Raw genomic sequence first — 129,394 nt, 5'->3', positions numbered from 1 at the left:
CAACATTTGGAGAGAAAAATCCAGTTGAAAACCAAGCATATACATGGATCATTGTCAATCAACCTGTCATTAGTGGTTTCGTACAGGCAGCCATGTACCTTTTTGTGATTTCGTATTCTATGTCTTGAGGTCCAGTCTCATGGATATATCCTCCAGAGATCATGCCGCAGGGTTTAGGGTTCAGGGCCGCAATGAGCTGACCATTTCTCCGTCCAACTCAGTGCCAGTAATTGTAATCAATTTTTCGAACCGTATATATAAGCTTGATATGGCATCAGTTCGAAATGCTCACGGTACGGATTCACGAAGACAGAGGAAATTTTATCAGGCTAGAGCGCGCCTTTGCGGCAAAAAATAACTGGCAGACATTATATCCTGCAGTAGCAGAGACCGCTTAATGTGTTTGTTGTCAAGCCAGTGGTAGGATTAACAACTTGTATGTAAGTAAGTTCCACCGTGCTTATCGGATTGGTGTCTTATTGACGCGTGTTGCCAGTCTCGCACACGACTAATGGCGTTGTACACCGTTCTTTATTTGCCGCAGTTCTCATGACATGTTTCTCGGACTTGCTCTCACTTTTGGCAAGCTTCCAGCGCAAAACCATATCAACAGCTCAATCTTGCACAGATAACAAATCTTAATTACGTGGAGACTCAATCTATGCGATTCAGCAATACAGCAGACGTTTTCAGCGAATAAATAAGCGAACATATTTCAGTATAATTAGCTAGCTGCAAGGAATATGGCCCTCCATTGACCAATATAACTCGACCTACACAAATAACTGGCCAGACGGAACCCGCCATTGTCGTTATTCGTGCTCACCCAATGAATTTATTAAACCTGAGTTTTTCAGTTCTAGCCATCGCATTCATTAGTTTGTACACAAAGCGTGCACCATCAAAGGGAATCTCACTGTCCGGGATGTTGACAATTTCGAATTCGTGGTCTGGAAAAAAATCCTTTATCCGAAGTCCAAGAGTTGTAGCGAGATCTTCATAGGCGACCCCTTTTTTAATCAGGTTCTACCAAAGACCATGCATGTAAGGTGACTGACTTCCAAGAACCAATTCTTTAACAATACTCACGCATCTGACACAGTCGGTGGTGTCCGGTCGCCAGATTTCAATAAAAGCTTCATCCAGCTCCCCAATCCAATTATGACCACGGTACGAAATTGGACCGTAGTGGCCCTGAATACCGTTGCGTTCCACGACCTCAGCAGTACGCTGCGCCATCATTGCCCTCTCTTTTCCGACATCGATATTCTCATACCGGGTTTCAGGATTTCTAAACCGTGGCGATTCGATAAGGCATACCAATATACAGACTTTAACGCCGTGACCATCGATCCATATGTCTTTGTCCTTAAGGAGTTTCTGATATGTCTCGCTGGCGCCAACCTCAATTGCGATCGTCAGCTGAGCCTCGCCACCACGGGGTTCATAACAAAATCCTCCATCTGGCTGTTTCGTGGTGTTTGCATAGGCACCATTGAAATCGTACGTGGTAGTTGATCCAACAGGCAAGATAGAATCTCGAGCTTGCGGGTGACTAGAAAGATAGGCATCGACGCTGGCACTGATAAAATGGTTAATATCATACACAGCATACTCGTGTAGACTGCTGGGGACGGTCACAACGCTGGCAGTGTTGGTGAAACTATTATAGGATAAGTATGGGTATCTATCAAATCGTCAGTTATTTTCGGGAAAGCAACCTACAGCATCTCAAATGTTAATACCTCTGATCGTCTGAAATATCTGCCTCTTTTTTTATTTTTGAATACGCTTTCTCGAGCAGCAAATACTTTGAATATGGGAGCGTAATATCTAATACCTGTTCTGGAGGATTATTCTTTAGAAGACCAAGCGCTTCATCATAGCCGGAGAGCTTCTTCTTCTGGTAGAGAAGACATCGCGAATGATGTCTCTGTTGTCAAGCTAGTCGAGTCGGCTGAACTGTCCAGTTTAAGTAGCTTTCCGCAGTGCACATCGGACTGGTGATTGTCGTAGGATTTGCCGCACGAATTGTCGATCTTGCTCACGATCGATTCGCTGCACATCGTTCTTTTCTTGGCCGCAGCTCTCATGGACCGTTCCTTGGGCTTGATAGCACTTCGCTGGCTGGTTGTCACCGATTCCGTAACCGCGCTTGTCGCGATCGGCGCCACGTGGGGTGAGGCTCCACGGACGCTTGTTGCATGTGGATCGGGTTCTCCGTAAACGCGGCTCATGACGTGAAGTAAATAAATTACGACAGCAAAGATTTTTAAAGATCCGTTCGGGAGTGTAGAAGTGTCAAGAGAATGATTCTTAACAAGAGGGATGCTTCTTAAGTATTCAAAAGGATGTTCGGATTCCGACCAGCAACACGGTCACATGAAAATGTCAAAACGCAAAGTCATGCTTGCGAGTCCAAAGTGGTAGTGAGTCTGGATGCAATGTTTCTATACTACAAAATAAACAATGGACAACCACTGTAGCAACCGCACAGCTCGACACTCTGTAGCTGCCTGATGTGGATGTACTGCAGAGCTAATACGTTGTGTTGATCTCGTGAGCATGAGAGCGACAGTAGTAGATATTGAAAGATGGATCGGAACGCCGACATAGAAATCGGAATGCGGCAAACCTCCGCCTAGTCGTCCATTTATATTACTTGTTATAAACACCAGAGTAATTCGTGCTTCTTAGTGGTAGAGCTGATACCGCAGCTTGGGTCACTGTCAATTTCTAATATATCTCAAAGGTCGTCATTATCGTATGAGGTTATTTAGCGTAGGTAGTGTCAATATTAATCTAAATGTCAGATAAGCATCGGGAGTGTCGATGGCCCAGCTATAGTCGAGTCACACGTCAGGAGCATCACCGAAGCTGACAAATCCTCAAATCAAGACACCTAAACGAACAAACCTCAAAGAACAAGCGACGCACAAAACCTCGATCCTGAGGCCCAGAGGGTTGTAGAGGACAGCGGCTAACTAAAGAAGCAGCAAATTACTATGGAAATCAGTGTGTGGTGAATCGGCGCCTTTTTCAGGCGCTGACACTATGAGACAAACGAAAATCCTGCACTAGCGTCGCATACCATGTTAATTATTCCATGAAGCTGCACAGGTGCCACATATATGCTTGAACTTCCTCAAAGAGCCAAAGTAACCATGTCCAAACCAAAATATTCAATAATTGGGCTCGCCGCCACGCGTTTACAGAAGTGCGAGGAAGCGCGCAGTCCCACTACTTTTAACCCTGTGGCATTGCAACACGAATTTAGATCTACAACCGCTTTCGATATTCAATGACTCTATATCTAAACGATATTGGGCTCGTGTCCAAAGTAATAACAACAACTCCGACAACTTTCGCATGGATACTAGTGAAGTTGGCACGATTCTCGCCGTCTCCCTCAGTGATTACTCCCGACTTCTCAACTGACGTTTGGCGCACGTCAACGAGAGGGCAACACTTATCTAAGGATCGCCAACCACTGTTTTTTCTAATTGTCTGCCTTGCCCCACTCATATATGTCATTCGTCATAGCGAGGGTTTCATTTCTCTCCTCCTTTACGCCGCTCATTGATAAAATTAACTCCTTTTAACCCTGAGTGCTGCCTGATGGGTTCAAACTAAATATAGATTATCAGCTGTTCTGTCTTGTATCAAACTGTGATTAAGAAATCTGTGATATCAACGATAAGTTACGCTAACAGTGTTATTATTGGTATCCCTGCAGCATTCACCAATTAATGCCGGAATGCGGATGCGCATACGGGTTGCACACAGCGAACGTACGTCGTGTTCAGGGTTTGGTGTGTACTGCTGTTGCGGTAGCGAGCATCTATGGTGGGCAATTTTATTTCGACGTAATTTCACTGATCTAATTTCTGTCCTCGCCACAGCCTCACGGTGCTAATATCGTCGTTTCGCTCGATTCCTGTCCTGCCTCCTCTGTTCGCATCTCAGAGTCACCAGCCAATTGTGCATATTTACTGTAGCCGGACGGCTGATAATTGACAGTCTCGTTGAGCTGTACCTGACTCCTATTTACAGTTTAGATAATACAAATGACTCCAATATGACACCATGGAATTGGATGCCCGTGTAAGCTTTTAGTCTAACCGAGCCGTGGCGATTGTAAGACTGTAACAGGTGGCGGCAATAGTGGAAACGCAGACCCACAAAGTAAAGCCTGCCTTCGCGACCTGCAGCTGAGGAATGCAGAGAGTAGTAGAAGCAAGAATTGGGTAATTCGCTCAAACCTACTACTGGAACTCGGTAAAGATAGCAAGCAACTTACTAAACAGACACTTAATTAACTCGTTGCCTGTGGCCGGCTAGTGCGTTTTATAATCGCCACTCCCAAACATATGCAATCTCCTCGCGTACCCCTTCCGCTTTCACATTCGACATTCCAGCTTAACGCAGTCACGGGTATTTCCAAAAATAATGGAAATAAATATTTAGTTGCGTAGCGTGAATCATATTGAAATAATTGCCAAGAATCCCTGAGACCTTATGGCGCGGGCCAAGAAGAGGCGTCTGAATATAAATGGTGCTGGCTGACGCGGAAGCTATGGCCGACCGGCTATCGCGCACAGACCACTGCTAGCTCAGACCCGTCCGTCTTTCGTGGAAGCGCCGTGCAACTTCCGAAGTAGACGACGGACTTACCGCTCTTTTGATAGTGGATAGCCATTAATCCGCTCGCATTTGCTGCCTGTCGTATGTTAGATCCGTGCTTATTCGTAGAAATACTGACCGTATACGTAGGATATCACATATTGCTCGAGCTCTGAGATTATCACTGTGAGTTCTAATCGTTGACATTCACGAACTTTAATTCGAGACTTGAGATCTTGTTCAAAGCACACAAAACTACCAACTACTCACGTTTGTGCGTCGATATTCTGGCACTCCTACGTTCTCCTTGTACTCGTGATATAGTTCGCGTGACGGTGTCAGTTACGGCTCATCATGCAAGTAAACACATGATCACACGCATGGTAGCTTATCTGGTCATTAAGTGGACTGAAACTTGACGGGTCTGTCGAACATTCGATCTTACAAGTAAGTATACTATGGCGTGTGCATTTCCAGAATCCTTATCGCTGCCCACTAGAGGCAAATGCATAAATGCCTCAGGCAAATGCACGGACTAGAGAGTGTTAACGTTATCGCACATGATCCCGTCACGTATGGTTCCGATAGCGGACACTACTCATGTGTTTAATATCGCCTCCACATATCCCGAACCTTCCACTTAACCCGTCCTATGCGAGATTCAGCAGTACACCTCTTGGACTGACCATGTATGTTACTTTACCATTTCTAGTCGTATAGACGTTGCCAACGTAATTTATAGTAAACATTTGCTTGGACAGATAACAACCCCAAAATGGACTTTGAATCTTCGGACGAAAACGAAAAGTCAATATCAGTGACTGACATTACGAAAGAGCCTACAATTGGAGTGAGCGAGAAGATCTCGATAGAAGAGAGAGCTAGGATATCCGAACAGATACGCGAGAGACTTGGCGCTTTTGCTGTGGGTGCAACTCAGAATGATGCTAAGACAGAATATATTCTGGCGAAGGCAACTGAGATGTCCCAGGAGAAGGGGCTTCAGATTCTTATCGATGCAGCCGAATATCATGCGGATGACTTAAATTTCCCGGAAGACGCAATGATGCACATACAGAATCTGATTGGGAATTCTACGTCTGAGGCAGATTCGGAATCATACGACATTGCAGTTAGAGTTGAGGCAGTTTTGATCGATAGTTTTTCTCCCTATCCCGAAGTTCGTGCTGTTTGCGATCCGTACGATGACGATTCCATTCCTGTTGAAACCATCCGCGCATATTTCTTGGGACTTGTATGGGTTGTTATTGGTTGCTTTGTCAATTCATTTTTCAGTTGGCGTCAGCCTAGCTTGTCGCTTAAGTCGACTGCCATTCAGCTTCTTCTATATCCTTGCGGTAAAGCCATGCAACTGCTCCCAGACTGGGGATTCACCATTCGCGGCAAAAGGGTCAGTCTCAATCCGGGACCATGGACTCATAAAGAGCAAATGTTTTGTGCCCTAATGGTCAATGTCGCAGCAGGGTCTTCCAACTTCATGAACTATGTCGTGAGTCAAAAGCTTCCGGTGTATTACGACGAGCCATGGGTCAGCGTGGGATACATTATAATTGTCAATCTATCCTCTACAATCATCGGATTCGGTTGGGCTGGCATCTTGCGTCGCTGGGTGATATATCCAACAAAATCGATGTGGCCTACCATTCTGCCAACTTTGGCTTTGAATCGAGCACTCCTTGTTCCAGAGATGCAGACCCGAGCTAATGGGTGGTCCATGTCCAGATACAAATTTTTCTTTGTTTGTTTCGGAGGAATGTTCCTTTATTTCTTCCTCCCTGACTTTTTGTTCACGGCTTTGAGTGATTTCAACTGGATAACATGGATTGCGCCAAAGAATCTTGTACTGGCCATTATAACCGGTAGCTTTTTGGGTCTCGGTATAAACCCTGTCACGACTTTCGACTGGGCGGTCATTAACTACTTTAATCCATTGGTTATCCCCGTATTCTCGACTCTAAACAACTACATGGGAATGCTCTGCGGTGGAGTAGTCGTGATTGCGCTGTACTGGACTAATTACAGATGGGGCTCCTACTTACCTATTAACTCGAATCAACTTTGGACCAACCATGGTGTTCAATTTAATGTCAGCAAAGTGTTGACAAATGCTCTTCTCGACGAAAAGAAGTATCAGAGCTACTCGCCGCCTTACATGTCATCAGGAAATCTTGTATATCTTGGAGGTTTTTTCATGATGTACACCATGACTCTTTCCTATATCCTGTTGACAGAATGGAAAGTTTTGAAAGAAGCGTTTGTAGGCTTCTACTATAGCATCAAGAACAGAAAGGCATCGACATATGCGAGGTACAACGACCCAATGTCTAGAATGATGATGAAGTACAAGGAGGTACCGGACTGGTGGTTTCTTGCTGTTTTCGTCGTCGCATTCGTTCTCTTCGTCGTCGGAATTACACATTATCCTACGCAAACACCTGTATGGTCTATCATTATAACCATGTTGATTTCCTTTTCTATGTTGATTCCAGTGGCGATCATTTATTCTATTACAGGATTCAACCTGAGGATGAACAATTTGAGCAGTGTTATTGCTGGCTATATGCTCCCTGGAAACGGTAACGCAAATCTTCTTTGCCGACTGATCGGCATCAACACGGATGATCAGGCCGACAGTTTTGTGAGCGACCTTAAGCTAGCTCATTATGCTAAGATCCCACCCAGAGCGGCATTTAGAGGACAGCTGTTGGCAACGATCGTTCAGTGTTTCCTGACTGTGGGAGTTATTACGTTCCAGATGAATACTATTCCAGGTTTCTGTACCGCGACTCAGATAGATAAGTTCACATGCGCCGGTACGACAACTATTTATGCGGACAGCGTGCTCTTCGGTGTCATCGGACCTCAGCGGATGTTCAGCAAGCTATATCCTCCCCTAAAATACAGTTTCTTGATCGGTGTTTTGATTGTTCCGCCTTTTGTATACCTACGCAGGAGGTTCCCCAAGCAGCTCAAATATGTTCATCCGGTTCTTCTCTGCAATGGCGCGGCCAGTTGGGGTAGCAGTTACAACTTGGCATATTTTACTCCCGGCGTGTATGCTTCGCTGGCATTCATGTGGTATATTAGACGGAGATATTTTGCTTGGTGGTCAAAATACAATTACATTTTGACTTCAGCATTTTCTACTGGCGTCGCATTGAGTGGTGTCGTTATATACTTTGCTTTTGATTATAAGGCCGTGAATCTATCGTGGTGGGGCAACACTGTCAGTCGTGCTGGTATAGACGGAGCCAAAAAAGGAGCAATTCTCGCTATTCCTCCTAATGGATTTGGCCTTGCGCCTGGAACTTATTAGACTGGTGATGTTGAGCTTGCAATTGGAACCCATTTGTGAGCGTTTGTTATGAAATGCTTTAAATTTATTGTAAAAGTTCAGTTGTACACTTAAAAATGAAATTTTTCCTAACTGCATTTTGATTTACAATCGTCAGAATATGAGTTTTCTGTAAGTAAATAGGGCTTTACTAAGTCTGCGCCACATCTGGTTAGGGCTGTGCTGAGACCAGAACCTTGTGGTCTAGTCGAAGCGCATCCCTTACTCCTCCACAATTCCTTTCGTTTCCCGATGGCTTCCTTTTGCTTCCCGGTGTTCCTTCCAGCTGTTTCGTTCGTTGTTTTTGATGTTGCATTATGGGTTCAGGGTAATCAATCCGGTAGTATTTAAGGGCCACCCAGTATTGTAGCGGGCATCAATATCCAGAGTATATCCACCAACCTTCAGCACCAAGCATCCCACAGGCGATATGGACTCCGACAAAATCTTCAGCGAAAACCGTCGCACCTTCGCGTCGGCCATATCCGTGCACATCTTCCATCATTTTCAGAATTATCAATAGTTTTCCAGGCAAAGTACTGCAGTAAGTTTCTCGAGTGTCAGAATGACGTACACGGTATAGAAACGTGACTCAGTACGTCAGTCTCTGTCTGTAACGAGGAACGACTGGACTGGACTTGATGGACAGGATTGGGGAACTAGACGTGATGTACAAGTAATCTCCATTCACGAACACAAAGGAGCTCGTATCTAGGGAAGCTGACGGCCCTATACAGGCCTTAGATGTTACAGGACAGGTCCAAACATAGAAAGTTATAGAACAAACGGGGACACAGCGTAAGCACCATGACAGACAACGAAGGTAGATGACGCAACATGATCCATAGCTCGATCATCCCAGAAACTTTCTCGATCGTTGACTGCGAGGTTTAATTCCGCTAACCCACTCAAATGTCAATGGTGTCCATTTCCTCGCATGGCCAACCCTCCAAGGTTGGCTCCAACCACGGCGTGGACGATCCGGTCTCGTAGAATGACATTCTCTCAGCTCAGGAAACCCTGCACAACGTTATCTACTAGTTCCCATATTGGCTCGTCCCGCTCTACCCCATGCCCCCAATCATTGCCCACGATAACTGGTGGTGGCGGATCCAATATCTGGGTTGGGGTTCAGGGTTAGATCTACACTAGGATCATTATGGTGCGCAGGGACATTGATAGCAGGGATTGTGGCCCGTCTCCAGCGAAGATAGATGCAGGTGATATCAATAGGTAAGCCAAGCTGTATCTGATGTGAGCATGGCAAGAAACCGTGAACGGCTCCTGATGTTACAACTGCATTTCTCTTTGGTGCCCTCTTCTTCTTTCTGATGCACCTTCTTCACCACTTCTGCATACACCATCTCTTGCGCAGGATTGGGATATTGCTGTGCAGAACGATGCGGTCTCAATCTGATCTCTAATCTCCACGCGTACAGCAGGTTCACGGTTTCTAGCCGATGACTCTAACCTTGAGAGTGTTCAGTACCCCTCCATTTTATGGTCTTGATAGCTATGTGGAGTGTTCCTGAAGATGATGTCAATGCAAATTTATTGCTTCGTGACTATCGTCAACGCGGGAGGTGGTGCTAATCCTAAAGTTCGAATACTTTCGTATATGGATTTCTGCACAGCCCACCGCTGGTCAAAAATATAGTCAGCAACCTGTCTTGGTAACTTGTCCTTCAGCTACTGTAATCTTCCTCCTGAGAGACACCATCTGTTGAGATTGCTTCATGAAGCTGTCAAACTCGGCAACATTGCTGAAATGTTTCGTTAGTTCTTCATGATATTTTTCTCCTGTCATCTGCAGAGCTGATTAATGGCCGTCGGAAAAGACTGAGACCTTATCTGCAGCTGTGATGATCACCAATAAGATATCCTCTGATATAGATTTTGGACACGAAACCAGGAGTTGACGAGTGGCAGTTTTATCTCATATCTGTAAGACCCAAGTGTATGCACTTGTCTGCTCACTGCTGATGAAGCATAACGCTATCCTCACTGTTCGCAATTTGTGGCTTACTGTAACAATGTTTACCAGGGATCCTGGCCTGCCAAGGTTCTAGACACATCCACGTGTGTGGGAGTCAATCCGATTCTGATCAAATAAAACCATCTACCCCGCTAAAAGTGGACGGCCAAGTGCCTGCAGGGAGCCGACCACAGTTCGTCCATTCGCCAATGACTCTGGCATCGTTTGGCAAGGGGCCGTGAGCACGTGTGCAGGTCAGGAAAACCTGTTCGAGTATCGCGGTGATTGATGTTCAACGACGAACATGCGGTCTGCTCGTCCCCGAGGTAAATGTCAGCGCATTCACTCTTCCACTGCTAAAGATCCGAGACGAGCTCGAGCACATGAAAGCCGGACATGCTCTCTTGATCGAATGGAAGTCTATCTGTTTAGACTTAGCCTGTATGCAGATTTGCTTCTAAAACACGGTTGGTTGCTCTACAGAATTTACGTCAGTTAAGAGAGCATTATTTATAATTCATCCTCTTAATCTAAAGGTCGCTTGTTCGATTCAGGCAAGCTGCATTATTCTTGTTCGCTCTTCTTTGGTCATTTTGCAAAGGCCTTGGGTGCGTGCATATGTGCCAGCATACAAATAATTTCAGGAACAATTCTCGATGTTTACTATTGTTCAGTTCAAATTTGTGAATAATGTGCTGTGGCCGGGAGCCAGAAGCGAAAACCCAGAGCAAACCTCGTGTATTTGTATGCCTTATACCTCAAGACCTCAAGATCGTTATGTGGCCCGACATTATTAAAACACACTTAATCATGATTTCCAATCACTCTCCCAGTGTAAAAGACCAGGATCTTCACCCGTAAGCTGAGTTTCATTTATACTCTCTTATCTACCACGGTAATTCGAGAGGGGTTGGCAGATCTTTCCCCAGCACAACCTCTGCTGTGCCAATGTCCCTATAGTACAAACCGTTAGAGATTATTTTGTTATGCCTTTGTCAGTTCTCTTGGAAAAGAACCCTCTGGGTCCGCTTCACAGGAACTTTTTCGCATGCGACATACCTCGGACCTCTCGGAGCCCAGTATTGACCCGTCTTGCTTAGATCAAAGTATTCGATGAAAGAAGCGAGTGACTCCGCCGCTTCATCGGGTGTCACAGCTGCGCAAAATCAAGGCATTAGCTCCCAAGTATCAAAAATGAGAACAAAACAACGCATCCCAATTCCTGACCGCTATATGCCCCCAAATCATCCAGGTCCGAATATCATATATACATGACTTACCTCCGCCATCATCCCAATACTTGTCAAACCCCACACTCCGCGTCATTTCCGTCCGCATAAATCCAGGATGAACCAATCCCACAGCAACACCTTTCCCCCTCAGATCCAAACTGAGCAGTTTACCAACCATATTCAGCGCCGCCTTGCTGGCATGATGGCCATAGTTGCCTCCTCCCTCCTTCTCGTGGCGTAGCGTGATGCTTCCGCTCTCGCTGCTGACGAGGATCACTTTACTCCCATGGCCCAGGAGAGCCCCCTTCACGAGATGATGGACTATGAAGACAGGCCCGATGGCGGAAGTGGTGTACATTTGGAGTTCTTTTTCCCAGTCTGGGTCGTCGAACGTCTCAAAGCCGAAATATCCGGCTGAGATGATGGCCGTTGATAGTTTCGTCGACGACGGGAGTTGCGAGATGAGTTTCTGACCCACGTCAGGAGACGCGAGATCGATGCCGACGAGCCAGTGTACGTTCTTGCTGCTGGAACTGGGGCTGCTGGGAGGAGTGCCGGACCGTGTCGTTGCGAAGACGGTGGTAGATGGTTTGGATGCATACAGTTTCGTGAGAGAGGCTCCTAGGCCTCTGGTTGCGCCAAGTATCAGGACGCTAGCCGTCATCTTCGCTTGAGCGTAGCTAGATATGAATGTGGAAGTGTTAATTTTAATCACCTATAGATTTATATCGTGTCGGTTCGCTGTTAAACGAGATGAATGAATTTGTGATGAGTACAAGGAATTCTGGGTCTCTCGATAAGTGCGTGCACGTGCCAGCTTCTACGTCACACACAAAGTCATGAGAATTTACCCGGCATAAACACCTATCATTCTCCTTTGGTACTAAATTCATCTCGACATCCATGCGTCTTCGATTAATTTTCACAAAACATGGTTAGCAATATTCTCAAAAAATATCAAATTCCGCGCCGATACTAAACCCATCCATATTTATAGGTAGAAACGCGCGCTGGCTCTAAACGCAAATGCTCATCTACAGGCGACTATGCGACAAACCTCGGGGGAATTCAGGGTCGCAGGTCGACTGTTCCCGGCCGTCTTAATACTATTCAGGCAAAGAGCTATAATAAACCAGTTCCTGCGACGCAAACCTCCCCTCGACCACTATCTTTGACGTCTTCTCATGATCCGATCTTCACAATTGGCCACGGTACACGCACGCTCTCCAGTCTTATTGATCTCCTCCAATCCGCGTGTATCACCAAACTCGTGGACGTCCGCTCAATCCCGCGCTCCCGTACAAACCCTCAATTCAATCACGATGCTCTATTGTCATCTAAGGAATTACGGGAAGTCCACATCGACTATATCTGGCTTGGTTTAGAACTCGGTGGCCGCCGTAGCGCCCGGCAACCAAATGTCGAGCGACACACCGCCATCCGCGTCTCAGCGTTCAGGAATTACGCAGGTTACATGAGCACTCTGACCTTCCGTGAGGGTTTGGAAAAGCTGATGGCCTTGGCAGATAAAATGCAGAGTGACGGAAGCGGGCGGGTGGCGATTATGTGCAGTGAGACGCTGTGGTGGCGCTGCCATCGGCGGATGATCGCGGATGCGCTGGTAGTGGCAGGGCGGGATGCGCAGCATTTGGGGATCAGTAAAGGAGCGCCGACAAAGCATGTGTTATGGAACATTGCAAGAATTGATGATGATGGAGGGTTGATCTATGATGTCAAGTGTGACACTGGTTAAGCCTACAGCTTGTCTTTATCCATGGCGACCGCAATCGACATATATGGTAGCTATTTCCTACTCGCAAAACCATTTCACCTGTTTGGTTTCAGACAGTCAAAGCAGGGCTGGAACACCCCAGGACGAGCAGAAGAACACTCGACAGGTTCTGGAAAGGCTATTTCATAAGGCTACGCGGCATAACTCGTAACACTCACCGTCAGCTTCTGACGTATTGTCACTGCAAGAGCAGCATTTCTCCGGACTCGGTGTTCACGGGGACTGCAGTTAAAATGGACCGAGCCAGTGTCGCTGTTGGCTCAATAATGCCCTAGCCCTCTAGGACGAATCTTACCCTTGTCAAGTCGTGCGCACAGCAAGATCGGAAATGAGCAAAGGCAGTCGCAAATTGCGCGCATGAGTACTTTCTACTCGGCCGAGCAGGGACAGCGAATACAATGAGAGATTGTGGAAGTTGCATCTTAATCGATATGCCGACTTAAATAGATCATTCGTGTGGATGACCCCATAACAGCAACCGGGGAGTCACGTGCGGCGCATCCGTTCGGTCCCGTCGCTGACGATTTACGGGTTAACACAAACAGCAACCAGGGCGCACCTATTGCCATCGGTCCACAGCTCGCTCGCACTTCCTTCCTCACCACCTCCTCTCCACACTCTCCATTTATTGTCGCCGGTCCTGGTATCATTCTAAAGCGCAGTCGTCTCCCTCTCGTCTCCTCTCATCAATCTCGCGCCCACATTGTCTGCCATCCTCAAGTCGCGTATCCGCAACCCAAAGTTCCTCGAGAGGGGCTTGTCAAAGCTGAAGACCTGATCACGCTCTTCAAGTCCGGTGACCACATTGGCATGAGTGGCGTCACTTGTGTCGGTGCTCCCAAGACTGTCCCAGTCGTATGTATCGACGTAAGACTGATGGAGGGCCATCGCGGTTTTATCTCCTCTGCGTCCAACATTCATTGAACTGATTGAGACACTCAAGCAATGATGTGAGGAAGCAGAGCTGCGACTTTTGGCTTTTCGGCGATTCTTCCTATCATGGATCATTCCATCATCGTCTGTCGAAATCCAATCCCAACATCACAGTGGAGATTTGAAGGACACTGAGAAACACGATCATTGGTTTTTGGACGGAGTTCCGCATCTACCAGGGTTCGGAGAGCCTGCCCTATTGGAAGTATGACGCGATATATAGCTACGGTCACAAAGAATAAATACTTGTAACCTCATCTATCATAGTACGCTGCAGGCATCATGTACACGACGGTCACAGGATTGGTCTAGCAAGTGTAAAAGTCTAGAGCCTGGTCACCAACAATGTCAAGCTACCAGCTCGCCTTCGAATTTATTGAATCTTTTTGTCGATGAAAGGTCTCGTAACTAGACATGTCCATTGACAACTTCTTTCCCATATAGTTACTTACATGTGCTTCAGTTTCTATCATTTTGGCTGGCCCGAGATCTCATATAGTTTAATATGTTGCTCCTGGCGAACCATTTCAGTTCTATTTCTCTTTCGCTCTTGCCTGCTCAGATTTTGATGACGCTGCCATCGACAATGAGACTAGAACGAGAGTCATGTTGTAAACCCTCACATCCAGTGATTATGAAATAGGCTGATAACTCCCGACGGAGAAGCGGCATTTTATTAACTATATTCATCACTGTCGTCGCTATATTCATCATTGTCACCGGTTGGAGGTGGAGGTAGCGGTCTAGTGACCAGGAAGGAAGCCATATCTTTATCATAAACCAATTGAGGAGGAATCTATCGTTCCATAGTTATGTTGGAGCCAAGATTGCCAATCCCAGTCAACCCACTCACGGAAACGAGTTTGACGATGAGGCCACCAAGCCACGTTCCAGCGCAGTAAAGGACTGATCGGAACGCCTGGGAAATATCTCGCCTCGCTTTCCGGATCTTCTGGATGAGGAGACCGCCCAATCTCAGCTTTTTCCGAAGTCGACAACAACGACTCGCCTATCATACGTTGCCGTGGCAGTGTTTAGGACAAGTATATTCCTCCGGTGAATGTCCCATGCTTCACATTAGGATATACACTAATGACTCCGCATTGACTACTGCTTTCATGATGACCTGGCGGTCTAACTGCGAGAAGTCAGATGGCTTGAGTTATTGGATAGAGATCCCAGGAACTAACTCCATGAGGATCAAGCGACCAGAACGAACGGTCGCATCTGCAGGCAGTTCCATTGAATATGAGCCGTAGTATATTGGTATAGTCGATGCTTGCAAGACTGACAGTGCCTTGTAAGCTGCGGCCTCATGTGAGTGGTCCCTATCTACGCAGAGAAATGGGTTTGCATCATCTTGTTCATGATCGAAATAAAGAGAGTCGTAGAACTTGGCGATCAAGGGAGTATCGACCGGTGGGGAATTGGACTCACGTGGGATAAAGTGATCACTTGAACCTTTGCGATTTGAGCACTTTGGTTATCACCGAGTCTGACTGTTTCAAGAATTTTAAGATAGACCGTTGTGGGTCCAACTGAACCAGGTAAAGGGGGATGGAGGATACAACGTTCAAGAGGACGCTTCGACTCCCTTTCCTGAGCTGCGTGGATATTAAGAGCACAACTACCTTTCGCGGGCTCTGGAGGATCGTGAGATACAACTGTAAACTGCTGCCCAGGATAGTAAGGCAAAATTGGTTTGGAGATGTTGAATTTCGTGCAGAAACTGTCACTCAAAGAATAAGCCATGCCGAGAGCTCAAAAATTTCTGTCCGGTTCATTGCTGGAGGAGGTAGGCCATCCGCCTTGACTAGTGGTCAACGGCTCATTGAATTTCATGCAAACCCGCGACCGTCTCGTCGGGGATAGGGTATTTTAGTGAGGGTTCGGGCTGTAGTTCTCTTGGCTTAAATGTTGGCACCATCATTAATTGCATCTTGACCGCATTAAGAGTAGATGCCTTTTCCACATCAAATTTCTATCCACACTATCACATCGTCATTTATCAATTCAAAATAGATATTAAAATTTTAATAGGGGTATCGTCTTGAAGTTCTTGTTTATTTATTATTTCCTGTCCGACAATCAAGCTTTTGGGCTTAATCGATTTCAGTGGCGGTAGCTGTACTTCCCAAGTCAAAGATCAAGAATGCCTGATAGAGAGTTGGATCTGGGAACCAAGTCTCTGCAAGATGAGGGAATTGAGGAGCTGATAAGACCAATCTCTTTCAACGGCAAGTTAGAGCAATACTTTCATTCACCACAGTCTGAGAAGAACGGCCATACTTCATTTTCGCAAAATCTAACGCGAACCGTGCGCTCGGCAACAAGACGTACGTTTGAAGAAGTTCATACCCGTCGCGTGACGCGCTCCTCGAAGAGCCGGTATTTCTCAACCGCAAGCTCAGTTGTATCGTCACCACGAAAAGGAAGATATACGGCATCATCGCCTGCGCGGCGGAACAATGGGAGTGACTCCATCAGGGCCTCCAGCCTAACCAACAATCTCCGCGACTCCATTCCTCACAATCTCATCCTTCTTCTCGTTGGTCTGAACCCGGGGATCATGACAGGTGTCACAGGATGGGCCTATGCCCATCCCTCAAACCTTTACTGGAAATTGCTTCATTCTTCTGCTATCACGTCGATCCGTCATCCGCCGAGTGACACCTATCGCCTCCCAGAACTTTATTCAGTTGGAAACACGAACATCGTTTCCCGCCCCACCAAGAACGGTAGCCAGCTTTCCCGTCGGGAAATGGATGATGGTGTCCCGATACTCGAGCAGAAGGTTCGGGAGAAGAAGCCGGAGGTCGTGGCCATTGTTGGTAAGAGTATTTGGGAGAGCATATGGAGAGTGAGGAAAGGGAGAGCAATCCGGAAGGAAGAGTTTCACTATGGCTGGCAAGGCGAGGGTGAGAATATGGGGAGGACAAATCGAGTGGGAAATGAAACGGAATGGAAAGGCGCCAGGGTGTTTGTGACTACGACTACAAGCGGGTTGGCGGCTGGGATGAGGCCTGAGGAGAAGGAAGCGATTTGGAAGGTTCTTGGTAGTTGGGTTAAAGAGAGGCGGGAGCAGAGGAAGAGGGTTGAAGAAGATCGAGGACTAAATAGTGATGAAATCGGGTGAACTGAATGAACGAATCTCTGACTGGCATAATGCAAATCTCTCTTATGATTTTACCGGCCCTCGTCAGAGAAGGATCGTTTTCGTCTATGAAATTTGCATTCTCACTTCTTGCATGAAAGCCTGCGTCCTCAGGCATACCGACAGGAAATTTATTTGGCCTTCGATCCGTGTAGCACTCTGTTTCATTACCAATGAGCACCCCATATAGATGAGCAATTAACTAAGCTCAACGAATCTAGAATGCTTTGCGGAAACTAATAACATATTAAAAAGAGGAATAGCGGGTACGGTTCCAACGTTTCTCCTTAAAATTTTCCTTCCGTATTCCACAAGGTGGTTATAACCGCTCTGGTGACAATAACGCCTGTCCATCGAGTCGTAATGCATTACATGAGGATCGCGCGCTTAAGTGAAGCCTCTGATTTGAAGAAAAGGTTTTGGCCGGCACTCTGCAATGGCCCTTAGCGAGGTGAGGTACCAACACCAGAATGGCTTGACCGAATCGGCCACGTACGTAACCACAACGCATTAGCGAATGAAACTTGCGAACCTACCCTGTAACCACAACGCCGCCTCTGAAATATCCAAGCTCCGGATTTCACAAGTTCTTGTCGAATGTGGAATTTACAGCAGATAAGATCAAAAGGAGATGGATAGCTATATGGAGTGAGGTTAAGCAGCTAAAGTAAGTAAGAAAGATTAAGCTGGATCCCCAAGTTATGTATTATACGGTCTATGCCAGCGAAGCGACAGCGATGGACGACCTCGAAATCGTATTTTCTACGGGCCAACTGGTCTTCACAAACTCGGAGATATTAGCGTACCTGAGAGAGCCTGTGTCAGGGATGGGTGACCCTCGCAGTTGCTGGGATTACAATTGAGAAGCCTCTGGCTCGTCTGTTGTCGGTTTTAACGTTGATTAAAGACCAAGGAGAAGGACTGTGGAATAAAGGTAATCTGAGGACGAACCTGAGTATCACGTCCTGAGTGTCTCGTACCCTTTGGCTAGCCCCGAATCGTCGGTGTTCAGGGGTTCAGGGTTTCAGGGTCGAAGCGTGAATATGGCTGAATTATGTTGATCACGATAGTATCTGGAGGCGAGAAAACAGCCTGCAAAGGGGTTAAAAGCGTAGAACGCCATTCCATAGTGCCGAGACAGGGGAAAAGTTCGGTTTCCACGGTTCTGTGCATGGCATTGTATACACCTTGCTACACTAGGACGGATCCAGCCATTCTGAATGCACATGTCGTTGATGTATGCAACTTCCCAAGCCATATGGTTGCTAATACCGAAACGATTGAAGTAACCTTCTTTATTTAGCTCCCTGACGGTACGGACTCTTGGATCTTGGAGGTATCACATATCTATTTTGTCGGTTTTTAAGGGCTTTCAGAGATTCGAGTAGATATTTGAGAAGATCGGCTGGCGAGTGCATAGTCTGTGGTCCGGGATAGCCACGATCTGCATACTGGTAGTACTTAGTTTCCATGACAAGCTTCCGGTCCTGCCACTTAAGATCACCCAAGGTTCTTCGGAGGATATTAGGCCGTATACCCGAGCTGTGTCAACTTCGCTGTGGCCTTGGCCGTATTTTTAGAACGTGTCGAGTAGAACGGCAGCATCTCTGAGATCGTGCACACGTGTTTGTTCAACACCTTTATGCAATGAGCAATGCTACTATTGAAAGCGCGAGGAAATAGCAACAAACCTGGTTTGTCATGGCTCCAAACACGATTTGCAATTTTGTCTTTGCTGATGAAGACATATGAGCTGATAATAAAATATATAGATTGCGTTTCGTGATAACGCTACTGGTCTTCAGGTGGCAAGTTACTCGGTCAGTGAGGATATTTAGATGCACCTAAGTATTTATATGTTCCCTCAGACAGATAAATCACGGAATTAACCAATGATAAAACCGAGGACTGACAGAGTTTTGCCTTGCTATAAGCCGCAGCAGTCAGCCACCCAAGCGGTGCTGTTTTGGTACGTTATGCCCTAGAAACAAGTGTATCTAACTACTAAACTAACACCGCCGGCGTTCGAACTCATTCGTCCTGTCGTAATTTCTCGGACGGATGCAGAGAGCTAAGCAGCGTTTGCCAAGAGCTTACTGTAGCGTCTGGCGACGAGTCGTGATTCACTGTGGTAGGTCTGTTATTGAAGCGCGATTAGTTAAGGTTTTGGAGGGCATATCCGTGGATCCGCTAGATTTAGCGTGTCAGCAGGCTGCATTAGTATAGGAAACTATCGAACGGAAATACTCTAATATTTAGTTTCGGGATGCCCAAGGTCAAGATCGCATGTGGAACATACAGTAAAACGCTCTGACAAATCCACTGCTGGTAAAACTGATATAGATATCTGAGTCAAGTTAAGGAGGTACTCTCACCGAGAAAAATTAGGATGGATTCGCTAGTTAAGTAAAATTTTGGAATATGAGTTCTGTAAGAAATTCGCATCCTGAACAGCAACGTAATGCACCAGCCAAGAAAGGTCATAGACAAGCAACGACCCTTGGCTATTCGAGATTACTTTCGCTTACCTCAGAGACTCTTATCAGTAAGATACTTTGTAAGACCACAACAATCCTTAGCCGACACTCGCTTAACAAAACTAGTCAAGATCGTGTCCTGTGATGTAGGTAGATATATCCTATCAACTACAGGGCGTTGGTGATAACTTAGAACAATATTACTATCTAAATAAAGAGGATATAGTTTCATCAATGTTCCAGCGCATGAGATGGAGCTGCACGATTTTTGTGTTGTACTCTGACTGCTTGTTGTAAACTTCAATCCACTTTATTCCCAGAACCACAGATTGTATCTCAAGTCGCGTCAAAGACATCGGTCTCGTACCGGGCGTGTTATCTTGTTCGGAATGGTGAGTGTCGTGCTCGACACCCAATCTAGGTTAATGGAAGTATCTCGGTACCACACCTCGCACATGCTGCCACGCTGCATCCAGTGCCTGGACGACTTCTTCAGGAAGCTCGGCTTTCTCCATATCCACCAAATTCTGTTCGAGCTGCGTCGCACTACTCGCGCCTACAATAATGGCATCACCCAGGTCATTCTTTAGTTGTGAATGATGCGTTAGCCACCTTAGCGCACACTCCGCCTCTGTAAGACCGTATTTCTTTGCAACAGGACGAATGATATCCAATCCATCGAAATAAAAGTCGTTCCAGTAGCGCTGTTGATGCAAGCTCCCTTGCCAACGCTTCGGATCGAAGCGTGAACCCTCCTCAAACTCCTTCGTGTCGCGGTGATAACGGTCCGTCAAGAAACCACCCGCAAGTGGTTGAAAGACATATAAAGACATGCCGTAGTGGCGTAGGCAGGGAAATAACTCGAGCTCGATGGATCGCTGCAGTGCATGATATATTCCCTGGTATACACTCGGCTTAATCCAACCCTGCTTGTCGCAGATTTCACATATTTGCGCAACTTCCCAGGACATGTAGTTACTGATACCGAAGCGCTCGAAGAAACCCTCCTTATGGAGCTTATCAACCTCACGTAGTGTCACTTCAAAAGGTGTAGTTCGGTCGGGCCCATGTAGGTACCAAATATCCAACTTATTTGCTTTCAGCGCTTCGAGACTGCGCTTAAGACCCTCCCGTAAGTCCTCTGGCCGATGTGAGTAGACTTCGGGGGTAATTTTACTCATATTCCTGCTCGCGGTGGGGTAGAGCTTTGTATCCATTCTGAGGCCCCGTTTCTGCCATTCGATATTTCCAAGATACTCTTCCGATGAGCCCTGACCATAAGCACGAGCAGTATCAACTTCAGTATGGCCATGCTGAACAAAAACATCCAGGATAGCTGCAGTATCCTCAAGTGTATTCACGCGAATTCCCTCTAAGCCTATGAATCATTTAGCTTACGAAAGTTCTTCCCAATTGAGACCAACCTGGCTTGCCAATCGTCATTGCGCCAAAGACAACATTGACAGCACTTTTATGTATTCCGACCATGTTGTAATTGAGGGTTGTCGAGATTAAAATGAGATGGATCGTAAGCTTTTATGCTTTGCTACGGGGATCAGGTTCTGAAGACCTCAACGCTTAGGGTTCCATTAAGTCCGAAACCGACGTAGGGAGCATCTGCGAAGGGTAAACTGAAGCTGAATACTTTCACTGCCATTCGCAAATTCCACCGGCCACCATTCGTCACCGTACCGCACTTACTGAAAGTCATCCTCGAATTTTTCTGACAGCAACGCTATCGTATGTTACGTTTTCCAGGCGTTTGACGATGCAGTCGGGGCAACTATACTATATATAGCCCACATCAAGAAGATGATTTGCAATGCTTGCAGTTGACGGTTCAGGGTATCAGTCGCCGAATTTCTTCGGAGTTCAGGGTATCATACGCCGAATATTATATGAGTTGAAGGTATCCTTCGCCGATTTTTTCGGCGTTTAAGTCTGCGTCGGCTCAGAGCATCGGTCAACTGAAACGCTCGTACCAGAACTCTTGTAAAGTTTAGACGGTACCCCGTTAACCGTTTACACCTGCAAGTCGAAAGTTAGCCAGAAGTATATATCCGAATATTTAACAATACGAAACAAGTGTAGTTCATAATTACTGCCGATCCAAATTTCGAGTAGCTAACATGCAAGGTAGATGGAACGCTCTCTCACGGACGGAGAGATGGACTGCTCGGAGTTTAAGAATCACCGCGACCTGTTACAGGAGTCGCTCACTCACGTAGAGGGTGTAAAAATACAGCCTGAGTTGGTCGGTTTGGAATCCACCCTGAACCCTAATACTTGAGAAGTGGCAGACCGCGTCTTCAAAAGCCGCCACTGCCATCGCGGTCGCGGATTTTCATGGCTCTTATTGCGGGGAAAGCCTGCCAGCTTCGGGGGTCTCCGGACGTCGGGCGGGGGATAATACGAAACTGCGGCTTGGTGGCGTGCGTTGGTCGGTGTAACCCTGACTTGTTTTCCGTCTATTCTTCGTCTTCAAGTGACGGTTGTCAAATACTTTTTGTTAGCTTGTATCGCCCACACGCAGATCAAGTTAGTTCCCTCCGATCTGCAACAACCTAACCAAACTTCAAGATTACAAAGCTCATATCACTTCACGTGCTCGTACTTATATCTCCATATGCCTGAACCATGTTTAGTCTTAGGAATTTTGTGTTGCTGGTAATTTTGGTTCTTATAGAGGATCAGAGTGGGGCATTGGGGAAATGCAGATGTCACTTTCTGATGTCCCATATATTGCCTGTTGCTTTCCAGCAAGTGTTAACGACAGTAAAGCTGAGAAATCTCATTCCTTATAGCAATATTGTTACGTACACGTGGATATTATGTAGACGTTTAGTGGTTATTTTAGTAGAAGTTTATTTTGGTTCTTTTGATGCGTTGTTGCGTTCAGGAGCAGACCCCCATTTATATAAATGGTTCTTCTCTCCTCTCTGTTTTAGGGGAGATATAGACAATAATATATATGTCCGTTGTTGATAAATATACATATATCAAACTGTGAAGGATTCAATGTCCGATCCCCCGGGCTCTTTAGACTTTGGCTGGGTGACCTAGATTGTGCCACTTATTAAACACATCGTTCGGGTCATATTTCTCCTTGAGCATTTGAAGTTTTTTAGTGTTCTCTCCAAACAGTGCATCTAGAGGAACGTGCAAATCTTCATCTAGGTTAGTCGCGTACGTCGAGGATCATGTAAATACACTTACTAGCGAAGTCCGCATAATTAGCATATTTGCCGACGTCCGTTGAATTATGCCTGCCGGATTCATTCTGAATGCGGTTCGCCACCTTCTTTGCCCATGCTCGCATCTCACTGTCGAAGGTCGAGTCGTGCCATTTCGGTACTAATACTGCATTGTAATATCTTCCTCTGTTTGCATAGGCCATTGCTGAAGAGCTAACCTGGCAAACCTTGTCGCGGCCGATAATCTCAAAGAATATTAATGATTGCGCACTTGCGGGTACCGTGTGGCACATATCTACAAAGTCATCATATATGCTTTGTACAAAGTTTGCATCTAATGGCGCAAAAAAGGTTGCGGCACTTAATGCTTTACGGTCACCAGGTGCTGCCATAGGATTCAGTATGCTATTCACCTGTGAGTAAGGCATTTCGGTCGCTGTGTTAACGATTGGTTCAAGCGACAAAAGCGGCTCAAATATCTTCATGCCATCCTTGGCTATACCATCGTAGAACACTACTGCCACAACAACAGGCTCTGTTAGAGGTGGTGGTGTCGAGAATCCAAATTCAATAGCAGTGTCTCCTCTCGTAGTCGCGGCAACATGGTTTGCAAACTGAACAACGGCCGGCAGCTTATCTGGTGGAAATGCAAGCACCCCGGCCCAGACAGGGTTCGGCTGAGAGTAAAGCCTGTAAGTAAACTCGATGGCAACACCAAAGTTCTGACCAGCCCCTCTCACCGCCCAGAATAATTCCGAGTTCTCTGTCTCAGAAGCCGTGACAATGCTCCCATCAGCAAGTATAAGCTCAGCACTTAGTAGATTATCGACCACTTGCCCGTATTTCCCGGTAAGCCATCCATGTCCACCACCAAGTGTCAGGCCGCCAATGCCAGTGTGGTTCACAGTCCCCCCCACAGTAGCAAGATCGTAATCGGCTGCAGCCACGTCGACATCCTCCCAAGTTGCTCCTCCTTGAGCAGTGAGCGTCTTACTGTTTGCATCGACTACCACACGTCGCATCTTAGAGAGATCGATAACAATTCCACCATCGATGGATGAAGATCCTGCGGATGAGTGACCCCCGCCGCATACTGCGATGTTAATTGAGTTTGCCTGAGCAAAACGAACAGTTTTCGAGATATCCTCTGCTGACTCAGCGAGGAGTATCGCACCCTGTAAAGCCTTGTCAATGAATTTGTCAACAGCTAATAAGCTCAAGAAGCGTACCGCTTTCTTTTCGGCACAATCACTCCAGCGCTTGAGACGTTCCGCATATCCGCCTGAGCTAGGTGACAGAACTTTTGAGATTGTCAATTGATTGCTCAGATCGTTGATTAAAGTTTGCTTGATTGTCATTCCGATATGCAGCTATCTGTTTTCTCGAAATGTAGGAGATCCTTGATACGGTAGTGCTTGCGAGTGGATGGCGGCGCGCATTTATATGTTTGATTTCTCTTGCTCTTGGCCCACCACAGCACATGAAAACGTACAACTTACCGTCGTAAGTATTATTAGCAGTCCGCCGTTGATTTCCTAGTAAATGAGCCAGAATATGCGGCCCCATAAACGAGACTCCAGACCCCAGCTCGCTTGCGGAGCGATTCTCGCCGAAGATAGATAATCCCACGCGTCAGTTGGCCCGTCACATCGCGTGTTTGCGTCAAAAGTCACATGACCGGACTGCAGTTGCAGTCTAAGTTTAAGTAGTTTCCATTATATCGAAAACCTTAAACTTTGAATTTGGGGCATCTGAGGAATTTTGTGGCCCAGAAATACGCACTCAGTGTCATAATTACACTAATCTGGATTTAGGGTAGCCGTGTCGTGTATTTTGCCCTATCCTGACATGGCCGATCACTTGTATGGAGGTCGTGTAAAACAAGCGAGAACCCAGATCGCCAGAAATGTGATATATCATGACGATATTACTTGTAGCGGAAGTTCTTGACTACACCTTTCCGCCACTGAAGCAGCTGGCTAGCATCAATCCTAACGAGCCATCGATTAATTGCTTTAGTTTTCTCACATGTCGATCGTGGGCTAGTTAATTTTGAGCAAATAAATTTAGAGTTTTTTTATGCGGATTACAGGGCCAAGAGTGGAAACAATGCTCATGCCTACATCAGCGCGGTGATCTAGCTACCGATCAACTTCTTGGCAACAATCAGCTAAGATCACGTCCAAAGAGTTATTGAGTAATTCAATAATCTATAAAATTATAATTTAGTAGTATTTAGATCGTAAAATTGCCATGTGAGGCATCGTCGATTCTCGATAAAATAATTAAAGACTCGCATGTGATTAGCACCTAGGCCGGGCAATAACCATCAGTCGACTAATCCTCTTGTAGCAGTGATCATCAAGGTTGACAAATGTCAATATTCGGCAACGTTCCTTTCAGTTTCATGTTAATTTGTTCATGTGTTCCATTATGGGCGCCTCACGGCATTGAATTCAAATATCTGCCAGTCATGTCAAGCTTGGGGTCGCATGAGGGTAATGATGCCTCAAGTCAGGGGCCCGTCAGATTATAAAGGAAATCGGCGTCGAGTTCTAAGATAGTTCATTTACAATCGCTGGAGTTGTTTTGATGCAAATTATAGAGAGTAGGCCATGCAGAACATACTTACTATTTGCTATCTAAATGTCGAGGATAGTGCAGTTATTTAGCATGATGTTTCGAGATTTTTAATATATGGTTGTCAAGTTCCCCTGACAACCACAGTGAAGGCGGAGTCGCAGTGAAACATTTGACAGGGAACTGAGCTGCCTTTCTGATCTGATACGATCCATTCGTTCCATCCTTCCGTGTCTGAGTGTTGTCGCTCTATGTTGCGGTTTCCATTTGACAGGATTTGATCTGTTGTTCTCTTGATTTCGGATAGCTGAACCCTGAGTGACAGATTTACATACAATGACTTGTTGTGCTAATCTCGAGATGGCAAGAGATAGAGTATTTTTGTAGTAGTCTATGAGTAGTGGAACTGAATTGGTCTGTATTTATTAAAAGAAGACGATCAGGAAAACATAACCAAATTTTGGTAGTAGCGAACTGGTACTCGTGCCTAGCGAATGCCCCGATCGCAAAAGGAATGATGCGGCGGAGATTGAAAATGGACGGAGAATGGAAAGAATGTGACGAAGAGGAGGCAACTGAGAAACCGTAGCCTGGATCAGGTGCTCAGATCCTACGGACAGTGCGTGTTGAGATCAGTGATACTTGAGCTCGTTAAGCCGCCCGGCCAAAACCCTCGTCAGGTGCCTCAGGATTCGATCCTGACACTTCAATATTGCTGCTTACTGAGAAAGCTTTCTCTGGAATCTCTGGGGACTCAGCATACAGTCATAGTCGCGCTCTAGCCCGCGGAGCTCCAATAAACAGAAAACCTGTTAACTAAAATATAAAATCGAAACAATAGGGACAAACAACCGGTAGGAAATGACATAACTTCTTCGATTTGGTAGTGATCGCGAACTACCGGGCAGCCATCCGGCAGGCCGTCGACGACGGCACCAAATCCTACGAGCATTTCTCTGACAAGATAAAGAGTCGGCGACTTCAATTGCTGCAAATGACAAAGAGAGACGAGGAATTGGACAAGGCGAACCCTCCTACACTAAAAAGCTGCTCAGTTGACAATTAATCAGTCTTGTTTCAACTTGGGGTAGTAATACTAAACAGATTGATATCTGAGATGATTTTTAATCTGAGTTCACCAAGGAAGGTTCTAACATAGGAATAAGGAAGAAAACCCCTTTTCTGCGATATCCCTACTCCTCAGCCTTTGCAGCAACCTGAGAGACTCAGATAGGCTTGTCGGGACTCGTTGTAATTGTCGTCAACGAAGAATAATAGAAAGACAGTAAGTGGTTGACATTAATGGACAACCCTCAAAAGACGAAGATGACAATGTGGGATTCGAACGTAGAACGCCATCCCCTGAATATGCCAAAAGTCCGACATGGTGGAAGAGATAGGACCGTGGTGATCTGTTGCAACCCTTCATCTTCTTAACAACAATCGTACGTCAAGGAATTATGGATATAGGAGTCAGTTGGCCAGCGTGTACTCTGGCTATAAGCAGTTTGACCCTGCGTATTGTCCCTCCTTTTTTGTGCGATGGGTGAGTTGCCCATGCGTGGCCACATTCTACCGTTTTTGTGCAGGACGAAACTTATAATCCTTGCAGCTCCTCCTTGGTCCACGCTTCACCCCTCTTCTACACCAGCTCTGTCATCTACTTTACGACGTTTGCGTATGAGTTATGGCAGCACCAGCAAAAGTATAAAACGCCGATCACTCTTGGGAATCATTTTGTTCGGCTTGTTTGATCCGCGGCATGTTCTAGCGACAGCGCTCAGTTTCATTGTGAACCTTCTATGCCTTTTGGTTTCGATTGACTTCGTGTACAGAAGTCATATCTTCTATGAAAGCAAGGAACTCTCATTTTCACGTGTAGGATATGTGGACAGCAGCAGTGTACGTATTGTTGTTCGTGTACCGTCAACCTCAACGGTTCAGATTGAATACCGAGAGGATAACCTTGCCCAATGGATTCCAGGTCAGGTTCTGTCTCCTCTACCCGGAGGGCTTGATAACGTCTTAACTTCATACGTGACAACGCTTCTTATGTGTACCGGACCAACGCTAGCCACTCGGGCTCCTTCCACACACCTATACGGAATCCAAATCTTGGACAATGGTCACAACCAGCTGCATAAAGCCTTTCTACCCCTACAACCCTTTCGACCACTCCCTGCGAATCCGAGGTCTATAGTATTTGTCTCGGTTTGTCACTTCCCATAATGTCGACTTTGTCCTCTTCTTGGGAGATTTCATCTACATTGATCTCCCACATAGGTTCGGTTGGAAAACAGAGGACTACTACACAGCCTACCGTCAGGTGTATAGCTCGCCTAGTTGGTCGTCCGAGCTCTTCGCACTGCCATGGCTCCACATCTATGACGACCACGAGATCATAAATGACTGGTCGGGAAATGAGACTGGTTTGTACCAAGACGCTATCCAACCGTACTTATACTACCACCATGCTGCTAATCCACCGCCTCTCTGGAAAGGTGCAACTTACTACACGTTCAGGCGAGGAGATGTGTCATTCTTTGTCACAGATACGCGGAGGTATAGATCTTCGTCTGCTATGGATGATGGGCCGCGGAAGACTATGCTGGGCGAAATGCAAAGACGGGACCTCGAGAAGTGGCTCGAGACAGACAACGGCTGGAAGGTTCTTGTCAGCGGTGTTCCTTTCACGCGGAATTGGAGAGGACCGGAGGCGAAGGACAGTTAGGCAGGGTATTTGTGGGAGAGGCAGCTCCTGCTCGAGAAATGTGGGCAACCGAAGGAGTGGTGATTCTTAGCGGTGTGCGCACCCTCTTTAACGCTCATATGATGGCCTGGGGAGCTAACGTTACTCATTTAGGATCGACACGATCATGCCACAACTATGTTCCCGTCTCCTGAGACTTCCAAAGTTATTGAGTTCTCGACGTCGCCGCTGAGTCAGTTTTATCAGCAGTATCGCCAGGTTGAAAATGCTGATGTAGTGATCCATTCGCATCGGTATGGCATATCCAAGTCCGGATCCTTGACATTTGACACATCATCACCAGGTATCTGGAACCTGGGCTTCGAGTTAGTAGCGAACAGTAAGCATGCATGGAGTTACAACTGGACGCTCTCGAGGACTAAACAGTAATGGCTGGCAATTCTCTATGTGAATGAACATATGTCATTCATCGGCTCCTTGATGTTGGAATCAACAGGATCTAAGCCTATTGGTCAAAGACTTGCACATTAGACATCATATGACGATTTGATATTGAAGTGACTGACTAAGGTTTGTTGAGAGTAAAATCCGCTTAAACCTGTTTGATGTCCATATGGCTCTCCGAATGTACTAATTCGAGATGTCAACATAGGATACCTTACACAATGTGAAACTACGAGGCGTTTTTACAAGAAAAGGTTCGTTGCGTCGGCGAGTGCTCTCCGCTTCTTTTTGAAGGAGGAACCCAGACCTAAAGGAAATTCATTTCAGGAGTCATTTCGTATCGCCCATACTAACCATTCGAAGACTGATACGAACTACAATTCCTTTCTAGTCATATAAACTAGTGTCTTATCGTTCAGAAAGGAATTACTTACATCGCATGTAATGTTCAATTGGCTCGCCCTGACCGCGTCACTATGCGTGAAGAGAAGAGAAGAAAGGGCCGGATAGCCGATTAAGGTTTCACCACTCACGTGAATGTGAGTTGAAGTAAATTCTAGTTAAACCAGAGGAGAGGGCAAGGGGCCCCTCTATTGTTCTGCTTGTCATATGAAACTGTAATGCAGATTAAAGCAGTTCGTCTAGCCTCAAGGTTATGACGGCTGGACGGACTAAATTGCACTAGTTATGGTTCTCCTCAATGGGAGACTCGATATGCATGCTGGAACACCTCAGACAACACTCGCAATCGGCGCCACAGCCGGCTGTATGGCCATTCGTGTCATCGGTGTCTATGTACGGGTTATCGTGTCTTGCGAGCAGTTCAGTGGCGGCGAGAATGCCAAGAAAGGGCCCCATTCCCTTCGCAGCAGAGCCAATGCACAATGGAACGTTGAAGGAGGGATGATCAGAAGCGTTCTGCCACTAGATCCTGGCAACGGTTGCACGGTCAAGTTGCCGTGTACGGATAATCAAGGCCGGATTTTCAACGGGCCGTCGTGGGACTTCCGCTTCCGAGCCACGTGAGGAACTTCGACCTATGCTTGGCTCAATGTTCGAACAACGTGGGCCGTGCGGCGCACGCCACGCCACACAGTAATGACTTCCCAAAATACCAATATGTATTCTATTCGCACAGCCTCGTTCATTGAGTACATGGCCTGAATTTGCTTCTTCAGTGGTTCTGTATACTGGATTGTAGATTATTTAAGTATGCTGATAGCAACCATCAAGCGGGGCAGCCCTGTTGGACAAACTTGAGGCGTCCTAACTGGATTTCACGGAAATGTCAGAACTCAAGGACAATCTTGTCGCAGAGGCGGCACTGGTCTCTAGCTCTTCCCAGCCTCCTCAGAAAGCCAAGCCTACCGCTCCGGTATCGGCTTGGAATGTCCTGGTTCAGGGTATAGCTCTGTTCTCGGATGGATACAATGTGCAGATTATGGGATACATGGAAACAGTCATGGCAAAACTGTGAGGCGTTCTACAAAATCTGTTACTTTGAATCCTACTATCAAGTACTCACGCCAAGCTGGCAGATATCCTAAGCAACTGACCTCGAGCATCAAAACCCGTCGATCAAATTCGATCTCTTAGTGGGTGAGGCGATAGGAATGCTTCTGTTCGGGTTGTGCATCGATCGCTTCGGTCGAAGGGTCGGCATCATTGCTACGACGGCCTTTTTGGTACTGGTAAGGGTACGTGGGCTATTTTCTGACCATGAACCCGAGCTAGTAATTGACAAGGAATCATACTTTCAACTGCCGCACATGGTAATACCGTAACGGGCATGTTTTGGATGATGATTGTGCCCCCCCCGGAGTCAGGGGTCGGGGCCGGTCGGTTCAATTTTTTATCTAGATATACATCACTTTACTGATGCGATCATAGGTGATGAATATGCCGTCTGGACAGCTCAAGCCCTTGAATGTGCCGATAGTAGGGCCTCCTTGCAAAAGCGACGTGGGTCTCTAGTGAGCATCTCCGCCAATCTTGCCACCGTCAGCGGATTTGTTGGCTAGAGTATTGTATCCCTGATTTTTATAGCTGCGTACGGCAACAAAGCCAGTGAAGGAATTTTGAGGGCGTGCTTCGGGATTGGAATCTTCGTGAGTGAAATTCTGAAATAACTGTGATACTGCGCTGGCATGCGGGATAGCTTCCCTTGACCATATTCTTCGTTCGCATGAGCCTGCTTGACTCAAGCCTATATCAAAAGCATGCCATTCAACACAGGGTCCCCTATATGTTGGCAATCCGTCGGTACTGGCGACCGCTGCTTGGTTGTTCTCTGGCTTGGTTTCTCTATGATTTTGTCGCGTACCCTTTCAACCTGCTTGCACCTACTCTGGTGAGCGGCTTCACCAAAACTCCGACGCTTCTGCAGAGTGTCGGCTGGAGTGCACTCATTAACTCGTTTGCTATACCTGGAGCTATCTTTGGTGGGTGGCTGACAGACCGCATGGGCCGTCGACAAACTTACGCTGTTGGTTGGGCCATAGTTTGCGTTCCCTGAACCCCGGATTTCTGCTAGGTGGATTGAGATTCCCGCTCAGCCATGTCTTCCCGCTATTCGTCGTACTCTACGGGTTCTTCCAGAGTTTTCTCTCTGTTGGTCCGGCCGATTGCAACTTTTTGGTTTCCTCGGAGTCCTTTCCAACGCCACTGCGTGGTCACTTCCTCGGGTTCGCCGCAGCGGTTGGCAAGGCCAGCAGTGCAATTGGTACCACCGTCCTTATTATTGCTCTCAACTCACTCCAGAACCAGACGAAAGGCCACCAGGTCCTCTTTTTCATTGGCAGTTCAATATCTGTCCTTGGAACAATGGTTGTTATTTTCTTGATTCCTAATGTAAGTCTATCTACTTGTCGTCCCACGAAACTTTCGTCTGCTGACGCTTCCACATAGCACCCAGCGACGCTCGAAGAGGAGGATTCGAAGTTTAGAGCATACCTGGAAGAGAATGGGTACGACGCCAGTGAAATGGGCTTGGTGGAAAAACATTAAAGGGATATGTTGAACATTTCTAGCGGAAGGTTAATAACGGTCACTTGACCAGCGTACATCTAATAGCGGAATTAGTCTCAAACTATTGATAAATTTGATATACTTCTGGATAAATGCACTGAATTGATAAAATCGTCAAAGACGAGAAATTGTCTTCCAATTGCGTTTTACTAGTACATCCCAAGTTCCTGCTCTTCACGTTATCCAAGATGCGTCTCTTTCCAGTTCGACTCACCCAGTCCTGGCGAGATGACACCGTTTGCCTTGTAATCCACTATCGAAGTTAAGTGTTAGCAGAATAATGTCTTTCAAGAGTCGGCAGTACACATATATATTGATAGAAGATCGTTACAGAAACTATTTCTAGACCTTGTTCTCGACTTTCTTCACAGATTGCAGATTTACCATCTCTTGCAATTCCAATTGATCCTCATGCTCAAATGCTCTGTCTCCAAACTGAATAGCAATCTCCTCCAAAGTAACCTTGGCGGTCTCGATATACAGAAATTTAACCATCGCTAAACTAATTAAGCAAAATCCAACAATGATCAGATAGTAATATCCTTTGATTTTCGCAAACGCGGCCGGAGACGACATGCCAATTGCAAAATTGAAGCACCAGTTGGAAACCGTCGCTAGGGCCATTCCTTTGGCTCTGGCCCTCAGCGGGAAGACTTCGGCTGGCAACAACCAGGGAATTGGACCCCAGGTGGCGCCGAATATCGCATTGTAGATGACAACGAAACCGAACATTCCGTTCGCTCTTTGGAGTGCCGAAAGTGAAGACAACTCTGTGAACATACAAACCATTGACAAAGAGATCGCCATTGTAATTGAACCAAACATAAGTAATGGCCGTCGTCCCCACTTGTCTGCCAGATACCATGTAGGAAATGTGGCGAATATATAGACGATTGAATTGTATCCGGCATAAAGAAGCGACTTTTCTGTATCGAAGCCAGCGTTTGACAGAGAGCTCGCTAGATAGAACGAGATTACATTTATCCCGTTAAGCTGAGCAAACATTTGACCAGTCATGGCCATGAATGTGCGTCGGCGATAGATAGTAAACATTTCCTTCCAGCTTGCGGTACCAAGATGGCGCTCATATAAGACAGCTTCTTGTATCTCAACGTTCATTTTCACTACTTCGTCATGCTCAACGCTGCCATTACCGTGAAGGTTCGCAAGAGTTTGCAGAGCCTCAGTATCAAAGCCATTGGCGGCCAACCATCTAGGTGTCTCGGGGACAATATAAGAGAGACACAATAGGAGAAATGCGATAGCGCACTGAACAAAGTACGGACCCTGCCAACTCATATTTGAAGGAAGATGGAAAAAGAAACCATAGTCGACCCAACAAGAGGTCGCGTAACCCAGAATATTGAACGTGAACTCGACGCCAACCATCAAACCTCTCTTGTGACCGGCGGCAATTTCGCTTTGGATCACAGGAACTGTCATTGACAAAAAGCCAACGCCAAAGCCCTGTATAGTTCTTCCGACAATGAAGCATGGTAGACTTGGAGCAAACGCTTGGATAAATGCTGCAGCAAAGTAGACCGCACCGCCAATTCGCATGCAATATCGGCGACCGAGAATATCGCAAAGACGGGAGCAAGAAAGCGCGGAGGCTGCAGCGGAAACTTGCAAACAGGCGACGGTGATGCCTGTAATGTTTGGACTAATTGAACCGTGAGGATCCATATAGGTACTGAAGAAGCGATGCTTGAAAACATCATTTACCAATAGACCCGACATGATCCCCTGATCAAATCCAAAAAGATAGTCGCCTAGCGAGGCGTAGAAAGACGTAACAGCCATCAGGTACCTTGAGGACACCCATGCAGGGTATTGGGTTGAGAAAGACTTCGGCTTAATCGCCTTCTCCAACTTCGAGAGCTCTGGGGGAGGAAGAGAATCTTCCACAGTGATTACGGCGGGATATTGATCACCCTTTCCGGGTGTCGTCAATTTCGTAGTTGCCAATCCGTGCATTTCGCTTTATTGAAAGGTCGTAGGTCTTAGGGCATGCTTCAGGAACGAACCATTGCGGATGCGGTCGCATTAAATAACTCAACACATCTCGGGATCAGCTTATAAGTGAGATTAAACGAAGAAGAGCAGAAAGCGCAGAAAGCGGGGTCTTTCGCAGTATAGTCTCCGCCATTGGAACTGTGCCTCTATGTAATATGAGCGGGGAAATAACCCCAGACACTGAAGCCTAAATTAAGACTGTGTGCTGCCGCGAGAGGGCAATGCAAACGCAAGTCGACCACATCCATCTTAGTGCGGCTCCGTCAACTGTCAACCCTGACCGCGCTATGACTACTGGAAGAGGCAGCCATCCCTCGTTCAGTGCGGGGTTAGCGTTCGAGAATTAATCCAATTTTCCAATTCATCGAATTTAGTGCGGTCAGCTCATATCGCACTGCACTCCAAGCGTTATTCGTGCCTTCGTTCAGCGCTAAGTCCTTTGATGCAGAACGACCATCTACGTTGCCGTTGGCTTGCGTCAAACTTTGGAGCATGTGTTTCCATTACTGGAACTGTGCCGTCCAATAATTTGAGCGGGGAACAGACCCAGGTCCTTAATGTAGATCTACAGACACACAGTTAGAAGTTCAAGGACTACTGCCGCAGTGGTGATGCAAACCCAGTGTTCAGAGTGCGGCTTCAATTGTAACCGCTAAACTCAATTGTGTCAGACTTCGCTGCGCTAGGACTACTGGAAGCGGTAGCCATCCCTTATTTTCTTAGAGAAATAAATTGCCAAAATACAAACCCATATCATATCGTATGATAATACATATTACCATATCGCTCAAGTGATGCAGTGCCAAATCACTATAATATCACAGTGCGGTTGCGAAGCCATCGAAGAGCCTTAAATTAATCGTTACGGTGTATGCTGGGACCCTTCTCTCACCAAATTTTGCAAGACTGAGTTAGTGACAGTATAGGATATCAAGTGGAGATCGTTATCGACTGAAATGCAATTATGAATTATTGACTGAAATTTCTACACTCATTCATTCTCTGGTGACTAAGCGATCTGTTTTTATCAGTATTCAGATTAACTAAGCAGGCATGCTATAATGAGCCTGAACAAGTACGGCCTACGGCCAAGGCAGGGTGTAAGGTATCAAGTCATGCTGACGCGAAAGGTTAGCACAAGTACGACTCTCGACATCAACTTCAGGCTAGGGGCTTGACAGTGCGGCCCCTTTTAGGAGTCCTGTATTAATGTTTGACGATTGCCGTTTATGATATTAACCGTCGGGGCGCTGGTTCGCCTACACTATATCGCCGGTAGGGATCGGCACAGATAGACGGATAAGGCAATATTGTTAGCTATATCCAGGATATATCCACGGACAGGACTAACAGATACGTACGTAAACTTAATGAGATATTTTACATGATTTGTGACATATTTAGTTATTGGAAATGGATGCTACCATGATCCCGAGCCTTGTTCAGTGGTTGGTTGTCAAGGGAGGGAAGAACTCATTAATATGAATCTGATAAGTAGTGTGTCACTGTATGAACTTGGTTGGATTTGGCACGTATACATGAAATAAGTCTTCGAGCGTTCGACAAATGAGATTTAAAATTACTTAATTATCGTATCCAATTAACAACCTTGGGTAATGCGGATACGGATACGAATACGGATAAAGCCAATTTGTAGGTAGTGGCTGGATTAAGCAATATGAGTGAGTCCAGATTTACAAAAGAGGACGGGGTAAGGCAATTACAGAGTGTAATATCCAGAGTGCTTGGAGAGATCCTTGGTCTGTTTCCATATAACCCTCAAATGATCCGCGACATCCATTGAGCCCCTCCAGCCATACCCCAGATGGCACTGAGCTCCTCGAATTAATTATAGTCTTTGCGATCGGTCTTGAACAATCAGTGTAGATATACATCACCAGCCACGCGATATATCAATCGCCTGACCCACGTGGTCTCAGTGCAGAATACGGAAATATCGATTCCGCGTAAGCAAATGGAAGATGCCGCAGAAATTCATCAGGCTCGGAAGGCTCGCAAGAGGCGTGAAAGAGTGAAATTAGAACGAAGTTTTTGTGTAGCACTGAGGAAGTGGTAAATTCATTGGAACCTGTGAAGAAGCAGGTCAAAAAACGGCTCGTGGACACCCACGCAAGCGCAAACTTGAGGACTGAGGAAGCACTTGTAAGGGAAGGTACTGAGGAATTATCCGTATCTTGTAATTCTTCTCTAAAGGATTAGAAATCCTGTATCGGAAGAAGGTCAGGGACCCAAGCAACCACACGCCTTACAGGAGTTGATACACTTAGTGTAGTACACTAAACTAAGTAATATACAGCAGAGCGTTTCTGACTAATCCACTACATACATTTGAAAGTCTAGTGTACATAGATTTAGTGTATTCGGTGTATTTGTTCGTGGAAGTTTGTTCGTGATCCAATAGCTTATTGGCATGAGAAGCGCTTTCAATACCCTTGGCTCTCTCGAATAGCCAGACTTTCTCACGATACAATCCATATCTGCCGAGTGTGAAAGACTGTTCTCAGCCTCAGGGCGGATGGTTGTCCCTCAACGGAGTAATCTTCAGGCCCGAACAATAGGGATGTGTCAAGAGTTGAGGTCATTGTTTCGTGCTGGTATTACCAATGACGTAACTCATATGTTCCTTTCAATCATGGAGGAGAAAAAAAAGCTTGAGAGCATGCACCTCAATAATGACGAGTTCAGAAGTCAGGAACTATCATGCCTTATTAGTAAGGCGCGCAGCAACTGGCAGTTGAAGAGATAATATAAATAGTCAGGGAAACACAGCAGAGAGGCTGCTTACATGGTAGCACGGCAAAACGACTTCAAAATTGGCGGAGCATCTTAGGTGGGCTTCTTGTGGGAAGTCGGAGACAGTCATAGTGGGCCACCCCTTAGACTGAAGTCAACTACAATTACACCATCTACATTTGAGACATCCGTGCCCGTCTCCTTATTAATATACACTTACTCTACACAGACAAAAATATATAATTAATGTAGTTGATTGGATCTCTTCAAGAGGTATGTTTCATATCAAATATCTTCCAAATTGTTTTCGGGTATGACAAACTGACTTGCGGCGATAGTTGGAAAAGTGTTTCAAAACTTTACTGGGTCAGCTTCGGTTATTTTAACTTGAGCAATCTTATTCCGAAACTACAGCTTGAATCTATCACCAACTAACTTTATTTGTAAATTTCTCTTCAAAGCTTGGTATTTTATCTCGTAAAATGAAAGACTGACTATTCTTCTCCCATTCACAATACTCGCCCATTAATTGCATGCAGCACCTAAGGGAAAGTTCTGGGCCGTTTGATGGACCCTGCGGCTGCAACAGATGTACTAGCAACATTCCACTCCCAATTATACTCAGGAGTAACACATGATCCAAACTCAACAACCACTTTTCCTCCACCTACTAACTTAAACTTTTCCCTGTCTAGTATCTCACTTCCTGAGAAATGATAAGCGGTGTTGTCGTAGTTCACGAATGCCACATTCTCGGTCGCGGCCTCCCTGTTATGATACAGGTATATCAATGCGGAGTCCTTTGTTCCGTCGTTTAGAGCCACCTCAATTGACTTGAATTCACTAAACCCTAGCTCGCTCATTCTGTAAAACGGCATATTATATTGGTTGTATTCCTGCTCCAACCAGAACACGGTTTCACCCGGAGACTTTTTGGGATGGCCCTTAAATAGGCACAGTGTGGTGCTACTGACGTATCCATCAGCTGACGCCAGATAGGCGAGCGCCAATACAGCGAAAATGGCTCGAAACATGGAAGGCATTTCTAAATTTGCGTTATTAGTTGATGACCAATTATATATATGGATAACTCACGTCAGAGTTAGGCAATACCAACCTTATCGCAAGAGACTGAGTAACTGCGGGGCGAGTGTTGCTCTTCACTGGGCGAATTTTTCATCATTTTATAGTTGGGAACGCCTGGTATATATATATATTCGAGCGAAGGTCGCATATATGCGGGGACTAACTCCGTACTAGCTTGATCAGCGGCTGGGTATGGAATCTTTGTTGGCATACCAGCTCTCAACAGACACGAAGATCCGTAACAATGGATCGTTCACGCATCCAAAGCATGCCATAGCCAAAAACTTGGCACGTCGGAACTGACAGGAACCACTTACATAGCTTGCCTCAGTCACCTGTAGTGGACAACATCAGACGGACCGGATACTCGGAACTCAATGGAGCGGCATGGTGCAGCAATATGCTGTGATGTATCACTCAGTACGTTTCTTCCTGCGATGCCGATGTCGCTCAAGTACTCTTTTCTGAATTGACAGCAAACAGCGCCGATTTCGGAAAGGCTACTTACTTGACATTTTCTGACATTATAACATTAAACTCAATGTGTCGCCGCAGCTTGCCGCGCTCGTGTAGCATCACCCACAATGGCAGATTTGCTCTTAGATTTACAAAATAAGTTAGAGCATTCTAGAATAATTAATCCAGAATTTTCGTCAAAATGAATAACCATTGCCAATTTGTATTCAGAGTAGAATCGATAGAGTATTATCGACGGTGGCCGTCGAATATGATAACTGGAGACCAGAGAAATGGCGGTTTATATGATTGGTTCCAGGAGGTTGGAAAACTGCTGATTTTGATGCCTCTGATTATAATAGCGCAAGTAGTCCTTTCGGGACATCTAATCCAGGCGGACGGCGTAAAGGTGGGAACCATGGCGCAATTTTTTCGGGAGATCTAACCCAGGCGAACGGCGTCGTAAATATGGGAACCAAAAGCTGACTCCAAAATGTACCGGAACTTCTCCGCCTCTCAAAATTAGACAGTCTCATATCCACTATGTCAAGACTAGAAGCTTGATCTTTACAGAGATTTCTAAAGTTGGACGCCAAAATGCGTCAGCTGGTTCCATTGAACTGAATCTGGAGCCGTGTAAGATGGCCATACTTTTGGGACACAAACATCGTTCCATAAGTCTTACGTTCCGGAGGATATCTTGCAACACCAGTTTTAACTCTGGTTCGGGTGCATTGCTAACTGTGCCATTGCCAGGGATTGAGGGATTTTATACAGTCTATTTGACCGTACTCCAGTAATATAGTACTCTACATCTGTCTGCGTGAAAAGCTGCATCAGCGCTATTCGTGACTATTTTATTCATCGACGACTTGTGACCGCGTGAGCAGACTGCATCGGATAATAAGGTTTTTCTCGCCTTTCATCCGAACTCACCCGAACTCATTTAGGTTCCATAATGAGACATGCTTAGACACCAAGATCTGAACGTTGGTACCTTGCTGTTCGTATTCTCGGCAGGCTGCATCAAGCCGGATGGACCCAAATTGGCATACAAGTAGGACACAGTGTAACAATTGTCCAGTTGCAATGAATGAAACTAATCATGTATTATTGAAGCGGCGACTGTCATAATAACTCCGTCTCTTGAAGTAATTAAGCTTGAAGAACCACATGATCACCAATCTCACATCAAGAATATTATTGTGTATTAGTGAAGTCTCAACAGTAGGGTGTCAAACAAGAGCTAATTATAACCGGGCTTGGTGTAAGCTACTGTCGTGCCGATTCGGCCTCTAAGAGCTGGTATGTGAGGGTGTCTCGTCTAGCTATGGCGGTGTCTGGGACAAGCTGTTGGGGAAATTATCATGTAGCCATGAGGCCACCAAGCAGTTCTCAGAGGCACAATGCGAAGCAACTGTGAGTCACAATTCCACCGGTCACAAATGTTTTTGGTTGCACAGTGATGCTAAAGCTATTCAAATGTATGTACAGAATAAAATATTTAACCGAGGGGTTGCCGTAGTGGTACAGCTGGGAATTAAGTTTGGCGGCAGCGTTGGCTGCTCGTAGTTACAGCCGCATGGCGCAACCCTTAGGCTTGTTGGGTTCCTGACGATCAATCAAGTTCCCTAGCAATTAAGGTTGTCGACAACTACGACACTCGATATCAGTGGCACTATGGACTTGGATAACAAACCGGGGCGATTAGAACGGTGTGAGGCGACCGACACTGCTCCTATCATGCTCGGTAATTTGGAAGCGGTGAAGGTTTGATTGCCGTCAAGTACTTTAGGGTAGTTGGTGACATGGAAAAAGCCTTTCTTGCCCGAGAGGATCCTTTTTCAGGAGTCCAAGTGGTAAGCGTTTCTTTACGGCTTGCATCACGCACACTGTCACCGTTGAGATGGATGCAACATCATATTTAGACGCATACACCTTTGTGCCAGGGTGATGGCGAAGTAAAAATATTCTCGACAACCGAACCGCCCTCTGTGGAGCCACAAGGCTCCTACATTTTTCGATACCTTCCTGGTCTTAGCTCGCATCACTTTCTAAAATTCCGTGTCCATTTGCTTGGAACCTGGACGACGTGGCGACCGATCTTAAAAAATATTTTCCATTTATGGCGTCTTCTGCGCATGTGAAACAAAGTCCGAGGCGAGATCAAATCTATCGAGCTGTTCACCGCTTTGCATGGTGGCCGCACCCAAGCTGCATTGGTTCAGGGGTTGCTAGCTCGGTTTGTATGCCGCTGGGGTGTTCAATGAACATTCCTTCTCCATTAATTGTTCCATGGGATTCCGACCATCGATCCTGATTTCCGGTTTGCCGATCCCGGACGATTCATCCTTAACCTGATCCTTCAGTCTCTCTTAGACCTGTCTATCTATGAGTCTGCATTTGCAGGATACCGCAAAAAGTGCGCCACAACAAGCTAAACCGTTTTAGGCTGTTCTTCGACATCATCGTGCTCATCCTTCGCGATCGCCCAAGATAAGCCTTGCAGTCTTTGTCTCAGTTTAACTCCATACGGCGCTTCTTGAGTTCATTCAACTCCTTGCGATTGTGAGCAACGCCGACGCGAGTCCTGAGTGGTAGCTGATAACTTAGGCCCGGAATCTCATTTAAATGTTCTGGTCGAATGGCTATCGAAGAGCCTGTGTGTGCAAAAACGCTTGCGCCAGCTAGAGAGTATTTTCTTGACGTGGAACACTGGAAAGCGTTTGGAGTTCCTCTACCTAAGGCACTTGACGGAGCACTATTACACTGTTCAGGTTATTACGCTGACATTCATCAAGGTGTCCAATTATCACTGGTATGAGCGACGAGGATACAAGGATCAAGTTTAGAAAACACGCGCAAGCGATTCCAAAGCCACGGCTTCCACAGAGTGCACGAGGAATGACATACTTTGCAGTGTATACTGTGTTTGTCACATTCGCATTCCTTGTAACAGCATCACCTCCATACTGTTAAATTGGTATCGCTGCACCCGCGGTCAACTTTTCGCAGATAATGTTAGTTGAAAACGTGTGAAGTCCTCAGCTTCGATCAAGAAAGCCATACATGGCAATGAATGCGATACGGTTAATACTGCTGGGCTGCCGTGAGGGCAGTGAACTTGGTCTATTAAGAATTACCGGTCTCGAGAATATTGCAGCTCTGTATATACATAAAAATCACCTCAAATGAGGCGGGAAAACATGACGCTGATGACAAAACAATGTGCTAAACCACAACCTAACAACCGATATTGGAAACATGCCTTGACTCCTCCCTGGAGCTTTGCAATATCTGTTGAGGAACTGGTTTCGTGAGACGGCGGGAAACGTAAAGGTGACTGCGGCTCCTCCTCAGGGGGATAATGACGATGCAGAAAATTTCTCAATTGGGCAATGCAAAAAGACGCTGCCTCTTGATCCAGAATTATTACAATGTAAGAAGTATTGACCTCGTCGACGAAAGCTAGGGGTGAATACGATTACGGTGTAAAGTTAATCGCAAAAATGAAGCTCTAATCGTAAAGTAACGTATAATGAAGTATAAAATCGTAAAGTAATCGTACAGGTAATCGTATTCCTTATTACGAATTACTCTTCGTACAGGAAACCTCTGTCCTCTGAAATATCATCAAGATTGGGTGTATCAATGGTTAGGGTTTAGAGACCAAAATGTCCATGTAACGATACGATTTTTTTGCGACTGGTATAGTTAATCGTAAACTTTTGCAACCAATCGTAAGTAATCGTATTAGACCATACGATTACTATTTACGATTAATCGCAAATTTATAAGACTTAATCTCCGCAGGGGCGCATTTGGCCGCGGAGAAATTGATCCTCGAGACATAAACGATCTGGAGGATGTCTCCAGCGGCGAGAAGAATTGGGCCGATTGTGCTGGTCACGACCGGTAGATTCTCTGATGTTAGCTAAGCAGAAAGTTAGAATGTCAGATCTAGATCCATACATACAGTAGACTATTATAAAACATACAACTCAGTTCGGAATGGAATCTCGATAGTCGGCACTATGGCTTATTGGTTATGCAATGCTACGGTAGCATAATCTGTGCGTCAGACGAGATAAGGGACCATGTCGGAAATAACATTTTCTAATATTAGTAATCAGAATGTTTTCGAGAGTAGTCAGATGTTCATCGCAGATGAACTACACGCAATCCTGGAAGAAGAGGTCGCCGGAGTCTTGCAGTGCACCGGTATGGATTGGCTTGCTCTAGGAGATTGGGTCGTTGGCCACACATACATATCATTCCCGAGTCAAGATCAAGGCCGCCTGCAACATATTGCATTCTCGAAGCAGATTTTGCATAAATTTTCTTTAATGCAGTGACTACGAGGATTGTGAGGGTTACGGGGGCATCAATGTCAGAGAAGAAGGTTTGCACTATATGTTAACTACTGTTGTAATATTGACTATATTGAAGCACACAATAGCAAACAAACATTTAAATGACTGAAGGTTCCTATGACCTCTATACATAATTGAGTCATTTCCTTCTGGAACCTTCTAGGCATTCCACCCAATACCCAATTGCGTCATGCTTACATAGTGCTAGAATATTCTACAATCTACGATCGTAGGCTAGAGTGTTCTACATATTTCCACAACTACGCTAGCTGGAAAGCATGTAACTGTATATTTTAGAACATTAACTATGAGGACTCGGCGGGGACCACCGTATTCTTATCTGCATTCCTGTGCCCCTGTCCGAGCCTCTACAACTAATGAAAACTTTCTAATCAAAATGAACGCATTACAAAAATCAACGTAATGACACCCGGGCATCCGAGCGGAAGGAACGAGATCTCCGGCGGGGGACACCGACGGTTCGGCAGAGGAAACCAGAAAGCCCATTATAGGCCTCTCTGTCAATCCATTTGATGGGACCTAACGCATAAATCATGCTTCAAGCTGCTATTGATGGAAATATCGCAGTGACAGAAAGTAGGATTTTCTGACACCAAAATTTTCGAATTCCTAGTATTTGATCTATCGTAAGGTCTTCTACGCCTTTATCAGCTTAACAAAATTCAAAATCTCTTGTCAATGTGATCCGACAAGTTCGAGCTTGGAATTCCGTCATATATACGGCACTCAATAACTAGCCATATAGCTCCCAAAGTGAGTCCAAATTAGCTACACTCTTTACCCCAGATCCGCGGGCCGGGTAGATCCATGATGCGCGAGTCCCCCAATTTCATAGCCAACCTACACGAGACAGACTCAAGGATAATATAGATATAGATAATATCATAAAAAATTCGTCTAATTCCAAGACTTTCAGAGGTTGCGCTAAAATTGAAGCTTTTTCGAACAATAAGACTTCCCTTGTACAGGACGTCAAATTACGGTTAGTGTCTGCGATGAAATGCAATGCAACTCGGTGCTATAATCTAATGCAAAAGTCTGTTGCAACTTCGAACTGTCTTAGAATCGTTATATGTGTCATCTGAGCATGTGCTTTACAACCAGAACATTCCTCTTATATTCTGCTAATACGACTGTTGTCACGCAAGGATCATTGAGCATTTCAAATTTCGCTCTCCAAGTATGTTTCTCATCCACATTCCAAGATGCAGATGGATATGAGTACGGATAAGGTTAATTTATCTGGACATAGATACTGGATACTGGATACTGGACACTGAATACAGATATTTTGTCTGGTTACAGATACGAATATGAACAACGAAAAAATAGCCTGGACGATCCCTATCGTTCATACATCGTTCTCGTCCAAGTCTACGTTCAATCCAGTCTCGCTACACTATCGACTACAAATGTTAACAGCTAATATTTCGCCAATGCCTCCCGATATCTTGCGAGTGCTCTCTTTCGAGCCTCTTGGTGATCAACAATAGGTCTAGGATAGCCAGCCCTTCTGGCTATCTCCCCGCCGCCTCTTTCATAGGGGAAGTGAATTGCCGGCGCGTACAAATTCTGTAATTCTGGAACCCATTTCTTGATATATACTCCATCAGGATCAAATTTCTCACTCTGCAGCACCGGATTGAAAACGCGGAAATATGGCTGAGGATCGACCCCCGTAGACGAAGCAAACCCCCATCCACCATTGTTGCTGGCAAAATCACCGTCAACGAGCTGCGACATAAAATAACGCTCACCCATACGCCAATCGAGGAGGAGATCCTTGGAGAGGAATGACGCGACGACCATGCGACACCGATTGTGCATATACCCCGTGCGTCGGAGCTGGCGCATTGCAGCGTCGACCAATGGGTATCCTGTCTTCCCAGTGCACCAGGCAGAAAATTTTGAGGAATTATACTCCCACCGTAGGTCGGAGTAGTCAAGCTTGAACGGCTTATCCATGCTACAACTAATGTCAGCAGAATGATCAAATTTCCTGTCATCACCTACCAGATATAAGGCCAATGCACCAGAACATGCTTATAAAACTCCCGCCACGCAATCTCGCTAGTCCAAGTTGCAATTCCACTACAGCGACCATCTATACTTCCATCATTTCTCTCCATCGCGCTCTTGACAATGGTCCTCGCACTCAATGCTCCACACGCAATATAAGGACTCAATAACGACGTACAATCCGCAGCAGGAAAATCTCGCTCGACTTTGTATCGACCCGACTTTTCGTCGAGGAACCTTTGCAAACGAGAAAGCGCCTCATGCTCACCAGCCGGCCATAATTCCTGCAGTCGATTTTTCTCCTCGTTAGTGAGCGCTTTCCTGGCTGGAGCATCGGGCACTGACGACACGTAAATGTCCTTGAATTTTGCTCTCGCTGAATGTGGATTCCTCGACGGATATTCGTAGATGTGCAAATATTCACCTTCGTTATTTCGAATATGTGCAAGCCATGATTTATACCACGGCGTAAAAACCGCATATTGTTTTCCTTGCTTCGTTGCCAATTCTCCAGGTTGCACAACACATGCGTCATGTACGACAGTAAAATCGATGCCCGCGTCGTCAGCACAACGCCGAATCAAGAGCGCTTCCCGTCGCAATTCATCCACTTCATATTCAATGTTACAAAATAAGTGTCTCGCACCAAATTTCTCACATAACTGAATAATTCGAGTCGGCAAATCTTTCCGCTGTCCAACCAATTCGACGTAGAGCGGAACATCCAGTTTTTCTTCCAAGTCGGCCTTCAATATCTTAACAGTCTCGATCTCGAGATTAACGCGCGCCGGGCTGGTGAGATGGGCTTCATAATCCTGTTCGCTGATAAGAAAAACACAAATTAAGGAGACGCCTTCTCTTTCCGCTCGTTGGCTCGCAAGTGAAAGAGATTTGTTGTCGTGCGTCCGAAGGTCACGCTTGAACCAGTGGATCACTGAGTGCTTAGCGGAGATTTCATTGCGAGCGGCTGCGGTGTCAGAGACAGCTGCTTCAAGGATGCTCAACGGGCGCGGGATGATTCCGTGGATATACTTCTCGCATTCGGCATTTGATATTTCATGTCGTGGATAGAAGTGCGAGAGGATAGCACTGAATTCGTCTGAGGCTGGGCAGGTGACTCGCGATGAGGACGGGGATCGGGAGGTTGACAATTTACGCTTCGTGCCCACAGTGAGTCTTGATTGCATTGTAACGATGAAGGGCGTGTATAGATTCACATAAATAGAATTGGTAGGCGCTCGTAGGTGAACAAACCTTAGCCGTGATGTTTGCGTGCACTTCGTTATAAGCGTAATTGCAGGTCGTAATTAGAGGAATAAAATATTTGCAAGGGAGAGGAAACGTATGAAGATCTGACGACGAAAAGTCGGCAGAGTCGGCAACTGTCTCCCCACGATCCGAAGTTGCTCGCTGGATCACCGCGATCGGACAAGATTAGGTCTTCTTGGCGCTCTCGCGTACTTTGCGAATTTGGTGACAGCATCTCATGTCCTCGAGATAGAATCGTTTGCGACCTTACATGTGTTTGGTTATCTATGATTCTACATGATGTACACGATCAATTGATCCTGATTAGTCTTATTTGTCGTTGATCACAATGAGTCCGCGCTCGTCGGCTATATAGGGTAGGGGTTATAGAATATGTGCAATTTTCTCTCACGGAGATTCATGGAGAGTAAACCAACCATTCCTTTTGGGACTAGCGTAAATTGACTGCGGTACTCTTCCGTCCATCGACTGTACCTGTGCTACACCGCCACATGTATTGCCACAGCCACAAGCCAAGTTTCCGGCAGTGTATAGAGAGCCAGAAGACGAAGTCAGACCTCTCTTGCTCGCTCCATGACTCCCTTCAACTCGGGATGTGGTGCTTATTCCGAAGTTCGGGCAGTTTCGAATATGCATTTCTGCCCAGCGTTCGCACTGGCCATTTTCCCACCACTGACTCACAAAGTAGTGCACTGGCTCTGCCGCAAAGTCGCGCTCTTCCAAAAGAATTCGTCTGGCTCTCGCTACCCTCTGTCCCGCCGATGGCCTGAATCACTTTCATAAACTTGTCGAAGTCCGCAACATTGTTGAAGTACTTGCGGCAGTTCTTGAGTATATTCTGCTCGATATGCCATCGGCAGAGCTGGTTCAGGGCTGTTGGAAACACTACAGACAAGGCATTCATGAGGGCCCTATCGGAATCGGTAATGATCACCCTTGGGAGCTTCATCCGGAAACACAATGGTCTCTGTTACAGTAGTTAGGTTCAATCAATACCGCGCGAATTGGTACCGTTCTACTCACTCAGTTGCTCTAGGACCCAGGTTTACGCACTTGTCTGTTCGTAGGTGACAAAGCACAAGGCAACTCTCACGGTCCGCAAGTTATTGTTGACCGCGACGAAGTTCACCAGGGGCCAGCGGAATATTTTGGTCTTGTAGAAAAAAAATTGAATCTATTATGACCGTCTGCCCATAAAGACGCGCCCTCTGCACATCATCAGGCTTGGAAAAAAACAAAGCTTCGAAAGTGTTGTCCGCAGTCACTTTCACACGGGAGATGTAACCTTCATCCCGTAGTGTCTCTATGAATCTGGCAGATAAGGATTTTTTTTCGCGAAAGTAGTCGTATGGTCGATTATAAACATCCCTGCCCAACAGCGATCGAATTTAGCACCGATGCAATGGTACTAAACGACGCTGAAGAGTGCTGTGCTGGACAAGGTCGAGCATAGTTGCTCGAGCCCCTGCAGTCATGGGTTGGTTTTCAGGATAAGCATATGGATCGATACCTTCAATCTGATGTCCGTCGTGTTGGTCGACCAGCTCTGTCAGGATCCACGAATCGTTGAGTTGTCTTTTGAAGCGAACTCTCCAAGGGCAGTCGCAGAGCATGCTTCGGGCAATTTTCTGACGTGTGATGCCATTGTCTCCTTTAGTCCCGACTTCCATTGGGAGCTTACCGGTGTTGAGAGGCTTTCTGGTGCACTTGCATACAATTGTTTTTCACTACGCCATTCTTTACGGCGATATTGTTGTTGATCGCATGCGCGTTCACAAAAGCTCTGGCTCTGGCACTTGACTCAAAGACTATGTCAATGGATAAGTCGTAGGGATTGTTTATCGCGGGAAAGTCAATTGCAACCGGATCCATGATAATAGTAACACGCGTGGGGGGTCGCGCACGTCGTTGGAGAAATGCCCATACAACGACGCGTTCAGCTTTGTGTACGCGTTATTGTTGGACTAATACGTGTTCGGTTACCTTCGGGTAATGGGAGATACCAACGGTCAGAGAGAGAGTACCGCAGTCAATTTACGCTAGTCCCAAAAAGGGTGGTTGGTTTACTCTCCATGAATCTCCTTTTCTCACATAATTTGAGTCAACATGGGGTATGGGCTTCTCCGAGGTGGCCAAGCTGACCGTGACAATTACGTCGTCAAACCATCGTGAATGTAGCCACCAGCATGAAAGCACGACTATAGTGTTTGAACTCACATAGCCACCCATGCAATTTAATTGGTTTAGGTTACTAGCTGTTCCTAATCCGAACTCACAGGTTCCCACTTTCATATTCGTCTGAACACGTACAGCCCGACACATCTAATAATGCTGATCTGCCGTTCAGTCGATAAGGTTCAAGCGAAGCGGATCAGCAATTATGCCAAGACGCTTCATGAGATAGTAAATAAAATTGTAGCTAAATTCGTCGATTTGACTCGAACTTCCCTAATCGGACTGGAATTGTTTATGTCTTCCAACAATAATTCTACAAAGGCATATCCCTTGCTTTGTTGATATCTTTTAGGGCAAAACCAACAGGAAAACTCGGGCATGGTCACTACATCACCTAATATAACTGTTGGCTACTGCAAATCTTACCACAGTGCTTATCGAATTGCTCTATTGGTTATAGCGATAATGTTGTATGGCAATTAGTAAATACACACACAAAACTGCTGCTCCTCAGATATACGCTTAGGATCAACAGGTGGTTGTAAACTTAATTGTGATCGTATTGAACCGAATCTCAGCCCTGCCCGAGCACCCAGAAGAGTGGAGGGTTCCAAACCCTGGATCCGCAAGATGAAGAATTAGAACCTAACCTGGTTCCTAAGCTTCTCCCGCATTGACAGGGTATTTGATGCAAACTATATGCTAGTCAAAGACTTTGAGCTAGAGCAGAGTGGTATCATAGTACGGGTCGCAAAAATAGTCAGTGACCACCAGATACATGGTAATGTATTGAACAAATCGCCATAACTGGACGACAAGAGGGTAGACATGTCGAATGCGGGGTGACAAATCCAAGGGCCGGTTATCTATTAAGATGCAATGAGGTTGGTTGTTGCCAAAACAGATCCAAACAATCGTGACAACATTAGGAACTTCATGAAACAGAGTCCTCGAATTCGATTTACAAAGCTTATAGTTATTCGATGGCTCTTTTTAGAAGAAACTCTACTTAAGGTATTTCTTAAAAAACTGCGCGAACTGAGCATACCTAGAATTTAAACGTCAACAAACGAAGCTGAAACAAAAAGATGAATCGCAAGCGAAACTCACCCTCGTATATATTCCTTCAAGTTCGCCTCATCCTCTAAGTCTGCTCTTGCACCCATCCAGCCATGGTGCATGGTGCTGTATGTCTCCACAAATCCGCCTTTTCCGTTCGATTCGATGACTTCTTTGTAGTCGGCAACAGCGTCTGCGGGCTCGTCTTTAGAGGCAAGCACGACGTGTGGGACGGAGATATTTACGGCATCTTCTTTGGTCAGACGCCTGAGAATATTGTTAAAATTATCGTACGAAATAGAACATTGATCATTGTGAAGTTCAACTTACCCGGGGTGTGTTTGGCCTGTAGCAGCAAATGGGGTGCCAGGTCCAGAAGCGAGAGCTACAATCTGCACAATAGAGACACGGGTTAGCAAGGGCGAGCATTTTTCTTAAACAACTTCAATGCCGCAGGATACTGCAGGCATACTTACCTTGCCACCCCAGCAGAGACCAAACGTTCCCCAAGCCGTGATTGATGGATATTTCTCCGTAGCCTCCTTCACTGTCTGCAGCAGTGCATCCACATTGCCAGGAAAAGCGGCACGCTCGGTCATGAACTTGGTGAACAGCTGTCGCTTCTCGTCTGTATCCGGAGGAACCCATTCGTGCTTTGCGGGTTCGCCTTTGAAGAAATCCGGGACAAGGACAAGGGCATTGAGAGCGGTGGCGAGTATGTCGGCGCCTTGGAGGGTCTGGGTGGCCATGCCAAACGCATCGTACACGTCGATGATACCTATGGTCGAGGTGGCCGAGCCCGTGATATCTGTGGAACAATTCTGTCAGTATGGAGCGAATAGGTGATTAGGAAAGCAAATGGATTCATACAGACGTCCAGGCCGGCCATCTTCTCATAGCTGCCCTTGGTGGTGTACTCTGTCGGTACAACAGTTGGCAGGGTAAGACATGCTTCGCAAGACATAGTTGCACGAATTGCTGTCGTCGGCGTATTATGTATGAAGATTAAGTAAATCCAGGTGCAGAGGCACAAAACGAGTAATAACTATCTGCAACAGCCGTCGCAGGTTGATGGATGTGTCTGGATCCCGACATGGATTGTTGCACGGATACTGGATTTAAGCATTTCCTTGGTGCGGCGTTGGATTACCCTAACATATGCAGGGTAGAACTTGCACCCATTCCATTGGATGACATGGTAAAAATGCTTATTGAATAGAGATTCGTATACGACCGGGTCTTTGTCCAGTTCCCACGACATTAAATGCGATGGACCCTAAGTGGTTTCAAGCCGCCGCGCGGGCAGGTTTGCCGCGCGCAATCTCATTCGCTGTCTCGCATAACATAGCCAGCTGGAATAAGTCCGCAATTTTGAAACTCGCGAACTTGCCTCCCTGTAGAAAACTACAGGTCGCTTTTCAGTAGTGAGTTTTTGGTGGAATAATGGGCACAAACAAAGAAAAACGATCTTGTCAACATTTTTCAATTTACGATGATTACGACCAGCTCCTGCCGGGAACGTACTACCTAATACGAGCTGTACGATGCATACGAGCGAGTTACCCTAAACCCATAGGAGACTGCCGTCTCGGCCATACCTACAATAGAGCATGTCAGTTTGTTCGCTGTAACTGCAGAAAACTGTCAAACATTGTGCAGGGTAGACATCGCGCTATACTCGACTCGCTTCAGAAACTTTGTGAGAGAGCTATATGCAAAGTGCTGAAGAGTCACTCCGCGTATATTCCTCGATTTAGCGTACCAACGTATTACTCCCGGAAGCTATATGACAACTACAGTAATTACAAATCTTGGATATAAAGTTTCTTCCGAAGGCATCAATCAGCTGCCGTCCAGGGTTTAAGTGGGCAAGTTTGTATTTGGTCCGCCTGTGACTAAGGTCATCGGCTAGCGATCATGAAGTACATGCCAACTGTTATATGTTGATGCGAAGCACCTAGAATAGCTTATTTAAATTCCGTTTGGCACTGATGTATTTTATTGACTATAAGCTTTCCCAAACCTTTGGTATAATGCAACACTTACCTTGCAACAAACTGTAATTACGACCTCTACTGATATGGTTGAGTTTCTTGAATCCTAATTCTCTAGTCTGTTCAGACGTAGGATCAGTTTGAGTCATAAAGGCCTCATGGTGACATCACAACTTTTTGCGAGGCTGTTCCAAGGAGTAGAAGCATCAGACGTAGGTTATCATTCACTGCTTTGATGACGGTGTCGACATGATGACGATGTCGTCTTCTGTTCGTCATTTCTTGTCATCATATCTTACGATGTCTACCTCAGTTTTGGCTACAATTTGCAGTTCCCTATCGCGAACTTGGAGATACGCATGTTACTATCCACTTCTAGTGATATAGTTGTTGTTTCAACACGCCCGTCCCCTGTCACTTTGAGGCTGTCTTTGTCTTAGCGATCGGATACTATAGCAAGGCTGTGATTCAATAGAGGACCATCTGTCCTGGGAGGCAGTCGATGATGCATATTGCGGAAGGGTGATCCCATTGCAGTCTAAATCAGTGGCAAGTCTCACATGCATTCATGTTGCGGCTATTCATTGCGTAGTAGGCATCATCCAGAACAGTCTCGCGGACAGAGACTACATTGTGGACCGCAGCCAGTTGCGATCGCTGCCAGGAGGATGTTCGATCCAACTGGAGAATGGTTAGACGGCACATTTAAATTGCCAATTCCTTCTTTGTGCTAAATTTAGTTATGAAATGTAAAATATCGTTCGGATTTGTTAATGCATCTAAAAAAATGAGGCACTCAATTTTGAATGATAGACCGCGAGCATCAGAATGACAGACCCTGGTCTTGCTGCGTCCCGATATTTTCAGTCTCATGCAATGAGTACCACAGGAGGATCTTGAGTACGTCAGACTGACACACCAGGTACAAAAAAGTGACTCAGTACATTATATTATGCAACTTGATACCTGATTTCCCCTAAATTGTTCTGCCGATATAGTATCGGCGAATCAAGGGCTCGGAATGCCGACATGGTATCGTCACGATATCGTATCGGCAATTCGGCAAAATGAGAACAGCCCTAGCCCAATGAGGTTTTCCAGGATTCTCTAAATATTGACTTATGTCACCGACCGCAGTAGCAATATCGGGTCGTGTGTAGACAGTCAAATACGTTCAGATGACTTAGGGTAGGTTGGTAGCGATGGCAAAGTTGGTGTGGTGCCCTATGCCCTACCTGAGTCTTAAACGTCTAGGAACAGGACCAGTTTAATCCCGAGCCCTAAGTACAGATAGCATTGTAGTGTCGAAGTTAGTGGATAGGGTTTCAGCATGTTGAGGTAAGAAGACGCTTTCACTGTGGGTATCTCGGCCGATCAAACTCGGTGACTGCCGACAAGTTGTCGACTGGCAAATTTCAGTGAAATGTCACGCGAGGCCAGTAGCCGCGTATGAAGCTTAATGATATTGATGTGCGACTGCCAGGGGTGCATCAGCATCTTGTCTGAGCAGCGCTAACGTCATCAGCTCGGTCAAGGTTCGGGTTCCTAGTTTGTTAGCACGTGCAGTAATAAAGTTTGTCTAGTACGGATGTTAGGGCTCCAATGAGAGTGAGGGTACCGTACCTTGCTTAAAAGGTCTTTGTCACTCCACTGCGTGCGTGCTTGCTTACATTGAGCGCAACGCTTCAACACTGAACGCAAAGTTCAGGATGTAAAGTTATCTTAACACAGCCTTTTATAGGCGGCCGTGACAGCGGCCATCACAATAAGCAGGCAGCTGACAGCCCGATGTCAGCTTTTGTCAGCTGCCAAATACCCGTGCCTTCTATAAAACAGGGGTGACGCCCTGAGTCCAACGTGTTCGATAGCACAGCAGGCCTCATTAAAGGAACCTGTTTTAGTGCCGCGTCCGACTTTGCTGTTACTCTATCTTAATTCTGTCGAGGCTTTTGTTGTTCTGCCGATTTGTCACTAAGATCCTTTCGTCCCCGAAATCAATTTAGAGTATGATTTCGGACGCAATGGTTGGTAGCATTAGCTGCAAGCCGAGAAGATGGATAACTTCATTGGCTATATTCTCCCTTATCTTGAAGTGTTCAGCTTACCGCAGATTATGCAACTAGTTTATCCATGTTGGTTAATGGAGTCCTAGACCTGACGACGAATGACACTGGAATAGTTTACATCAATTCAACAGACACGGGAAGCCTTACGGCCTTCAACTATGACAATCTGGAACTTTATACGGGCGACAACTTTTCAAAGTTGTCCAATGTCGTTGATATGTTCGCAATCGCATCATAATAGGTGATATGATATTCCTCTACAACTACGTCGCGTATAACGGGTATCACGAGCCTATGTCCATGGCTATGGATTCTGATTTCGCAGGCGATGTATTGGACTAGCTGCAGACCGGGGTAATCAATGTGGATTACACATATATAGTCGGCACGACAACAGAGGCGACCTTGGCGAGTTTCTACACCAATTTGTCAAGTCAGAGTAACTCAAGTATGCACGGAAACGTGGCGCTATCGGCGCAAATCGGCAGAATTAACTTTTGTAAGATTTTGAATACACTCTAGCCTACAATGGTCGATTGGGGAATATTCGGGCAATGTGTAACGATCACCTGTAGTTTGTATGCGTTGTGTTTGCTTTCGTGCGCTTCAGTATAGTCATATTCAGGGTCGATCGTTAACCTGGATATCTACGTAATCAACAATAACTCATTTATCGTACATCTCGTATCAGCATCAACATTCTCACCGAGCAAGTATCTCCCTGCCCTAAAACAACCTTTCCACTGCAACCTCGGAAGCTGGGATTGCCAAGTAATCCATAGCTGCAGCGGCCATCTATCAGTAGTCATCTTGATGACTACACCACCAATTACATAGCCAGTTTGGATCTTTTGTGTCATTAACACTGACTACCGGACTGTCAAAGTACATTTAAGTATCTAGAGGTACGGTAACTTGTCTGTTCTCGTTGGTTGCAGCCTTCACAGCATTCTGCCTGCGGCAGAAGGTTGTCCAGCAGCAATTGGCAACCCGGCCCTGCAACAGTCAGTGGGCACTGTTGATGCAGATTTTGCTGAAGGCTTGTATAATCAGTCTACCAGAATTATTATCTTCATTAACTACTCGAAGGTCAAAATGCCTTCTACTCGAGAATCCTGTACAATAGCAGTATACTATATGGCACGGTCGACTCGGTCTCCGATTGCTGCTTCGTCATCACTGTCATCGTTGAGGGCGGCTCTGTTGTCGAGGCGCTTACAGTGAGTTCTGATCCTCTCCAAGGGAGACTTTATGGCAAGATGAAATGACTGTTAATTGTTAAGTTAGACTTTGGGATAGTAGCATTACAGATGCCGTGGTCAAAAAAAAATGTTCAAGGTATCAACATCGGCGCGATATCGTCATTCTGCCAATACCATAGATGATAATTATCGGCAAACCTATTGGTCTCAAGGGGACATATTATCTTGATCTGTTATACAAGCGCAACCCCACATTATGGGAACAAATCAGGCATCAAGCTGTAAATACTTATTATTCTAACGTAACGCCATCCCTACCCCAGCGTTCTGCAGCATTGTTACGGCTTCTTCAGTAGCATATCCCAAGAACGCGCCTTCTTCAAATACTGTGCGATTTCAAGATTCTCTTTTGCTAGCCAGAGCTCCTCCATGAGGAGTAACAGAAAAATGCCACCTACAACAGTCGCTCCAATTACATAAAACTTCACAATCGACTTGAAATATCTCTTTTTGTCGGAAGAGTCGAACGTCTTCCAGGTGCTCACCAATCCATACATTGCATCACGCAAGGAGGATATTGTTCCAAACCTCTTGCGGTCAAAAGGAATAATCGGCTCTTCTCCATCAGGAAGTAAGGACGCTTGTATGCGAATACGAACAATTGTAGCTGGAACACTTAGAGAGACAAAAAGTGCGAGATAGAGAGCAATGCCTAACAAACGCATAAGGACACCAAAGAATCTCGGCAAGCCATCCCGTGCCATAGAAGGCATGGCGACCTTGGATATGAGTGTGTTAGGAAGTAGATACACGAATTTGTGTACAATAAATTCAGCAGCCAGAACAGGTAGAGTGAGCAAGCTCAGATGAAGAGCAATCTGCAATATACGATTTTGTATACAATATCATCGCAATATGAAAATTGAATGCAATACTGCATATTACATATTGGAAACCATGCCTGATAGGAAGTCACGGAATAATTGTCCAGTTGACAAAAAGTTTCTCTGAAGAGTGTCAGATCTAGGTAAATAGCAGCGCCGATCTGCTATATCAAAAGATATTAGACGCCCAGGCTCAGGTACTGTCGGTGACGAACGCGCGCAATTGCTTGCCTCTTAGTGTTTATGCGTGTTTTCTATTGTCTCTGTAACCGGATATGATAGATAAATTATCTCTGGCACGAGATGAAAATCTGTCAAAACTTCCTCTGAAGATGCGTCTTAGAGTATCCCAAGTAATTTATTATTCTGCTTCCATTTCATCGTAAAAAGTGACCAATAGTCTCAACCTAATGCTTGGACCGCAGACGGAATTAACAACCAATACCAATAAATCAGTATGAGAATTTCTGCCCAATCAGTTCTTCGCTTAGTAGCCATAACTTTTCCGCGTAATCAGAGTCGCGTGCATATTCCCTAGGATTCTCGATCACACAGTCGCTGAGATATGCGCCTGACTTACCTGCTTCAACTGTCAGCATGGGAAGAGTCCATATACATTATGACCAAAACACATCGAACGTACCTTCAAGTAAGTCATCTAAAGCTGCAACGAGAGCCGTTGCGCATCCCTGAGATGATGACTTATGTCGTTGGTCTTCCAGGGTAGGAAGTTCTATGGGTTGGTTAGAAAAATGCCTATGTCAACGAATCTACTACTGTCACTGCTTACCTCTCTCCAGAGCAATCTCCGTGAAAACCTTAAAGCTTTCTTCATCAAGGTGCACTCCCAAATTCGTTTCATAGATTAAGCCCGGATGAAGCGAAAACGAATAGATGCCTCTTTTTTTGAGCCTAGCTGCAAGACCCACAGTAAAAAGCATATTCGCTGTCTTGGACTGGGCATAGCCGAGCCACGGTATATAAGACTTGCCATCGTGAAAGTTCCAGTCATCAAATCGGAACTCGGAGAGCATGTAACCAATGCTGGACACATTTATGATCCGCGCGCCGGGAGTTGCCGCTTCAAGCTTCGGCATCAGTAAATTCGTCAACAGAAAATGCCCGATATGGTTGGTAGCGAAGTGGATCTCGATACCTTCCTTGCTTGTCTCGAAATCCTTGACGGCCATGATCCCTGCATAGTTGATCAAGACATCGATTTTATCGATGCTCGCGTTAATTTTCTCTGCAGCACTCCTAACCGAATCCAGGTCAGCTAGATCTAACTGATAGAAGCGCACATCGACGGTAGGATTGACGCCATTGATCTGCTCGATAACCAGTTTGATCTTAGATTCGGAACGACCCAGGAGTAGGATCTGCTTGGGGTTTGCAGCAGCAAGCGCGATTGCCGTTTCGGCTCCTAAAGACTTGGCACTGGGCCCGGTGATGGCAACTACATTAGGTTATTACTCAGTCGATTAAAAGCGACATAGCTAATAGAAAAGGTATCCTTACATGTTTTTCCATTTACTTGCTCGCGAAATGCGTTGACAACTTCAGGTCCCGTGGTTGTAGCTGAGAAGCGCGACATGGCGTACGGACGTAAACTATGAGTCGAATTTCAACCTTGGAAAAGATTCCACGTTACTCATCGTGGGCAATCGATCCCTTTTATAAAGCTTCATCACTTTAATCAAAATTGCGCCGATTGCCGGACATTGACTGACTATCTTATTAAAGCGACAACTGGGAGAAGCCTGGCTCACGTCAGCCAGGCGCCATCGGCTCCGCCTGGCTCGAGCTTTGAGCATCGCGCCGCATCGAGTTTGCTGCTACAGCATGTTGCTGACCTCAATCGCAAGGACAAACCCTCTAGCTGACGGCAGCCATCATGCCGGACGAAGAAGATACGCCCATAATCAACTCAGACCACCACTCTTCGGACAAGCCATCGACGTCGGGTAACAGTCATCGGAGACCCGCCACAGAAAAAAGGAAGCAACAGAATAGAATTGCTCAGCAGAAGTACCGTAAGTCATACGTTAGGTACACTACAATTTTGGCTATTGCTGAGGCGAGCACCTTCAGGCGAGAAGCAGAAACGTCTTCTTGCGCAGCTAAAGCTCAGAACGGCTTGGGATGATGACGCGAGGTTTCGTCCTCGTAATCTGCTGCCCGAAAACGAGACTCCGACAAGTGATTTATCTCCGAATGTTGAGTACTTTTCCAACCAGAATGACACTACAGTTGATTGCCACGGTGTTGGGCCGCGCAGATTGATTGAGCCTTCAGAGGACCTAGCACAGCTCAACACGGCCATCGGGGCTGAACAGATTGCCTTCTTTGAACGAGATGCTTCGTCCCTAACGGATTTGGAAAATATCACCGCAAGTCCTATCCATACCCTTGATGACAACCCTGGGGTACTACCGAGTGACACAAGTCAAATTCTAGGATTGCCGCCTTCGGATCCTCTAAATTTTCGTGACAAACTACAACGCCGTCCCGATGTCTTTGATTCGGAATGCGGACAAGACTTCAGTGATTTATCCCAAGTGTCATCCTCAACTTTGCATGTGGACGACGAATCAACGCTTTCCTCGCCGCGAAGGATTTTGTTAAACACTCAGTTTTTAGAGTCTAACAACGTTCTTACGCGGTTGGCCGCGGAGTTACCCTCGATCGAATCGAGTAGGTCACAGAAAAGTAGTTCTCCTATACCTGACGGTGGACCTCATAAGTTCAGTGGTTCATTTTATTCTCGGCTGCCTGACCCTCATGTAAATTCGTTCACTCTCACCATTGAGACCACATTAAGTGCAATTCTCCACAACGCTCACAGTCTCGGACTCACACTCGATGAAATGTACGATGACGACTCTATGTCATGTTTCTATCGACAGAATCTTACATTAGCGGATGATATCAATTTAATCCAGGAATCGCTTGCCAAGAACGTGATGCCGGACTTGCGACCAACATTGACGCAAATCCTCTGTCCGCACCATAGTTGCTATGACTTGATACCGTTTCCAACTTTGCGGACGCGAACTATTGAATTACTGGCATGCACGCCACCAGTAATTGATGAGTCAGAGCTTGAAGATGACATCTTCAACGGGTTGATATGCTGGCGCACGGCCAGTAGAGGTAGTGGACAGCCATGGGATATGAGAAGCTGGGAAGTTCAACCGTGGTTTTTTAAGAAGTGGGGTATCTTACTCGGTGGAGAGGAAGGAGAGGCGTGGCGACAGACAATGTGGTGGAGGGCGATGAGGGGAGAGACGGACAGTATATAGAGTGACATCAAATGCACAAGTTTAGCAGAAAATAAGGCGAAAACCGTACGTTGATCACAATCAGTAGTTGTAATCTTGTATGTCTGAAACCGAAGCAGGTCGCGATCTGCGGTGGATATCATGAGAGCCGCCAAGTGGTTAACTTCTTTCAGCAACTGAAACTGTTGGCACACATCGGCCGGTGTCCTCGACAGAAATGTTCAGTGTTATCGGCAACACTCTGGTGTAGCTTTATTTACTGATAGATTGGTACACTGTTGGTTTGCGATAGAAGACAACAGAGGGATTACAAGCCCGTTGTACGCATCCCTGTAGAAGAAAATACCAAATCCTACAAAACAAAAAAGTGATCACGTCAAAGCAAGAAGGCCAACAAAGCACAAAGGAAAGGAGCGGCAAAAGGCAATAAGACGGAGCAAACATGACAATATGCAGCGCCGGTCAACTTGGGAGACGGTCCTTAAGACCTTAGTTGGTCAGAGTCGTAGAAACCCTAACCATATCCAACACTAATGACCCAACGTTATAACGATGCTTTTTCTCTGATGTATCTCGCGCCCTCGGCACGCAGAAATTTTATGAATTAGCCGGCCCAGGTTGCCTGGAGGTTTTTGATTGAATAGTGTCTAAGGAACCAAAGTGGCTAGCCTTGCGGGGAGAGTGGCAGTCGTTCCCAACTGGGGTCACGCTGGCGCTCCATTCAACCAAGCATCCTGACGCAATTTGATGATTCACCGTGCTCATTATCGGACTAAAGAGAATAAAAGATAGCAATAATCTCGTCTCTTAAGTGGTCCCAAATGTAACCCGCCCGTCCCTGAACGTCCCAAGGAAACTGACATCGTCCGCTCGCGCAATGGATGCAAAAGCTGTCGCCAATGGCGTACCAAGGTTTGTCGCAACTACGTAGCATCGTCCATTGACCTTCTCATGAATTGTCCGATTAACATTACCTAGTGTGATGAGCAGAAGCCGATATGTACGATATTCGCTAGACTCGGAAGAGTCTGTGAGAGTTTCAAACCAGAGTTCAAATTTCGCTGGTAACTGGGTGCCGCGGCCGTCGAGTGGAAAATGATCTGGGGGATACTGATCGAAAACTGCCTATTGATGCGGTGGGCTTAAATGCATCCCAAATCCATGTTGGGGACGATATAGAACCTATCTGCCAATCTCATTCAGTCAGCGGGGGCAATTGGTTGTGCCGAATGCCTTCCTTGTGGGCCCTGATTCGGAAACACGCGATTTTCTAGCTTCCAGGGCTAACCTAACGACGTCGTACGGTAATGATAGCCGACGATTACGGCTTCAAAGAAGGTACGGGAAGCACTGTCTAATTGCAACGTTGAGGTTCGATGTGCATCCCAGCCCTAACTAGTCTTGTGCAGAATGGTACCTGCCCAATGCACTTTACATATGCGCTTCCAGAACGGGCTGTATTTGAGGTGGCTCATGATCGAAGCTGTTCCATATGACGGGCTGTAAGAACCAAACAATATATATATGTGGGTCTGTACCTTAACGCATCCCTCAATCACACTATCATCTGCCTTCCATATCAAACTTTTCATTCATCTCCCCACTCATTGACCATATATCTTTCTTCCCGCTGTTCACGCAGAGACAGACACCGCAGTGTTGCTCCAATTCATCCGCGAAAATCCATTGGGAATCCTGATTACGGGATTCTCGTCGTCCCAACAGGATTTCCTGCAATGCAGCCATGTCCCATTTGTGCTCGATCTTCCAGATGAGTCCGGTGATGCCGGACCCCAAGGTCGACTCCGCGCCACATTTCCAAGCAGAACCCGCAGGTAAAGGCGATGATAGAGGCCGTGGACAACAAGCCAGCCAAATTTTTGGAGATCGACGACGAAGTCCTAGTGCTCTTCAATGGCAAGCATGACCACTACCTGAGCCCGAAATTTTATGTCTTAACCAAACCAGACACAGGCAAGTTGTGCCTACTTGGAACTATTCTGCAGTCCAGATTTACGGAAAGCTGTCTCTCCTTTACGATTCCAAAACCCCCGAGGCAGACGCGTTCCTAACGAAGCAGCTTCATGATCTTTCCTAGCATACGGAGAGGTCGACCATGGGTTATATCGGTGGTGACAAACCGCAGCCATGGAAGGTCGACGACGCCCCGGAGCGTTATATTGAAACCATGAAGAGGAATGCTGTGGGCATCGAAATTCGGATTAATAAGATCGAAGGTAAATTCAAGATGAGCCAGGAGAAGCCGCCTGGCGATCGGGATATTGTTGTCAAGGGATTTGAGACTGAGGCTGGTGAGGATATCTCGGCCTTGGTCAAAGCGCGTGGAGAGCTGTATGATTCCAAAAGCAGGAAGTGAAGAACGAATGAGTATAGGTGTGAATTGGAACTTATGTTGAAGGAAAGGACACATGCTTCGACTTGAACGGCGCCATTTTGAATGGTATGGACGAAATCAACGGCAAGATCTCGAGATCGTATTGCAAATATGGGTGTTAGACTTCTGTGTAAGTAATAGGGCGATAGTAACTACGAACGTTCCATTAATTTACGTGAGTTTGTTATCGAGGATCTGGGCAGATTGTTGAGCGCATAGTTTTTTTCTGTATACGGTGGATTTCGTCTTAAAGTACAAAAAAGTGCAATTATAGTGAAATATAATTAATTGTACGCATTTCGCTTCGTCCTACGCAATCATTTGAAAGCTCTCGTTATGCTGACATTGCCGATATTGACGATGCGACATCGACATGACATTCCCATGTCCGAAGATTGCGTTTGACGATATTTATCGTCGAGCCCTTGACCATTAGAACAAAATTTAGTACATTGGACAGTGACAGACCATATGGCGTTTATGTCAATCCAGTCACAGGCATTCCAACAGATATTCAGAGATTTGCCAGGTGGCACATCCCGTATGTCTGCAGTTTAACCTGCGTCGAGCTCAGGTGATTGTCACTCTGGAACACACGTGCGAGACAACACGGGAGTTGCAGTACGGCGAGCAAGTTCTGGATTTCACAGAAATATATGGGCCACATCCTGGAGAGAAGGCGGAAGTGTTCGTTGACCTAGCTTCATATCGAAGCAAAGGTTCAACAGTGACGGCAGATAAGGCTGCCAATAACTAATCCCTATTTCTGAGCTATACTTGAGAGTAGTAGATCAGTTGCATCTGAATCCGAGGATCCTAACGGTTCGAGTGCAAAGCGACTGCGCTTTCTGGGCATCGATAGCTACGTTAGGTGTCTCGCGCATGTGCTCAATCTCACCGACATTCTTGCCAGTTTAAAGCCGGCCTTCGTTCCACGGCAGAGCACGCTTGCGATCTCATGAATGAAAAGATCCTAGACATTGAATCACATTCTGCACACTCTCGGCTTCGAATTATGGCTTTGTAGATATCGAGAACGCCCAAATGAAGACAACAGGCCAATAATTTGAAAGCAAAAATGATTGAGTATGACGTGGTTGCCCGTCGGAACTCTACATATCGGATGAAACGTGACACGCTCGAAGCTAAGCAGCACTGGGCCTACGCCGACACTCCCTAAGTGCGGACACCATGAGGACGCTTGTTTTGCTAAGAGAAATGTACGGCAACGAGGAAGGTGTTTAATGTATTTTATATGTGCGAATTTTGCGAATAATTACCAATGAATTTTTTTATTCGCATTCGCATTCGTAAGCATGAAACAGCCAAATATTCGCATTCGTACGAAATATTCGTCATTCGTGTCCACCCCTAACAAGAACGACTTCCGCTACAATAATTCCTCAAGCTCAAACGTATTCTTGACTCTGTTGAGCGCAGTCATGAATATGGCGTAGACACCTTTTGCATGAAGGTTTGCGGCAAAGTTGACCGCAGAACGTCTCAGGATATCGTCCCTCAGCCAATTGTATGGGAAAAAGTCACAAACTTTGATGGCACTCAAATCGCGCCGAATCGCATCACTGATATCCACTCCATCCTTAACCAAGGTACTGCTTTAATATGTTAGATAGGTCGATGTGATAAGTTTCCTTATGAACGTACCACTGGCCCGTCATTCATTACAGTCGGTCTCGCGATAAGTCTCCAGGCACCCCCGCTTGAGACTAATTCTATGGACATTATCGCCTTCGCCGTCGTCAAATATGACCAGTCCATCAGTCTCCGTACAAGATCTTTTGCGAGAGGAATTTGCGATAGTTACGCGTCCAACACTTATTATTCTCGAGGTAACGTCATCGCCTACCCCAGCGTTCTGCAGCATTGTTACAGCTTCTTCAGTAGTATTTCCCAAGAACGCCCCTTCTTGAAATACTCTGCGATTTCAGGATCCTCTCTTTCTATCCAGAGTCTCTCCATGATCAACGACAGTATCATGCCACCTACAACAGCCGCTCCAATTACATAAAACTTCACAATCGACTTGAAATATCTCTTTTTGTCAGCAGAGTCGAACGTCTTCCAGGCGCTCACCAATCCATACATTGAATCACGCAAGGAGGATATTGTTCGAAACCTCTTGCGGTCAAAAGGAATAATCGGCTCTTCTCCATCAGGAAGTAAGGACGCTTGTACGCGAATGCGAACAATCGTGGCTGGAACACTTAGAGAGACAAAAAGTGCGAGATAGACGGCAATGCCTAACAAAAGCATAAGGACACCAAAAAATCTCGGCAAGCCATCCCGTGCCATAGAAGGCATGGCGACCTTGGATATGAGTGTGCTAGGAAGTAGATACACGAATTTATTCACAATAAACTCAGTAGCCAGACCAGGTAGGGTGAGCAAGCTCAGACGAAGAGGAGTATGCCTAAGGCGGAAAAACCAGGTTCTCTTGGTCGGGACCGTGACAATAATGCTTCAAAATGTCAACAAAATTCACTTCATAATTCAAAGCAGAGCGACTCACTGGGTCAAAACTAGGGAAAATGGAGCGAGACAGAGGTCAACGATGAAAGAAACCAACGGCTGCAAGATATTAGGCAATATGAGGGAGACTAAATCCTTATAGAACAATCTCAGGACTTCCTTTGCAATGCACGCAGATATTCCACGGAAAAGACTCCAAGGGCCAGCCTCATACCGCAAGTAAGCCGCTGTTCGTCTCAGGCTGTACGTGACGGGATGCTTGCCAGCATATGCCAGATTCCTTTTCAACAGTCTGGCCTCGAGTTGTGCGCTATCCACTCTGTCTCGCTCCTCCGGAACAGCCTCATGCCGCACGTGTGTCGCTGTTCGTACAATGCTGGATGTGGCTATAGTGCTCTGGGAACCATACGTCAGATTTCTTTCCAACACAGGTTGAGTGCCATCCACACTGTCGCCACCCTCAGATACAAAACATTCGCTGGACTCGGAACTGAAGCGACTGTAACCATTATGAGGTTCTTCGACGGCTGTAAGTGCGAGAATGACAATCGCAACGTACCGAAGAAGAGATAATACTACTACACCCACAACGCTTGCAATAAAAAGTCTATTTGCCGGCCCTTTCGGAATTTCAATTTTTTGAACATCCATTGCTTGATGTTGGAGTGTCACCGATTCGACCATTGCTAAAATTGAAACTGAATGGACCTAGTGGTTGTGGATCTGACTATTCGTAAGACGGTCGATTAAAGAGGACTCAGAAATACAGCGCTGGTTACTTCCTCTGCCATAAATTTATACAGTTTTCAGGACTGACGGAAGCTGGATGGCCGAAATGCCGAAGTACAACTAAGCCGGAACGTAAACGAGCGGCGCATCCAAACGAGCGGCGCATTTTCCACGCGACCGCCCCCCTTCCATACTTAGACACTTTTTCCCTCCACATCAAAATATGGAATCTTCTTCTTATGAAAGCAAGGCCATCCTTGCCATAGAAGCATACCAAAAATCCAAAAAATAAGCGTTAGGGCTGCAGCAAAGATATATGGCATTAGTGAAACGACCCTACGTCACCGACGTGCCGGCCGACAACCACGACGCGATGTTTTCGGAAATTGACCGACCTAGAAGAATCAGTCCTTGTTCAATATACTCGACTTCGCTGTCAAAGGATTTCCTTCTCGGCTGTCTATTGTGGGAGATATGGCAAATCGACTTCTCGCGACACGCGTGTTCAGCTGTTACTGTGAACTGTTGGACAACGAATGAGAAAGGCATGGATTGGATTCAGCATTTTGAGAAGCATACCAAGCCCCGAACTGTGGGTGGTCATCGTCTGTTAGTCCTCGACGGCCACGAGAGCCATCACTCGGATAGGTTCGAGGAATACTGCAAGGAAAACAACATCATCACCCTGTTATACCACCCATCCGTTCCACAATTGTCCTCCATTTGATGCACATCGGACGACACTCTTACATTACTTTCTGTCTTTTTCCGCGAGCAGTATCACCCGATAATAAATTCTCAAGCTAATTAGCACAGTGAGTGCGCCGGACACGAACGATTCGCCTTGCTCACTTTTCTACGAAAGCTGGACGACCATCTGCTGAAGCGGACCGTTTATGACCAGGCATGTAATAATACATTTAAATTGGATCCTTCACACAGAAGTATTGGCTAAATATAGGCAGCACTTTCTGTCGTTGACGTGCCGTCCTTCAAAACTTTTATTAAGGGGATCAACCCCGAGTAGGTTCTTCCTTGTCGCAAGACTGTTAGTCGTAGAATAATTTCTGCCTATTCTTCGAAGTTGAATGACATGAATGGTCGCGCGGAATGCTCCAAGCAACTGACATTGGCTCGAGAATTAGTCGTCCTTGCGACAAAGATTCATCGAAATTTGTTCAGCGTGTTTCTGAAGAATCATTGTTGATAGCTAACGGCGAGGAGGATAACGGTGTGGATTTTTTTTATTGGGTACGTTACTTCGAAGCTCGACACGGTGACCCGATGGAGTTCAGGCTACATCGAACGCGAAGTAAACGGCACACTGAACCCGCATTTCCAATGATCATAGAAAACAAACTTCCAGATACACGTAATCCAATTTGCATTGCCCCTTAACATGCATTCCAACATCCGTCGGTTGCACAACCCTGATAACACAAGCAAAAGGGCGGTATGCCGCCAACCCCAAATATTCATAGAGATGTCCTGCTCTCCGTAGATTATCCTCAGTCTTCCAATTTCGATCAACAATGCACAATTTTGCTCTAGAATTGTCACGCCAACATCCACAAGCTCCTCAAAAATGGTACAGTGGTATTTGCTAATCTTGCCTCTCGGTGAATCGCCGTTCAACAAGATCCATTGCGCTATCAAACCGTCCAACCTCAAGCTGAGAGAACGGCAGTTGAAGTGTACGAACCAGTTCATTGTAGGCAATGAGTCTAAAGAGTAGAGCTCGCACAAGAAGTTGAAGAAATACTTCTCCAGAACTACCCAGATCTATCAACGACTCTTGTCCGCCGTACCAGAGTAAGCCGTCGGCTACCACGATAGCATCGGCATAGGCAGCAGGACGCCAACTAGGTGAAAAGTCAATAACTGCGGGATCCAAGCCGTCTGAAAAAAGGACGTTGCCGGCTAAATCCGCATGGATTATCTGAGAAGGCTGGTCGTCGATACACCGCTTAAAAGAATTTAATCTTTCGAAAGGTTGCCGAAGCTCCTCTAGTGGTTCAATTGTTGCTTCGTCCCAGGCGACACGATCACCTGTGGCCCAGGGAGAGATTCGTTGCCTGATGAACTCGGGACACGAGATTTCCGAAAGTACTTTATGGAGAGCACGAGCAGTAGCTAATATTTGTTTCCAACGATCATGGGGACCAGTTTCTCCTGATACAAATTCTGATGCACTCCATCCGTTAACTACATAAGAGCCTTGAGATGATAACAATGGCCGCGGTATTCGAACCCCATCGACCTTCAATCCATCAAACACACTAGCACACCATACCGCCTGGGCCTCGTCTTGCGGAGCCACGTGCTTGAACACCGCGTTCCCGACATAGTAACTGGTTCCCATTCCGCCAGCAGCAGCGACGACTTCCCCCTCTGCCTCGAAAGCTTCGATGACAAACGATGGAAGCGATGGACGTCCAACCGACGCCATCCAGATATAAATATTTCGATGAGTGAAAGGAGTTTGTCTATAAAGTAAGTACCGGAGGGAAGATAATTCATTATCTTCAAGGACGACCACACATAAGTTTGTGCAGTTGCACCGTAACCACTCAACGCTAAGCCCATCGCCCGGCAGATATAGTCGGAATATCTGTTCACTTTGTTGAACTAGAAACGCAATATTAGATTAAACAACTGTATTGAAATTGTATTGAGATGATTGCGGTAACGATATGAATCGTACTAAACCCTGAACGCTGACTAGTTTGGGATGACACCCAATATTCAGATGCCTTGCGCATTATTCTTGCGGTTCGAATCCTGGCATCTAGCGTTTCCGAGACTTGATCACTAATGAACCTGTTCGCATGGGGCACTTCATGACTTCAGACAGAATACGCGCTGGTGTTCAGTGTCCCAGTTCGATGCCGGCCGAATCTAAACATGAATACGCTCGCTGACTCTAGTTGAGACGTTCGCCAACATTATTCGAACTGTCGATGACTCTGGACCTGTGTCCACTGTAAGTCATTCTGTCGTTCTGGTTCGTTTTCTTTGTTCCTTCACCATTCGAAACAAGATCGTCAACCGGAGGTACAACGGATCTGCAGCTGAGAATCGTCCGCTACAGGCAGTCCGTTAATATAACCGGGGCCACCGCCACGAGAAATGGCCGAAGAGGGACATTTTGGAAATTCTGCCCTAAATAAAATTCCGCGCTGTCATAGCCCGATGGAGCCTTTAGACACTCAGGGACCTTGTAAGGCTTGGCCTCTTTTCGCCGGCCACCAGGTTAAAAGTACCCTTGAGTCGAGAGTTCGAACACGCGCAGGAAATCCTTGACAGACACACCGTACAAACCAACTGTTTGATAGATTCTTGTCTAGGACCTATACCTCCATTGCTGACGAGGACCTCCGATGACGTCAAAATGAATTCAGGAATCAGTTCTGAGGTCTCTTGTAGGCTCACGTATGGGCCAGACACAAGAACAATCAAGTACTACACCGGATCTCTGGGTCAAGGGTCTCAATATCAAGAGTCGAAGGTTTGTACTACATGTTACGCTAGCTGGAAAGCAAGTAACTGTATATTTTAGAATATTAACTATGAGGACTCGGTGGGGGCCAGCGTGTTCTTATGTGCATTCCTGCGCCCCCGTCGGAGCCTCAACCAATGAAAACTTTCTAATCAAACAAAACAAGCCAATCAAAATGAACGCCTTACAAAAATCAACGCAATAATACCCGGAAATCCGAGCGGAAGGAACGAGGCCTGGGAATGCGAGATCCGAGGGCTCTCCGGAGGAGGACACCGAACGGTTCGGCAGCCGATGGGTACGAGACACTCAAGACGTGATACTCATGGGATAGTCCTGACATGGACCTGGCGATGTCTCCGCTTTATTTGATCTTAGAAACAAATCATGGGTTCAGACTAGACTAAAGAAATACATTTGTTTTGAGATATATCTGACCCATTCTCTGGGATGACAGGAAGAGACATAAAATAGGTAATGAATGACGTCAGCTATCGTCAGATATATGATTAGAATGCAAGTTGGCGGCCTCTGGGGCATGAGAAGGTCCGCTTGTACGTTATTCCATGTTTTATGTGCCAGGAAGGAGCCTGTCGCGATGCTGCACAGACATCGCTAATTTGAATGATACTCCGGTGTCATTGGAATTCATTTACTGCGATTGAGTGTAACCCTGGCTGATATTATGCCACAGTTCAGGTACGCTCGTATTCGCGGCGACAGAGAAGCAGTCGCGATTCGTCCTCTAGCTGCATCATTTACCGAAATGGAAGCCCTGATTGATTGGGATTACCAATCCTTTATTTTGATACATTTAGCACAGTAACCCTAGCATTCCACTTATAGCTCATGGCATGTTCTCTGGCAATTAAAACGCATTCCAATTGTTCCACAAGTTTCCGTCGAAGTTCAGGCGGCCGACTGAAGTGTCCTGCCAGTTGTTCGCAGCCTTTGTAACAATCGTAGCTGATGCCTGGTAGTTTGAAAGACCCAATCCCTGACCGTCAGTGACTTCATTACCTATGATGACCTGACTCCCAAATGAGTTATATAAAGCATGAAAGACGCTCTGCTGGCTGGAATCCGGCATGCCATTCCATGACTCGATCCACATATTGTTGACATTGACGTTGTACAAATTCGAGAGAGCCCAGATGCGGATGAAGCACATATTCATGCCCTCGCTGCGGACATTGTTGAAAGTGAGATCCTGGATCGTTTGTGTAGTATCAGCAGTAGTAATTGACGATGTGTCGGTAGCACTTGGCGCTTGATTAATAAGACACGTGTTGACTTTTAAGTCTTCCCACCAGATCCGGTTGTGAATAATATCAACGTCATCTACCGTTATATTGATGATATTACGAGGAGCCCAGCCAACTTGGAATACGGGTCCATTCTCGCTCTTCCAGATGACAATGTTGCTTAATGACGTGTCACTGTGGTAGAGCTTCAAGACATCATCATTTGAATGGAAGAAAGAATTTTCGACGATGCTGTTGGCGTAAACCTCGAGGCCGTCTGTCTGCCAGTACCAGGCTCCAACTTGATGGTACGAGGCCACGGACATACTGAACTGGTTCAAATCCGAGTCGCTATAGGCGTAGACAACGAAGGAGTTGAATGGAGGCTCCATAAGCGTGATTCCATGCAGGTCAAGGTCCGGGCTTGTTCCTGATGACACAAAAAATTGCAACATCCTGACGCAGGTACCGTCGCACGTGTCCGTCTGAGCATGATTAAGTCCGTTGTTTCTGTCAGGCATGTAAGTGTACTGTTCACCAGATAGTACTCCAAACCCGGTAATTCTAAGCCAGGATGCGCCACCCTGCAACTCAAAAGAGCCCTTGACAAATGCACCTGGAGCGAGATAGATCCACTGCACGGTAGTAGAAAGCGTCGGGGCGTAGTTTGACCCCATGTAATATACTCCTGGCTGAAAGTAAATTATCTGATGATTGATATTCTCCAAACCAGTCAGAGAGCCTGTAGGCGGATAATAAATATCGCCGGATGAGGGTACCAAGGCGTTTGCCAAATTACCAGTAGGTATCGCCTCGGCAAATATCAACAGTGAATTACGGGGTTCAATATGAATGGGCACTCCATTAGAACCTGGTGTTGTAGAGGGCGTGCCAGAGCTAGATCCAGACAACGTGTTGTACGTTGTGATGAGTTGTGTGTTGAATTCAACCGAGAATCTTAAAGCTGTTAGTGCTTAATCTATGATGCCTTAGCATAGCCTAGGCTTCCAACCTATAACCTTGCGCTTGATAGGGGACGAGGATTCCAATTGTTGTCGAATTCACCATCTGTTTGGTAAAGCCTAGGGTAGTTGGGCGTATTGTGACATCATCAACTGACGAGATTGTATCTACCGGATCCATAGTGGAGACGTAAACCCAGACATCTTCACCGTACAAAAATGTGGACCAGCTCATTGACATTTCCGCCGAAGACGCATATTCTGCACCGTCTTGGGTGGAATAGCCCACTTTTCCCTTCCCGCCACGGGGCACACTCATGTACACAAACGAGGAATAGAAGACATTGGGTGCACTGTTCAGAGCGATGGTCGTGGAGTAGAAAATGGAACCTCGCACGTTAGCATTTGCGACAGCACTCGTATTCTGGTATTCGACAGCTCCATCGTGGTTCCACACATATACATTTGAAGAACTCCTTGCATCGATCACACTATAAATGCAAATATATTAGCTGGCCTATTACCGAAATAGAGGTCGAACTGAACCTATTTCTGCGCTGCACAGGAGTGGCGCCGCAAGCGAGAGCAATGGTAATAGCTAATGTAAAATACAGTATAATATGAGATTTGAACATTGTAGAGAGGTAACGCGTACAGAGAAATGGTAGAGCAGCACGAACACACACAGGGATTATTTATCTTAAATATCTGTTGTAGATACACATGTATGGGTATACATGATATTTTTCTCTCATTTACCTCCAGAAGGGTCCTTCCTGCACGTCAATTCGCTAACGATTCCGTGCGACAATCCAACTAATCGGGTTGGCCTGTTCCAAAGTGAGATCAAATTAGGCAGTATACAGGCAGTTACTGTTGAATGCGATCTGTAACGACCCCGCTTTGAATTGCAAGGGTATTGAAATGAGCGTCATAACCTGGATTCCAAGCAAAAGGCATTTAATTTCTGACAAGAAGTATGCCCGGGCCGCGATGAGATGCTGACCATTGTTTTCGCCATAAACCCTAAACCAAGTTTCCCCGCAATTCAAGGACAATGAGTAACAACTTATCGCTGCTCACACTGGACGATTATTTATGATACCACACACGTCAGTCACAGCAAGTACAGAATATAGCACTGGCTAATGGAACACGTCTTCTAGAGGACAGCATCCGCTGTCTATAAGAGGGATCGAATCGTGTTCAAATATACCCAAAATATGAATGCCAATACAACATGCGATCAGCAAAAGCTGTTAATCGATCGGATTCAGATCTCTCACGACCGTGAGCGATTAAACAAAGGAGTCCTTTTGGACGAGTACTGCAGTCGATGTGCGGGGAGGGACTTTACAGTGTGACTCATGCGAAGAACCCTGACAGCACGCGCAATTAACATTAATTGTGCGCAGTTTGTCGATCTCGGTCTGGCCGTCTAAAAGAATGTATTCGCATTCGGCGTCATGGAGAACGCACGGCTGGCCGCGTCACTGCAGGCTGTGCAACCGGCGCGGCCACTGCCGTTCTTGCTGCAGGTCTGCGCCACATCAACGGATAAATTCGAGATTGGCACCGCCCGGAGTTGCACCACGTGCTAAGAGCCAAGCATGCTACCCCGCTTCGGACAAACGCTATTCCGTCACAGGTTAGCGTCTCCCGCCACAGTTAAATTCTTGGAGACCTAGATTAACCAAGGCAAGATCTATGGCCAGCTTTTGCCGGCCCATGGGTGCTGACCTTGCTTTGCACATTCCCGCATATTAAATAACGCACAAATTTTTTATCGTTAGCCGACTGTTAGTGTTAAGTTATCACCGTAATTGGACTGGCGCCCGCTCCCCAACATCAGCAATGACATCGTGGCTGGCCGGGTCGGCAGAGTGGGTATAGTGGAGCGACTGGGGGCCCCACGAAGGTTGCGTACTGGTAAAAGCATGCACAGTGATCACCTTGCTGGTGCGTTAGGCTTGCTCCCTCTCGGCCAATATTGCCAAGTTTCATGCGTGCGTGATCTGATTCGATCCTCAGATGTTCCTTGGGAACCCCGCAATTGCGCCGCACTCCGCGATGCCGTGTCGGAGCGTCCGCAGATGCAGCCAGAATATCTGGGGAGTGGCAGAATTTGTGTTTAATTTGTTGGACCATACATACCAAGAGAATCTACAGCCATTAGCCGGCGAGCTCATCACTAGCCAGCTAGCCTCGACTGGAAGTCACCAAGAGTAATACTGCCGAACTGATCAAATACACGAAACAAATTCTACAGCACCTTACCCTTTACACCGGCGTGGGAAGTCCTTCATCCAGGTTAACAATCGGACTAAATTTCGGCTACAACAGTGGCTTCAATTTTCAAGGCAGAGGTGAGGTAGAGCAATACCGTGCAGACATGTCCTCTTAACCTGCGTCTGGTTGTCTGTGAATAAGAGTATCAGATTGTTTTAACCCGTAATAACTCGAGATAGTAATCTGAGGCTCGTCATGACACACATTTAGTTTCTGGATCGTATGGGACTATGTCACCCAACATTGTATTCGACCTTTTCTTGAGTATTTCATCTGGCGCTAGCCGGCCCATCGCGGATGATTAATGTCTGCAGTTACTAGTTGAAAGCCGCAGACAGTTGAACGAAAGTTGGTGCCGGAATAAGTTTCCTGAATCGTCCTTCTTTTTACGACGTACAATCATCACACGCCTGTGTCCCGCCGTACACGGATGGGTTCGTTCACGAGACTGATGCACAATGTTGGGCTGACGGGTAAATATTTGCTGTAAATCTGAACAGGCAATCGACTCGCCCATCGTGGGATGGTACTCCCTAACCCTATAGTTTCCATCCCGCCTTGCCTATCACATATCCGGCACACTTGCGCTTACAGAATAACACTCGATGACAGCTGTTGGGGCGGTAGCCGTACTGCTTGCTCATAGGATGATTGGTTTATCCGAAATCATTCATTCTCTTGAACTTTAATGTTCCGCATTGTCAATCGCTGTTCATGGATTGCGACAATTGATGAACAAGCACGTATAGTCATAGCCAGTTCAAGCTAGCCTCTTCCTGTGCGAATTTATCCGACCCAATCCAGTTTCCCGCATTCGTCGTCGAGAATATGTGATCTCAGCTGCGAATCCCACTTGGAGTTGACCGACAGGTATGCACGCGACTGAAACATGTGGGTGGCCAGTTCCGAGAATCCTGGATCTGTGACCCCCTCTTCATTTAAAACCCCACTTGCGGAGAATTTCTCGGGTGGATTCATACTAACTGTCGTGAATATAAAGAGCCAAGAATTGCAGCGGTCGTCCATCGTCACAGTAACCCACTTCGAGATATCGCCAGCTGTTAGGAGCCAGATACCGTCATATTATTTGCATGCTATGTGGTTCACTCCGGGAAAGACCACTTGCGGTAGACAGCCGAAGACATGGTTTTGGATTGTTTTGGTGCTTGGTTGTCTTTGCGGGCAAACTCGCGGCCAATATGTCGACGACCCGTCAGCAATTCAGAATGTTACGTACACTTACGATAATTACGTTCTCAGTGGGTCAATGATGGTTAGTTCCGTTTAACCTTAGTATCAATTCTGGAATGCTCATCTTCATGTTGTTGCTTAGCTCAAAAGTTATCCCAATAATATGGACGCCTATATCTATTATGAAACATACAATGGAGTTTGGAATATGACCGGTATATAAAATTAACTTGGCAGATGCATACAATAATTGTTATCTCATATATTCTTATAGGCACTACTATCACCGTGCACTGGCAGTGGGAAAACTCCGACAACACTTACGGAAATTGGTCGTTCAGCGGTGCCATTAGTCCATACGGTATCTCAAAATTCTACGTGTATCTAGTGCTAGTAGAATCCGGAGTGACATATACTGATGACAACAACGGTCAGTATTATCAGGTGGCGAATGGCGCTCCTCGCTCGACAGCAAATTGCACTGGTTACGACGTTGTTCACACTTCGGTTTCCAACGGTGTTACCAACCTTAACTTGGCTCTCAATGGAAACGGATGTGCTTTATATTCGCCTGATGTGAAATATTTGACGGTATCCATTACTCCTTATTCGGGAGACCTCGTTCGCATCAAGATCACAGATACCGCGAATAAGCGATGGCAGCTTCCTGCAAATGTTGTGGCGGAAGGAGCTCCCTCGAAATCCATAAAAACAAAGTCTTACTCTGTCTCATACACCAATTCTCCTTTCACATTCAAGGTGACTAGGCCATCTGGCGAGGTCTTGTTTGACACAAACGTATCTGGCCTCCCATCACTGATATTTGAGGATGAATATTTGGAAATATCTTCGGTTCTACCTGATAATGCTAATATTTATGGACTTGGAGATATGGCTGATTCGTTCCGTCGCTCCCCTGACACGACTTTACAGACACTCTGGAATATTGATCAGGGTACGACAAGGAAGAATAATGCTTATGGCAGTCATCCGGTCTATTATGAATTGCGGGATGGACTGGTGCATGGTGTTTTTCTTCGCAATTCGAATGGCATGGACATTGCCTTGGTACCCGGACAGATCACGTATCGTGTCCTAGGTGGTGTGCTTGACTTCTTTGTGTTTACCGGACCTACCCCAGCTGCTGCTCTTGGTCAATACACATCCATCATTGGGAAACCAGCGTTTGTTCCTCTCTGGACGCTTGGCTTTCATCAGTGCAGATATGGAGGCACCTGGGTCTCTACTCAGGGCATTAAGGATACGGTTGATTCGCTTCAGCAAGCAGGATTGTACCTGGATACCGTATGGGCCGACATTAACTATATGAATGCATACGATGACTTCACTCTGGGCAGCAGCTTCTGGGACTGGAACGCTTATGTGGCTACGCTTCACCAGGAGAATCTTCATCATGTGCCGATTGTGGATCCCGGTATTCCCATTGTCAATGGTTACCAACCTTATCAAGATGGCTTGTCAAGTGATATCTTTCTTAAATGGCCTAACGGTACTCTATTTGTGAGTTGCCAGCTTTATTTTTGTATTAGAAGTGAGGTTTTTGTCTCTAACTTATAATACTGTTAGTTTGGTCAAGTGTGGCCCGGTGTTACCGTATGGGCAGATTGGTTTCATCCGCAGTCTGGCAACTGGTGGACCAACCAGGTATTTCTCTCCGACGGTTCCTTTAGTTGAAATTATATACTGACTCCGAATGTAATAGATTACGAAGTTCCATCAGATCGACAGCTTCGATGGCCTGTGGATAGATATGAATGAAGCATCCAACTTTGTAACTCCTGCAGGATACGAGCCAGCCTATAAGATCAACAATGATGGTGCTTGGGGTATCACGGGTCTCAACACTCGCACCTTATCCACGAATGTCACTCATTACTCGGGCGTCACAGAGTATAATGTGCATAATCTTTTTGGTCATTACGAGGCGATTCATACGCACGACGCTTTATCAGCCCTAAACCCTGGCAAGAGAACATTTGTTTTGACGCGCTCATCCTTCGCCGGTACCGGACATTATTCGCAGAAATGGAATGGAGATAATGCCGCTACATGGGATGACCTCTACCTGTCTATTCCTCAGATTATGTCTAACCAACTCTTTGGCATTCCAATGGTGGGCTCCGATATTTGCGGGTTTAATGGTGAGACTACCGAAGAACTTTGTAACCGCTGGGCACAGCTTGGGGCATTCTATCCATTTTCCCGTCATCATCACGCAACAGGTAACGCCGATTCATTTTTCTTTGTGTGGGAGTCGGTCACCCAATCGGCATTGAACGCGTACACTGTTCGTTATACCCTCTTGCCATATCTTTACGGCCTCATGCAACAGGCATCGCAAACTGGAAATTCAGTCTTTCGTCCCCTTTGGTGGGATAATCCATCGGATGCGAATACATATGGCATTGACACTCAGTTCACTTTGGGCAATGGCCTACTGGTCACGCCGGTTTTGACTGAAGGCGCAACTAGCGTTACAGGCTACTTCCCCAGTAAGTTGCCACTGAATTTGTTTAGTAATAGCAGTGTGGCTAATTTTCTCTGTTACAGATGGCATCTGGTATGATTGGTACACTGGAAGCGCGGAATCGACTTCCGCTGGCTACAAGACGCTTGATGCAAACTTGACACATATAAATGTCCACGTTAAGGGTGGCGTCATTCTTCCGGCACAATATCCATCGAAGACGACATACAATACAACCCAAAACCCATACTTCTTGATTGCGGCTCTAGATAGCAATGGGATGTCGTCTGGAAGTCTCTATGTCGATGATGGTGTCTCGGTGAATTCAAAGTATAGCCAGCTATCTTTCGATGTGAGTGGAAGCACCCTTACGATCGCAGTCAGCCAGAACACATTCCATATTGCGCCAAAGTTATCTTCAGTGCAGGTTTGGGGATATTCCTCAACCAGCCCGCCTAACGCTATATATCTTAATGGTCGTCGTGTTAACGCAGCTCAAGTGACCTTGAGTCAGCAGGTTCTCAACGTCACAGGGCTGAACGTTGACTTGAATACGAAGAGTGTGCTTCAATGGAAGTAGTCATTTGTTGTTTGTGTCCGTATCGGCAAAAGTTGAGCATCTGAATGCGATTTGAAATGTTATTCTTTCAAAGGTCGCGATGCTGCTCTAGTAATTGTAATGTATTCGAAGTTGTTGAATACAGTATCTGGTTCAGAAGTTGTGGAGCCACTTGACATATTAGGGAGAGCGAACGGGTAGTAGAGAACTGTATTCGTGCCCTGAATCTTTTTATTGAAACGCTGGGATTTGAGTCAACGGTGGGCCTCGTATTGGTGCCAACATTTTGTGTGAAACCGGAGTCCACTAGTCTAAATCATCTGAAACTCCTACCATTCATCCGACTTAAACGATTGCGGCCCTAGTGCAGAGACCCATGAGAGCAAGCTTATTTTTAAGTAATTCGTAATAGTATTTGGTTTTATATACTATTTCGCGCACGTCTTTCAGGGAATTCATCTCAACCAATACAACTGAGAGAGTGGCTCGAGTAAGCAAGCAAGAGCCAAGCGCGTAGAGCACTTGATAGTGCTGGGTCACGAGAGTCAGGAGAGTTTTGAATAACCTGAGATGCAGAACATATTCCAATTGCGGGACGAGGGGTTGGCCGGACCAGCAGGTAAGTGAGAGCGTTCGGTGGCGAGTGCCGGAACGGAAATTCCCAAACTTGCATTGCATTGGCCCCGCTAAAGAGAGTCAGGCCCCGCTAAAGCAGAGTCAGGCCCCGCTAACGGAGACTCCCATCTGTCCCGTGCTATCGTCCATTACCCATTACTCTCACAGACACGCTAATGGCATGACAGCTCCAGTCTGGATGTGCAAAATATGAGGATCCCATCTTGACCAATAGCTGTGATACGCAGCGAAGTCCTTATATGATTAACCACGGTAATTGTCCGCTAGCACTTCATCTTGATAGACTCCAAGATAACGTTGATTTTGGCCGCGATGGCCACGATGGAGGTCGGTTGGGAGGATTGCTGCATTGCACAAGATTTGAACCCGCGTATGAGAGTATTTAACATCGCCCAGTTGCCCAATGGTACACCGGAGCTGCCTTGTTACACACTGTTGTTTAATTTTCCAAAGTCGCAAATGTGAGGTCGGATTCGTAGCTATGATCTACGGCTGTTGCAGTTCCCTAGGTAGACGGTGGGCAAAACGTTAACATGTCGGAGACTTGCTAGACTTGCCGTAAAGTTTGCTACGACGAAGAATCGTGCGCAACTTAACGAATTGTCCCACTTCCCAGCTTCGAAAATCTCTCGACCTGCGGTCAGCGTTTTCTCCAAAAGTCGGGTCGCAATCTGGCGCGAGAAAGCATGTATCAAATGTCGTTTAGCGATTAACTACAACTCTCGTCACCGTCCAAAGCAATTCCCACCTATTGGATCCAAGATTGTGGAAAGACTTCTTCGCTTCAATAAGTATGGACGATTTGAATATAGTGGTAGAGAGGGTCCAGGGTTAACATGGTGCACCGCGGTCCAACAATAATGTTTTTCGTGTACTCAGTTCCACGTCACCGACAGATTGCAAGCCACTATTGGTCTGTCAATGGATATCGGAAGTAAGGGTAGGATGTCACTACGGACAACTTGATGAGAATCAAATTGCTGAAAACCAAGATATGGTGCAATGCAATCGCAATAAAAGCTAACTTAAAAACAATCACGCTCTACACAACATATCAAAAGCATTTCCAAATAATTTCCGTCTAATTAGACACGTTCGACCTCAACACCACGCAGCTTCTCGGCATCGACAATACCTTCGGCGTTCTTGGCATCCTCACTCAAGGCATGAGTGGGAATAAATGAGGATGACTGACGGGCACTAAGAACTTTCTCATAGAGCTCGTCCACCTCCTCAAGAGACAACCCCTTGGTCTCAAAGACGAAAAGATAGACAAAAACAACGGCAATCAGGCAGAACGTACCCCAAATGAAAAATACTTTGGGTCCCAAGTTCGCATTGCCTGGACCGGAGTCGACCATGTATGGAGTTGCAAATCCAATACCGAAATTCCAAATCCAATTCGACATGGTGCAAAGAGCGACACTCTTGGATCGAGTTCGAAGGGAAAAGGTCTCGCCAGTGACGACCCAAGCGACAGGACCCCAGGTAGAGGCGAAGAATGAAATGTACATGCACACGAACGCAATCAGAACCTTGTTGGAAACGATGGAACTGACACTGACACCAACAATGGCAACAATGTACTCAGCCACACACATACCAATGGCACCAACTAATAAAAGCTTACGACGGCCAATCCTCTCGACCGCGTACATACCGGGAGGAGTCATAACAACATTGACGATGTTCGTAATCAAGCCAATAATGAATGGATCGGTGATACCGGACTTCTGGAAGAAATCTGTGCCATAGTAGAAGATAAAGTTGATGCCGCTCAATTGTTGAAGGGCCTGAACAGTAGTGACGACTATCAATCTGTATAATTGACGACCCTCGTTGGTGAAGCAATGAACAAATCCCGTACTGCCAAACGAGAGCTCGTACTCATAGTTCGCTCGGATCTCCAACAACTGCTCGCTCACGTACTCATGATCAGGGGGAAGAGCGCTTAGACGGCCGAGAGACTTGCGTGCGTCGTCGAGCATGCCTTTCTTAACGAAATATCTTGGCGACTCTGGAAGTATAGCCATACCACCGGCAAGAATCAAGCCCCACGCAAACTGAACGCCGATAGGGATTCGATACGCTCCAGTGTCGCTACGATTCTGGGTGGAATTGTTGACAATACTGGCGATCAGCAAACCGATCGTAATGGCCCACTGGTACCCCGATACGATAGAGCCGCGAATCCATTTAGGAGCAGCCTCAGACTGGTAAAGAGGTACCACAGCAGAGATAAATCCGAGACCAAGGCCGGCAAAAAATCTTCCTTAACCAAATTGTTAATGAAAATTGACAACCGTATAGAGAAACGAACATACCGACAGCGAACAAGGGAATCGCAGACGCGGCACTTTGAAGGGCAACACCAAGGGCGAAAACAGCACATCCGATAATTAAATTTCTAAGTGGACGGGTTAGCATAAAGCGCGGCGAAGCTAGGCAAGTTGTGCTTACATGCGACGCCCGAAGATCTCACCGACAAAAGACATCGAGAACGACCCGATTGTAGTTCCGGCGGAGAGAATTGACACGATCAGCGACTTTTGTGAAGAAGTCAGGAAAGGATTGCCACTGGCGTCCTCATTAGTTGCAAACACGTGTTTGAAGTGGTCCATGGCGATAATGCCACTAATTGATCCTGTGTCGTAGCCATAAAGAATACCGCCAAAACAGGCGAAACTGGCGACTATGATGGAAGGCCAGAAAGAGCCTTGAGAAGGCTTCTCAACGTTAAGACCGAGTTTCATTGATTGCGGAAAACGAGCTGCAAAACCTATGAAAGCAATATGGGATGGCAAACGAACTGTGAGATTGGGAAGACAAGTTTCTTATAGTTTTATATTCTCAGGACTGGGCAACTCAGACACACAATGCTCTGATATCGTACGGTGTTTATGCGGGGTTACTGCGTGGCGTCTTGTGGGCAGGAAGTCATATGGGCGTATGGAATTAAGAATAAGTTGATTGCGACATCGGCGCCATTGTTGTTCCGCATTATTGCTTCATGAAAACTTAAATAAATTTGTTGTGTCATTCAATGACATTAGCTGGAGATCGAGCGTTGAAGCGTTGAAGCGTTGAAGCGTTGGTTGCTTGGCGGTGTGGCTAATGAAGCTAATAGAGTTGGTGAATGTGCTGACTTCGGGCCGCTCCACGGGATCTGCGTGGCGCATTTGTCTTACACTCTAAAAGTGGGACTGCGGGGTAGTCCCACTTCCGAGTCCCACAAACGCTAGCAGATTTATTAACGCAAACCGGCTAGCGCTTTCGGTATTGACGCGGCAGCTACAATGTGTATCTTGTCCAGCGTGCTTGCAGCGGTCCAATCCTGGGCTGAGCCCTTCACGATACTGAGGAGTGCGGGGCAATTCGTTGAAGCTAACGCTGCTTGTGAGTTTGTGGGCCGGGGATTGGCCAGAGATAGCTCAATCGTGTAAGGCAATGCTGGACTCAGTGCCCCTCACCTGCGGATCGACGGCTATCCCCGTCATCTACCCCGCTTCCTGTAAAATGGCTACCCAATTCAGTATGCTAACTGCAAGTGTTGCTGGTGCTGCACCACTGCGGACACCCTATCTCCAAACATTACTTTTGGTTTGGCAAGTTTGTCACCCCCTGACCCACAGGTCCCAAATAACTCCAGTCCCAATATGCTCACACTTGAGAGAAGGGCCGACGTGCAGGTGATACACCACTGCAAGTTATGGTCACAACGGGTCATCATGTCAGCCTCAGAGTCGGCCCCCGGGTTAGCATCAGGGTCAACCTTTAGCGAGTAGGCCCCGCTCACTGACCAAACAGTATTTACCCCGCATCAAGGAGTCCCAACCCAACCCTGTGTCTACTAGTCAAGTGGCATGTGGAAATGGAGATGCGGGGCAGAGTGTGAGAGGAGAGGCTCTACAGCTGTGACTTCTTCGATCCAACTTCGCTACTACCCCGACACCGTCGCCCTGCCCGCTCGCACCCTTCTCCATTAGCACTTGATCTTGTCTTCGACGCCCTAAACCACTGTTCGCACTAACCTGTTAGATTCGCCGTTGCGATAGTCTAAACATAGTAACTTTGTTGGGCGGCGATCTGAACAGCTTGTCAGATACGGAAATGCGGAGACCCTGAGGTTGCTGTAGTCAACTCGTCTGTATTAGGGACTGTTGCCTTGGCACTAACCTCCTTCCTCCCACCACCCCCCTGCATTGTACTGCAACTTCTCGATCCTCCAATCGAATGCTGGCTATATTCATTTTTCTTAATGGTTAGTGATCTGCGAGCTTTTCCCGCATTTTGCCTGGAAAAGCACAACCTTGCTCCTCATTTGCTTTTCGTGCCTGTCATTTCCCCGCTCATGGACAGAATACAAATGCTAGAGGAATACCTCGTAATTATAATTCTCATAAACAAACTAAACCAAATTCTTGCTGCGACTGAGTCATGGTTTCCTTAACGACTTGTGTCTTCGTAGTGCTGCTTGGGTTCAGCCGTTTGGTCCACTCCTATTACACCGAGGAGTACCGTCCGCAATTCCACTTCACTCCAGAGCAGAATTGGATGAATGATCCGAATGGGCTCGTGTACTACAATGGCCAATATCATCTATTTTACCAGTATAACCCCAACGGGACCACCTGGGGTTTCATGTCATGGGGACACGCTGTCTCGACCGATCTCGTGCACTGGAAGCATTTGCCGATTGCGCTCGAGTGTGAGTCCGATTCTAACGGGAATGTCTTGCAAATGTTCTTTTCTGGGTCCGCTGTTGTCGATGTTAACAACACGACTGGCTTCGCTGTGCCCGTCGGCAAGGACCGTCGCGGCCATGTCATCTATTCCACTCCAATGGTTGCCATCTACACCAGCAACTACCCTACGGCCCATACTCAATCCAACGGCGTAGTCATTCGTGAAGGACAGCAGTCCCAGTCGATCGCATTCTCCAACGATGATGGCCTAACTTGGACCCAATATGAAGGCAATCCTGTCATAGAATCGCCTCCTGCGCAGTACGCCGACCAATATCAGCAGTTCCGTGACCCATTCGTGTTTTGGTATGCTCCAACATCCAAATGGATCATGGTTGCGTCTCTGGCAATGGAGCACATTCTTCTTATCTACTCATCCGACAATCTGAAGAATTGGACGTTGCAGTCCCAGTTCGGGCCGGAAAATGCAAGGTTCGGACAATGGGAGTGTCCGTCATTGTTTCCTCTCTATGTGGACGGCAACACGAAAACACAAAAGTGGGTCGTACTCTTGGGAATCAACCCTGGCGGTATTATCACTGCATCTGGTACCCAGTACATCGTGGGTTCGTTCAATGGAACTACTTTTGTCCCCGATCCGTCGGATGTATATGACCCCACACAGATACCGGCTGGCAGCGCTGTGTTCCAGGACTTCGAGTCGATTTCGTCCTCGTTTGAAGAACTGGGTTGGAATGCCACGGGTGACTTCTCCGGTCTCGGTCCCCAGAACGCGTCAACCGTTCAGGTGTGGAATATCATGGGCTATCTCGGAACAGGCGTACTGACAACTTACCTCTTCGGCGACATCGCGACAGGCACCATCACTTCCCCTACGTTTACAATCACCAAACAATACATCAGCTTCTTGATTGCTGGTGGTTATTATCCCTACAATCCGGCCACAGCTGGAACTCCCAACGACAATCAAGTTTCATTCAGTCTTGTCATTGGTGGCCAGATTGTGCATTCGCAGACGGGCACTGACACTGAGGATTTGGTGTGGCGCAATTGGAATGTGGCGGGCTGGATGGGCCAACAGGCCTACTTTGTTGTCACCGACGTCAACACTGGTCCCTTTGCCCACCTACACGTCGACGAGATCATATTTTCTGACAGCCCCAAGGACGAGGCGAACTGGTTCGACTTCGGACCCGACTTATATGCCGCCGCTACATACAACGGCCTAGATAACAACCATAGGACCGTGATTGGATGGATGAACAATTGGGGCTATGGCCAAAATATTCCGACCAGCCCTTGGCGAAGCGCAATGAGTGTTCCACGTACCCTGGCACTCAAGACCATTAACAACAAAGTCCGACTCGTACAGCAGCCAGTGTCATCATTGTCGTCGCTCTACACGTCACCGTTGTATTCCCACCAGTTCTCGTCCCTCCGGGCAGGCGAGACTGCGATAAATGTACCAGCCCCGTACAATGCGAGAATGAAGTTTACGGTACAGTTCACACGCGGAAGTGGAACACAGGTCGGTGTCATTCTGCGCTCTAATACGACTGATACCCAAGAGACCGTGGTCGGATACGATTTCCTTGGCCAGAATGTATTTGTCGATCGCTTCAAGTCCGGCGATAACTCATTCGTCGACTGGCAGCCAAACCCTTACCCGGGACGCTTCATTGCTACTCTACCGACGAAATCGACCGATTGCATCACGCTCAACATCTTCTTGGACTGGTCTTCGGTCGAAGTGTTTGATGGCCAGGGCCAGGCAGTTATCACATCGCAGATCTTCCCGCTTGATGATAGTGCACAAGTCAAGTTGTTCTCTGTCGGTGGCACAACAAAATCTGTTACTGTGTCCGTCAATGGCATAAAGTCAGCCTGGACTTGACAAGTTTGATAGGATTGTATTTCTACCTATCGATGATTTATGGTGTATTTTCCAAATATGGATCAAAGTTGTTACAAGCAAAGGTTTGGCTATTTCTGAAGTGGGAATGTTATTACTCCTTGGAGATTGGGAGTTTAAATTTGAGTTTACGCAGTGCGATGTGCGCAATATATTTTATTATTAACATCTTCTGTAGCCTAAGCAAGAAACTGGACACAGAATCAATAGATTTCAATTTTAGCTCACTCTCATCGGTTTTTCCGCAAACTCATTTCGACGCGATAACTCCTCTTTGAATGACCGTTTCAAGTACAATGTGATTCCATCCACTCGTGCATCAGATTACTTATCCATCGAAATAACGACTACTTTCCCCGCCGCATCCTTCCCATACGCCTCGACAGCCTCATCCAACCCAACAACTACAAACTCCTCGTCTGCCTTGGTCTTCAACGTGCCGCTGTCAAACCACCCCTGCAACTCCCGCATCATGTCGGCCATATCCGCAGCAGAGTAATTGAGCGAATTACATCCAACTAGCTCATGCTCCTTTCGATATGCCTGGAGCATGTCGAACGTGAAATCCGTGCTAGCCCCTCCCCTGGGCGCGGTGATCCACACATACCGTCCCTTGACCGCCAACACGCCCAACGCCGCCTTCATCAGTCCAATATCTCCTACCGTATCTATCACAACATCCGCGCCCTTCCCACCTGTCAGAGAAGCGACGGCGTCGAGCGCCGTGTCCTTCGCCACGTTCACATCGGTACTGTCACGTCTCGACGCCGTAATCACGCCCTTGCAACCCATGGCTTTGGCAACCTGGACCGCAGCCGACCCGACCGCGCCCGTCGCTCCAAGCACAAGAACAACGTCTTCGGTCGTCGTCCTCGCCCGTCGGAGGCACAGCGCACCAGTCGTGAATGGCACGCCTACACTCGCGGCCTGCAAATATGACAAAGTGCGTGGTTTCCGTACTACGGCTGCTTCTGGAAACAGACAAAACTCTGCATGTGCCCCATCTGTGGAAAACCCAAACGTAGAACCACTGGTCCCATACACATCCTCGCCAATTCGGTCCTTCGGGCCGTCGACTATAGTGCCTGAGAAGTCGCGTCCCGGAACTCGCGGGAAGGATGTGAGCGGGAACAAGCCTTTGGCGTTTAGTTTGTCGGACGGCTGGATTGCGGATGCGTGGACTTTGACAAGGACGTGACCGCGTGTGACGGTCGGCTTAGGGACGGTTGCAAGAGAGAGAATGGGAGGTGACGAAGGCGAGGAGCGGGTCAAGCGGAGGGACTTCATTGTCGTGGATTCTGGCGCCATGGCTGTGCTGTATTATAATGTAAGAGAGGATGTCTGTTGAACAGGGTGGTGAATATTAACACTTGATAGAAGTAGACTATGAACTGGTCGATGACGTCACCGTCGTGTACTCTGCTCGGCTATACTCGGCTCGGCTGCTCTCGGCTTCAGGTTCTCGGTGCGACATATGTGTAACTTGACGGGACAGTAGCAACCGATAGTTTGATAATATAATGAGCGATAATTATGTGACAGCATTAGTCCAACTCCTGATTCAGATATATGCCAATTATATTATTACAAGCGTGAAAATGCTATGCCCAACATTATATGTCATTTTATTTCATACAATCTATACAAGAAAAACCTCTAGCCGCCCCACTGCTCCATAGTCTTTGCCATTTCTAGTTTCCGGCTAGTCCAAGCGTCCACAATCTCCTTCTTCTCAATCTCGGCTTTGCGCTCCTCCTCCTCCTCTTCCGCTTCTTGTTCGGCCGTCATAGTCGGGTTCGGTCGCTCTGGAAATACGTGCTCGATATCGTCCCAATTGTGTAGGTCCAGAATCTTTACCATCTCTTTGCGAGCGCTCGTCTTCATGCTGTGACTGTATCCCCGGCGATTTCCCGCCCCCAGCTCGCTTTGGTCTTTCTCGAGGCCCTGGTTATCGCTATCTTTCGCGCCGTCGACCCGCCAAGCCGAGAACAACGGCGGTGTGATGGAATATCCACGGATTATTCCCTGCTGGAGTTTCCGGATGATATCGATGTCGATAGCAGCAGTAATCCCACGGTAGGACAGATCCAGTATCAGCCGCTCTGCACCCTTACGCGTGATGGCGTAGCCCATTGTGCACACGGGACTCCAGGCCGGCGCGATGGCGCGCATTTTGCCCAAGTTGCGACCATGGATGCCGAGCGACTGTAGCTGGCCGACAAAGTGGTCGAACGTGTCATGACGAGACGGTACGTTGGGGTCCTCGTAGATGTGCACGAGATCCAGACGGTCCTCATTCGAGCGGTCGGAGCACTGGCCGACGTAGAGTACGTCCCAGTCGAGGCCGTAGGGTGCTATTTTCTTCTCGTGCTCTGTCGGTGGCGTGGTGCGAATGCGATTGTGTTGCATCTGCGTGCTGAGGAGTTCAAAGATATCGTGGATGTTGGCGTCAAAGTCGACGTCGTCCTCGAGCACGAGCAAGGTCTCGAAGTCGGAATCGAGCAGGTAGCGCCACGCGTCGACATGAGCTCGCCAGCAGCCGAGCTCTGGCGGCCGGAGCCAGTATGAATGGAGTGGCTTGGCCTTGTCGGCGATGGCAGCGCCGTCCACTCCGGGGATGTATGTGAAGTTGATGCCATAGACTGAGCCGAGCAGCTCCATGGCGTCCTGGCGGTCGGAGCGGTAGGGCATGCTGAGGTAAGCGATGCCACCGAAGCCCAGCGTCTCGTTCTGTGCGCGCGAGGCAAGGCGTCTAATCGCGGGTGCTGGCATGGTCTTATCCATAACGTATGGTAACGGATGTACCAGGTCGGAGAACAGAACATAGCTGACGATGAGAGAAACGACTGAGACGAGCGCAAGCACGATCGCGACGCAGGTTGCGACCATTCGCCTTCGCGACCAGTTCAGCCGTGCGACCGCGTCGCTAGCGGCCCATTCCAGCTTGCGATAGCGAACGTTGGCAGAATCTAGCAAGCCACTAAATTTCTCGGATGCGCGTGAATTCATGGCGCGGTGTGGTAATGAGGCATGAGGGCAGAGACGGCAGGGGCAAGAATGGCGATGAACGTTTAAACATCGCGGCTGGGAGCCGTGAAGTCGCGATGAGCAGCCCATACTGACCCGACCCACTTGATAAGCATTTAACCCGACACACAACTGCCCACGCGCCCAACTGGACCCGGGACTAAAATTAACACATGGTCGCCTCCGCTCCTGTTCAGCAAAATCTTAAAGCAGTAGTACTCTAAAGTACAGACAATCCAATGTTCATATACTTTATATTACAAAGTTATTATTATTATTATACAAAACCGTCTATCGCCAAATTAAATCCAAAATGATCCAAAATGAAGCGTTCATGTTGCAATCGTTAACGATACATCTTCCGCCGTCGTGACTGCCTCCTGTTCCTTGGTTTTCGTCTGCTTAACATTGTCTTCCCCCGGCGTTGTCTCATCAGTCATGTTCTCCGTAGTCTCTTCTGATTTCTCCTGATTTGTCTCGTCACCAGCCCCTTCTGCCGTATTTACTTCAGGTGATATAGCCGCTTCGGCTGACTGTTCAACTGACGTGGGACTCTCACCAGTTTGCTCGCCACTGCTATCAGCCCGACCCTCCTCACTATCAATCGAATTGCTGGTTGCGTCACTGGGTGTAGGTGTCTCGGAAGAGTCTGTGACCTCCTCTAACGGAGCCTGACCGGCTTCCTTGCTTGCTGCCTTCTCCTCTTCTAGCGTGCCACTGAACTGAGCCACGTGCTCCTCGGACGGGTCAGCGACTGGAACTGCAGTCTTTGTCCCTTTCTTGCTGGGTATTACGCGTTCGTAGTCCTCCCAATTCGTCCGGTCCAGGTTCACGAGCATCGCGTGCCGTGCGCTGTTTCTGATGTTGAGACTGGTGCCCGCGATATTTCCGATATCCTTCTCTTTCTCGTCTTTCTCCTTCTTCTGCTGCTCGATTTCCTCTGACGATAGCTGCTTCTTCGTGTCGCTGTCCTTTTCGTTGTTAAGTCGGAATGCAGAAAACGGCGGTGGTGTGACCGTGTAGCCGCGAATGGCACCAGCTTGCAGCTTGTTCAGCATGTCGACGTCGACTGCCGTGCTGAGACCGAGATACGACAAGTTGAGCAACAATCGCTGCGCACCGCGGCGAGTGATGGCATACGCCAGCGTGCACACTGGACCGTAAGAGGGCGAGATAACGCGTGTTTTGCCGATGGCCTTGCCGTAGACACCAAGGGACTGCAACATGCTGACAAAGTGCTCATGCGTGATGGCGCGCTGCGGGGCATCCTGGTCGATGTAGGCTTGTGCGAGGTCCTTCCGCGGACTAGCGTAGTCGGAACACTGGCCAAGATACAGGACGTCCCAGTCAAGACCGTAAGGCGCAGCCTCGATCTCTCTTTCCGTCGGCGGCGCGACACGCAATCTGTTATGCTGCATTTGCGTGCTCATGCGTTCAAAAATCTTGTGGATATTCACATCAAAGTCGGCGTCGTCCTCGAGAACCAGCATCGTCTCCTGACGTCCGGCGAGCATATGTCGCCACGCGTCGGCGTGCGCGCGCCAGCAGCCCAGCTCCGCCGGTCGCAGTTGCGACCCTCCGTCCGGCACAGACTTGGGGTGGACAGCCTCGCCATCGACACCGGGGATGAGGTGCAAGTCAAGGCCGTGGATGGAAGCGAGCAAGTGCATGGCGTCCTGCCGGTCACTGCGGGAAGGCAAGCTGATATACACTATTTCTCCGAAGCCGAGGGTCGCATTATGAGCGCGCGCGGCCAGCGACCGCGCGCGAGCATCGACGGTGCCGTTCCAGTGCGTTGCCGGGTTGAGGTCGTAGGAGTCATATTCTCGATTGGAACTGGCGAGCATAGCGTAGCGTGCTGCCATCAGAAAAAGTGTGCTGAGGGAGACCCAGAAGAGAAGGTTCCTGCTGCGCTTGCCAGCGGCCAAGTATGGCAGGTGCACGAACGCTGCTCGCGCGTCGGACAGGGTCACCATGGCGACTGGCGACTGGTGATGGCAATGGCAATGGCAATGGCGAATATGCGATGACGGAGTGTCGAGAGTCGACAGGTGACAAGTTGGCGATGGCGGTGGGCGAGCAGAATAGAACGACGGCCGAAGGAGACCAAGGCGGACCAGTCCAGGCTTTGGTTCGGGTCAGGTCGAAACTGCGGCTATCTCTCGTGGCTGCTGTATGCCAAAAATTTCTGAATTATCTTACCTGCGTCGGCCCCGGCCAAAATGCGGCTATCGTCAAGCAGGTTATCTTAGACGCTGCTACCCTAGCCCTGTAATTTGTTTGCGGACGCCAGGCGCCAGAACAAATCAGGCAGTTAAGTGAGCCGCACATTCGTTGCCCCGTAGGATTTCTAGTCGATTACATCTTGTAATGACTATTAGTCGACGAAATGTACTTGCGCCTTCCGATGACCCTGAAATGCTTAGGCTTAGACACCCGACGAGACTGAGTTTGGTATATTATGTTGTTCTTGATCCCCATTACACAGAAATAGCGAAAACGCAGCCCTCAAAGGTGACGGATATGAAGATCGATCGGGTACGTTGATAGTTACAGTAGTATAAGAGATAGAAAGATAACACGTGAAATTGATGACAGTAGTACGCCACGATGTTCCTAAAGACTCACAAAGGCTACCATAAGCAGTAAATAGGCACCACATACTGGGAACTGGAGCTCACTGCCAAGTTAGTGAAGTATGCCTAACTAGAACAGATGCCCACAAAGCGAGAAGGGTACGCGAAATGTGCTGCCAACCAACACTAACCAGTCAAATGCATGATTTGTTGCAACATAAGGGTGACAGTAAAATATACGCATAGGGACGATGAAGCAGAGACGCATCGGATTAAGATACCCACCGACTGGTTATGAGAATGGAAATGTGAAGCTGACGTCGTTGAACAGAGAGACAAGGGCAGGACATTGGACATACACAGACTTATCTCTCATATGGCGATATGCACGCAGCTGTTGCAAAACGACTTAAGCACGGTCTGCATGAAGACATCTCACTAGTCAAGGCTAACTTAGTCGAGTGGTTCGTCTTGGCATGATGGATATAAACGCACAATAATCGTAGATTTCGCTGATAAAGCGAAATGTTGTTCATGTATTATTCCAAAAGACACTACATGAGTGTATCACATTCTACACCACCATGATAGGCGCAACTCCAGCTTGCATTTCACTGTCTGTACAGGATACCCAATCGGACAAGAAGCAGTCCATTGTACGCACCACGAAATGTCGTCCACATTCGCGACCGCAGCACCACCATAGCACGTTCATCTGACGCCTTTTCAGTACATATATGCGGGACATGTGCTGGGCGGTAGCTCTGCCGATTAAAAGACTGTTCGTCCGAAGCTTGAGCTATTGTTAGCCGATTACACGATCAGGACTAAGTAGGAGTGATTACTGATTAGATAAATCTGATGTACACAGAGAGTTATACGACAATAGAACTGGCAGGAGACAGTTGGAAAGATGGCCGGCTTTTGTAAATATGCACTAGTTAGTCAGTCAATTAACAAAATTAAAGTTGCGTCCACAGGGGTAATGTGAAATCAAGTGGTTTGTACTGTGTCACAGGAGTGTGGCAGATACAGCTGCAAGTGCACCAAATGGACACAGATGTGCATATCACGAAACATAGGACGCGCCTAATTTGGGTGACGTGTCTACAGGATTATCAAAGTTGTCCCTTGCCAGTCGCCGGGGACGGCCTCTCTCGAATACTCCTGATCAACGGACCACCATCCGCTCTCGATTGTACAGTAAGTCAGACGAGTCAGCAACTAATTTCAGAGCTGATCTTTTCACTGTACCTGTCTGAACACAATAGTCAATTGAACACAGACGTGGTGATTTACTGTCTTTACTACATTCAAAAATTGACTTGATCTCGCTGACATAGCCTACTTACGCGTCGCCTTCTCCCGCGTTGTTGCCGCTGAGACGCGGCACACATATCAATGACCTCACAGGTCGACGAGACAAGTAATCTTGCCCATCCTCGCGCTCGCCAGCCATTCAACAGAGCATCCAAAGCGGCCATGGCCCGTGGCAGGTCAAACTCCTACCTTGCCGAAGAACACGAGCTGGACGATCTCGGCGCCTCGAATTTTGACGGACCACACCACGTCTCTTTGCCGCCTAGACGGCGGTCGAATAGCGGACGATTGCCCAAGTACGACGATGAAGATAGTGGCAAGGAGGGCTTGAACTACTCCAAGAATGGCAAACGGTCCCGGGGGCACGATGATGCGGCATCTTCTCTTTGGCAGTTACCTCCGGCAGATTTCCGAAATTTCTCCCTCCTATGTATATTATATCTTTTACAGGGTATTCCAGTCGGATTGGCTATGGGCTCGGTACCGTTCTTGCTGAAGAGTAAGCTCAGCTATGGCCAAGTCGGCCTGTTCTCGTTGGCTTCGTACCCGTACAGCATGAAGCTTCTGTGGAGTCCAATCGTTGATGCCATATATTCTCCAACAATTGGACGGAGGAAGAGCTGGATTATTCCTATCCAGACCGTGAGCTCGATCATGCTATTATGGCTGGGATCACACGTCGAGGCACTGCTTGAAAATGTAAGTGTTAACCTACCAACGGGCGTACTGGACGTATATTTTGACTGATACAAACAGGCGGAATCTCGGCTGGGTTTTATAACCGTTTTGTTTTTCACGTTGGTGTTTCTATGTGCTACGCAAGACATCGCCGTCGACGGCTGGGCCCTTACCTTACTTTCGCATGCCAATCTCTCATACGCCTCGACCGCTCAAACTATAGGCCTCAACACCGGCTACTTCTTGAGTTTCACAGTGTTCCTGGCATTTAACTCAGCGGAATTTGCAAACAAGTATTTCCGAGCAGTTCCACAGGATTCAGGCTTGCTTTCTATGAGTGCTTATCTCAAGTTTTGGGGATGGGCATATCTACTCATGACAATCGCTCTGTTTATGGGTAAAACCGAAGAAAAGACACGAGATACTCGAATGGGAAAGAACGGTATTTTCGATGTCTATACAGCAATGTGGAAGATTGTAAAGCTGCCGAACGTCCAGTTGTTCATTCTCATTCACCTAGTCGCCAAGTTCGGTTTCCAGGCTAATGATGCGGTTACAAATCTAAAGCTCCTTGAGAAGGGCCTGTCGAAGGAAGACCTAGCATTAACAGTTTTGATCGACTTTCCATTTGAGATTATTTTCGGTTACTATGCGGCGAAGTGGTCTGTTGGCAATCGTCCACTGCGTCCATGGCTGTACGCGTTTGTCGGTAGACTGGGTTCAGCGTTACTGGCTCAGTTTCTTGTCTATTACTTTCCCAAGAATGGAGCAGGTCCCTTCTACTTGCTCCTAGTTATTTTGGTCCACGTTCTTGGGTCGTTCATGAGCACTGTCCAGTTTGTGTCCATTAACGCCTTCCATACCCAAATAGCCGATCCAGCAATTGGCGGTACTTATATGACTGTACGTCTGCTGGTTTTCCTGGGAAGTACCAACTACTAATTGTTGTTAGACCCTAAATACCGTTTCAAACCTTGGCGGACAATGGCCGCGTGTCTTAGTCCTCTTTGCCGTGGACTTCTTCACAAAAGCTACGTGCGAGCTCGACGCAGCCACGGCAACACCTGATCAAGTTGAGACGTTTATTCCTTTTTCGTGCGCTAAGCAAGCCGGTAAACAACGCTGTACAAATGTGGGTGGGGTCTGCCATATGAAGGTTGACGGCTATTATATTACCAACATTCTCTGCGTTCTGATTGGCGGTGCGCTGTTCTTTTCATTCATCCGACGCAAAGTGGAGTACCTCCAGATGCTTGATCTCAGCAAATGGCGGGTTGAGAAGTAAGATACGGAAACTATAGCACGCATAATAGTAATTTTGTGTGGGGTTTGCGTTCAGTTGCATAGACGGGTTGGTTTTTGGTATGTATGATCAATTATTTATATGCATGTATGTATTCGATAGTGATGAGTGATGTGAGATGTAATCGCAGTAAATGGCATTGTGATTCTCTTCAATTGGTACATCTGTCAAATAATATAAGGTCAGACCACGAGCGTTGGCACGGCTTGTTTAGTATTTGCCCTGAGGCAGTACAGTTAGGTCAGGCGAGAATAGGCACAACAATCGTGGACATTGCCTTACCCGTCGTTCGAAGCGTCGGACCCAGGACCCTTAACTGCGGGTGCGGCTCAAGGCACGACGTTCGAACGCGGCAGCGTCGGCGCGTCCGTGTTAAAAGAAGATCCAGCTCTCAACTCATGCGTGCCTTTCTCTCTCCGTTTATCACTCCGGCCCGATTCAAATACCGCGTTCCGCCTCGTCTGTCCCAATAACTCGACTCTCATTTCGCTACACCGAATTAGATAGGGGTGGTACAATTTCTCGACTTTATTTACGAGCTGTCCACGATGGTCCCTTCATTCCGCGCGTTCCTCGTCGCGCTCTGGGCGTTTTCTAGTTTGGCGTCCGCTCTTCTGCCCATCACCATCGACGGAAACATGTTCGTCGACTCGAACGGTGACCCGTTCGTCGTTGTCGGCGTCGACTATCAGCCAGGCGGGTCTTCAGGCTACAGCGACTCAGAGAGCTCAGATGTTTTGAGTGATGAGGATGTATGTCTTCGGGATGCATACCTTCTTCAGAAACTTGGCGTAAACACCATTCGAGTATGTATTGTTACTTCGTAGCCCTGTTAATGACCCCTCTGACACGGATTTTATAGACATACACAGTTAGTACGTACTTCTCGCGCAACCCGACGCGTTTTTTTTCAGTATTTTGCTTCTGCATGGTGAAGTAACTAACATTTACGTCCAGGCCCCTGGCTCAACCACGATGCCTGCATGTCTGTTCTCAATGCCGTCGGAATCTACGTTATACTGGACGTCAACAGTCCTCTCGGGGGAGAGTCCATTCAGCGCGATGACCCAGCGAACTCGTACAACGAAGGCTATCTAAAGCGTGTTTTCTCTATTGTCGACGCCTTCATGGGATACCCCAATCTCTTGGGTTTCTTTGCGGGCAACGAGGTTGTCAACGACGCTACTTCAGCTTCTGTTTCGCCTCCATACATTCGTGCCGTTCAACGCGACATCAAGAACTATATTGCGCTTCACGCCAACCGCACTATTCCGGTCGGGTACAGCGCTGCAGACGATAGCTCGCTCCGCGTGGCTGGGTGGGAATACTTCCAATGTGATAGTGACGAAGAGTCCTTGCAGATTTCGCGTTCCGACTTCTATGGTTTGAATTCTTATCAATGGTGCTCTGGTCGTGACGACTTCCAGACTAGTGGATATGGGGTCTTGGAGACTACATTCGCTAATTCGTTTATTCCATTGTTTTTCTCTGAATTTGGCTGCAACGTTATTGAACCGAGAACCTTTACCGAGATCAATGGGGGTGTCTACACAGAGTCCATGCTTCAGGTCTTCGATGGTGGTTTGGTCTACGAATATTCTGAGGAAGACAATAGCTACGGGCTGGTTAAAATTGGCAGCGACGGATCTGTTACTTTGAAGCAAGATTATGCTAACTTGCAGGCGGCCTATGCTAATATGACATATAAGAGCTTCGTCTCCAAATCGTTTATCGACACTTCCAGATCGTCCAACTGTAATGCCACATATATCGAGAGTATCGACTCTAGCTTTAACGCTAGTTTTTCGCTCCCTGATTGCCCTGCTGAAGCAATGCTTAAGAGTGGAAGCGGGAATAATAATATTGGAAAATGGATCGCTCTTAACTCCACTCAGACCACCTACAACATATACGATGTGAATGACCAGAAAATTACCAACACCGTATGTTACAAGTCGTTATTATTGTTTGTACAGCATTACTGACCTATGTTAAGGAAATTACCGTCGTGTCTGACCAGAGTCAACCCGAAAGCGAATCTTCCGTAACTAGCTCGGCAGCTCCTTCTGCGACGTCGGCCACGACCTCGACTAGCGGTTTCGGTAACACCTCGCTTAGCACTACCGCCTCTGCCTCGACTAGGGCAACATCTTCTTCGGCCGCAACTGCGGCATTGGTCGATGCTGCGAGCCCGTTGGTGTTGACATTTGCTGGTCTTCTAGGCATAACATTAGTGCTGTAGGTCAGTGAGTAAATGGGATATTTGGATACGTAACAGGAACGTCATTTGGAGAATTGGGCATATCGCGTGTATTGTAGAGTTCATTTTTGTATTTTTACTGGATATTACTTAGATTGATCCGACAATTGAAGCGATCGACGGACTGTAAAGGAAGCACTGTAGTCCAATGTACATTTCGACGCTCGATAATTGTACTACATTTTCAACGCTCGAAAATTGTATTCAATTATTACGCACCATTCAGGTCCATATCTAGGATTTATTAAACTGCTATGATACATTACTTGAACTCAGCTCCTCCGCGGCACACTTCCCTTGCGGCTATGACCGTTCTAAGGTCCTCAAGGTCTGTTCTAGACGTTCGATTTCGCTTAAACTTTTTGCGTTCCGCAGCTGCTCCATTATACGCTCACGATCCGTGGCCGTTAACTTGGCGCGATTAGCTTCATTACCGTTCGTGCCTTCGATCTCGAACGTCCTTGCTTTGGCGACTGCCGTTGACAGCTAAGATATCGAATAAGCAGTCTGTCTTGTTATTCACAGATGTGCACGTACCTTGGTAGCCAGAGGTGTAGGATCATCGAATGTACCGAAAAGCTTCGCTGCGTCTTGACGCTCAACTTGTCGGACCTTCTCATAATCCAGGACACGGACGCTTGGCAATCTCCAAATTACCCATGAACGATAGTGCTAATGACTAGTCAGCCTACAACTTCTTGTCTCTCAACATTTAACATCCACAACACAAACCTCTTGTCTCGTTATCGGATTATTCACCAGGGACAAATACGAAAGCTGTTTCAGCTCTTTCAGGCCCTCCAAATCGGACAAGTTCGATATTGAATTCGAGGTCAGTATTAACGTGGTGAGGTTTGGGACGGACTTGGCGATTGTGGGTGAGATGTGTGTAATTCTGTTGCGCGCAATGAGAAGTCGGCGTAGTCGTAGTAGACGTGGGACGTTGCTTAGATGTGTGATGTCATTGTCTGTCAAATCTAATGCGTCGTTCAGATCCTGCGAAACGACACGATTAGCACGAGATCATACGAGGGTAATGAATGTCGCAACAGACCTTTGTCACTCCGAGATTCTCGATCACAGGAATCTTGTGGCCTACATCAATTTATACAGTCAAAAACAATCATAAATAAGGATTTAACCACAATATTTGGCATACCGCGTAGTGTAAGTTCCCGATCATTAAGCGGATTGATATATGATTGGGCACCATTGATCAGATCTGCTGTGAGCTTCATAATCCTCGTGAACCTGCGCTGCCCAGATAATTAAACTATAGTAGTAGCAATCAAATAAATTGTTAATTCCACGGATAAGATGTTCTTTATTGGGGAATGGGGTCGTCAAAGTCGTCACTTGAAAATAGTATTGCATGTCTATTTCCTGAATGGAGAAAAACATTAATGTTTGACCTAACCCTGAGGGATGTGCTGTTGTGGTATGGCGCATCCGTTTAGTCCCAAAACACTCTATTTTTGACTACATAACCCACACATATTGTTGGCGATATACGCCATATTTGAATATAATTTTGGACGTATATATCGTCTGTTAGTATTAAGAAAACAATGCATATTTCAAGACCCAAAATCAATTCCTCACACTTCGCATTCGCTTCTCCATTATGTGACCTCTTCGATCTTCGTCCCATTGATTTTCTAACTGACTGGTGGGATTTAGTGCAGTTGTAGTTATCGAGAAAGTGTGTTGTAGTTGACGTGTCAGATACCCGTTTTGTCTATAGCAAACTAGCTTCAATAAAAATACACTAACCATTTTAGGTAACCATAACCCTTACCCTATACAAACCCTCAAATGTGTTGCACAATTCGGTTGTCCCATAGTTAAGGACCCTCGTACCCCCAATTTTCTTCGGCGTAGAGGTCCCTCAATTATAAATTTTTTCAAATAAAAATTGGTGCAAACGACTTACAGTAAAGCGCCTATGAGGTTATTTACGTTTTTAAGGGACTATGTATGATCTGTTAACGTAATAAAATCTTGTTGTGGGAGTAGTTACAATTTGGGGACTAAACTGGATGCACCATATGGGTTGTGTGCGATCATTAAGGGTTTAGTACACACTCTTTCCGGTAATTATTAGCGGAGTTACCATTAGAAGCCACTCGAGACTGGGTCTGTGGATGACATATAACCAAGGGGCTCGTACTCGCTGCAACCATAAATTAGTGCTCTTGTTGCTGGCGATTTTTGACTAAGAAAAGAGCAATAACCATCAACATGAACGAATATCTCAAATTAATATTCTAAGGCTTTATATAACCGTTGTAGTTGGTAATTTTATTTAGACTTTATTTTAGCTATGTTTTCTGTTCAGTTAAAAAATATATTCACCTGCTAATAGTAATCAAAACGGAAATTCGAGCCGGATCAATCTAGGAGGGTTACCGAGGATATTTCTTACAGCCAGAATCATTTATTAATCAATTATTCAATTACGCGACTGAGCAGAGACGTCAGGTTCAGGCGTTTGAATCTCTCTTCTGGATTGGCCATAAAGCTACAAAGCCGTCTCGAACATTACCAATACCATTTTCGCCATCAGAACTTTCTCCGAAAGTGGTAATATGCCCGAGTGCCGACGACGGCTTGGTTCCGATATTTATCCGTAAATGCTTGGGTTCAATGATATTGCGCATAAACCGTTGGGCTGGTATTCCCGAGATTGTTTGTGCACCAGTGATAATTATCCCGTGGTGTTGGAAGTGATGCATTTGTGCGATACTTTCTGCTGAACATCAGACCGAAATACTGGAAACGAGATGGCGGGAACCGCAATTTTGAAAAGTTTGTGTATGGACCATTTCGTCCTTGATGTTTCAAAGTGCCAGTCTACAATGGATTACATATATATGTTCAAGGGAAAGTCCCTCAGTTGAATAGATATACTTAAGTTCGAAGCCGCCTGGCTGCAGAGTTACAGGTGGGAGATAAGAGTGCTAATCACGGTGAGAGACTGGAATGTGAAATCCCCAACGTCTGGAACGGGCTAACTAGTGCGAAGATTGTTTTTTGGCGGTAGATAAAATATTTAGCTGGCCTATAGAAAAGACAGCATAATGCAGGTTTTCCCAGGATTTCGATATCATGCCGTTGGACGAAACACAGTCACAGTGTGTGTCCCTTGAGAATTACAAGGAAGTTTCCGGGACGGAACAAATGGTAGCAGGCAGAGTTAACCTTACTTTTGGGTCTGCTGATATTGAGAGGCACTAATACTAAAACAGTAACGCTAGTTTCAGAACAGGCTCTGTTTTCCAATTCACAGTCTCACAAAGTTCCTGAAGACTGCAAGGAGGTGTGCGTCTCTTGGCAGGATCTATCTGTGGGTTAGGGTAGTTGGCCGACTGTCTTGATCCTACCTGTGGCAACAGTCTTGATATAATTGGTCCATCAGACTAAACTTTTGTACCATGATAATTGCACCTGTCTTGCATATATAACGCATGCTCGGATATTTTGGTTACGCGGGAATTATTTGAAAATCTTTTTGATCCATGCTCGAATTGTAAAGGGATATTGTCCGTGCTGCCACGAACATCAAAAGACCTGTAGATGCAGGCTACAGTACACGATTTGTTTGGACCATGTTTTAAAGTCCCAATTAATGAGCTGTTCGTCTTCTTGAATTGGCGACGAACAAAACGAGGGTCCCATCACGGATGACGGAATATCGGCATTTGTCGTCTTGGCTTTCAGAAAATTAGCTGTGATCAGAGTTTGGACCTAAAGTAGAAAAACTGAATGTTCCAATGTATTGGCTTAAACAATGGTTGGCCAGAAATTACACTTGTGACTTGTATATCAGCTGTTAGTCGTAACAATATGTATTTTGGCTCAATCAAGTATTGCACATTACTGCTATCCATTGCGCAGAGGAAAATATCGCAAGGATCATCTTACACTCGACGCTTGCCGATTCGCCTTAATATACACCACAATGCCCAGCTGGGTACAACGAATCCCGCCGTGGGCCGCCGGTCCTCAGACGCCATTCTGCATGGTATCAATGGAGCAGCTATAATAGACGATCGACAGCCTCTCGAGGGTACTAGAACTAATTAGTAGTTGGACCAGTGTTGTCCCTGGCTGCACAAACCTTATATGGCTTCCCGCATTGTTTAATCACAGGTACTGAGGAATTTCCCTACCCCATGCCATGCAACAACTCACATCAATCCAATTCCATGTCGGCTTGTTAATAGATCACCCCAGAACTGGCTGAGTCCAACACGGTGGCATTCGAGGCATCGCATATCGGACCCAACGTGAATAGATACCTCAGTCTTCTCTAAGTATTTCCTTAGAAATTCTATCATCACTCTCACAAGACTCTCGGCCAATTCATCGGTTTATTGAGTTCTCGCTAATCTACAGATAGTGTCTTAGACTGGCCAGTGGTTGGGACATTTATGATTGTGTAAACTTGTCTCAGTGTCTGCTTTGGACTGTGTCTGACTGAGGTACCAGTCTCCGTGAGAAGAATAGAGGGGGTACCTTGTGCCGATGTTGTCGTGCTTGTGGCTTATGGCTTACACAAGTGTACTAGTTCGAGATTGCCGAGCGGCCACCTCCGTGCGTCTGAAGTAAGGGTACGTTGTGACTTGGCTCTTAGCGCGGACAACTTTTGGCCGACCTCTGCGTCGTAGCGTTCCGTTGTTCATCTTTATTTTTTTTTTCCGACAGCTTAATAGGGTCTAGGGTGTGTTAGTTGGTGTAGCGGTAGCCAGAGATGATCTCCTACTTTTACAATTTTCAACATACAATGTTGGTACAATCAATTAACTTAAACCTCAGAACTCACATCGTTTCAGATAAGACACATCATTTGACGGCTGGATGAGTTCGAACAGCTGCACTTGTGATGTCCGCGTGGTATCGATATCGACCATTTCCGTTGAGCAATGAATGACTTGGCCCGTCTGTCGTTACCGATGGATGTGTAATTTGGACAATAAGTGCTTACAAATATGTCGTACCTTTGGTGGTTGGGAGATATATGACTGAACTGGTTAGTTGTTTTGCATGCGAGCGCCGTGACATGAAAGTGTACCGTGATCTATGAATTGGCAGGAGAGTTTTCGCTGATGGTGGCCCTGCATGCCAAATGCATCTACAGATGCGGCGACCCCTGGTCCTGGCTCCCTATTTACTTGGCGCGTTCATTCAAGTGTTCGCTACAATCCGTCATCGTGGCGTTTCGAATTGTTCTTCGACTTTGCTGAGGTGCCGGAGCGACCCGAGGGTATCTCCTAAACCATAGCCCACCTGGCAATGTGCCTGCTACAATCCACCCCCCTGGCCCATACTCCCTATGTGCCTATCACGCAGCACCTGCTTTATCATCTCCTGATGCTCTTCGCCGCCTGGACTTTAAAAGTTTGGGGCCAGCCCACTTCTCCTCTGCATCTGTTTGATTCTAGTCTCCATTGTGGCCTATTGCTTTTCAGCATTTCACTTCTTTCGCTTCTCTGTCATTTGATACGCTCAGTCGCCATGCAGTTCAAGCTTGCCATCGGCCTTCTCTCCTTGCTTGTGCTCACTACAGCCGTGCCGGTTGAGCCACGCGACAAGAACACCAAGCCCTCAGTCGTTGCTCAAAAATCATTCGATGTCCCTTCCCCGAAAGATGGGAAGTTCAAGACCAGCAGCACAAAGTACGAGGCTGAAGGATCCTGCAAGAAGGATCACTTCAAAGTCAAGCACCACCATCCCAATGGCCGCATTCATGACCCGCACTCGCCGTGGCACATTAATCGCGATTTGCCATGTGTTTGCCCGATCGGCTCTCAAATTTTCTGGTTCTTTGATGATACGTTTGCGTATAAAGAAGATGGTACTTTTATTGGCGCGGCGTCGAACTCCGTCGGTATCGCTACTGATGTGAGCAGTCCGTCCTATATCAACGATATTTCAATCACTCTCGAAGGAGATGTCACCGTTGCTATCCCTTGGACTGAGAGCGAGGCCGAGATTCAGTACGATATTACTGCCCGATACGCTTTCTGGGCATATGGGCCATGCATCCCGATCGACAAAAAACATTCGTGGCACATTTGGAATGTTGTGAAATTCTATGGTTTAGGCAAATATGTTAGTCTCGGATACACACTAGCAGAGTACGAATACGACGACGCGAACGGCAGCCTGATCGTTTCGCGCCAGGAGTTCCTCTACTACAGCAATACTTCTTACCCATACGGTGCTTTCGCATCCATTTATGTGAGCGGAACTCTTTACCTCTATGCACTTGACCCGAACTCTGAGAAATATGATATCCATGTTGCGTCTGCACCGCGAGCCACTGTCGGTGACAAATCCACCTGGAAATACTGGCAATCTTCAAGCCAGAGCTGGACATCAAAAGAGCCTGATGGAACTGTTCGCGACAAAGCCAATGCTGCTATCGTCGGCAAGTTGCCGTTCTCGACCGGTAACGTCTTCTGGTCAGATTATCATAACGCCTACCTCCTCGTGTTCTTCTCGAACTTTGCGGATTCCACATTCTGGGCACTCACCTCGCCCACTCCTGTTGGGCCATGGGACAAAACCCCTATCAAGATCGTCAAGACTAAAGATGGAAGCAACGGGTATAACTATGGTGGTCAGGCAACTCCGGTTTACTACAGCGGGGACGAGGGCAATCTCGGAAAGCACCTGGTTCTATCCTACACGTATCAGGACAACAGCTCGAGTTGGTTCCCGGCGAGTGACACTGTCACTTTTGAGTAGTCGTGTTGAATTTCTTGATTATTGGTTTAGATGGATTTTAATGGGATATTGGGTTTCATGGAAGAGTTATTAGTGCTAAATTTTTTTTTTAACTGGGATTTGGGTAAAATTTTGTTTTCTGCATTATTTATGTATTCACGAGAATTGCATGACTTTTGGTATGATATACTAGACTGATCAAATATAGAGTTTCAACCTAACCCCATAGTTGTAGCCCTTGCATGTTGATGCGACTTCTCCATGGACAAGCCTTTTAACAGTAGTTAATATGGCCAAAGATTGGTGTAAGACCGGGTAAATTAGCTCGTGGCCTGAACCTTGGCCGGCAGCAATATGCAGTCTACGAATCCCGAGTGTGCTTACTACAATAAAACGCAACTTAGAGCCTGCACGCATGGTCGGACATATAAATCTACAGAGAACAGGCCTGTAGGCGGATAGGCGGATAATTCGTATATTCTCTAAAATGAAAAATAATCAATTATAACAGAGTTAAGGTAAGGGATCCTAGCACTACCCCGAAGAGTCTGTAACATCACGCTCACATGTAGCGGGGATGACCGACCAAATAAGTTGGGTCCGTTACATACAGTAAGTCCATTTAGGAAATTCAAATATTATGTTAGTGAACTCTGCGAAATTTTTAAAGAAATTAGATATATAATAACTATTAACTAATGAATTTTGCAAACTTTTAAAGGCGGATAGAAAGGCGGATACATATCTGCCAACTTCAAAAAGTCGAATGGCGGATGCGGATATGGGAAAATTTGGCGGATATCCGCATCTGCCACAGTCCTGACAGAGCAGAGATATTTTGTCAGCAAAGGGTCGACTAATCTATAACGGTAAATCAAATATAGTACATCCCTCACACAGGTTTCCGCAGCCCTGGCCACTTCTCATAGATCCGGAGCGTACTTCGACAACTTACGCAATCTCTTGCCGTATATGAAAAACAGAATCGGAACAGGCATCAGCACGATGCCGACGCAGCCCAGTAAAGTACCAGCCCACTGCACTCCGAGATTATGAAACAAAGCATCCGCAAACAAGGGAAAGCCAGCGCCGAATCCGGATCGAAGAAATGTATTTGCCGCCATCGCTGATGCCGCGAATATCAAGTACGACTCAATGAGATAGGTGAGCAAGGTGAGGAAAATCAGCACGATGCCAGCTCCAATGAATAAACCGGCGAGCGTAGGGACGATCCATGGAACGTGTTCGTGGTATGCGCCACTCCATGTCAGCCAGAACATGCCGATTGGGAACAGGATTCCGCCGATGATTGTGGGCAGGAGACGCATTTCTGGGACGGGCTTGTTGCCGTTTGCTTTTATCGCCCGGATGGTTATCGGTTCGAAAGACAAGACGATTCCGCAGCCGATTAGTTGGCCAATGATGATGCCGATATATGGTAATTCGCCGACGGAAGGAGACATACCGTAGCCTTTAACAAATATGATTGGGTAGGCTTCGAGGAGGAGATACAAGATGCCGTAAATGAATGCATTATAAATAGTAACCTGTCCGGACATTAGATGAAATCCAGTTCGTAGTAACAACGTGACATACGAGGAACATAATCGGCTCGGTAAAGAGCATTTTGAGTGGTCTGGAAAAATTCTTCTCAATCAGACCCTTAAAATCCAACTCAGTCTGCTCCAGAGGCGCGTGAATGCCCCAGTTTCCTGTCGCTCTCCTCAGTTTCGCCGCCTTGCTCACAAGTACCACTGGCGCGTATGTTTCTTCAACGAAAAGCACAATCAAGACAAAGCAAAAGAATCCCCAAATCATCGTGATGTATTCTGACCAGCGCCAGCCCAGATAACTGTTAACTATATATCCCCCGACAACGGGCGCAATTAACGGACCACAAAACACTGCAGCGGAAAAGCAGACAAGAGCACTTCCACGCCACTCGTTGGTGAAGATATCACTGAACGTAGCCGGTACAACAGCCAGACATGCCGCCCCGAAGAACCCGCCAAAAAATCTGCAAATCATAATAGTCTCCACGTCGTACGCGCGGGCTACCCCGAGATTGAAGACTGAAAACCCAAATACACCGAGTAGGACTGGTAAGCGACGACCGTACAGCTCTGACAATGGTGCCCAGCATAGAGGGCCCGATGCAAAGCCAAACACATAGAGAGATATGCCAAGAATGGCGACAACTACACCGACATGAAATTTCTCCGCAACTTGCAGCGTAGCAGCGGAGAAAATCGACGAGCCCCAGCCAACACCCATAGTTGTGAATCCAAGAATGCCCGTGATCTTCAGCTTCTTGCGACTGCTCCAGTTGAGCGGGTGGTCAGGATCATCCAGGCCGTCGAATCCAACAACGTAAGCCTCGCGAGATGGAGTCATAGGTGGATATGCCCGACCACCTCCAAATGGCGGCAGAGGCTTACCTGAGAGCGTTAGGTCCAGGTCATTTGTGTCGTCAGGACCAATGGTCTCTTTGGTGACGTATCTGTCCGACCGCACACGGTTAAGCACCTGCTCGTGTTGCGAGAGCTGCCTTGTGAGCGCATCGGTCAAGGCATCGCCAGTGTCTGCGCTGTCGTAGTCGGCAGACTTGGCGCTACCATTTCTCTCGAGGTCTGTCATATCGGATTATGGTGCGCCACAGGACAGAAGAGAACAAGTTCAGATATGTAATGGTAATTGGTATACGAGTATATTATATAGTCGAACAAGAGACAGCAAATGCCAGTAACTCCGCCGGAGACATCGTAAATACTGCCGCAAGGTCGGCGCGCAACCTGCTGATCATTGTTGGATATCAGAGGAGCAAAGTATTATCAGATCGCAACAAGTAAAAGCAAGACTCACACTCCTAATGCGGGCAACAAGATTCGGCTAGCACCATTAGGACAGTAGGCAATCTTTATTCCGGCAACAAATAAAGTCCTTCGTCAAGTCCGTTCAGGGTGTGTTCCCATTTAAGTGCACCCTACACCATCTCCCATTGTTATGTTCCTCTTCCATCATAGTGTGGCCACATACCCTACGTGTCGTAAGTCCGCACAATGGCCGTTGTCCCCAGTGAAACAGAGATGTCGCTTACATCTTGGCTTCGCCTATTCAAAGCTCCAAACTCTGATAGCTTCTCTCTGGGTTCTCCTGACCCTATTGTGCCCCATGACTTGGCTTTTGCCGGCGGCACAGTAAATAAAATCTAGCTCACTTTGCTTGCCATCCGGAACAGGAATATAAATATGATGTCAGCGCGTGTCAGTCGAACACCTATAAAATAACCAGTACCGTCGTACTTCAACTTGCCCTCTAAATAATCCATTTGAACTCCGCATCTTTGTAACACGCAATTTTTCTCGCGGTTGGCCATGTAAAAGCGGCACTGAGGCATGCCGCACGCTGCCTGAGCCGCACTCACTCAACATTCCCGGCCTGATGTGACTGTTAGCTTTCTTCCGAGGAATTTAGTCCAGTTTTTCAAATCTCAGATATGAATCTCTAAGTTTATATATATAACTAGAATGAAAATCGAACAATGTATAATATATCGATGCGGAACTATAAGCATTTCGAGAATATACACTCCTCAGCTACATTACTGTGAACCATTGGGCCCATAGGACCTGACCCAAAATGCTCCGCTCTCAACTACCATCTTGATTTTCATAATAGGAAATTATTCGATTATCCGCCATATCTGCCATCAGCCTCAACGCTGACGGGACGCTAACCTTCGGTCATATCATGACAGTATTACTCACATTATTCCTTAATGTTGAGTCGGCAAGCCGCACGCGGAGTGAAGAACGAACCGGACTGGTGCCGATCCGACTGAGGATATATCACATCATCCGGTCCCGAGAGTTAATGGATAATCCGGACATATGTGGCGGTTTGTGGATTGGAATATCGTTTTACGCGAAATTGCCGCGGCTGACTTCCGATCTCGTTGACAGTCCTTTTCCGGTAAATACGATCCTGAATGAATGATTTACGATGGAACGATTGTCTCCGCGAAAGTATGTGAAATTAATCGCAGTGAAGATGCTGCGTGCTTGTAGCTAGAAGGGAACACTCGTCTTTACTATCTCAATTGCTTGGCTCAGAGCAACGACTTGCTTCAAAGTCTCTCTAGGGGACAACATTTTTACGGGGCGATATATTTTCACTGTTTGGCTCGGACTAACGCTCAGCGAAGGTAATATAACAGGCGAGGGATACAAAGAGGGGTATGGTCTTACCGCCTCACGAAACCATCTAAAGCGAAAGGGGGCGAGATATAGGAGTGTGACGATCATTGAGAAACGTATAATTTCAATTTGAAATGCTTTAGAAGTCTACGCTTGTTCAGGCACTTAGTGAAAGGACAGCTGCAGGCTATCTAAAACCGCTTGCACACTGGCGGGGGTGACCGGGTGTATAGAGCGGAGCGGCAGGCCGGAATGAATAACCCTAAACCGAGCGTTGACCAAGTTTTTATTTGCGGGGATGGTACCTTTCCGTAGAACACACCTCAAAGGTACGACCCTCCGGGGTCATGAAGGAAGATCATCAGTCCTGAAGCTTGGAAACCGGATAAGTTACTGACTTCGACTTGTAGTGGTCTTCGATATGGCTATAAGGACGTAAGCGTTCCCGTCCGTCTGGCAATATGGTTCCTGTCCAATTGATATTGCCATCGCAAACAGCCATCCAGCCATGCTCGCCATTCCAAAGCCAGCGCTAGCTAGTATTGTCGCCGTCTTCATTGCAATAGTGCAGGCCAAGACTGTAGAAGAGTGGAAAGAGCTTTCTATCTATCAAGTCCTCACTGACCGTTTCGCGACGACGAACCTCACGGCTCCGGAGTGCTGGATTAGAGACTATTGCGGTGGTACATGGAAAGGTCTAGAGAAAAAACTTGACTATATTCAGAATATGGGATTTGACGCTATTTGGATCTCGCCCATTATTCACAATATTGAGGTCAATACCACCTGGGGATATGCGTTCCATGGATGTGAGAGCCTTCTGTCTGTCAAACTGATTCGGAGCAGTACTAACTGAGGCATAGATTGGGGAGATAATCCTTACAGACTCAACGACCATTTTGGGACGCCAGAGGATCTGAAAAGTCTTTCGGATTCTCTCCACCGCCGAGGGATGTCCCTAATGGTGGACGTTGTTATCAACCACTTCGCATCGAATACCGGCTCTACAGATGTCGACTACAGCTTATTCCCTTCTCCTTTCAATACAGCCAGTGCCTTCCACCAGTCTTGTGCCATCGACTTCTCCAACCAATCGTCTATCGAAGATTGTTGGCTCGTCACCGACCCCGCGCCAGTACTGCCGGATCTTAAAAACGACGACGATGTCATCCTGGATCCTCTTATTGAAAGCGTCGTCGACCTTGTCATGAAATACGATATCGACGGCATCCGTCTAGACACTGCCCGCCACATTCCCAAAGCGTCACTTTCAAAGTTCCAGGAGAAGGTCGGGGTCTTCGTCACCGGTGAGGCGCTCAACGAGAGTGTTCCGTACGTTGCGCAATATCAAGGACCACTCGACAGTGCTATCAACTATCCTCTCTGGTATGCCCTTATCGACTCCTTCATGGGCCGTACTACGTTTGACTTCCTCGTATCCGTTGTAAAGAGCGAGCAGGCTACCTTCTCTGATGCGCATGCTCTCACAAACTTTCTCGACAATCAAGACCAGCCGCGTTTTGCGAGTTACCTAGGAGACGGCCACGGCGATGATGTTCTGCGTGACGAAAATGCTGCCACTTTTCTTTTCATTGTCTCCGGAATCCCCGTTATTTACTACGGATTTGAACAGCGTTTCAATGGGGGGTATGATCCTATCAACAGGGAGACCATGTGGTCATCTGACTACAACACCAGTGCACCTTTGTACAATTATATCGCGCGCTTGAACTCAATACGCAAGTATGCTGCGTCCATTACTGGCAAAAACGCATTCTACTCAGAGGATACTGTGTTTTTAGGTTCGAGCGCCCGACACCTGGTTATGCAACGAGGACTTTTGGTAGCTGTTCTTACCAACGCCGGCACACACCTTGAGGACAATGGTTATACGATTTCAGGCTCGCAGTTTAAGGCAGGCAACTCATTGACGGACTTGGTGAGCTGCGATGTGGTGCATGTTGGCAGCAACGGCGTGTTTATCAGCCCGGGCAACGCCGGCAAAGCGAGGATATGGATTAACACCAAGTTCGCGAGGAAGTTCTGCTTTTAGATGACCGATTGAGAGTGAACTGAGTTTCAATGACTTTGCGGTCGGGGGACGTTAGTAATCTCGGTACTTGTCATGATGTAAATTGTGCGATAAGGGGATAAGTCTACAACCTACATGTGGTAATGGCGTTGTCTCGGGATGGAATTGACGCATATGTATATGTTATGCCATGTGTCGTGCAAGGATCAACTACTCATCTAGACTACAGATAAAAAACTGATATTTAAAATGGATTATCGAATTTTTAAAATGGATTATCGAATTTTTAAAATGGATTATCGATGACGGGAACAAAGTGAGTTGGAACAGTCTCGTTTGATACTCGTCTCCTCCGTTTTGTCTTGTTGGTAGCTCATATATCTTCAAGCCATGATTTGTCGCACGAAGAGGGCTTGGGACATACGCGTTAAATATATCTTCCCTCACTTACAGCTCAAGATCAGACATTATTGCACGTGCCTGGGCAATAGTGCATCGCCGATCCTTAGTACTTAGATATCATTGACGTACAGCTTACTGACTTACTTAAAGTGGCATATTCTGCGACCTGCGACCTGCGAGTGCGCATATATCAGATAGTAAAGTCTTGAGCCTGGCTTCTAAGCGCGTCTAAGCTTCAGAGACAGACACTGTGTATCGTAAGGACTCGCCGCGCAAATTCGATATAGACCGATAATCGTGTAAGCCGATTTGTTTTCTTGTCAAATTCGGGCTAATTAGAAATTCCATTTCAAGACTGAGCCGACATTTCAAGACTGAGCCGATACGAAGGGGCTGTAAAATTTGCCATCGGCTTTACGCGGTATCGGTTCTACTGTACAATCTCCTCGGAACCAACAACGATTTTAACCATCGAAAATGCCTTAAACACTTGCCGTGCACATTGTACAATTTACTTCACTTAAGACTGTGGTACCTTATAATATATATGCTTAGGTTATATAAACAGAAATAATAACACTAAAATGTCGTGCACGGCACTGGCAGTGATTGATGTTCGATCATAATGGAATGGATACATGGATAAATGGAATATTGACCTCTAGATTAATTAATTTGGGATGCTGTGCTCGTGTTGGAATGATGACAATAAGCGTATCTAAGCAGATAGCCAATTGTATAAAATAAATTGCATTGAAAAATCCCACCTTGCTGCCTTGAACAACCAACGGAAAACAGTTGCTGCTGATGTTCCGAAATCCTGCGTTTCACATGACACAGTTGTGTAACGTTATATATTATTGTCTACATCAGCTTAGGCATAAAATAGGCAAATTCAGGGGTAAAGATCACGTGACTAGACAGAATTCTTTCCGACCGTTCTGTGCCACCGGAATGCTGTGCATTCGCCAGAAGTTGGACCTAGTAACGACCTCTGGATTGCGTTTGACGTGAGATTATCTTATCACTGGGGGGGACAGTGAGTTCTAAATGCTGCGATTCACAGTGAGCAGGCTCTCTTAAACGGTCGGGCGGCAACTGGCAAGCAGTCAACACCGGAATATTACTAAGGAACATGAGACCGCGGTTTTCGTTATTCGCATGCCATGAGCTTTGCAGACCAGTCGGCAGGGCGGTTTTCAGTCAGTCATTTGAGGCACAGGGATCAGTAAGGCTGGCGCTAGTAGTTAGACGTGGCTATACTGTTGGGCAGAAAAGAGTCAAAGGGGAAGCAGCACCGGAGACAGACATACGCCGGATACGAAATATTGGTATCATAGCTCATATCGATGCCGGAAAAACGACCACAACGGAGCGAATGTTATATTACAGTGGGTACACGAAGAGAATTGGAAGTACGTGATTCTGTATTCAGTTGGCTGTGACTGTGATTAACCAATGACAGATGTCGACGAAGGCGACACGGTCATGGATTTCCTCCCGGCTGAACGAGATCGCGGCATTACCATTACCTCTGCGGCTATCTCTTTTGACTGGAATGCACACCGAATAAATTTAATTGACACGCCCGGTCACGCTGATTTTACGTTCGAAGTCATTCGGTCAATTCGCGTGTTGGATGGCGCAGTAACCGTTCTCGACGGTGTCGAGGGCGTGGAAGCGCAAACGGAGAAAGTATGGCAGCAAGCTCACGAAATGAAGATTCCGAGGATAGTATTTGTTAACAAGATGGATCGAGAAGGTGCCGGATTTGGTCGCACTGTCCGCGAAATCGTCGGCAAGTTATCAGCTCGAACGTGTATCATCAACATTCCTCTGTTCAAGAACGTGATAGAGAACGGCATGACTACTGCTAAGTTTTGCGGCGTTATCGATGTTATTGACATGAAGTCCATTGAATGGCTCCCCGGCACTGATGGACAGGAGTTTATCGTTCGGGACTTGGAAGACGATGATCTTGAGGAGGCGAAGAAAGCTCGAGTTGCTATAGTGGAAACACTGGCTGAGCTCGATGATGACATGGTAGAGAAATTCCTGGAAGTAGAAGATGACCATTTAGCTATTTCGTCTCGTGACATCAAAACTTCTTTGAGAAAATGTACTCTTCAGAATCTAGTCGTGCCAGTACTTTGTGGAGCCAGTTTCCGAAACATCGGCGTTCAACCATTACTTGATGCGGTAGTTGATTACCTTCCGTCGCCTGTTGACCGTCCACCCGCGATCCTCAGGGCCGGAAAGATGGCATTATCCATTGCAGAAACAGATATTGGCTACGCGTTGGCATTTAAAGTGGTTCACGATAATCATAGTGGAAAAATTTTGGTCTTCATTCGCGTCTATTCTGGTACTCTTCGACGTCTAGCCAAAATCTATAATACTTCGAACAATACAGAAGAAAAAGCGCTCAAACTTTCGAGAATGTATGCCGATACATCCGCCGATATTGAAGCGATTCATGAAGGGCATATTGGTGTTATATCTGGAACCAAGGACATCCGTACTGGCGATACAATAATGTTTGATTATCAGGAGACCGGCAATAAGAAGAAGCCTAAAAGAGAGATGATGTCTTTGCAGCTCAATCCGATCATAGTGCCGTCGCCTGTCTTTTTCGCTGCAGTTGAACCGAAGACGGTGTCTGACACGCGACCTATGGAGGTTGCACTTCAGACTTTATTACGTGAAGATCCTAGCTTGCAAGTTTCTGTTGACGAGGAGACCAGTCAGACACATTTAAGCGGAATGGGAGAACTTCATCTCGAGATTGCGAGTGACAGACTCGTCAGAGAGTTGAAAGTCAACGCTCATGTCGGCAAGATCCAGATTTCATACAGAGAGTCGATCGAGAATAATTTTGCACTGCATACGCCTGTGTCGTACACATTCAAAGGCGTCAACAAGGGTGCCGAGACATCGTCTACTGTTGGTCTTGTTCTCCGACCTATACCAGAAGATTTAGACTGCAGCTACCGGGACTTGAAGAAACAATTAGAATCCTCCATATCTCTCGGGGACAATAATTTCCTTACGTTTAATGAGGAATATGTTTTTGCTCACCCGAATGTTTCTTCAGAGGATGTCTACGTAGCTCTGCGAGTTGGTGCAATGGCCGGATTGCTCCATGGTAAACGGTTCGGCTTGCCTATGCATTCCGTGCAGGTAATTGTCAGCCACATAGAATTACCTCTGGAACAAGATTCGGCTGCTCCCGTCACTCCTGCTACCAGATTTGCAATTGCGAAATTTTTAGAATCAATTCCTTTAGAAGCGAAAGTTTTGATGGAGCCAGTCATGGACGTCACTGTTATTGTGAATGAAGAAGATATTGGAAGCGTCATGTCCGATATATCATCAGCTCGATCTGGTCGAGTGTATGCTCTCGAGGACGAAGTTAGGAGAGAATCATCTCAGGCCCACAACGAGTTCATTGATCCCGATCAAGTGTACTCGCCGCCGGATCTTACACTGCATCTCAGCAAACATAATATCCGGCGAGATCCCCAGAAGAGACTCATCAGAGCTAAGGTTCCATTGAGTGAAATGGTCGGATACTTGAAGTATTTGCGAGCCATGACGCAGGGCCGAGGGTCATTTTTGATGACATTCGACCGCTATGAGAGGGCGTCAAAAGAGAGAGCCACATCAATCTGGCAAAATCATTATAATTAGAGAGTATCCTTTCTAGGCCATGTAGATATAACTTTGTATCATAGTAAAAGTGAGCGAACCATTATTCGAACAAGTCTGTATACAAAATGTGACACTTTTTCCGATCCAGTAACACCTGAAAATGCAAACGACAAAAGAACTAATATGCTGCCTCATCGTCGCCGCCGGCGTCATCATAATCTTCTTCACCATCATCAAAGTACCTTTCCGCATTGTAATCACCGTCTTCATCTTCTTCAAATTCATCCTCCTCTTCCTCCTCGTCTTCGTCTTCCTCGTCCTCATCGTTGCGTTCGTTCTCCTCATCTTCGTCGTTCTCTACGCCAGTATCAGGCCTCGCCGCAGTACTCACACCGTCACCCTCCGCCTCTTCTTCGCCATCTTGTTCTAGAGACTCGCGGAACTGAGCCAGATCAAGCCTCCGTCGCTTGGGTTTTGCAGACACATTTGACGACTTCACACCCAAGGCTGAGTGAAGCTCTTGTGGGAAAAATTCAATTACTAGACGGATTAGCATCTTCACTCATAAGTACCATTCAACGGGAGCATACTGTACGGGTGATCAGCGACAGACTTGCCGACTTTTCGCTTCTTTAGATATCGGTCCGAGTAACGTTTGATTCCTAAATAGTCAGCGTCGGAATGCAGTAGCAAGGAGACTAAATAAGTTGTACCATCATTTATACCGCCTTCGTACTCGACCGCTCTCTTTTTTTTGTCGGCCACGTAAAACGCGGAATCCTGGACATCTTGTTGATACTGTAGGAATTGGCTGACAGATCGCTTTTCCAAATCGGTCAAATTGGCCTGTATTGGCAGATCAAATTCCTATACGAGCAAACAGGTAAGACTTTCGGCATCAATATCTATCCTACAAGTGATCCATACCGGATATAATTCAGAAGGAGCGAATTCAGGTTTGATGTCGGTGCCAAAAAGTGTAGGTCGACCTGAGTCGCGAGACATCCGCCCACCGCGGCCGCCTCGGAACGACATTTTAGTAACGTGCCACGTTAGAAGTGGTCGTCTTCAATTAGATAGCCCAGTCTTGCCACAATGTCGTGAAATGTTGATAGTGAGTAAATGTCCAGCTGATTTCTGATCGACTTCTGCTTTCAGAAAAACTGACTGTCATTTTGTTAGTGACGGCGCAGAGCCATGCTGAGGAATTCCTCGTGCTGCAGTCTACGTTGATTGCATTTTGTATGACGCTCGTTCGCGCATCGCGCGCTTGATCCCAGGAGCAACGTCTCTCTTGTCCCCTTCCCATACATATTCAGGCAATCACCACAGCAACTGTTCGTCCATTAGCACCCCCGGACGCAAATTCTACCTCAGTCTACGTTAGGTATGTTCGCCGATCTGATATTGACTGAACATTGATGACTGGATGCCGGTTCGAGTGCACGCGGCCCTAGAGCTGGACCGCGTTTGCTTTGTCGTTGACTATGACGTCTGTAACATCATGTCGCACCTGTATCCATCGCACTTCACCACCAGTCAATCACTGATTCATTGTCAAGGATTTGTAGTTTGTGCGTCAACTGCATTAGAGCATTGTTACTGACTTTCTTGGTTTCTATGTCGCAGAAGTAGTCTCGTTTTCTCGCCAGACGTCTCGCTTTGATCCGCATTCGCAGAGGCGACATCAGGTCTCATCTACTCGTTAAAGTATTTCAAAGAGTTCAAATGGCTACCGACACTGCAACTGTTCCCGTTGAGGAGACCACTGCTCAGCTTGAAACTACAACTATCGCGGACGCCCCTGTCGATGATGAGCTGCCAGTTGAAGACTCCGAGGCCACTGGAGAGGCTGCTGCTCCAAAGGAGGATCCGATCCAGATAAAAGAAAAACGGCGAATCTATATCGGTAACCTGCCATTCTCAGCTACGGAGGCCGAGATCAAGGAATTCCTCGGACTGTACGATCTGTATGTTCACATGCGATCTCGAAAACCGTACAACAGAATTCTTGTTAATGATCTTGTTGTCTAGTGAGTATGTTACCGTCCCACCACATCGCTTTATTGCCAGCCGCAATACCGGTTATGCTTTTGTTGATTTCAAATCTCCTGAGGATGCTGCGAAGGTTATTGAGGAGTTGAATGGAAAGACTATCACCGATCGGACTGTATTTATTCAACTCGCTAAACCTCCGTCTGAGAGACGAGAATCTCGACGCGGTGCACGTGGCGGATTCAGAAGAGGACGTGGTGGCCGTACTGGTGGAACTGTATGTGTCTTGTTGAATTAGATATGCATAGCATGCTAATGAAAGATTAGCGTCGCCGGAGTCCCAAATCAAACGAACTTGCTTCCGAGGGACAAGGTGACACTGCTGCTGAAGAGACGCCGAAGGAAGTCGTCGCTCCGGCCGTTGAAGACGAGACCGCTGTTGAGAGCACAGAAACGCCTGCGGATTTGACACCGCGGTCAAATGACGAGAATGCCCCACCAGCGAACTCTGCAGGAAAGCGACCGCAACGACGCCGACCAGCCCACAAGCGTGGCCCGCCAAAGGAAGGTGTTCCGTCCACTACAACCGTGTTTGTTGCGAACTTGAGCTATTCCTGCACTACCGAGAAGCTGAAAGATTACTTCGGTGATTATAATCCTGAGTGGGCCCATGTTGCTCTCAAGCGCACTCCGGCCTTCGTTCTTGCCAGATTGGCCGAGAGAGGTGTCACTCCACGCCCACCACGAGCGCTTGGATTTGGCTTCGTCCGATTCGCGGACGAAGCGACCCAGAAGAAGGCTATTGCTGAGCTGAATGGAAAGGAGTTCGACGGCAGAGCCATCTCCGTCAGGGTCGCCATTGATTCTCAGATCGAGAAGGCCAAGAAGGAAGAAAATGGTGAGGTCGATGGTGATGAGCCCGCAGACGAGGATACCGTTGAGGCTGCTGCTCCTGCGGTCGAGGCGAGTGCCTGATATATATGATTTTATACTAATTTATTCGTTGTCTATATTTTTATTGGGTCACTTTCGTCGCCTTCTAGCCCTTGTATCAGTGTTGCTCTTAGTGGCTTTATTGCGTTGGCTTGAATGTATTTTGTACAATGTATTCCCGTTGTTGCCTTCGTTTCCCGTCTCGCTTTTTGTTCTTCCATCTTATAAACAAATGTACTACTTTATGCGCCACGTTCCTGTTACTTTCTTTGTGCTACGACAAATATTTTATCATTGCGGGTGAGAAGAGACTTCGGTTTCGGGTGGGAACAGGGAGAAAAGTTACATATTTATTATCTATAATCAAAAATAGCATAGTTCTGCTAGTCTATACGTATTTAGAGAAGAATACTATTGTCCAATACGGTGTCCAACGGTCCAAACAAGCAGGTCAAGGAATCCTAAACCAAGCATCTACGGAAGTCTACTCTGTCTTCAAATATCCTTTGGCAACAAGCTGCTCTTCAGTCCAAGTCCACAGCTTTGCAGCAAGCTCTGGGTCGTTGGCCATTGAACTGGGATTAGATCGCTTAGCAATTGGAACAAAATACTCTCCGTTATCTTTGTCCGCTCTGAGGTCCTTGTCCAAGGCACAATACAGGCTCGTCAGGGCACCGTCCTCGACTGATATGCCGCCAACAACTGACATGACTTTTGACACCAGCCACCAGCTGAACCTAATGAGGCCAAGGAAATCCGTGCTAGTGGTCAAGTGCCGACCAAGGGACGTGTCCATAATCACACCTGGATGTACAGCCACGGATAGGATATTCGGATACAATTTCGCGAATTGCTTGGTAAATAGGATGATCGCGAGCTTGGATTGTTCGTATCGCGTACCTTTATTAAGCAGATCGATGCCTTTGGTGAGGTTTGGATCGGAGAAGTTGAATGACGATACTAACATGTGCACGAGAGATGACAGGTTGACTACGCGAGGCGCGTCGGCGGCGAGGAGGATAGGGAGGAGGAGACGAGTCAGTAGATATGGCGCGATATAGTTGACCTGGAGTGTCATTTCGTAGCCGTCGCTGGATTCCGTGTATGGAGAGAACATACTCCCTGCATTGTTAAGCAGAAGACTACTTATTGTCAGACGTATAAGTCAAGAATGAGAACGAAAGGGACTCACTCTAGCTTAGTTTCCTGCGCCTTCAACTCTTCAGCGACGTTGACAATAGACTTGAGATCCATGAGATCGCACTGTAGAATCCGAATGTCACATTTCACTGATGTTGTATCGGGGCTATCGGCACTATCGACAGGAACAGACAGTTCCTTCAACAATTTTTCCGCCTTGTCTAGATTTCGCGCGGTGATGTAGACTCGAAATCCATGACGAGCGAGTTCCCTGACGGCGACTGACCCGATACCGCTCGTACCGCCGGTAACCAGCGCGACGGGGTTTGATGTGTAGTACGGAATTGACGAGAGTGAAAATGGCATTGTTAACCTTCGAAAATTTGTATGTTGTGCGCAGTATATATGTGGAGAGTAAATTCGAGAATTCTTATGATTGGACGTACGGCTGAAGATCGAAAACCGCTCGATGCATTACCGAAGAACCGAAACCTTAGTCAGGAGCCCCTGACGATTGTCGTGTAGTACCTATGATAGTAGCAGCATGATGATTATTACGCTGCGTTATCGAGATTACTCCTTTTTAACAAATTTTTCATATTTCGAAGGGGCTTTTATGATTTTATCCCTAAATATTATGACTTTGTCAGCGAATTTTAAGTCGTGGGGCAATAATTTTGTATTTACATTCATACATCGTGAAGCTTCTACGGAGAAATGGAACTAAACATCAGGATATCGCTACTTCCTTCGCCCGCAAATAAAGGGTAATCCCAAGTTTTCCTATCAAACAGCGATTGTTGCCTGTGGTTAGAAATGCACTATCAGCCGCTTGCTCACTGGCCCGATCTTTGTCAATATGGTAAAGATATAGCGACAACATTTAGATCGCCTCTTGAACATAGCCCTTACCCAATCTCACATCACCAATGGTCGAGCAAACTCTATCATAGCAAATTTACAACAACTTCAATGCTTATGGTTTCTTTAGTAGGTCCGCAATTTTGTCCAAGTCGACATTTCCACCACTGAAAACAATACCTATACTTCCTTTAACACCTTCTTTTTTCCACCTGTCTGACAGCGCAACAGCCAATGGTACTGCAGCTGACGGCTCTACCACGATTTTTATTCTCTCCAAGACTAATCTCATGGCCGACAGTATTTCTTCTTCAGACACTGTGAAGACCTTCTCTACGTATTTCTGAATTATAGGAAAATTTATAACTCCAACCGGTGTGCGTAGTCCATCTGCTACCGTTGTCGTGGTCACGTTGGGCTCCCGCTGGCCAGTCTCGATACCTCGGGAACAATCATCAGCTAGGGCCGGTTCAGCAGCAAATACCCTGACACCAGTTCCATGCGCGGCAAGCGCACATCCAGCCAACAATCCTCCACCACCGACAGGAACAATCACCGCGTCCAGCTTGTGTCCGTACTCCGCTTGTGTCTGCGCCATTAGCTCCAGCAACACCGTGCCCTGGCCCAGTATGATATTCGGGTGATCGTACGGCGGTATAAGACACGCACTTGTTTTCTTGCGGATCGTTTCTGTGACGTACTCCCGTTCTGGCGCAGTCGGCCCTGAGAAAGTTATGTGGCCGCCGTAGGATTGTGTTGCTTCGATCTTTGGTCGCGCGGAGTTTGATGGCTATCAGAGTCAGTCAAAGCCAAGAGTCAAAACTGAGATGAAAATCACCATGACTATGTAGGCTTTCACGCCCTTGGCTTTGGCGGCGATTGCAAGTGCTTGCGCATGATTGCCAGATGAATGCGTAATAACTCCATTATCCAACTCCTCAGGCCGCAACTTTTCCAACGCATGCATAGCTCCCTACCATAGTTAGTATCAGGTGCTCAAAATATCAAATTAGATAGTCATGTACACGAATCTTGAATGCGCCGCCTTTTTGGAAATTCTCGCACTTAAAAAAGAGCGTAGTGGGTACATCATCCGAGCCCGTCACAATTGTCGAGATCGATTCGTTTGTTAGGACTGGTGTTTTTTTGACCTTCGATTTGATTAGAGCGTAGGCTGATTCTACGCCTTGACGAGTCAGATCAGCGACTTCTGAACAGGTTAGCGATTGGCAATAACGGGAGACTATAACTGTATTTCCTGGTAAGGATTTGACACTTACTGACAGACTCAGGATCCCGAGATTCAATCATTCTTCAGCTATTCCGTGTAATAAATGGGAATTACGGGTGACAGTACCACTGGCAATATAAATTGAACTGAGAGATGAATAGCATTGGTGTTTGTACCCCTGAGATGGAAAGCCGATCAAGTGGGTTTGATGCTCTCTACTACCGGCCTGAGCCGCACAATCTCCCGACTGGTCGAATCGCCTTTTACAACTCTGCACTCGATTCCACGGCCTCGCTATAGATATACGTACTGGGAATTCTGGACCCGACAAAATGATAATGATATCATCGAGAGTATTCAACTGCGCGGCATTCCGGTTTTGTCCACGATCTGTGAGCGGGAGAGTACCGACTGTGCGCCCAACGATTGGCAATTGTCGTGACTTCTCGGCTGAGGCGAAGGCAATTGTTTTCGAAACCAACGGCAAGCCACTAGATGTTCTCAAGTATGTGTTTTGCGGAACTTCTTTGAAAATATGCTTTGCTGTATGTCTTTCCGAGTGGGATTCGGCTGACGTCATAGGCTTCATACATTCCCATTACCAGACGTCACCGATGACACCATCCTCGTCAAATTCCTCGCGTCGCCAATTAATCCCGCGGATATTAACCAAGTCGAAGGAGTCTACCCAACCAAGCCGCCTTTTCTCACAGATGTGATATCCTCCACCACGCCTCTCGCCATCGGCGGCAATGAAGGCGCGGTGGAGATCCTTGATGTCGGCAAGTCTGTCACGCAATTCAAGCCCGGCGACCGCGCTATCATGCGCCATACTCTCTTCGGCACCTGGCGCACACATGCGATCGCAAACATTGTCGACTTGACGAAAGTTCCGTTCGCAAGTTCTGACATCACTGCTGTTCAAGCTGCAACCGCGAGTGTGAATCCGACGACGGCGTATAGGATGTTGAAGGACTTTGTCGAGATGAAAGACGGCGACTGGTTCATTCAGACTGCTGCGAATTCAGGGGTTGGACGTGCCGCGATACAGTTGGGCCGGTTGTGGGGCTTGAGAAGTATTAATGTCGTTCGCGACCGTGAGGATATCGATGACTTGAAGCGTGATCTTGAGAGTTTAGGCGCGACGAAGGTCGTCACGGAAGATGAAATTAAGGATAAAGGGTTTCGGAACACGATTAAAGAGTGGATCGGTGACAGAGAGATTAAGTTGGGACTGAACTGCACTGGCGGTGAATCGACAACGAACATTGCTCGCCAGCTAAGTACTGGCGGACACTTGGTCACTTACGGCGGCATGGCGCGCAAACCCGTAACCGTGCCGGTTAGTTTGTTTATTTTCAAGGATATTCATCTGCATGGGTACTGGTTGACGCGATGGTCGGACTCGCATCCGGATGAGAAGGAGCAGATTGTGAATGAGATTTTAGGATTATTGAAAGGAGGCGAGTTGAAGGATGTGCCTGTCGATGAGGTAGTCTGGACGGCCGATATGTCTGATCAGGAAAGATTGGATGCATTCAAGCATGGTGTAGGAAAGTATATTAACGGTTCAAGAGGACGGAAGCAGGTCCTTGTTCATAAGTGATCACTTTATACAATTTCTAATTTTTAATTTCATGCTGATACTGTCTATTATAAGCTCATGATCGTTTCGGAAACGTCTAATACTCTATCATCGTCACCGTACTGCCCCATGACTTGAATTCCAACAACTTTTCCGTCGTCCGTATGCCATGGTATGCTAATAGCTGGTATTCCGGCGAGACTTGCAGGCACTGTGAGCACGTCGTTGACGTATGAGTCGAGTGGTGATTTCTGTGACAAAATGTCAGACAGCAGCGGCGCTGTGCCTGTCGAGCACGGCGCCACGAGAAAATCGACAGTCAGCTGGTCGTCTCTGTCGATTGGCTTTTCCAGCGGATGGTCCACAGAAAACACTCCATCAAAATTCAGCTGCAATTTTCGACGCACTTTTTGCGCCTGGATGTAGTGATTGTTAAAGGCCCTAATCCGTCAGCGTCAGTGCGGATCATGACCATAATGACTGACTACATACCCTGACGAAAGATTATAATTTCCAAGCAAAATTCGCCTCCTGACCTCGGATCCAAATCCCTCGCTGCGTGTAACGCCATACAAAACTCCATTGGCCACTCTGTCAACGTTCGCTCGGTATCCGTATCTGACACCATCATACCTCGATAAATTCGACGCGGCTTCAGACGGGCCGAGAATGTAATATGTCGGCAGGGCGCTCTTGATCGACGGCATTGACACGGCATATAATTCGTGGCCCTGCGCGAGGAGTTTTTTCAGTACGGCGGCCCATGCATTTGTAATGTCCGGCGAACAGCTGTCGACAATGAATTCTAATGGGATGCCAAGTTTGTACTTCCCTTTACTCGCCTGCCTGCGACGGGCAGTGTTAGTTTGCAGTTGTCGTCGTAACTCATTTGAAACACTCGTTGGATCCAGCGGATCGTAAGCGGATATCACATTAAAAACCTCCCGCACAGTCTGCACATCCCTCGCCAACACACCGACAGTATCTAAACTCTGCGCGAACGCGACCACGCCATGGCGCGACACAAGCCCGTACGAAGGCTTGAATCCCACCACGCCGCAATATGCCGCTGGTAGACGGACTGAGCCACCGGTATCAGTGCCTAGCGCAAAGTGGCACATGCCTGCAGCGACTGCACACGCGCTGCCGCCGGAAGAACCGCCTGCTGAGCGAGGGGTCGAGTAGAGCGGGTTTAGAGGTGGTCCATATACAGAGAAAATGTTGTCCGTACTGCTATAAAGTTAGATTATTCGACGACAATGCAAGTCAGCAAATCTCACCCCATTGCAAATTCATCCATGTTTGCTCGTCCAACGTCGATGGCGTGAGCAATTTTGTACAATCGCGTCATAACAGTCGCCTCAAATGGACTCACGTATCCTAATAGGTTGGCTTAGTTCAGAGTGTCTTTTAACCGCACGACATCGAAACGTACCTTGCAGCATCTTCGAAGCACAAGTAGTAGGCTGATCGATGGTACAGAAATTGTCCTTAAACGCGAACAGCTTCCCCGCAAGTCCCGACTGTGATTCCGTGCATTTGAGCGCGACTTCCGACACGCGAGTCAACACCGATTCAGGTGGCCGCACCGAGATGAGTGCGTTCAGACGGTGGTTGAGAGATGAGATATTAGACAAGCATGTTTTCGCTTCTTTGAGTAATATATCAGCATGCTGGAACATGGACATATTTAATTTATATACAATATTGCTCGCAGGTCGGGCTTGTGCCTCTATTTGCGAGGCTTCATGTTTCCTCAGGGGCAGCATGAGAGTACGAGGCCCTTGACTTCCATAATTTTTTGACAAAATCATGTTCAGATTTACGATACTGCTGGATTGTACAAACCTACGAACGGTTTATTAATTTTCTGAATATGATGGGAACGGTTCACCACGATTTTATGAAAATCGCCTTGCGAATGGTCAGTGGTCGAAATCACTAGCGATTTCATAAATGGCTGTACTGATAGTGATCAGGCGAATTTGTCCTTTGAGTCTGATGAAGTTCCAGTGGGCTGTGTATACGTGCACGACGGGAAAGTAATAGCAGAGGGCATGAATGACACGAATCGCTCACTATGCGTACGTCAAATCCGTCGACAAACGACCTGCAGAACTAATTACACCATAGGGAACGAGACACGCCGAGTTTTTGGGGATAGAAAAGATACTGGAAACCCATCCCGCGAGTATATTTGAAGAAACTGATTTGTATGTCACCGTCGAACCGTGTGTGATGTGTGCGTCTGCGCTGCGACAGTTGAAGATCCGGGCGGTGTATTTCGGGTGTGCGAATGATCGATTTGGCGGATGCGGTAGCGTTTTACGAGTGAATTCGGAGTATGTAGTGGATATGCATGTTTGGATTATAACAGCACGGTGGCTAATGACCAGATAGCCCTGGCGTTGAGAGACCATTTCCGGCGTATCCGGGGTTTTACAGAGAAGAGGCAATTATGTTGCTACGGCGATTTTACCTGCAAGAGAACGAAAAGGGTAAGCCGAGGAAGGGTATTATATGTATGGGATATACTAAGGACGATAGCACCGACGCCGAAGACGAAGAAGAGCCGGGAGCTCAAGACAGACTTCTCGCCACTGGATCTGGGTAAATATGTTCCGAGAGGAGAAATTGAGAAGTTGTACGGGAAAGAGATGTTGGAGAAGCTTGCTGCGGCCGCTGCGGAGGCTGAGGATAGTGACTCCATGTAATATAGTGTATTTTAGGCGGTGTAGGAATATAGGATTACCTTACTTTCAATACGTTTAAACTTATGCATTGTCGACTGGCTCCTGTCGTGTCCAGACGCGTAGAACACTGTATAACCAGTGAATTGGCGATATCTTGCCGATGACTAGCTTTTATATGTAATATGGTCGCCTAAATTGATGAGTCGGCCCGCGCCGCAGCCGAAGTCTGCGAGTCTCTAACACGCTAGTCCATGTAAGGCAATACTGCTGATTTTAGCTAGCGTCAACGGCCCTGATGGGGGTTTTGGCAGAAGCACAGACAAAAAAACCGAAGTGCTGCCCAACCAAAACCAAAAACTAAAGACGCCTCAACGCCGCCGCTTATTTTCTCTCGGCTTCACTCTACTGCAAGCAAGTATTGACCTTACCGGTTGATCTAGACACCACAATGGAGTCGTCGCCATACATTCTTCCGTCAAACAATCTGCCCCAGCCGTCCGCCGGCGAGGTCGCGCCTATTGACACGCTCTCCCTCGTGCACGGCGTGTCTTTCCAGTCGCTGCTGGCCAACGACGAACAATCCTTCAGCAAGACACTCACGTTCTACCTCGACCTCGGTTTCAAGGAGCTGCTCGTCTACGATCGCGGTACCCAGCCTGTTGTTTCTCGCGTCGACCACTGCTTCGACTCTGTGCGAGAGTCGTGGCTTCACTCCGCCGGCTCGAACGATTCCGAGGGCGAGCGCGTCACCATCAAGCTGCGGTATGTGCCGTCCGCGGATCTTGCTCCGCAGTCGACCTACGAGAAGAAGGCCCGCGACTGGCGTGGCGAAAATGCTGCGCTCGTACTCTACACGCCTTACATCGACTCCGTCGTCCAGATGCTTCACAAGAACAAGATCCTCTACCAGGCCCTTCCGTCAGAGACGTCGCTCATCGAAGTCTACGCTCACGATCCTCTAGGTACCCTCCTCGGCTTCACCTCGAGGAAGAATCCGTTCACGACCGAGTTGCCGCCATCGCGCGCGCCTTCGATCGCGCCCTCGAGTACCGGGGTCACTGCCGCGACTTCCGATGCTGGCACCGCGCAGTCTACTCCATCCGCACAAGCTGGCGAGAAGAAGAAAAAAATCGGCATCATAACGTCTGGAGGCGATGCTCCGGGCATGAACGGCGCTGTCCGGGCCGTCGTGCGGGCTGCGATTGCAAAGGGCTGCACCCCGTACGCCATCTATGAAGGTTACCAAGGTCTAATTGAAGGCGGCAGCATGATGAAACAAATGCGGTGGGAAGACGTCCGCGGATGGTTGTCCGAGGGTGGCACGCTGATCGGTACCGCGCGGTGCGCCCCATTTCGCGAGCGCTGGGGCAGACTTACGGCCGCGAAGAACATGATCGTCAACGGCATTGACGCGCTTATTGTCTGTGGTGGTGATGGCTCACTCACCGGTGCCGACCTCTTCCGTTCTGAGTGGCAGGGCTTGCTGGCCGAGCTAGTGTCGACTGGGGAGCTCACGGAAGAGCAGGTCCAAGGGCATGAGCACCTCACCATTGTCGGCCTCGTGGGCTCCATCGACAACGACATGTCCTCTACTGACGCCACTATCGGTGCCTTCTCTTCATTATCTCGAATCTGTCAATCGGTCGATTTCATTGATGCGACCGCACTCTCTCATTCTCGTGCCTTCGTCGTCGAGGTCATGGGCCGGCACTGCGGATGGCTTGCACTCATGGCTGGTATAGCGACTGGCGCTGACTATGTCTTCATTCCTGAGCAACCTCCGAACTCCAAGACGTGGGGTGACGAAATGTGCGCCATCGTCCACGCCGTATGTATCCTCCTTTCTGCCCTAGACACCCCACTAACAGAAACAGCACCGCAAGAAAGGCAAGAGAAAGACAATTGTTATTGTCGCCGAAGGTGCGATCGATGACCAGTTGAACCCCGTCACAGCCGAGGACGTAAAACTGCTGCTTGTTAATAAACTCGGTCTCGACACACGTATCACGACGCTCGGTCACGTCCAGCGCGGTGGATCCGCTGTTGCTTACGATCGGATGCTCTCGACTCTGCAGGGATTCGACGCTGTCGACGCCGTGCTCGAATCTACTCCAGAAACGCCATCGCCCATGATTGGCATTACGGAGAACAAGATCTGCCGCAAGCCTCTCGTCGAGTCAGTCGCACTCACTCAAAGCGTGGCGACGGCAATCAAAAACAAGGACTTCCAAAAAGCCATGGCGCTACGCGACACCGAGTTCGAGGAGTATTATCGTGCATTCCTGGCGACGACGATCATAGACGACGAATCGCTCAAAGTCCCTGAAGAAAAGCGTCTGAAGATTGCCATCGTCAACATCGGTGCGCCGGCAGGTGGCATGAACGCCGCCGCACGCGCGGCCGCATGTTATTGCCTTTCGAAAGGCCACACTCCGTACGCGATCCACAACGGCTTCACCGGTCTCTCTCGGCACGACTCTGTGCGCGAGTTGAATTGGCTCGACGTCGATAATTGGGTTATCCGCGGCGGGTCTGAAATCGGCACGAACCGCAATCTACCTGACGTTGACCTTGGCATGGTCGCGTACTATTTCCAAAAGTACTCGTTCGACGGCTTGATGATTGTCGGTGGATTCGAGGCGTTTATATCTTTGTACCAGCTCGAGCAAGCGCGGGTTAATTATCCTGCCTTCCGAATTCCGATGGTCTGTCTGCCTGCTACGATCTCGAATAATGTGCCTGGAACAGAATACTCGCTTGGGAGCGACACTTGTCTTAACGCGTTGGTGGACTACTGCGATGTTATTAAGCAATCCGCCAGCGCCACTCGTCGCCGTGTTTTCGTCGTCGAGGTCCAGGGAGGAAGGTCAGGGTACGTGGCCACGTACGCAGGTCTATGCGTCGGAGCACTGGCGGTGTACACTCCCGAAGAAGGCATCAGCCTCCGCACGCTTGAAAACGACATTGTGCATCTTCGTGAGTCCTATGCCCAGGACCAAGGCCAGAACAGGGCTGGCAAACTGATTTTGAGGTGTGTGCTGTGTGTATCGACTTTAGAATGAATATAATCGACTAATTCAGGTAGGAACGAGAAAGCGTCCAAGATCTTCACGACAGAACTGATCGGTGATATCATCCGCGAGGAAGCCAAAAACCGGTTTGACGCCCGCACGGCCAACCCTGGCCACCTCCAGCAGGGCGGCATCCCGTCGCCCATGGACCGACTAAGGGCAACCAGACTGGCCGTGAAATGCATGCAATTCATTGAGCATAACCAAGAAACCGACATCGGCAAGCGCGGACTGGCACCCGAGTCCGCGTCCGTAATTGGTATTTTGGGCGCCAAAGTTGTGTTTACCGGCGTCAAGTACCTGTACGATCACGAGACCGAGCTGCAGAACCGGCGGCCGCGAAAGACGTTTTGGACAACGATGAAGACTGTTTCGCAGACGCTGTCGGGCCGACCACCTGTTAGCGTGTAGATGATCCAGAACTTGTTGGGTCGTTAACTATTGATAGATGAGCGCGCTGGCTTTGAGGCATGAGGAACTGCAAATGCTTTGTATGATTTGGAGATTTTTGGCATTCCTGCGTATCCACGGGAAGTTAAATGTTTTAGAAAATAGTGTGCCTTGTAGCCCATAAATTTACGATTTTGCTGCCAATTTCCGGCAATGCTGTTTCATTTGTTAGTAACTTATGAGTGATTCGTGGGTGTTTACGTTTTCAAGAAGGGCGCGGTACTCATTAAAGCTGGTTGAGAAGTCGACAATTTGGCACCGATGAGGACATGTCGCCATGAGGGCAAGAGCTTGTTAGAGTGATATAACACAATGCCACAACCTGATTAGATGCTGGCTTTGTATGGATTCTGAATTTTAAAGGTTAGAAATTGTCGTAATCAGCCGAATCCACCAAGTTTGCGTGACAGAGCAGTCATCCACCGAGATGATCGGATGTTGGCGCCGATCGATGCAGCGGCCACAGTAGAGCGACTTGAAGCGGATGGCATTGCATACGATATAAAGCTCTACTATTGATGCAGAAGTCCAGCTTTTCAGCCTCCAAAGTGACGCTGGGACAGCATTTTTTATGACTAGGTCTGCTACGAGTTTTTAATATATTAGGTGCAAACGTTGACACAGGCTATGCCGACGAACCGAGCGTTGCGATCGCACAACTAGCAGGCTTCCTCCCTTACCGGCCCCATGCGTCCTGATATCAAACGATGGCAAGGCTGATTTGGCTCTGGGTAATATTGCATTGTACATCGAGCCTCTCGTAGATGAGTAACCTTCCTTGTCTTTCTATTGACGATTATCTGATGCAGAGCATAATTGTATACTTTGGGGACAAGGAAGTAGGCGAAAGAGTGCATACTTTGGCGCCGGCGTGATAAGTTCCAACTAAGGAAGATAAGTTAAGTAAGCGAGGCGCCATTAGAGCTCCTTAAAATTTGTCATCTCCTTAATTCCATGCTATAACATGGAGGAGTTGCCGACTAAATGACTTCTGAAACACAAGCTCTTTGGGCATCCTTTGCGATCGTCTCGGTTTGATTCCATTGAGATAGTATTAGTCTGAAAGCACAATGATTGCCTCGCGCAGTGGAGTGTGTCGATACGATAAATTTTGATTACCTGCCTGTTCGGCATTCGCGATCATGTTTGTCGTGATGATGCCTGTGCAAAAGACTGCACTGATACTACTGTTGCTGTCACACCATTTTTGGTTTAATTGCATGATTATCGCTAATATAACGGGAGGACCACGTGAAGCACGCGACGAGGTACGACCTGGCTACTGCATTAAGACTAAGATTAGCTTGGTGGATGAGCCACATCGGCCTTGCAGCAATATCTGTACATATTATAAGTGTCATATATCAATAGTCCAGGATGCTGGCCCGTACTGCGATTGCGAGTATGAGGCCATTCACTGCCCGCTGAGTTCCTTGGACGTTGCGAGCCTGAGCGGTATGAGCGCAGACGTACGAGGAATATGTTGGACAAGGCGACCGTACGAGTCACATAACTCACGTCACAGCTCACGGCTCGTGCCTGGAATGCGCGCAACCAAACACGCGGTCTTGATATTATTATTCGTATTCTAATTATAATCATAAATCATCCTATTCTATTCTTCTACTTGGGCGATATTCTCATTTAGAGTCACTACTGCCTCTGTTCCTGCATTTAGAGTGAGGCAGCATATTCGCAACAATGCGTCGGATATCGCGGCCTCAGGATTCCTGGTCGTGGTGCCGGCTGGTGGTCCTCCTATTACTCGCCTCGCCATCACTCGCAGAAAACACGTTCACGTTCTGCTCGTCGCAAAATACCGGTTCCGGCTATCAGGCTGTCTACGATATATATCAGTCCTACGGCGCATGCATGAGCACCTGTCAGTCCGGATACGCGCTCGCGATCTTGCAGGACTTCCAATGTTGGTGCTCCAACGAGGCCCCCGGCGATACCACGTCAGTGTCCTCATGCTCCGTCGACTCCTGTCCGGGCTATCCCTCCGACCCCTGCGGAAATCTCATAGAAGGTCTATACGGGTATATCCTTATCAGTCGGCCAAGCGGCACCGTGAGCGCGTCAGTTGCGTCGACCGCCAGCTCCGATAGCTTGACCAAGACGGTCCCGTCCAGCCATTCGTCCACCTCGAGCTCAGAACCGCCGACCTCGTCGACCGAGGCCTCGAGCACCGGGTACACCTCCACTTCGTCACGTTTGACGACATCGAGCACATCGTCATCATCATTCTCCTCAACATCAACTTCAGCAACATCAAATTTGGCAACTTCTACCTCGTCTACTATTTCTTCAAGTTCGATGGACACCACTACACAATCACTCATCGTGTCAGTTGTGACCGTCGCCGGAGGGACAGAGACACTAGTCATAACTCAAACCGTCTCGACCGCAACCCCGACATCCTCGTCTTCGTTGGCGACCGCGAACGTCGGATCCTCAACGACTGGCACCACTCAGTCCACTTCCCACTCATCTTCCTCATTCTGGGACAACAAAGGCAAAGTCGCGGGCACTTTTGTCGCTGTCGGCATCGTCGCATTACTCCTTCTACTTGTACTTGTCTTCCTCATCCGTCGTCGCCGTCGACATTACGATGACGACGAGCCCGCGGCGGACAAAGCGCCGCACACACCGCCAATGAACGACCTACCGCTAGCGAAATTCGGTTTGTCCAGTAACGGCCGTCACCGATCCGCAGCCACCACTGGAGCAGGAGCCACGATGCTCGACTCTGAAAAACAACCAAGTGCAGTCGCGGCCGCTGGTTATGGGGGTGCATACTCGGCGCCGCCGCCTGGGAGTGACAGATTTCAGGTCGACCAGCGGATCGACCCGGGGACGATGTACGTGCAGTATCACGACAACTACTCCCGCGGTAGTCTGCGCGATGAGTACGATTATTCCCGACGTGTACTTAAAATCCTCAATCCCGATGACGAGTAAATAACGTCAATGTAATGATGTTCACGAGATGTATGAATAGAATGGGTTAGATTGGTTTCTAGACTTTCATGAGACAGGACATCTTGTTCTCCGCGGGATGTAAAATGCGGATTGGCATTTTAGTTTGGGCGTTTTGTCAACTTTTAGTTTGCTTTGATGAATCTGATATGGTGACCGTGCGTTGTTTGTGTCGTTTGCCGTTTTTGTCAACATGGCCGTAAGTTTAGTAATATTTAATTGGCAGTTTGGTAATAATCTTATTGTCAACGCGTAACGAAGTCGCAACGGTAGCCGACTGGGTGGGCAGCGGCGGCTGAAGAATGATGGTCCCGATATATCATCTAGAATTGTTGGACTTCCCAACATTTGCTATTTTCATCCGAATTATTCTCCTAAACGCGCTCTGTTGCCTCACCAACTACAAAGCCCAATGTCCCTTATAAGCTACAGCAAACGTAATTTCTTCGCCATCTAGGCAATGGCTGATATAGGCCTGTGCTTCTTGGACTATCTTACGGAAACACTACCGTCCACTCAAGTATTGAACCCCGATCTGTGCAGAATATGTTACTGGGCCTGTTTACGCCCTTGCCACTCAGAACCACCTTACGCTGTTGCAAGGAGCGGATAGTTGGAGAGCATAATTTTAGTGAACGCGTTGGTAGGATAACGGTTACCCGGTGAAAGTCCTACGAGAATACGGCTGGAGTTAGATGCGAGAATTGAATGTTGCGCATTGTTGTTCTCCTGCCAGGGTAGAGGAGACCATTGTTGCCGCATTCGTGGCTCGAGCAAAGTAATGCGATAATTGTAGCCATGGAAAACTGGACTAGAAGAGAGGTATACATGTACCTTATTCTACAGTAATAGACAAACGGCTTCAACTTTCAGAACGCATTTAGAGGTAATTCTAAGAGTGTCAGTTGTAGCCAATTTCAGGGTAAGTCTATCTAGGGCTGTTGACGATATTCGACTTGACGAATATTATTCGACCGATTATCGGCGTCGAATACGATATCGGCCAATCCCCCGGCGTCGGATACGAA

The 129,394-nt window shown here is 47.1% G+C and overlaps 46 protein-coding genes across 46 annotated transcripts in view; 20 read left to right on the top strand and 26 right to left on the bottom strand.

The window, feature by feature from the left end:
* Positions 1 to 202, top strand: part of V1508DRAFT_421321 (uncharacterized protein) — a 338-nt gene extending 136 nt beyond the window's left edge. The window contains exon 1 of the mRNA XM_066940861.1: positions 1 to 202. This exon is cut by the window's left edge and continues 136 nt beyond it. Coding sequence (XP_066794609.1) covers positions 1 to 128 — 128 coding nt within the window. The 3' untranslated portion in view covers positions 129 to 202.
* A 620-nt stretch (positions 203 to 822) lies between these two features.
* Positions 823 to 2,237, bottom strand: V1508DRAFT_398740 (uncharacterized protein; the record flags this gene model as incomplete). The annotated part of the gene is made up of 5 exons (XM_066938219.1): positions 823 to 1,010; positions 1,059 to 1,582; positions 1,616 to 1,687; positions 1,746 to 1,933; positions 1,995 to 2,237. The coding sequence occupies 5 exons, from the start codon at positions 2,235 to 2,237 to the stop codon at positions 823 to 825; spliced, it is 1,215 nt and encodes a 404-aa protein (XP_066794608.1).
* A 3,161-nt stretch (positions 2,238 to 5,398) lies between these two features.
* On the top strand, positions 5,399 to 7,960 carry V1508DRAFT_357430 (OPT oligopeptide transporter protein-domain-containing protein; the record flags this gene model as incomplete). Its single annotated transcript, XM_066937027.1, has 1 exon — positions 5,399 to 7,960. The coding sequence occupies one exon, from the start codon at positions 5,399 to 5,401 to the stop codon at positions 7,958 to 7,960; it is 2,562 nt and encodes an 853-aa protein (XP_066794607.1).
* Positions 7,961 to 10,504: 2,544 nt separating this feature from the next.
* On the bottom strand, positions 10,505 to 11,974 carry V1508DRAFT_421308 (uncharacterized protein). The gene is made up of 3 exons (XM_066940860.1): positions 11,234 to 11,974; positions 11,013 to 11,109; positions 10,505 to 10,907 (listed from the first exon to the last, which is right to left on the bottom strand). The coding sequence occupies exons 1-3, from the start codon at positions 11,847 to 11,849 to the stop codon at positions 10,841 to 10,843; spliced, it is 780 nt and encodes a 259-aa protein (XP_066794606.1). The 5' UTR covers positions 11,850 to 11,974; the 3' UTR covers positions 10,505 to 10,840.
* Positions 11,975 to 12,116: 142 nt separating this feature from the next.
* On the top strand, positions 12,117 to 12,938 carry V1508DRAFT_433782 (uncharacterized protein; the record flags this gene model as incomplete). The annotated part of the gene is made up of 2 exons (XM_066942000.1): positions 12,117 to 12,119; positions 12,183 to 12,938. The coding sequence occupies 2 exons, from the start codon at positions 12,117 to 12,119 to the stop codon at positions 12,936 to 12,938; spliced, it is 759 nt and encodes a 252-aa protein (XP_066794605.1).
* Positions 12,939 to 15,072: 2,134 nt separating this feature from the next.
* Positions 15,073 to 15,854, bottom strand: V1508DRAFT_463020 (uncharacterized protein; the record flags this gene model as incomplete). Its single annotated transcript, XM_066942855.1, has 2 exons — positions 15,348 to 15,854; positions 15,073 to 15,303 (listed from the first exon to the last, which is right to left on the bottom strand). Exons 1-2 carry the CDS (start codon positions 15,660 to 15,662, stop codon positions 15,073 to 15,075), a joined length of 546 nt encoding a protein of 181 aa, XP_066794604.1. The 5' UTR covers positions 15,663 to 15,854.
* On the top strand, positions 15,855 to 17,305 carry V1508DRAFT_421300 (G/U mismatch-specific uracil DNA glycosylase). Its single transcript, XM_066940859.1, has one exon. It carries the CDS (start codon positions 16,063 to 16,065, stop codon positions 17,044 to 17,046), a length of 984 nt encoding a protein of 327 aa, XP_066794603.1. The 5' UTR covers positions 15,855 to 16,062; the 3' UTR covers positions 17,047 to 17,305.
* A 2,421-nt stretch (positions 17,306 to 19,726) lies between these two features.
* On the bottom strand, positions 19,727 to 21,166 carry V1508DRAFT_421297 (NADP-dependent oxidoreductase domain-containing protein). Its single transcript, XM_066940858.1, has 2 exons — positions 20,966 to 21,166; positions 19,727 to 20,919 (listed from the first exon to the last, which is right to left on the bottom strand). The coding sequence occupies exons 1-2, from the start codon at positions 21,027 to 21,029 to the stop codon at positions 19,964 to 19,966; spliced, it is 1,020 nt and encodes a 339-aa protein (XP_066794602.1). The 5' UTR covers positions 21,030 to 21,166; the 3' UTR covers positions 19,727 to 19,963.
* A 1,414-nt stretch (positions 21,167 to 22,580) lies between these two features.
* Positions 22,581 to 24,477, bottom strand: V1508DRAFT_449634 (fad binding domain protein; the record flags this gene model as incomplete). The annotated part of the gene is made up of 2 exons (XM_066942475.1): positions 22,758 to 24,477; positions 22,581 to 22,708 (listed from the first exon to the last, which is right to left on the bottom strand). Exons 1-2 carry the CDS (start codon positions 24,091 to 24,093, stop codon positions 22,581 to 22,583), a joined length of 1,464 nt encoding a protein of 487 aa, XP_066794601.1. The 5' UTR covers positions 24,094 to 24,477.
* A 2,395-nt stretch (positions 24,478 to 26,872) lies between these two features.
* On the top strand, positions 26,873 to 28,786 carry V1508DRAFT_449626 (PhoD-like phosphatase-domain-containing protein; the record flags this gene model as incomplete). The annotated part of the gene is made up of 5 exons (XM_066942474.1): positions 26,873 to 27,217; positions 27,260 to 27,440; positions 27,571 to 28,041; positions 28,083 to 28,120; positions 28,179 to 28,786. 5 exons carry the CDS (start codon positions 26,873 to 26,875, stop codon positions 28,452 to 28,454), a joined length of 1,311 nt encoding a protein of 436 aa, XP_066794600.1. The 3' UTR covers positions 28,455 to 28,786.
* A 968-nt stretch (positions 28,787 to 29,754) lies between these two features.
* V1508DRAFT_405379 (major facilitator superfamily domain-containing protein) lies at positions 29,755 to 31,475 on the top strand (the record flags this gene model as incomplete). The annotated part of the gene is made up of 9 exons (XM_066938691.1): positions 29,755 to 29,942; positions 30,008 to 30,042; positions 30,066 to 30,170; positions 30,215 to 30,307; positions 30,360 to 30,469; positions 30,491 to 30,577; positions 30,628 to 30,958; positions 31,003 to 31,319; positions 31,377 to 31,475. 9 exons carry the CDS (start codon positions 29,755 to 29,757, stop codon positions 31,473 to 31,475), a joined length of 1,365 nt encoding a protein of 454 aa, XP_066794599.1.
* Positions 31,476 to 31,478: 3 nt separating this feature from the next.
* On the bottom strand, positions 31,479 to 33,715 carry V1508DRAFT_421285 (general substrate transporter). The gene has a single exon (XM_066940857.1). The coding sequence runs from the start codon at positions 33,471 to 33,473 to the stop codon at positions 31,839 to 31,841; it is 1,635 nt and encodes a 544-aa protein (XP_066794598.1). The 5' UTR covers positions 33,474 to 33,715; the 3' UTR covers positions 31,479 to 31,838.
* A 2,828-nt stretch (positions 33,716 to 36,543) lies between these two features.
* On the bottom strand, positions 36,544 to 37,670 carry V1508DRAFT_198468 (uncharacterized protein). Its single transcript, XM_066936193.1, has 2 exons — positions 37,384 to 37,670; positions 36,544 to 37,311 (listed from the first exon to the last, which is right to left on the bottom strand). The coding sequence occupies exon 2, from the start codon at positions 37,307 to 37,309 to the stop codon at positions 36,809 to 36,811; it is 501 nt and encodes a 166-aa protein (XP_066794597.1). The 5' UTR covers positions 37,310 to 37,311; positions 37,384 to 37,670; the 3' UTR covers positions 36,544 to 36,808.
* A 5,954-nt stretch (positions 37,671 to 43,624) lies between these two features.
* On the bottom strand, positions 43,625 to 45,408 carry V1508DRAFT_357476 (CDP photolyase; the record flags this gene model as incomplete). Its single annotated transcript, XM_066937030.1, has 2 exons — positions 43,625 to 44,168; positions 44,216 to 45,408. 2 exons carry the CDS (start codon positions 45,406 to 45,408, stop codon positions 43,625 to 43,627), a joined length of 1,737 nt encoding a protein of 578 aa, XP_066794596.1.
* Positions 45,409 to 46,007: 599 nt separating this feature from the next.
* Positions 46,008 to 46,705, bottom strand: V1508DRAFT_421267 (uncharacterized protein). Its single transcript, XM_066940856.1, has 2 exons — positions 46,514 to 46,705; positions 46,008 to 46,457 (listed from the first exon to the last, which is right to left on the bottom strand). The coding sequence occupies exon 2, from the start codon at positions 46,392 to 46,394 to the stop codon at positions 46,074 to 46,076; it is 321 nt and encodes a 106-aa protein (XP_066794595.1). The 5' UTR covers positions 46,395 to 46,457; positions 46,514 to 46,705; the 3' UTR covers positions 46,008 to 46,073.
* Positions 46,706 to 48,670: 1,965 nt separating this feature from the next.
* Positions 48,671 to 49,688, bottom strand: V1508DRAFT_398726 (dienelactone hydrolase; the record flags this gene model as incomplete). The annotated part of the gene is made up of 5 exons (XM_066938218.1): positions 48,671 to 48,713; positions 48,776 to 48,991; positions 49,055 to 49,116; positions 49,201 to 49,532; positions 49,595 to 49,688. 5 exons carry the CDS (start codon positions 49,686 to 49,688, stop codon positions 48,671 to 48,673), a joined length of 747 nt encoding a protein of 248 aa, XP_066794594.1.
* A 4,296-nt stretch (positions 49,689 to 53,984) lies between these two features.
* On the bottom strand, positions 53,985 to 55,040 carry V1508DRAFT_198085 (uncharacterized protein). The gene has a single exon (XM_066936189.1). It carries the CDS (start codon positions 54,757 to 54,759, stop codon positions 54,325 to 54,327), a length of 435 nt encoding a protein of 144 aa, XP_066794593.1. The 5' UTR covers positions 54,760 to 55,040; the 3' UTR covers positions 53,985 to 54,324.
* Positions 55,041 to 55,322: 282 nt separating this feature from the next.
* On the bottom strand, positions 55,323 to 56,464 carry V1508DRAFT_357446 (uncharacterized protein; the record flags this gene model as incomplete). The annotated part of the gene is made up of 4 exons (XM_066937028.1): positions 55,323 to 55,450; positions 55,514 to 55,603; positions 55,661 to 56,326; positions 56,389 to 56,464. 4 exons carry the CDS (start codon positions 56,462 to 56,464, stop codon positions 55,323 to 55,325), a joined length of 960 nt encoding a protein of 319 aa, XP_066794592.1.
* Positions 56,465 to 56,731: 267 nt separating this feature from the next.
* Positions 56,732 to 58,200, top strand: V1508DRAFT_373435 (uncharacterized protein). The gene is made up of 2 exons (XM_066937536.1): positions 56,732 to 56,903; positions 56,962 to 58,200. Exons 1-2 carry the CDS (start codon positions 56,765 to 56,767, stop codon positions 58,170 to 58,172), a joined length of 1,350 nt encoding a protein of 449 aa, XP_066794591.1. The 5' UTR covers positions 56,732 to 56,764; the 3' UTR covers positions 58,173 to 58,200.
* Positions 58,201 to 59,458: 1,258 nt separating this feature from the next.
* V1508DRAFT_405375 (putative FMN-binding domain-containing protein) lies at positions 59,459 to 60,528 on the top strand (the record flags this gene model as incomplete). The annotated part of the gene is made up of 4 exons (XM_066938690.1): positions 59,459 to 59,489; positions 59,794 to 59,926; positions 59,950 to 60,129; positions 60,261 to 60,528. The coding sequence occupies 4 exons, from the start codon at positions 59,459 to 59,461 to the stop codon at positions 60,526 to 60,528; spliced, it is 612 nt and encodes a 203-aa protein (XP_066794590.1).
* Positions 60,529 to 61,936: 1,408 nt separating this feature from the next.
* V1508DRAFT_398721 (uncharacterized protein) lies at positions 61,937 to 62,225 on the bottom strand (the record flags this gene model as incomplete). Its single annotated transcript, XM_066938217.1, has 2 exons — positions 61,937 to 62,159; positions 62,212 to 62,225. The coding sequence occupies 2 exons, from the start codon at positions 62,223 to 62,225 to the stop codon at positions 61,937 to 61,939; spliced, it is 237 nt and encodes a 78-aa protein (XP_066794589.1).
* A 208-nt stretch (positions 62,226 to 62,433) lies between these two features.
* V1508DRAFT_357485 (uncharacterized protein) lies at positions 62,434 to 63,687 on the bottom strand (the record flags this gene model as incomplete). Its single annotated transcript, XM_066937031.1, has 2 exons — positions 62,434 to 63,025; positions 63,077 to 63,687. 2 exons carry the CDS (start codon positions 63,685 to 63,687, stop codon positions 62,434 to 62,436), a joined length of 1,203 nt encoding a protein of 400 aa, XP_066794588.1.
* Positions 63,688 to 65,266: 1,579 nt separating this feature from the next.
* V1508DRAFT_197893 (uncharacterized protein) lies at positions 65,267 to 66,653 on the bottom strand. Its single transcript, XM_066936188.1, has one exon. It carries the CDS (start codon positions 66,212 to 66,214, stop codon positions 65,369 to 65,371), a length of 846 nt encoding a protein of 281 aa, XP_066794587.1. The 5' UTR covers positions 66,215 to 66,653; the 3' UTR covers positions 65,267 to 65,368.
* Positions 66,654 to 67,815: 1,162 nt separating this feature from the next.
* Positions 67,816 to 69,994, bottom strand: V1508DRAFT_389163 (family 49 glycosyl hydrolase). The gene is made up of 2 exons (XM_066937883.1): positions 69,521 to 69,994; positions 67,816 to 69,465 (listed from the first exon to the last, which is right to left on the bottom strand). Exons 1-2 carry the CDS (start codon positions 69,787 to 69,789, stop codon positions 68,133 to 68,135), a joined length of 1,602 nt encoding a protein of 533 aa, XP_066794586.1. The 5' UTR covers positions 69,790 to 69,994; the 3' UTR covers positions 67,816 to 68,132.
* Positions 69,995 to 72,658: 2,664 nt separating this feature from the next.
* On the top strand, positions 72,659 to 76,257 carry V1508DRAFT_421220 (glycosyl hydrolases family 31-domain-containing protein). Its single transcript, XM_066940855.1, has 6 exons — positions 72,659 to 73,032; positions 73,093 to 73,165; positions 73,225 to 74,471; positions 74,538 to 74,615; positions 74,674 to 75,463; positions 75,522 to 76,257. The coding sequence occupies exons 1-6, from the start codon at positions 72,856 to 72,858 to the stop codon at positions 76,016 to 76,018; spliced, it is 2,862 nt and encodes a 953-aa protein (XP_066794585.1). The 5' UTR covers positions 72,659 to 72,855; the 3' UTR covers positions 76,019 to 76,257.
* Positions 76,258 to 77,246: 989 nt separating this feature from the next.
* On the bottom strand, positions 77,247 to 79,725 carry V1508DRAFT_197851 (general substrate transporter). Its single transcript, XM_066936187.1, has 3 exons — positions 79,094 to 79,725; positions 78,958 to 79,040; positions 77,247 to 78,905 (listed from the first exon to the last, which is right to left on the bottom strand). The coding sequence occupies exons 1-3, from the start codon at positions 79,384 to 79,386 to the stop codon at positions 77,719 to 77,721; spliced, it is 1,563 nt and encodes a 520-aa protein (XP_066794584.1). The 5' UTR covers positions 79,387 to 79,725; the 3' UTR covers positions 77,247 to 77,718.
* A 1,320-nt stretch (positions 79,726 to 81,045) lies between these two features.
* Positions 81,046 to 83,478, top strand: V1508DRAFT_421212 (glycosyl hydrolase). Its single transcript, XM_066940854.1, has one exon. It carries the CDS (start codon positions 81,071 to 81,073, stop codon positions 83,231 to 83,233), a length of 2,163 nt encoding a protein of 720 aa, XP_066794583.1. The 5' UTR covers positions 81,046 to 81,070; the 3' UTR covers positions 83,234 to 83,478.
* On the bottom strand, positions 83,387 to 84,697 carry V1508DRAFT_421211 (uncharacterized protein). The gene has a single exon (XM_066940853.1). It carries the CDS (start codon positions 84,557 to 84,559, stop codon positions 83,576 to 83,578), a length of 984 nt encoding a protein of 327 aa, XP_066794582.1. The 5' UTR covers positions 84,560 to 84,697; the 3' UTR covers positions 83,387 to 83,575.
* A 114-nt stretch (positions 84,698 to 84,811) lies between these two features.
* Positions 84,812 to 86,305, bottom strand: V1508DRAFT_421210 (uncharacterized protein). The gene has a single exon (XM_066940852.1). It carries the CDS (start codon positions 86,258 to 86,260, stop codon positions 84,908 to 84,910), a length of 1,353 nt encoding a protein of 450 aa, XP_066794581.1. The 5' UTR covers positions 86,261 to 86,305; the 3' UTR covers positions 84,812 to 84,907.
* Positions 86,306 to 86,519: 214 nt separating this feature from the next.
* On the bottom strand, positions 86,520 to 88,519 carry V1508DRAFT_421209 (uncharacterized protein). Its single transcript, XM_066940851.1, has one exon. It carries the CDS (start codon positions 88,252 to 88,254, stop codon positions 86,611 to 86,613), a length of 1,644 nt encoding a protein of 547 aa, XP_066794580.1. The 5' UTR covers positions 88,255 to 88,519; the 3' UTR covers positions 86,520 to 86,610.
* Positions 88,520 to 89,984: 1,465 nt separating this feature from the next.
* On the top strand, positions 89,985 to 92,562 carry V1508DRAFT_463000 (acetyl-coenzyme A transporter 1-domain-containing protein). The gene is made up of 3 exons (XM_066942854.1): positions 89,985 to 90,873; positions 90,931 to 91,755; positions 91,805 to 92,562. The coding sequence occupies exons 1-3, from the start codon at positions 90,256 to 90,258 to the stop codon at positions 92,135 to 92,137; spliced, it is 1,776 nt and encodes a 591-aa protein (XP_066794579.1). The 5' UTR covers positions 89,985 to 90,255; the 3' UTR covers positions 92,138 to 92,562.
* On the top strand, positions 92,563 to 94,705 carry V1508DRAFT_421201 (Glucanosyltransferase-domain-containing protein). The gene is made up of 4 exons (XM_066940850.1): positions 92,563 to 92,961; positions 93,018 to 93,030; positions 93,113 to 94,098; positions 94,152 to 94,705. The coding sequence occupies exons 1-4, from the start codon at positions 92,704 to 92,706 to the stop codon at positions 94,395 to 94,397; spliced, it is 1,503 nt and encodes a 500-aa protein (XP_066794578.1). The 5' UTR covers positions 92,563 to 92,703; the 3' UTR covers positions 94,398 to 94,705.
* On the bottom strand, positions 94,559 to 95,822 carry V1508DRAFT_421197 (leucine-rich repeat-domain-containing protein). Its single transcript, XM_066940849.1, has 5 exons — positions 95,575 to 95,822; positions 95,470 to 95,510; positions 95,148 to 95,411; positions 94,953 to 95,087; positions 94,559 to 94,901 (listed from the first exon to the last, which is right to left on the bottom strand). The coding sequence occupies exons 1-5, from the start codon at positions 95,651 to 95,653 to the stop codon at positions 94,719 to 94,721; spliced, it is 702 nt and encodes a 233-aa protein (XP_066794577.1). The 5' UTR covers positions 95,654 to 95,822; the 3' UTR covers positions 94,559 to 94,718.
* A 4,022-nt stretch (positions 95,823 to 99,844) lies between these two features.
* On the top strand, positions 99,845 to 101,370 carry V1508DRAFT_462997 (uncharacterized protein). Its single transcript, XM_066942853.1, has one exon. It carries the CDS (start codon positions 99,933 to 99,935, stop codon positions 101,166 to 101,168), a length of 1,236 nt encoding a protein of 411 aa, XP_066794576.1. The 5' UTR covers positions 99,845 to 99,932; the 3' UTR covers positions 101,169 to 101,370.
* A 447-nt stretch (positions 101,371 to 101,817) lies between these two features.
* Positions 101,818 to 104,039, bottom strand: V1508DRAFT_197698 (major facilitator superfamily domain-containing protein). Its single transcript, XM_066936186.1, has 2 exons — positions 102,744 to 104,039; positions 101,818 to 102,694 (listed from the first exon to the last, which is right to left on the bottom strand). The coding sequence occupies exons 1-2, from the start codon at positions 103,782 to 103,784 to the stop codon at positions 102,071 to 102,073; spliced, it is 1,665 nt and encodes a 554-aa protein (XP_066794575.1). The 5' UTR covers positions 103,785 to 104,039; the 3' UTR covers positions 101,818 to 102,070.
* A 1,612-nt stretch (positions 104,040 to 105,651) lies between these two features.
* On the top strand, positions 105,652 to 107,892 carry V1508DRAFT_197503 (alpha-amylase). Its single transcript, XM_066936185.1, has 2 exons — positions 105,652 to 106,152; positions 106,207 to 107,892. The coding sequence occupies exons 1-2, from the start codon at positions 105,852 to 105,854 to the stop codon at positions 107,394 to 107,396; spliced, it is 1,491 nt and encodes a 496-aa protein (XP_066794574.1). The 5' UTR covers positions 105,652 to 105,851; the 3' UTR covers positions 107,397 to 107,892.
* Positions 107,893 to 108,912: 1,020 nt separating this feature from the next.
* On the top strand, positions 108,913 to 111,467 carry V1508DRAFT_449609 (P-loop containing nucleoside triphosphate hydrolase protein; the record flags this gene model as incomplete). Its single annotated transcript, XM_066942473.1, has 2 exons — positions 108,913 to 109,192; positions 109,243 to 111,467. The coding sequence occupies 2 exons, from the start codon at positions 108,913 to 108,915 to the stop codon at positions 111,465 to 111,467; spliced, it is 2,505 nt and encodes an 834-aa protein (XP_066794573.1).
* Positions 111,448 to 112,568, bottom strand: V1508DRAFT_421169 (DNA-directed RNA polymerase III, subunit Rpc31). Its single transcript, XM_066940848.1, has 4 exons — positions 112,356 to 112,568; positions 112,142 to 112,295; positions 112,019 to 112,090; positions 111,448 to 111,968 (listed from the first exon to the last, which is right to left on the bottom strand). The coding sequence occupies exons 1-4, from the start codon at positions 112,461 to 112,463 to the stop codon at positions 111,607 to 111,609; spliced, it is 696 nt and encodes a 231-aa protein (XP_066794572.1). The 5' UTR covers positions 112,464 to 112,568; the 3' UTR covers positions 111,448 to 111,606.
* Positions 112,569 to 112,974: 406 nt separating this feature from the next.
* Positions 112,975 to 114,619, top strand: V1508DRAFT_197480 (uncharacterized protein). Its single transcript, XM_066936184.1, has 3 exons — positions 112,975 to 113,398; positions 113,463 to 113,700; positions 113,751 to 114,619. Exons 1-3 carry the CDS (start codon positions 113,157 to 113,159, stop codon positions 114,396 to 114,398), a joined length of 1,128 nt encoding a protein of 375 aa, XP_066794571.1. The 5' UTR covers positions 112,975 to 113,156; the 3' UTR covers positions 114,399 to 114,619.
* Positions 114,620 to 114,686: 67 nt separating this feature from the next.
* Positions 114,687 to 115,963, bottom strand: V1508DRAFT_373386 (uncharacterized protein). The gene is made up of 2 exons (XM_066937535.1): positions 115,549 to 115,963; positions 114,687 to 115,498 (listed from the first exon to the last, which is right to left on the bottom strand). The coding sequence occupies exons 1-2, from the start codon at positions 115,860 to 115,862 to the stop codon at positions 114,841 to 114,843; spliced, it is 972 nt and encodes a 323-aa protein (XP_066794570.1). The 5' UTR covers positions 115,863 to 115,963; the 3' UTR covers positions 114,687 to 114,840.
* A 195-nt stretch (positions 115,964 to 116,158) lies between these two features.
* Positions 116,159 to 117,803, bottom strand: V1508DRAFT_421162 (tryptophan synthase beta subunit-like PLP-dependent enzyme). Its single transcript, XM_066940847.1, has 4 exons — positions 117,638 to 117,803; positions 117,383 to 117,567; positions 117,196 to 117,330; positions 116,159 to 117,147 (listed from the first exon to the last, which is right to left on the bottom strand). Exons 1-4 carry the CDS (start codon positions 117,666 to 117,668, stop codon positions 116,473 to 116,475), a joined length of 1,026 nt encoding a protein of 341 aa, XP_066794569.1. The 5' UTR covers positions 117,669 to 117,803; the 3' UTR covers positions 116,159 to 116,472.
* On the top strand, positions 117,596 to 119,300 carry V1508DRAFT_197195 (uncharacterized protein). The gene is made up of 2 exons (XM_066936182.1): positions 117,596 to 118,093; positions 118,171 to 119,300. The coding sequence occupies exons 1-2, from the start codon at positions 117,921 to 117,923 to the stop codon at positions 119,192 to 119,194; spliced, it is 1,197 nt and encodes a 398-aa protein (XP_066794568.1). The 5' UTR covers positions 117,596 to 117,920; the 3' UTR covers positions 119,195 to 119,300.
* On the bottom strand, positions 119,120 to 120,897 carry V1508DRAFT_373379 (amidase signature domain-containing protein). Its single transcript, XM_066937534.1, has 4 exons — positions 120,609 to 120,897; positions 120,454 to 120,553; positions 119,666 to 120,403; positions 119,120 to 119,614 (listed from the first exon to the last, which is right to left on the bottom strand). The coding sequence occupies exons 1-4, from the start codon at positions 120,859 to 120,861 to the stop codon at positions 119,242 to 119,244; spliced, it is 1,464 nt and encodes a 487-aa protein (XP_066794567.1). The 5' UTR covers positions 120,862 to 120,897; the 3' UTR covers positions 119,120 to 119,241.
* A 130-nt stretch (positions 120,898 to 121,027) lies between these two features.
* V1508DRAFT_421153 (cytidine deaminase-like protein) lies at positions 121,028 to 121,937 on the top strand. The gene is made up of 5 exons (XM_066940846.1): positions 121,028 to 121,097; positions 121,153 to 121,257; positions 121,307 to 121,515; positions 121,574 to 121,671; positions 121,721 to 121,937. The coding sequence occupies exons 1-5, from the start codon at positions 121,050 to 121,052 to the stop codon at positions 121,885 to 121,887; spliced, it is 627 nt and encodes a 208-aa protein (XP_066794566.1). The 5' UTR covers positions 121,028 to 121,049; the 3' UTR covers positions 121,888 to 121,937.
* A 1,094-nt stretch (positions 121,938 to 123,031) lies between these two features.
* V1508DRAFT_357458 (phosphofructokinase-domain-containing protein) lies at positions 123,032 to 125,348 on the top strand (the record flags this gene model as incomplete). Its single annotated transcript, XM_066937029.1, has 3 exons — positions 123,032 to 123,694; positions 123,741 to 124,897; positions 124,952 to 125,348. 3 exons carry the CDS (start codon positions 123,032 to 123,034, stop codon positions 125,346 to 125,348), a joined length of 2,217 nt encoding a protein of 738 aa, XP_066794565.1.
* Positions 125,349 to 126,789: 1,441 nt separating this feature from the next.
* Positions 126,790 to 128,682, top strand: V1508DRAFT_421149 (uncharacterized protein). The gene has a single exon (XM_066940845.1). The coding sequence runs from the start codon at positions 127,089 to 127,091 to the stop codon at positions 128,346 to 128,348; it is 1,260 nt and encodes a 419-aa protein (XP_066794564.1). The 5' UTR covers positions 126,790 to 127,088; the 3' UTR covers positions 128,349 to 128,682.
* Positions 128,683 to 129,394: the final 712 nt, after the last annotated feature.

Source organism: Lipomyces doorenjongii (genome assembly GCF_038497915.1).
Source record: "Lipomyces doorenjongii strain NRRL Y-27504 unplaced genomic scaffold V1508scaffold_42, whole genome shotgun sequence".
NCBI classification, from domain to species: domain Eukaryota; kingdom Fungi; phylum Ascomycota; class Lipomycetes; order Lipomycetales; family Lipomycetaceae; genus Lipomyces; species Lipomyces doorenjongii.
The sequence above is the reverse complement of the archived record's forward strand: the minus strand, read 5'-3'. Positions and strand labels throughout refer to the sequence as shown.

Coding starts and splice junctions, on each gene's coding strand:
- V1508DRAFT_421267 (XM_066940856.1), bottom strand. CDS start 46,394: ATGAATGCCTTGTCTGTAGTGTTTCCAACAGCCCTGAACCAGCTCTGC.
- V1508DRAFT_421212 (XM_066940854.1), top strand. CDS start 81,071: ATGGTTTCCTTAACGACTTGTGTCTTCGTAGTGCTGCTTGGGTTCAGC.
- V1508DRAFT_421220 (XM_066940855.1), top strand. CDS start 72,856: ATGTGGTTCACTCCGGGAAAGACCACTTGCGGTAGACAGCCGAAGACA. Junction 73,166..73,224: donor TGGAGTTTGGAATATGACCG/GTATATAAAATT, acceptor ATATTCTTATAG/GCACTACTATCACCGTGCAC. Junction 74,472..74,537: donor GGCCTAACGGTACTCTATTT/GTGAGTTGCCAG, acceptor TAATACTGTTAG/TTTGGTCAAGTGTGGCCCGG.
- V1508DRAFT_421201 (XM_066940850.1), top strand. CDS start 92,704: ATGGTCCCTTCATTCCGCGCGTTCCTCGTCGCGCTCTGGGCGTTTTCT. Junction 94,099..94,151: donor ACCAGAAAATTACCAACACC/GTATGTTACAAG, acceptor ACCTATGTTAAG/GAAATTACCGTCGTGTCTGA.
- V1508DRAFT_197893 (XM_066936188.1), bottom strand. CDS start 66,214: ATGGCGTCGGTTGGACGTCCATCGCTTCCATCGTTTGTCATCGAAGCT.
- V1508DRAFT_421149 (XM_066940845.1), top strand. CDS start 127,089: ATGCGTCGGATATCGCGGCCTCAGGATTCCTGGTCGTGGTGCCGGCTG.
- V1508DRAFT_197503 (XM_066936185.1), top strand. CDS start 105,852: ATGCTCGCCATTCCAAAGCCAGCGCTAGCTAGTATTGTCGCCGTCTTC. Junction 106,153..106,206: donor GGGATATGCGTTCCATGGAT/GTGAGAGCCTTC, acceptor ACTGAGGCATAG/ATTGGGGAGATAATCCTTAC.
- V1508DRAFT_421153 (XM_066940846.1), top strand. CDS start 121,050: ATGATGGGAACGGTTCACCACGATTTTATGAAAATCGCCTTGCGAATG. Junction 121,516..121,573: donor GTTTTACGAGTGAATTCGGA/GTATGTAGTGGA, acceptor ATGACCAGATAG/CCCTGGCGTTGAGAGACCAT. Junction 121,672..121,720: donor CCTGCAAGAGAACGAAAAGG/GTAAGCCGAGGA, acceptor TAAGGACGATAG/CACCGACGCCGAAGACGAAG.
- V1508DRAFT_421308 (XM_066940860.1), bottom strand. CDS start 11,849: ATGACGGCTAGCGTCCTGATACTTGGCGCAACCAGAGGCCTAGGAGCC. Junction 11,110..11,233: donor GTATTGGGATGATGGCGGAG/GTAAGTCATGTA, acceptor GATTTTGCGCAG/CTGTGACACCCGATGAAGCG. Junction 10,908..11,012: donor TGGGCTCCGAGAGGTCCGAG/GTATGTCGCATG, acceptor TTTGTACTATAG/GGACATTGGCACAGCAGAGG.
- V1508DRAFT_198085 (XM_066936189.1), bottom strand. CDS start 54,759: ATGCCTTCTATGGCACGGGATGGCTTGCCGAGATTCTTTGGTGTCCTT.
- V1508DRAFT_421162 (XM_066940847.1), bottom strand. CDS start 117,668: ATGATTGAATCTCGGGATCCTGAGTCTGTCA. Junction 117,331..117,382: donor GCGGCGCATTCAAGATTCGT/GTACATGACTAT, acceptor TAACTATGGTAG/GGAGCTATGCATGCGTTGGA. Junction 117,148..117,195: donor TGAAAGCCTACATAGTCATG/GTGATTTTCATC, acceptor TGACTCTGATAG/CCATCAAACTCCGCGCGACC.
- V1508DRAFT_421211 (XM_066940853.1), bottom strand. CDS start 84,559: ATGGCGCCAGAATCCACGACAATGAAGTCCCTCCGCTTGACCCGCTCC.
- V1508DRAFT_373435 (XM_066937536.1), top strand. CDS start 56,765: ATGCCGGACGAAGAAGATACGCCCATAATCAACTCAGACCACCACTCT. Junction 56,904..56,961: donor AATTGCTCAGCAGAAGTACC/GTAAGTCATACG, acceptor GAGCACCTTCAG/GCGAGAAGCAGAAACGTCTT.
- V1508DRAFT_389163 (XM_066937883.1), bottom strand. CDS start 69,789: ATGAGTGTGCCCCGTGGCGGGAAGGGAAAAGTGGGCTATTCCACCCAA. Junction 69,466..69,520: donor TATCAAGCGCAAGGTTATAG/GTTGGAAGCCTA, acceptor AACAGCTTTAAG/ATTCTCGGTTGAATTCAACA.
- V1508DRAFT_197851 (XM_066936187.1), bottom strand. CDS start 79,386: ATGAAACTCGGTCTTAACGTTGAGAAGCCTTCTCAAGGCTCTTTCTGG. Junction 79,041..79,093: donor GAGATCTTCGGGCGTCGCAT/GTAAGCACAACT, acceptor CCGTCCACTTAG/AAATTTAATTATCGGATGTG. Junction 78,906..78,957: donor GATTCCCTTGTTCGCTGTCG/GTATGTTCGTTT, acceptor AATTTGGTTAAG/GAAGATTTTTTGCCGGCCTT.
- V1508DRAFT_421297 (XM_066940858.1), bottom strand. CDS start 21,029: ATGGTCGGAATACATAAAAGTGCTGTCAATGTTGTCTTTGGCGCAATG. Junction 20,920..20,965: donor AATGACGATTGGCAAGCCAG/GTTGGTCTCAAT, acceptor AATGATTCATAG/GCTTAGAGGGAATTCGCGTG.
- V1508DRAFT_197698 (XM_066936186.1), bottom strand. CDS start 103,784: ATGACAGACCTCGAGAGAAATGGTAGCGCCAAGTCTGCCGACTACGAC. Junction 102,695..102,743: donor CCGAGCCGATTATGTTCCTC/GTATGTCACGTT, acceptor ATGTCCGGACAG/GTTACTATTTATAATGCATT.
- V1508DRAFT_197195 (XM_066936182.1), top strand. CDS start 117,921: ATGATAATGATATCATCGAGAGTATTCAACTGCGCGGCATTCCGGTTT. Junction 118,094..118,170: donor AAGCCACTAGATGTTCTCAA/GTATGTGTTTTG, acceptor CTGACGTCATAG/GCTTCATACATTCCCATTAC.
- V1508DRAFT_373379 (XM_066937534.1), bottom strand. CDS start 120,861: ATGTCCATGTTCCAGCATGCTGATATATTACTCAAAGAAGCGAAAACA. Junction 120,404..120,453: donor ATGGATGAATTTGCAATGGG/GTGAGATTTGCT, acceptor ACTTTATAGCAG/TACGGACAACATTTTCTCTG. Junction 119,615..119,665: donor AATTATAATCTTTCGTCAGG/GTATGTAGTCAG, acceptor CTGACGGATTAG/GGCCTTTAACAATCACTACA.
- V1508DRAFT_421209 (XM_066940851.1), bottom strand. CDS start 88,254: ATGGTGACCCTGTCCGACGCGCGAGCAGCGTTCGTGCACCTGCCATAC.
- V1508DRAFT_421210 (XM_066940852.1), bottom strand. CDS start 86,260: ATGAATTCACGCGCATCCGAGAAATTTAGTGGCTTGCTAGATTCTGCC.
- V1508DRAFT_373386 (XM_066937535.1), bottom strand. CDS start 115,862: ATGCCATTTTCACTCTCGTCAATTCCGTACTACACATCAAACCCCGTC. Junction 115,499..115,548: donor GCGCAGGAAACTAAGCTAGA/GTGAGTCCCTTT, acceptor GACAATAAGTAG/TCTTCTGCTTAACAATGCAG.
- V1508DRAFT_463000 (XM_066942854.1), top strand. CDS start 90,256: ATGACCTCACAGGTCGACGAGACAAGTAATCTTGCCCATCCTCGCGCT. Junction 90,874..90,930: donor TCGAGGCACTGCTTGAAAAT/GTAAGTGTTAAC, acceptor TGATACAAACAG/GCGGAATCTCGGCTGGGTTT. Junction 91,756..91,804: donor TTGGCGGTACTTATATGACT/GTACGTCTGCTG, acceptor AATTGTTGTTAG/ACCCTAAATACCGTTTCAAA.
- V1508DRAFT_421169 (XM_066940848.1), bottom strand. CDS start 112,463: ATGTCGTTCCGAGGCGGCCGCGGTGGGCGGATGTCTCGCGACTCAGGT. Junction 112,296..112,355: donor CTCCTTCTGAATTATATCCG/GTATGGATCACT, acceptor TTGCTCGTATAG/GAATTTGATCTGCCAATACA. Junction 112,091..112,141: donor CGAAGGCGGTATAAATGATG/GTACAACTTATT, acceptor CTGACTATTTAG/GAATCAAACGTTACTCGGAC.
- V1508DRAFT_462997 (XM_066942853.1), top strand. CDS start 99,933: ATGCAGTTCAAGCTTGCCATCGGCCTTCTCTCCTTGCTTGTGCTCACT.
- V1508DRAFT_421285 (XM_066940857.1), bottom strand. CDS start 33,473: ATGCACGGATTGGCAACTACGAAATTGACGACACCCGGAAAGGGTGAT.
- V1508DRAFT_198468 (XM_066936193.1), bottom strand. CDS start 37,309: ATGCCTTCCATGTTTCGAGCCATTTTCGCTGTATTGGCGCTCGCCTAT.
- V1508DRAFT_421300 (XM_066940859.1), top strand. CDS start 16,063: ATGCCTGATAGAGAGTTGGATCTGGGAACCAAGTCTCTGCAAGATGAG.
- V1508DRAFT_421197 (XM_066940849.1), bottom strand. CDS start 95,653: ATGAAGCTCACAGCAGATCTGATCAATGGTGCCCAATCATATATCAAT. Junction 95,088..95,147: donor ATCCGATAACGAGACAAGAG/GTTTGTGTTGTG, acceptor ACTAGTCATTAG/CACTATCGTTCATGGGTAAT. Junction 94,902..94,952: donor CTACACCTCTGGCTACCAAG/GTACGTGCACAT, acceptor TCGATATCTTAG/CTGTCAACGGCAGTCGCCAA.
- V1508DRAFT_197480 (XM_066936184.1), top strand. CDS start 113,157: ATGGCTACCGACACTGCAACTGTTCCCGTTGAGGAGACCACTGCTCAG. Junction 113,399..113,462: donor TTCCTCGGACTGTACGATCT/GTATGTTCACAT, acceptor CTTGTTGTCTAG/TGAGTATGTTACCGTCCCAC. Junction 113,701..113,750: donor GTGGCCGTACTGGTGGAACT/GTATGTGTCTTG, acceptor ATGAAAGATTAG/CGTCGCCGGAGTCCCAAATC.